The sequence below is a fragment of the Mytilus californianus genome, unplaced genomic scaffold, assembly GCF_021869535.1.
Source record: "Mytilus californianus isolate M0D057914Y unplaced genomic scaffold, xbMytCali1.0.p SCAF_42, whole genome shotgun sequence".
Classification (NCBI taxonomy): Eukaryota; Metazoa; Mollusca; class Bivalvia; order Mytilida; family Mytilidae; genus Mytilus; species Mytilus californianus.
In genome coordinates, this window is record NW_026262693.1 from 1,272,696 (window position 1) to 1,416,874 (window position 144,179).

General features: G+C 31.8%; 1 protein-coding gene across 4 annotated transcripts; it reads right to left on the reverse strand.

Annotated features, from left to right (window-relative positions):
- Positions 1-11,180: 11,180 nt before the first annotated feature.
- Positions 11,181-76,964, reverse strand: LOC127699862 (homeobox protein php-3-like). 4 transcript variants are annotated; one of them, XM_052203271.1, is made up of 4 exons: positions 76,924-76,964; positions 76,597-76,665; positions 19,855-20,368; positions 11,181-13,272 (listed from the first exon to the last, which is right to left on the reverse strand). In XM_052203271.1, exons 3-4 carry the CDS (start codon positions 20,351-20,353, stop codon positions 13,010-13,012), a joined length of 762 nt encoding a protein of 253 aa, XP_052059231.1. In that variant the 5' UTR covers positions 20,354-20,368; positions 76,597-76,665; positions 76,924-76,964; the 3' UTR covers positions 11,181-13,009. The 4 variants fall into 4 exon arrangements, with proteins under 4 accessions (XP_052059231.1, XP_052059229.1, XP_052059230.1 ...); XM_052203269.1 differs by lacking the exon at positions 76,924-76,964 and having other exon boundaries at positions 76,597-76,882; XM_052203270.1 differs by lacking the exons at positions 76,597-76,665; positions 76,924-76,964 and adding an exon at positions 41,937-42,648.
- Between the last annotated feature and the right edge of the window lie 67,215 nt (positions 76,965-144,179).

Consider the following 144,179-nt stretch of genomic DNA (forward strand, 5'->3'; position numbering starts at 1 on the left):
ATCTTATCAAACTGTATATTATACCCATAATGTTCTTAAAATAGCGATTAAGGTCTTTTCGTGTAATAGTTTGAAATTTGAAATCATTATTGATAGATTTTGTGTCTCAATCTGTTACAGCTCTGAACAAGGTGTTGTTTTTGTGTAATAACTATAAAAGATGAACTGGTACAGATTTGTAGACGGTTATTGGTAGAAGCATCAATATCTCAACATGTGAAGAGGTGTGTGATGTAATGAAAACGCAATATGACAATTCTTTCATGTTTAATACCATTAACAAATTGTGATCGTACGCATATGGACCGCACCATCTGCGTCAGGTTTTAGTATACACATTTAATAGAAAGAAAATGAATGATACCGTTTTCTTGGATACACCATTTACAATGTTAGAAACAGAGTTGAGATGTTCCAACTTCCTCAAGCAAAATTGACATAAGATGGATTCGTCTGAATCCATGTTTTTTTTGTCGTATTCAATTACTTAAACATCATTGGCTTTTAAATGTTTGGGTTTGAGCTGGGTTACTGGTGAAGTTTAATCCAGCAAAAGGCTTCGGTTGCATACATTTATAAAATGTTATTTTTATTTTTGTGAATCATCAGGTAGTCAGGACAGCGAAAGGTAGCAAAAACCGTGCGAATGCAAACCGTTTTATTTCAAAAACATTTGATACCACCAATGTCTTAGAATAGTATGCCAAAGATTAATATTATTCGTAATCATTATTTTAAAAAGTCGCCGCAGCTATAGCACCATAGTACTGGAAATTACGACAATCTAACTATTCGCGCCGGATTTGTTTTCTCTAAATCGATTTCTGACTTTTGAACACCGGTATACTACTGTTGCCTTTATTTTTCACCTTCTATAAGGTTTTGAAAGTGGAATCAATCAAGTAATAAATTATCAGACATGTCGAAATGAAATAAAATATATAACTAATACAAACATGAATTACTGAAGGAATGAAGATTGTTATCTCGATTTAGTGATATGGTTTCCGCAGCGTATTGTCTTGTATTAGGTGACAGTGGTTGCTGGACCTGGACAATATAGAATAATTTAAAAAAGAACTATTTGATCTGATGTCACAAATTAACATTAAAGAGTTTAGAAATTGATTTTTCACCTTCAACGAAAGTTTCACTGGGATGGACTGTGAATGGAAAGAGGAATATATGAAAACATATTTAACCACGGAGAAGAATAGTGGACAATGAGATGAAGGAGATGCACATGTCATAGCTAGAAACAGTGAAGAAAGCAGAAGACAGGGGCACATGTCATAGCTAGAAACAGTGAAGAAAGCAGAAGACAGGGGCACATGTCATAGCTAGAAACAGTGAAGAAAGCAGAAGACAGGGGGTTATGAAGAGAGCTGTTGATCATATGTATATCCAAGCATGACAAAGATTGAATAAATGAGAATGTAAATACGTGGTCTTTAAGAAAAGTGATTTCGATTTTTTGGAAATATTTATCGGACGCACGAAATTTATAAAGTGTAAATTTCAATTATGGAATCGGTGCATTTAAGATAATATTTGTATGCTAAACTAGACAAATTCGCATTTGTCAACGAAATAAGCAACTCACATGTTTGTTTTTCGTAATTAAACTCCATAATAGATCCTAAGTAAATAATTTCATAGAATAGAAACAAACTTTTGATGGTAAGGCGTATTAGTTATTTCTTTTTTTTAGTTTTCAACGACTTAATGCTAAGTTTTCTATGTCTTGGTTTTAAGAGTCTCAACTTTCTAAAGACATTTTAACTATATTATTGGTCCATAAATGTCTATTACTTAATGTACAGAAACAGAAAAGATGATCATCAGTATTCTTTTTTTATATTTACAGAATTGGAATTTGAACATCTGTTGTCTACTTTCCATGTACAGAATCAGAATAGTAGAACATCGGCATTGTACTTTACTTGTGCAAAAGCAGAATAATAAACACCGGTATATTGTACTTTATATGTACTGAAATAGAATATTTGAACCTATAGGTATTATACTTTATATGTACAGAATCCGAATACTTCAACCTCGGTATTGCACTTTGTAAAGCTTTAAAACCAGGTTTAATCCACCATTTTCTACATAAGGAAATGCCTGCACCAAGTCAGGAATATCACAGTTGTATTCCATTCGTTTGATGTGTTTGAGCTTTTGATTTTGCCAAATGTTAAGGGACTTTCCGTTTTGAATTTTCCTTGCAGTTCGATATTTTTGTTGTTTTACTTAATTGAACTTCAGTTTTCTACTTTATATGTGCAAAATAAAAAATAAATGAACATCGTAATACTGCTTATATCTATATTACCGGTTTTGTAGTTAGAATATACAGAATCAGAATTATTAAACATCGGTATTGTACTTTGAATATGCCGGATCAAAATATTAATGAACGTCGGCACTCTAATTCATGTACACAAACAGAAAAAATGAACATCGATATTCGTTTTATTTTATATTTACAGAATCGGAATTTGAACACCGGTTGTCTACTTTCCATGTAGAGAATCAGAATATTTGAACATCGACATTGTACTTTGTATGTTCAGTATTAGAATAATGAATCTCGGTATTGCACTTTATTTGTGAAGAATCAGGAAAATGAAAATCGGAATTGTACTTTATATGCGCAAAATCAGAATAAATGAACATTGGTTTTCTACTTTATATGTGCAAATTCAAAATAATGAACATCCGTGTTCTACTTTATATGTACAGAATCAGAATAATTGAACATCGGTTTTCTACTTTCTATGTAGAGAATCAAAATAATGAACATCCGTGTTCTACTTTATATGTGCAGAATCAGAATAAATGAACATTGGTTTTCTACTTTATATGTGCAAATTCAAAATAATGAACATCCGTGTTCTACTTTATATGTACAGAATCAGAATAATGAACATCGGTTTTCTACTTTATATGTACAGAATCAGAATAATGTTCATCCGTGTTCTACTTTATATGTACAGAATCAGAATAATGAAATCGGTTTTCTACTTTATATGTACAGAATCAGAATAATGAACATCGGTTTTCATCTTTATATGTACAGAATCAGAATAATGTACATCCGTGTTCTACTTTATATGTACAGAATCAGAATAAAGAATATCGGTTTTCTACTTTATATGTACAGAATCAGAATAATGAACATCGGTTTTCTACTTTATATGTACAGAATCAGAATAATGTACATCCGGGTTCTACTTTATATGTACAGAATCAGAATAATGAAATCGGTTTTCTACTATATATGTACAGAATCAGAATAATGTACATCCGTGTTCTTCTTTATATGTACAGAATCAGAATAATGAACATCGGTTTTCTACTTTATATGTACAGAATCAGAATAATGTACATCCGGGTTCTACTTTATATGTACAGAATCAGAATAATGAAATCGGTTTTCTACTTTATATGTACAGAATCAGAATAATGTACATCCGTGTTCTACTTTATATGTACAGAATCAGAATAATGAACATCGGTTTTCTACTTTCTATGTAGAGAATCAGAATAATGTACATCCGTGTTCCACTTTATATGTGCAGAATCAGAATAATGAACATCGGTTTTCTGCTTTATATGTAGAGAATCAGAATAATGTACATCCGTGTTCTACTTTATATGTACAGAATCAGAATAATGAACATCGGTTTTCTACTTTATATGTACAGAATCAGAATAATGTACATCCGTTCTACTTTATATGTACAGAATCAGAATAATGAAATCGGTTTTCTACTTTATATGTACTGAATCAGAATAATGTACATCCGTGTTCTACTTTATATGTACAGAATCAGAATAATGAACATCGGTTTTCTACTTTCTATGTAGAGAATCAGAATAATGTACATCCGTGTTCTACTTTATATGTACAGAATCAGAATAATAAACATCGGTTTTCTACTTTATATGTAGAGAATCAGAATAATGTACATCCGTGTTCTACTTTATATGTACAGAATCAGAATAATGTACATCCGTGTTCTACTTTATATGTACAGAATCAGAATAATGAAATCGGTTTTCTACTTTATATGTACTGAATCAGAATAATGTACATCCGTGTTCTACTTTATATGTACAGAATCAGAATAATGAACATCGGTTTTCTACTTTATATGTACTGAATCAGAATAATGTACATCCGTGTTCTACTTTATATGTACAGAATCAGAATAATGAACATCGGTTTTCTACTTTCTATGTAGAGAATCAGAATAATGTACATCCGTGTTCTACTTTATATGTACAGAATCAGAATAATAAACATCGGTTTTCTACTTTATATGTAGAGAATCAGAATAATGTACATCCGTGTTCTACTTTATATGTACAGAATCAGAATAAATGAACATCGGTTTTCTATTTTATACGTACAGAATCAGAATAATGTACATCCGTGTTCTACTTTATATGTACAGAATCAGAATAATGAACATTGGTTTTCTACTTTCTATGTACAGAATCAGAATAATGAACATCCGTGTTCTACTTTATATATGCAGAATCAGAATAAAGAACATCGGTTTTCTACTTTATATGTAGAGAATCAGAATAATGTACATCCGTGTTCTATTTTATATACTAAAAGTATACAGAATCAGAATAATGAAATCGGTTTTCTACTTTATATGTACAGAATCAGAATAATGTACATCCGTGTTCTACTTTATATGTACAGAATCAGAATAATGAACATCGGTTTTCTACTTTCTATGTAGAGAATCAGAATAATGTACATCCGTGTTCTACTTTATATGTGCAGAATCAGAATAATAAACATCGGTTTTCTACTTTATATGTAGAGAATCAGAATAATGTACATCCGTGTTCTACTTTATATGTACAGAATCAGAATAATGAACATCGGTTTTCTACTTTATACGTACAGAATCAGAATAATGTACATCCGTGTTCTACTTTATATGTACAGAATCAGAATAATGAACATTGGTTTTCTACTTTCTATGTACAGAATCAGAATAATGAACATACGTGTTCTACTTTATATATGCAGAATCAGAATAATGAACATCGGTTTTCTACTTTATATGAAGAGAATCAGAATAATGTACATCCGTGTTCTATTTTATATATACAGAATCAGAATAATTGAACATCGGTTTTCTACTTTTTATGTGCCAAATCAAAAATAAATGAGCATCGTAATATTTCTTTATTTATATACTGAATAAGAATAATGAACATCGGTATTTTACTTTATATGTAGATTCAAATTGATTGAACATTGGTATTGTACTTTATATGTGCAGAATCAGAGTAATTGAAAATTGGTTTTCTACTCTTAATGTATATTACAAGACCTATTGAACATCGGTATTCTACTTTGTATGTAAAGAATAAAAACAATGAATGTCGGTATCTGTCTTTGTATGTACAGAATCAGAATTGTTGAACATCGGTAGTTTACTTTATAGGTACAGAATCATCTGTGTCAAAGATCACATGAATATGTTCCAATTATGGTCCTTATTTGTTCATGACTTTTCAATCAATAAAACTTATCTTCAGAGTTGTACTTGTCGGTAGTTACACTAGCGATGTAGAATTGAAACGCTGGAGACATATAATCGTGCTGGAGATGTGTATTTCTGACAGAGAAAATACCGTTACCAGATATGATAGAGACATACATTTAGAAACCCAAACACATTTCCATTCAAAAAGCATCCAAACCAGAAACTCCTTAATAGATCATCAACAATTGGCCTTAGTCATCTTTAACCTTAGCTTTAGTTGAAACTCGTTACTATAAACTGATAATTTAAAAACAAAATGTGCATTCACAGTTATGCTAGTATAATATGTATCAAAGAGAGGGTCTATAAAATACTTAATATCAAGCTCAATCACCATGCATTCATTTGGTGAATATGAGGAAGTGGGGTTCTCTTATCGAGAAAAATACAAAATGATCGTGAGCTTCAATTCCAACTTGGCATACAAAGTACTAAGAGTTGCAACCTCTACTCTTGAATAATCTCCGTAACACTGGTTGATGGTACCTTCGGGCACTGACAGTTATCAGCACCGGAACTGAGCCAGTGGAATTAGTAAATAATACAAGCACGATGTCAGTGCAAACAACATGAATTTGTGGGATGGCGTCGTGAACCAAAAGGTTGATATGTCAAATATAAGTGAGCTTCGAAATCAAAAAGGACTGAGTAAATTTGAACATCCAAAACGATGTATAAGTTTTACGTTGTCTTAGTGAGTTGAGTCTTTATTATATTGCAGTAGCATCTCTTTCTAAAATGAAAAATAAGTCAAAATGTATCATTAAATCCATACCAATACATAAGTACTAGTATTTGCTTCAAGTGTCGTTACCTATACAATGGTTGATCACATATGTGAGCTAACAAAACAGGCTTGAGAAGTTCATCCAAAACCAACAAAGGTCACCTCTGCATGAGGGTTTTCAAGTTATTTTTTCATGCACGTCTTTGTTTTCCTCATCTTGATGGGTGCCCCTAGTAGAGCTAGAACTGATTGCCCTTCTGTAGAGCATTAGAAAATTTGCATTGGTTCGTGCTGCTACATCTTTAGTTTTTTTAACCGTTGTTTTGTGGATTTTGTTTTCTTTCTAATCATGGTATTGTCTGTTTTTCTCGTCTGCAATCCCGATACTAACTGACCGGGCATGCAATTCCGATACTAACTGACCGGGCATGCAATGTTATTCCATTTTGTCATGTTTCTTCAACTTCTGTTTTCTTGGTTACGCCCTTGGTATCTTGTATTAATCAGTTTTGTGTATCTAGTCATGATATGATCAGTTACAGATCTAATTTGAATAGTTTCCCTTTTTGTATTAATTTGTTACAGTTTTGTTTAATTTAAATGGTAAATATTTCAGAGAACTATTTCTCTTGAAATTTTCTACGGCTGCAAAATACAGGTTGCAGTCTTTTTTGTAACTTACCGTTTAATCATTATCTCAATAAGATCAATTGAATTCATTTCAAATAAGTTCATTCTTCTAACATCGAGCTGGCAAAAAAGTAAAATAACAAAAATACCGAACTCCAAGGAAAATTCAAAACGGAAAGTCCTTTATCAAATGGCAAAATCAAAAGCTCAAACACACCAAACGAATGGAAAACAACTGTCATATTCCTGACTTGGTACACGCATTTACTCATGTAGAAAATGGTGTATTAAACCTGGTTTTATAGCGAGCTAAACCTCTCATTTGTATGACAGTCGCATAGAATTCCATTATATTGGCAACAATGTGTGATCAAAACAAACGGACATAATAGGTAAAAATGTCAGCAATCGTGATTTAAAGCATTAAACCGATTGAAATTGTTTACTCTTGAATCTCTCGGTCAATATTAATCGATGAATACAGATTATGTCATTCTTATTATAACCAATTACGATTGGTGTGGGTGCTTAAACCCAAGCTATATACATGCACTCAACTCATGAGTAGTTTGGACTAATCACGATCGTTCACACTCTTATAATTCCCGTCGTAGTTCATCTTTATGAGACGATCTATTTCCAAGGGAACTAACGTGTTTCAGGTTAAGGACAAGAAATCCCAATTGCAATCGATTGTCGTAGGTCTTTGTTAGGTTATCGAAAATCAAGATTCCCTAAAATATATAGCTGTTAATGAGATGTCGAATCAAACATAGAATGCCATCCACACTATCAAGTTTTTATAAATTCGTAATATACGAAAGATAACAATTTATTATCATTTTGGTTATCCTGTGTTTTCTCTCTTGTGTTTTTAGACATCAGTTAAGAGAAGCTTCTGAATTTATACCCTGTCATTGATATCTGTAACAGAAGTCTGGACTAGTTTTTATTCCTGGTGATTTATTTGTATAGAGTTCTTTTTTTGTATATACATTCCCGCCATGATCATTTACTTCATTACGCTCTTTAGATATTTAACAACATTTTTAAAGAGCTGATTTAAAGAATTTTTTCCTCTTTCTATGATAAATTGCTGCATGTACCATGTTACAAATATCAGAGAGTTAGTAATACTGACTTGGTATTTTATTAAATTCTGAACTTTCATATATCGAACACTCGAGTCAATCTTATATGTTGAATTGTGCCGATTTAAAATACGATTTCTTCAAGTAATCATTATATTTAAGGAATGACTGTAATATTTTTTTCTGTCTATGAAGAAATAACATCAAAAATGTGGTGCACACTGAATAAACCGCGTAGAATTTTATTTAAAAGTGTGCACCACATTTTTTATGTTATTTCGAATAGACAGAAAAAGTATTACAGTCATTCCTTATAATTTAATTCTAAATTCCATTTTTTAAGGAGTAAATTTTGAAAAAAACGGTTGAGACGTCACGGTCACATGACAAAATTATGTCTATGAGCTGATAGACAAAACACTTTCAGCCAATCAGAAGACGTGTTACATCCAAAATTAAATTATTGCATCATGTTGGTTAGACAGTGGACCGCAAATAATTCTGAAAGACACCATGGTTATCGGTACAGCTTTGGTTAAGGATGCCTAAACGATGAAAACTAAAACTTTGGAAAGCATGTTCTATTGAGTTTGTATTTAATCTTAGAATTTCCTTCTTTGATGTGATTATTCCATACTCGATAATCGCGAACCATTTCAAACACTTTTTGGATTTTTCGATGGTATCATAAGTAGTCAGTACTTCGGTACTGACATGATACATGATGTATAACAAACTTTTCTTAACTTGTCCGTTTAAAATTTATAAATTATTAAAAAACTAAGATTTCAACTTCCCCAGGCAAAGTTCACCTTAGATTGATTTCACTAATATTTGAGGTCCCTTTTGGTCATATAGCTCTTCAACTGTTATGGTTCTTATACATCCCTGGCTTTCAAATATTCGGCTTTGTGCGTTCCTGATGAAAGTAGCCCTAGAAAAGCGCTTTGGACGCATGGCATTAAAAAACTGTTGCTTTTCATTGTTTTCGTCAATATTAATATTGTGTGGTCATGGAAAGTATAATCAGACATACGCATTTGATCTTGGTAGACAGCAAAGTCAACTGAATACGTAGTAAAGATCCAGACTGATTCTATTGAGAAAGGTAAAAAGTATGCAAACAAACTTATTAGTAAAGGTTATCTTACCAATGTTGTAATTAGATCTTTGAATATAGTTCACATTGGCACTAATATCGATTTTGTCATCAGCAAATTAAAACATAACTAAATTTGTATTCTTTTCAAACGGGATGTATAAAAGACACACCCACGTTCATTTTGATCTATAAAGAGGTTAAACTCCTAACTATCCTACTGTCTGTCGATACATTTATGTTTGGCATTGCACTAGTCATGTCTTCTTTGACTGTCCATGACGTTAAAATAATTAATCCCTGTGATGTTGTCAGTCACTGCGAGTACTCTCAAATCGTACTTTCGTGTTTATTTGACCTGTTGATACTAATTGTAATGTTTTTTTTTTGTTATTTAATGTTATTCAGGGTTATATCTGGTCTATATGCCAGCTTTGATAAGTGTTTGGTATTACTATAAATTTTCACTTCGTACTATGAACATCAAAATTATTTATTTTGTAAAAATATTTCCTTGCTCTATCGGAACTGTACACGTATACCTAACAACAATATTATTTTCATTTACCTGTGATAAAGTTATTGCAAATGGCTGATATTTTTGTTTGAGCATATTGTTTTTCTTAAATTGTTTAACATTTCATACCGATATAACATGTTACTTTTATTATTCTTCCCTTAGTTTATTTATTTTGTATTTACATTGTATCATAGGTCAAATTTATTTGTTCAGTGTATGTTCATTGGCCCTTTGATTGAGTTAAGCTATTTCAGTTGATATTTTATAGTGTGTCATTCTATGTTGTGATGTTACGCTATCGTTTCAGAAGGGTGAAGGGTGAAGGTTTGGTACCATTAAAACGTTTAAACCCGCTGCATTTGTTTGCACCTGTCCTAAGTCAGGAATCTGATGTTCAGTAGTTGTCGTTTGTTGATGTGGTTCATAAGTGTTTCTCGTTTTTTATATAGATTAGACCGTTGGTTTTTCCCGTTTGAATGGTTTTACACTAGTAGTTTTTGGGGCCCTTTATAGCTTACTGTTCGGTGTGAGCCAAGGCTCCGTGTTGAAGACCGTACTGTGACCTATAATGGTTTACTTTTTGACTTGGATGGAGAGTTGTCTCATTGGCAATCATACCACATCTTCTTATATCTATGTACTAGAGATAAAGGAACCAAGAAATTCAGGACTATACAAAATAGTTCTCATTTCGGTAGTTCGTTATGATTGATGTAATCTTTCTTTTTGTCTATTTATGGGGTTCATGATGCTCAGTCCTTAGTCTTCTATGTAGTCTTGTTTTCCTGTTTGAATGGTTTTACACTAGTCATTTTGGGGCCCTTTATAGCTTGCTGTTCGGTGTGAACCAAGGCGCCGTGTTGAAGGCCGTACTTTGACCTATAATGGTTTACTCTTACAAATTGTGACTTGGATGGAGAGTTGTCTCATTGGCACTCATACCACATCCTTTTACATCTATTGTGTGTAATTGTTGTTCTTTTTAGTCTATTTATGGGGTTCATGATGCTCAGTCTGTAGTCTTCTATGTAATCGTGTGTGTATTTTTTTTCTTTCTGTCTATTTATGGGGTTCATGATGCTCAGTCTGTAGTCTTCTATGTAATCGTGTGTGTATTTTTTTCTTTTTGTCTATTTATGGGGTCCATGATGCTCAGTCTTTAGTCTTCTATGAAGTCTTGTGTGTAATTGTTCTTCTTTTATTTGTCTATTTATGGGGTTCATGATGCTCAGTCTTCAGTCTTATATGCAGACTTGTGAGGTGTTTTTTTTTTGGTTTTTTTTTTTTCTATTTATTTGTTTATGTATGGGGTTAATGATGCTCAGTTTAGTCTTCTATGTATTCTTGTGTGTCATTTTTTTTCTTTTTTTATTCTTGTCCTTTTTCGTTTTTTCTTCCATGACTATTGAATGTCCCCTTGGTTTCTGCCGCCTCATTTTTGCCAAATGGATTAATCATCTTTTCGGGTAACAGAAACATTAAATTTAGATACACCTTCGCTAAGTATGCAGATAAATTATACAACAACAAATATTTTACCTAATATTTTATTTCCATCGAACATGAAATAAATCTCTGTAAAGGAAGTTTCAGAATCCTTTCAAAGAATAAACAAGTTCAATACCTGGGACATTTTAACATAATTTTATATTATATTCTGATATTGCAGTGGAAGATCTGTTCCCCTTATGATAAACATGTAAATCTTGCAGGAGAAATTTCTTCCCATGATAAAAGTGAAAATAATGTGAGAGAAAGTTCTCCCTGTGATTTGTGTAAATAATGTTTAAAATGTGATTAATGAACTGCTAGAAATGACAATGTACTATTAAGGTCAAAGTAAAAAATATCTGTGTTTCAGGTTTTCCCTACTAACCATTAGTTTTCATAAAAAAAAATTGCAGAAAGGTATTACTTAACTCCAAATAATACCCCTCAAGTATATCTTGAGTTTAAAAAAGCTAAAACAGACAATTTCTAATCTGCTTGAGTGTACTAGTATATAGAGAAGGGGAAAACGTTAAGCAGAAGGAATCCTAACGACATAGGTAAGCAAAATTAACATGTTGAGATTAGCAAATGGTAGTCAAACGTAGCTCTGTCCTATTTGTAAACAAAAATACCTGAAACACATATACTTTCTTGTCCTACTTTTTATGACATTAAGAAGAAAAACAGACTCGAGAAAATAGTTGCTGCCTTAATATTAAATTCAAAAGTTATTCCAAAGTAGTACAGCAACATTTAAAAAATTACTGGAGTACCCAATGGATTTTAAGAGAACTATGTTTTTCTTTTTGGTTCGATATTCCTTATTTAAGAACAAAGTTTAAATAATTTATTCTTCGGATGTATGAAATAAACATGTGTATCTGAATTGTTAGCTTATTTACTTGCTGTTCGTTTTAAACCAGTTTATTTTTTTCTATCAAAACCAAATTGACAGATTTTTGTTATTACTAGTAAATTGAATAAAGATATGCTCTTTCCATCTGTTAAAGTTTTTTAAATTTTATCGTGAATGAATTAGATTCAGAAATCAAGAATTACTCTACACCCTTTTAGAATCTTCTGTATTAAATATTATTAATTTATTTTATCCGTTTTTTTCTAACATGTGCTAGTGCTAAACAACATAAATATTGCTTTGTAAAAACATAACTTTTAAAATAAATGTAGAATTATTCAACACCATAATAAATTTAGAATATGAATTTATAATTCAATCAACTTAAGAGATTTATATTTTTAATCAAATGACGTTCAAATACTAACAGATTTTAAATGTTCCAAAATTCACTGGTTAAAACTTCCCTGTATTTTTAAAGAAAAGTGACGAGATCTTATAATGTGGATTTGAGCAAATAATAAATGGTGATAATTGTTTGAGAGTAAATCAGACAGTGAAAAATAATCATAACAACATCTCAAAACATTCATTCAAATTAAATACCGTCATATAATATATACATATACATTTGGACTCTATATGGCAAGAAACAAAACAAAAAATCCCTGTCATTCTATCAAATATCTTAAATAAAAAATACACAACTTCTTATTTCAAAACATACATACATACATATAATTGACATTAATTTCTAGCACTTGTCATATATCAGCGTCCTCTTAATTGTGGCGCATTAGATTAGCGTTCTTTTTCTTGTGCCTGTTCTGTTTGCGATCGGTTGTCGTTCTTTTGTGTCTTTATATATCAAAAAGGCTGCAAGACACAGTGCCTCCTGATCACATCTACAAGGAACTTTCCTTAGTAACTTTCACTTCTTTCGCTGGATGAGACATTGCAAAATTTATGTGGTTTATGAGTTAAAACGTTCATGAGATTCAGACAAGTCATCATTACGCTTGAATATGTGGTCCTTGCGGTAAAACGTCTTTTATATCGTCATCCCGTATTCTAGCTTTTGCACGTTCATTTAGTTTCTTTCTCTTCATCCGTCTATTTTGAAACCATACTTTAACTTGTCGTTCAGATAGCTGTAGTTTACATGAAATTTCCCACCGTTTTTGTCGGGTTATATAAGAACTGTTCAAAAATTCATTTTCCAATACCATACTTTGATATCGGGTATATGGTTTTCTTTTCTTTCTTCCTTTTGATTCTGAAAAAAAATGAAATAATTTAATATTTAATTTCGTTTAAGCAAATGTATGGTTTATATATTTATACTCTATGTATGTCCACGTATTCATGTTCATATGATTAATTTTCTGATGATACATACTTTACAATCATTTTCTTGTCTTATTTTCAAACAACTTCGAACGGAAAGAGTTTAGTTAATGTATTTGTAAAACAATTTTGACCAGTGATGTCAAAATCAGATGGATCTTTTCCTTGACAAGAATCTGCATTTATCATGTGACAATACATTTAGGCTACACCGGAACGATGATCAAAGCGTCTAAATAACCTTGAATTCGTTTTCACGCCATGTGCAAATCTAGGTATGTAACAAACTTGTAACACGTATGCGGACTTCCTTTCAGCAAAGGATTTCAAAAAGTTAACACTATGTTGTACAATAAATAATAGTTTTGCACTAGAAACAAAGAACACTTTTTAATACGAAATAATGATGATTCGTACATGTAAAAGAAGAAAATATTCTTCAAACTTTAGTGTGGACGACCATAGAAAAAGTACATTAATCATTTATGCATATTGAACGATTTGGAATCGATCTTATTTAAATATGTCTTAAATTTGTCTCAATTGTCAGGTTAATATACTTGGAATAGTTTTAACCTGTCAAATGACAATTAAAATCTAAAATTAATTGGTCATGTAAATCAATTGCAATCTTCTTACATAAATACTTAAAATTCTTATTTAAATGTAATGCACCTTTGAGGGTATATAGAGAATCAAAAAATACATGAATGGCTTATTTTGACTTTTGAATAAGTTCCTGTCTATATAGAGTCACAAAAAGAATTTATTTTACCATGGTCATAATCGAAGCACTTATCAGCACAACATTTGTGCGGAACGGTTTTTAGAGGTTTCGGTGATAACATGCAGCGATTCTCGTCATAAACAAATATATGCTCGTTTTGACTCTTGCTCTTTAACCAAGAATTACATGCCACAGCTAGACCGTTTATTATAGATCTTCAATAGCATAAAGACTTATCAAATTCCAAATGGCGTATTATATTCCACCTGTTAAGGATTAAAAGCAACTTTTTCAAGTAACTAGTGGTTAAATTTTTTCACATCACTGCTCGATCTTTTCTATAATATCTGTATCAGTTTATTTAGCAGATGTTAATTTCAAAATTTCTTTAAGCTCGATTTCATAAAACGATGTAGAAAAGCGATTTATGTTTACTCAATTACTCTTACAGAAGGCTGGATCAATGGGTTTAGTTTGTGTTTATGTTGTATACAAGGATACAATTACTTTGAAAGGGGGAGTATTGTAATGTATGATCATTAGGCTGAACGATGCGTAAGGATTCGTAAGAATAAATTCTCCGTGTTCCATCTTTCCTTTTACATGATAAAGTATTGTAGATTTACACCTAACTACCTCTTCAGATACAATTTAAAAAGTCCATTTTCATTTACAACAAGGATATGAAAACACATTTTAATCGAGACAAGATTATGACGGCTTTAATGCTTGACGTTCGTTTTTAAGTTATGGAGATGAGCTTTTCTTTGACTTATATTTAGGGAAATGAATGAGTGCAATTTTAACTGCTTTTTGCATGTCGACTAGTACAGTTTTATTTACTGAATAAAAATACAAGAAAAACTTTTTGATTTTCAAATAAATCGTACATAACGTGAAATGAATAGCCAAGACTGTTAAAAGTATCATTTGAAAGCTGTTAATTAAATATTAGAATCCACATTGATCACAGCTGGCCATTGGTGATTACGCTTTGATCTTTTAACAGGTATTTTTCGTGTGAAACATTTATATTTTAAGTTATGAAAGTAACATACACAAGTTAGCGCTAATTCAAAGGCGACAATTACATGTAATATTTCCTAAATGTTTATCCAACATTCATTATTTATGCGTTCTTGGTTTTCATTCCTTTTGAATTTGTCCCTAATGTACGTCAAATAACAAAAGACAAACAAAATCATTTATTTGAGATGCAAGAATCGATGATTAACAAGTAAATATGAAATCCTTAATGAAATTGACAAGTCACGTGCACTGTTGCAAACTCCGGAAACTAAGCTTTTTGCCATGTTAATCGAATGGTTACTTTTGCTGGTTTGGTTATTTTTCTAAAGGTTTATTAAACAGGAAAACTAATTCCAGCTTTAATGTTTTCTTGAATCGTTGCTGCTTGTCGGTTAATTTTTATTGTGTATTTATCAACCCAAATTCAAATATTCAAGCTGGAAAATGTTTCTACATTTTCACCAAAAACCCACTTTCCAAATATACATGTACCACATTTTGAGCAGTTGCAAAATTGAATTATTTTATCAACGCACGTGCATTATTCCATTGCATATATAAGCGATTCAATATGGTTTATCTAATAAAGTTGAAATTAATATTCAGCAATACACAGAGATCAATAGCTCAACATAATGTTTACTAAAGTAAAGCATTATAACTGCTCTTCGGGGTCGTAAGCCCACCTCGACGTCTGACTGATAAACAAACAGAAGCGGCCATATTTCATCATTACCTATCGCGTAAGAAGCATTTTGCTAAATTGAAACATGAGTTAATACTCGTAAATAACTCGACAGCGGCTTTTACAAAGCGCTGAAACTGTCTTGAAAGCGGTATCTCCCTCAATCCTGGCAAAGTGGGTGGCGAACGAGGTTTACATTTTACAAGTAGGCTTAGTGCTTATTAATTGAAACAAAGTTCTTTGTTGTTTCTTTCTACATTAAACAAACAGTCTCTGTATATTACTGATATAAGTGAAGTTTGATATATAGATTTACAAGTTTATTAGAAATAGGAGATATTTATTGAGTAGGAAAACTGTACCCCTTATATTAAGCCGAATAAAAAAGTAAGATATCCACTGTCAACGGTATGATATTGTCACAATTTTTTGACAAATTTAATCGGAGACATATTTTTAATCGGAGACATATCAATCCATACACCTCTCAGTAATATTCAAATAAATGCATGTCTTATTCCATCAATGATGATATTTTCATAGAATTTTTATATGTGTGTTTTTGAATGTTAAAATATTATGTTGCTTAAAAATTGATTAAAATAATATTGTTCAAAAATTGCTCAACTTTTTACTCAGTACTTATATAATTTAATGTATAAAATGGAATACAAAATATGTGTCGGAATGAGCCAGAAACCCAGCGACACAAAAGACATCTTGAGATAACAAACAGGAAGTGGCAAAAGACTGTATTGCAGCACTATAGTTTGATATACGCGTGAACGTATTTTTACGTTATGTCTTTATACAGACGTGGTCAGTTTTATTTCTCCATGGCGATGATAGTATCCGTGTTAAGTACAAGCAGAATACATTTTTGAAAGCTTCTTCAACCTATTTTTGTTTTTTGTTTTAGTGCTTTAATCGATATTTATGACATATTTCCCTTTCAATTCGTTATTTTGTTTACAACTTTATCCAAAAGCTTTATAAACATCTGCACGAATAGTTGCATATAAAATCTGTGTTAGACGTTTTTATTTTTAAGTGCTTTTTCGAGAAAATTTATTGTCGTTATATATTTGCCAAAATGCAAAGTGAAAGCTACCATAAGTGACATTCTTACGGTTTAAAATTTGAATTTTATGACTTGTTTTCTATCAGTGTACGATAGCATGTCACTTTCATTGTTTTAATTCAAGAAGTGTGCATTCATTTACTTAGCACTTCATATATGTCATAAATAATTTATCATATTTCTATAAAAATATGACAAACAATACAATTTGAATACATAAAAATGCGCATATTTAACAGAAGGTCACCTGAATGAATTTAATAAGGTGTAAGATGTCACTTTATTTTAACTATGTGTATCATTTAAAAGAGTCAATAAGAACGAAAATAGTTGTATTTACTGTATGAAATTTACACATCTAAACATGATGGAATACTAACAGCTGTAATGGCGCTTAAGGCTAAGCTGTAATATTTCTTGTTTTCTCGTAAGCAAGTAATGTCGGTTATTTAGAGTCCGGTTCAATTTTCAAGAAATTGAGTTAACAATCTGCAATAAGTTTTTTTTTTTAAATAAAAATTATCTTTAACGACTGTTCTACAATTCTTCTAATGAAGCAATGATCATAGCTCAGCTTTCCGTGACGTGCATTAGTAGTGCAAACTCGTGTCAAAAACTTATTCAAATGCAGTTTTCACAATTAAACGGAATTAAATAGAAAACAATACTGAGGAATAACGATAATTTAGGTCGATAAAGATGATTTTATCAATTATACGCAGGGTTGTGAAAGCTTATTCGTGTCCGTTGTTGATGTACGAGGTCGTTGTGGTAATTGGTGATGGTCGTAAGTGAGACGGTTCACATCCCAGCATTGATCTCATTTCGTACTTTATCGAATTATACCTCTGAGAATTACACGTAATAAAAGATAAATAGTTTATCGATCTCCAACACTTTCTTAGACTCTCATTTTCTATCCTTGATGGTTAAAAAAAATCCCGAAATTACTGAATGCTACGAAGAAACGGAAATGATTTCAGAAAAAACGCGCTTGCATGGAAAGCTTGCCAGTTAGAACTGGGAAGGGGTATACTAGTATTATGTCCCAAACCTAGAAGTAGCCTTTTAATAACCTGACGAACTAGATTGCACTAACAATTTTGATATAAAATTTGTAGATTTAAAACAATATGGTTTTTAAACAAAATTCTAGCGTCATTATGTTTTTATCAAGAACAAAGTCGTCAACTGTCATTGAGCAATGGAAAAGACTGATCTGTCATAGAAGGACTTACATAATATCAGAGGGCATAACAAAAGAATGATTGATAGTCCTGGTCACGGACGACATAGTAACAGGCTTTGTAAATCTGTCATTGTATACTTATTAATATTGTCCAGTACAGAATTAACAAATTATCTAATTTGCCTGCCAGCGACAGTTGTCACTGTACGTGTTAGGATGATACCTGATTTCTACATAACAATTATGAGGACATATTTCCTCGGTGTTATGAATGAGTTCAATACTTCATCGTGGAAGACAAGATGAAATATCGGAAAGGATGAACGTCTCTTGTCCTGTCAGTACTTTGACATTTACTTTTGATCTATTCTTAGTCATCATGGCTATTTTCCCACAGCTTTATCATATTTTTTTGTAGCGGCAACTAACTACTGGACACGTTTAAATTTCAAATGGGAGATTTACAAACTGTTCTAGTGATCCTCATCTTTCGTCGAATTATAAATCACTTAAAATCTGAAGCTTTTCACCAGATTTTCTATTCAACCTGGGAGATTTTCCTATGAATTATACGTCTGGCGTGAATTTTGGTGGAGACCCGTTTCCATTGTTATGCGGAAATGCACAGCAAGAGACTGTGCATGCTGCACGTACACTGTCTATGTTCCTAAATCTTATGAATCATGCACTTTTTCTTCAGTTTTAAGACTTTTATATGCAACATAAACTTCAAATTTAATACCCAAATCAGTTTCTTAACACAACGCCTTACGATATCGTCCGGCATATTTATATCTTTTTTTACACTTTATATTTACAATACTGATTTTTTTTTTAAAGTATCTAAAGATATCAGATGGGTTTTTTTCTTCAACATAAGGAATTAAATATATTATAGTAGACAGTTATAATAAGATGATTATTTTATTTGTTTATCGATAATTAATGTAATTCCGTCAATTTCAAATTAAATTCTCATTAGATATTTTCATTCGTGCCTCACAGTCATTCTAAAATGTCTTCAATGAAGACAAATGGATGTTTGGGAGGCCAAGACAGGTTAACAAATTAGAATTTGATAAAGTGATTCTAACTTTCAAGTCAATCACGAGTCCATTATTACATCCTTAGCAATGTAGTGTCAAAACATTTTATATCAATTTATCAAATGAAAACGATTGCCATGTTTTTCAAGCCAATATATTTTCTGTTGAAAACAAATAATTGTTACAAATTGGTTGAACGCTCTGATGACAAGGATGATAAATGAAGACTATTGTGAGAAAATTTGTCAAAATAGCAGATATACCAATGAATGTGTTGTAATTAGGACAGATAACTATCAATGGAATTAATAAATATAACTTTTTAAAATCATAAGTAAAATACTATTAAGGGAATATTTGTAAAGTATTTAAAATGAATAAAGTAATAATTTCAGAATGCAATCACCGAAAGTGTTATAAATTAACAGAGAAATGGAAAACCAACGTTTAGATCTAACCATTTGATTAAAAATACGCTAAACTAGTAGAAAATCTCACTTCATATAATTTCTAAAAAACATATTTTAATATCGTCGTAAAGAGATAGGAAATTTAATGTACAAAATCAAGTTTTTTTAACACTTTTGTTGGTGTCACTCATCTTGAAACTTTTTTGGGCAACTGATTAGAGAAAAGGGCGATCACTCTTTGTAATATATATTTATAACGTGTTTTTGTAAAAGATAAAACCATCAAGTTCCGTCTTTGTTGTTCATTGACTTATATAGGATAAAAAAATAAGAGAAAGTAATACCTTGGTTAGGGGAATCCGACACAGAACTCCGACAATCTATATCTCTACCCGGCAATGGAGGGATTCCGTGTGTCATGTCCGGATAAAATCCACCATTTGTATACCCGGGTGGATGAGCTGCCTGGTACATATCTCCATATAGTGAATAGTTTCTCATTGCAGGCATAGCATTCAAATGGTTCATTGGATTGAGAGGATTCATTTGCCTACAGTTCAAATAGTCAGCACTAGCCGATGAAAATGAATTATATGGAGATTTTCCATTCATTGGAAACGAAGCTCCTAGCTGAAGATTTCCGTAGGAAGCCATCGAACAAGAATTGCCTGTTTCACCTGTATAGTTAGATGGCCACCCGTTCTGGGTGGATAAAGCCGTACGACTTAACGTATCTTGAGTACTTGGACTAGATGATAATAAACTTGATACAGTAGTACTAGAAAGTCCGTTTTGATAGAAAGGTAAACTCGAGTGAGCTAATAAGTTACTCCCTGATTCCATAATGTATCATTCCACCTGGAAAATGAAGAATAAGAGAAATTACTATTGATTCAATTCATCATCATTTCAATCTAAATAAAGAATAAAAAAATATACTGAATGGAACCAGTTTGCCTGAAATGCAGAATAAAATAAAATATTTCTCATTCCTCTCAGTGTATTTTCACCTGGAATAAAGAATCAAAACGTACTATTCGTTATGAATGTTGCTCTACTTAGCAATATAACTATAGTTCAGATTGCAAATTAATACGCCAGAGGTTTGGTTATAAAGTGGACAGTGATGCTTTAAAAATAAAAGGGTGGGATACTATTTTCGAAGTGAGCAACTGAAAAGGTTAAAACAATTTTGAACTATTGTAAGTGTTTGAAATAAGTATTTACACGCATTGTTTCTTCGTCATTCTTCAAACAAGATTTTAAAAGATTGAAACCGATTCTAAATTATCGAAATCTGTAAAATATTGATTCGTTATTTTCGACTAATTCATTTTTGCTCAAGATTTAAACATATAAAAACATTACAACAAATCTATTTTTTACTTGATTAAATTTGCACACCCACTGCATGTTTAATCAAATAAGAATATCATCAAATTAAAAACACCTTGTCATCCTGGAAAAGGACACAACCCTTGATGAAAAATTTTCTTGACTAGATGGGTCAGTCACTTACATGATGTACCTGTGTGTAAACAAAGTTTTACTATGTAATAATTACATGTAATGTCTTTTTAACTCCTCTATAATGTCTAACCTCAGCTTTCAATCACTACAAAAATTTTAATTTTCACGTTCTAATTTTCCTGTCAACTTGTAATGTTTTGAAATTAACATACTATTACATGTAAATATTGTTTTTGAACTTAAACGTTTCAATGTAGTATCAGTGCTTTGTACTTTGTTCATTTTTTGATGAATTTCCTTTTTTCTTTGCTGCGTGTACGAAAAGTTTTTTTTCTTTTCTCAATTGAAAAGAAATTCACCCGCAAAACATTTTATACGTGAGAAACATGCATTATTTTACCGAACATGATTTAGCAATTTTCACATGTGGAATTGTTAATAGAACTAGAACTGTACGAGTTAGTTAATCTCATAATTCCACGTTGCAACTTAATAATTTTTCAAACATTTAATGATGTTGTTTATGTTATCCCTTTCGATCTGACGACCATGGTATTAACCTTACTAATAGTTATACTATTGACTACATCTTTTTTTTTAAATTTGAGTAAAAGCATAAAAACATGCAATACAAATTTCAGTATGTCCACACGTTCAGCTTGAATAAGTATTTTAGTAAGACTGAGTCTAATTAAATAATTTTATTCTAAATGTGTCGGAAGAAATAAATAAAATGGGATTTTTACATGCAAAGTACGTCGTTTATAGTTCTTTTATGTTGCTGAATTAATTGTAATGAAATAATCTGATTAAAACGAAAAACCCTCTTTTCTGTAAATTTTTAGGCACATTCCCAATTCAGGTACTTTTTTCTTTTTTTTTATTTGAATACCCTAACACTATCACAAATAAAATTTATTTCATCATAAAAGTATTAAATGATGCTTTTCCATCATGTGTATATTTTTTTAAAAAGGATTATGATATAAGTAATTAAATAATTAAACAAAATATTTACTTTAAAAGGATAAACAATGTAAATGAAACAAACAATAACATTGTAATTACATGTAACATGTAATGAAACGTAGAAAATAAAATAAATATAAAGTTTATCTAATATTGCACATTAAAATCATTTATTACACAAAAAATATATCAAATTGAAATGTTCCAATTCATTTTAATTATTAACTGTAGTTAAACTGTTTAATCATCTCACAGGAGTATTAAAATTAATTAATTACCGTGTTAAAACAACGATCTCATAAAATTGTCATAAATACAAAGCCATAACTATATGCAGTTACTTCCAATATTATGCACTTTTTATGCGCCATGAAAGAGAAATAAAAAGAGTTTAAACGTTCAATTTCAGAAATAATAACCATTTTAAAGTCCGGTTAGGGTTACATTTAATTGAGATGATATTTTTATGCAGTTTCCGATACGGCAGTAAAACGGTGCCTTATTTAGGTCATAAACTGCCTTAAAGAAAAGCAAAAAGAGATATAAGATAAATTGATTGTACGATTCCTACCTTTGACTTTTATAAAAAGTTCCTTCCATGAGAAAAATATATTCCTTATCGAAGATAAAACCCAGAAAACACAAAATATGTGTGTATGTTATCCATCGATAATAAAATGAAGTTGTAAAAGCGGTACCTCTCTTACCAATGTAACCCCTGACCTCAGTAACGTTCTCATAAAATTCTATCTGTCACTACTAATCACGTGATCTTCATCTTCCAATAGTAGGTGAATCATTGATAAAACCAAGTCCAATGGTGGAATATCTCTGAACAGAGAATTTCTTTAAATTCACCAAAATAGCTTTTATATCGTAAAGTTTCATAGATTGCTAATGCATCTGAATATTTCTTTCTTCAATTAATCGAAATCTGGTTATTATGTATGATGTGGGATTATGAAATTGCATTTTATAGCTACTTGCATTCATGGGAACTATTTTTATGAATATTCATTAGTTAATAAATTAGCCAATCGCACATCAGTATTCAGTAGAGCATTGTAATCTTTCATTTTATAGTAATTTCATAGTAAAAGTTGTAATTACAAGATTCCAGTCAAATTGTTTACAAGTTTATTACTCTATTCTTTATTCCAACGGTACATGTTTTAAACAATAATTGAAACCGGACTGTTATCTTTTTCATCAAACCGGTACAATAAATATTAGCCTGCGTGATAATCCCCAGCCATGCAATATACATATATCGCTATCCTATAAATTATATAAAACCAAAGAAAAAATAACATGTAAAAGCCTAAAGGTGTATTATAAAGAAATTCACTATTCAGTGAGAGAAAATTTTTATTATACTGAGACAATCACTTACATAAAATTTCCCTCCAATTCCTCTATATACCGCTTCAATTAAACTATTAAAAGTTTTAAAGTGTGTAATAAAAGTACTGGATCAAAGCTCTCATGAGTAATACAAATTTAATCTTATTAATGTTTAATTTATCTCTCTACAGGGTTGAAATTGATATAAATTTAACATTGAAATTAGTTTTAGTGTATTGAAATGTATAAATCAATTACTCATGACATTTGTTTACCGATTGATATTATTTTTTTAATTTGTTCTTTTTACATATAAGTGATTTTTTTTTATATATATAGTTTTGCTGAAATGAAAATATCATATTACCAATGTCTATCATTTGAACGAATTACATGTATAACAATATTGAAATTATGAAAATATTTGCATATTCCGATATTCGAAATCATAATTATTTTATTCTTAACTAGAAAGCCGTTCGCAAACAATATATTTCCAAGATTTTAACAACGCTATATCAATTATTCTAGATGTTCCGAACATGAGCATAGTAAAATTATAATATTAATAATCATATAATCAGTCAAAATGTTTTGCAACATTTTCTTTGATTTCCAAACTGTTTATATTTATTTGCAACACAGATCAATCAAAAATTACATATGGACAATAAAAAATATTCATTTCAAAAGATGAAAACGTCACAATTTATTTACGAACATTGACGAATCATAACTTAATTCATTTACTTCACACGAGTTGTAATAATAAATTATATAATTTAGTAATCTTGTCAAATAATTATGAATCCATTTTGAAGGTAAGTCAACAATTTCATATAGAAAATCAGTAGCTGCATTTGGAACCTTTCAGTTTTCTATTCAAATAGTACTTTTGAGGAAAATCATTTTTTTTTTTTTGTTTGCCAAATTGAAAAAAATATGAACAATCATAAACAATTTTAAAAATGATACACCATCATATATATATATATATAGGAAACCCAATCAAATACAACAAAACAATATCGTTATCACTTATACTATTCATAGTTTTTTAACATTGTCACTGGACAGTAAAAAAAAAAAACAACCTCTGGAAGATGACTACAAACATTTTTATTAGGTTGAATGCTATTTTCGTTTTGTATTGATATTTTTTTGCTGATGTTGACAAAGTAGTATGATTATATTTTCACAATCAAACCTCATTTAAAAAAAAAAGAGGAGAAACACGGAGGATATGGTATTTGAAATAAGTATGCTAACAGAGGAACCCATCCACATTTTACAATTTGTTGGAATGAAAAATATAAACTGGAGTGGTCATCTGACATTGACACTATATGTGTCCATCTATACATGTGACACATACCAAAAATTGCACATGCGTTTTACTGTTACTCAATCTTGACAACAAAATATATACACTATTAGGCATTTTGACAAACTTCAATTTGTATAAAAATGTCTGTCATCCTGCCATGAAAATATTTTACGAAATCTGTTATTTATTGTTTGTGGTTGCACTCCTGAATCAAAAGGAGGCAACTATTGTAAGTCGACAGTTATTCTTCGGAAATGACTAAATGTGTCAAATATTAGATTGGAATTTGAAATCTTCCCACTAAAAGTTGCTCAAAATAAAAATTCATAAACCTCTTCCTCTATTTTGCAGTTTTCTTATACATAAGTCTATAAAGCGCAGAAAACAAATAACATGAAATACCCACTAGTATACATATAAGAGTTAGTTTTGTCAAAAGAGCTAAAGACAAATCAAATAGAATCTCGGTAGAAACCATAAAAAAAAACTAAAAAATCAGCATCAAAATTATGGATAATTTTAAATTTACTTTTGTAACTTTAATTTTGAAGTTCGGGTAATGTATTTATATAGAGCTGTTGTTTTATTATCTGTATACTTGCTTGTATTATAATTTTTACATGATAGATTCATAAATAAAATTTTATTTGTTGACACAATGTAGCATTCTTCATCAAAATGCACTGCCAGTAATACTAACAAGTTTACCAAATAACATTGTATGAATCAGATAGTCTAATGACTTATATATAAATAGTTACTTAATGTTATAATGCAAAAATCTGCAGTCGAATTGATTAAAAAGTAGAAACAAAATCTTGATCTTAAAACAATGTAACAGCAATGTGTATTCCTCCAATGCTGTTATTCAGTTCTGATGATTTAACGAGACTTTAGACCTTAATCTCAGACCGTACATATTTATAGTGCGGTATTTCTGACTTCTGTAAGTCTAGAGACACTTAAGACTAATGAAGTCAAATCAGATGCGCTGCAAGTAAATTGATTTTGATATGTCCAGTGAACAATTTCGTGATTAGGGAATAACATTTACAAATTAAAAGACAGTAGAAATTGGACTGGTATGACATAGTAGCGTGCTGAGGTCGTAATTTATTCTATTCCGAGACCGATATGGGAACAACAATACCGGAGAGACAGTCTGGAACTTAAGTTCAATTTTCTTCGCCAGTTTCTTAATTTTTATTTCTATTGGAATATAACTGATGTGTTATAAACTTAGTATGCCTGACAATTTCATCTGGTCCGAGCAATACATCATGCTTTTCACACTCCAAGAAGCATTCCTCGGAGCTTCTGAATGAAGATAAGCATTTCATTTACTTTATTTGAATTCTCGTCGTAAATATCGTGGCGTGCGTTATTCACGCTCGATATTTTTCATAAGATTATTATTTTTCCACATTATTAGAGTTAATATTTTTAATACAGTAGTCAATGAGAATAATGAATTAAGTAGAGAAGTTAAACGTTGGAATAGAACAACTTCCGGAGCTACACGGATATGGATATCCGTAACTCGATGTTAGTACAGAAATTAGTGTTGGATCGTGTTAAAAATACATTACAGAGAATTTTCAAATAAAAACATAAACAAAGAAGTTGTGTACAAAATCGGAAATAAGTTACCTAATTAATTTTAGACATTACGGAATATTATAATCGCCGCTGTTTAAATGCGATGCCATTAAATCGGTAGCGCAAACTTGTGTTTTTATTAAATCTAAATTCATTACATAATAAAAATCAATTCAACAGAAAAATCAATATACGCTTGTTTTTCAATTTTTTATAAAAATTAAGTTAATTCTGATCATTCCAATATTTTGGTATTACGTCTACCTGAAAATGATCTGCATTGTTTAAAATTGAATAAAGTAATAAATGAATTTAGTATAATTACCTCGCACTGATTAAAAAAATGTTCCAATTTTAAATCGTGAGCAATACACACCATAAGTCCACAACTATGTATGGCGAATATTTTGGTGTATTAGAATGTCATACAAAAATTATCTGTTTTCGAATGACAAAGATATATCTGTCATTTTTTATATTCGACCTGTATTATAACTGTCAGATGCTAACGGCCTGGAACTTTGATGTGGTGTTAAGGCGTTTGTGTTGTCTTTTTTCCCATGTCTCTCATCAGAAATTTAGCGAACATTTATAACTTTTTTTCTGTATAAATTTCCGTGTATTGTGATGGTCTTTCATTTATAATTAATTACGTTTCAATTTCTTCATATTTTTTCTCAAGATGACTAAATATTTTTATTTATTACTGTATCACAAAGTTATGAATTGCAAGAAAAGATATACACATGTTCACTTCAATTAAATTGAGTAAAATATTAATGGAATCAAGATTACAAAACTGGTATAAACCCGCAATTGAAATGCTTATATACGCTTATATACATTGCCCATGTTTTACTTGGTATATAGTCCCTTACCTGACTTTTAGGAGAAAATGTGTGTCCGTTTTTTTGCTCGATTCTATTTTTGAAAGTGGTCAGAGAAATAGTCAAATCTTCTTTAAATTGATTTTTTTTTGCTTTTGAAGTGAAGTTAGTTGTTAGATTTCATGTGCTAGGTACTTAAATATGTAGCGGTTTTTCTTTTATTGAAAGTCCATTTATGAATTCAGTGTCCATTAAAAGAGCGTGCACGCAATTACAAATTTCACGCGTAATTTTGAAATCCGGTCTCCCCTTTCAAGTCCCAACATGGCTACCCACCGACCAGAGGTTCACAACCTATTACAATAATTTCGTATCACTTTAATTGAATCATTAACGAAGATTCCGTTAGTACAAATTACTATATTAACGTTTCTCAAAAGAAATACAAGATTTTGACCAAAGGGCGACATTTAGGTCCAGAAATGAATAATTATATGTTCGAACAAGTAGATTATCAAACGAACCTATTAGTGTGTTTTATAACGAGACTTTAGACACATAATGTGTCTAGTATATGTGTTTTATTCTTACGTGCGAAAACAATGTCTAGAAAACGTCCGATTGTTCCGTTGTTACGAATATTTTTGACAACTTTAAAAGGACATTTGAAAATGACTTTGCTGTAATCTTCTAGAATGAAATGCTATGTGTAGTATATTCTAATGAAAAAACTACAAAACGTCACGATAAACCAAGACATATAAAAAAACGAATTTATTCATGTTTTCTCACCTATCACTTACTTTTTTTGTTTCCTACCAAATATGTGCATGACTCATAAGAATCCCTACTCGGTTCTATTATTTTTTTTTGGCTTTTGCCAGTGGTAAAATAAAAGTCTAGTGATAATTTTTAGTCTCTGGAGCCGATTACCGTTTCCAATATAGCACCACAAACCCTCATATACTGAAGTTTATTTCCCCCTTTCTATATTATATTAACTCCTTTGTTGTCTTATATATGCCATCGTTATATTGAATACTAACTACTCTCATTATCTGACCATAAGTTACTTGTAGTTTGCAAGTTTTGGTTATAAAATCCAGTCTTTAAGACCGATTTATGCTTATTAAATAGTCTAAAAGCGATAAAGAAATACGTTAGCTAAATATGCCCGTTACTTTGTCTTATACATCTAACGAGCCTTCTCCACAAATTGGAAATAAATGCCAAGAATATGGCTAAAATCTAGTGTTCCCTTATAAAACAACACATAAAAAAGACAATTTATTGTTCTTATATGACAAAATTTCTTCATAAAATGTAATATCTCTCTAATCATGTGACTGAAGATTGTATCACGTGACCTTTGAGTTTATTATGTGTTTCATATAATGGGTGTTTTGTTTAGATAAAGATTGATTGTCTTCGTGTATTGCTGAATCATTATTCAGTAAATATAGAACAACGAATCGAGTAAATCAGGAGACAAAAAATGTGATATGATGGTCCCTACTTCCTCTAGCTTATACAATGGACCAAGTATGATTGGGCTCAAGTTGAGAAGAGTAGATGTATAGGTTATCGTGGTAAAGATACAGGATCAAACTGAAATAAAATACGGCCATATACTAAAAAGACAGATCTTAATTGCAACTGAGGAACGCTTTAAAATATTGGGTTTAATGAAAGTAAAAAATAATTTACCACGAACTAGTGAAAAAGAGCGAATCAAGTAAGAAAATTGCACTGTCGCCTTTAAACCATCAGTAAACAAAACAGTAAAACCGTGATCAGAATTCAAAATCTACACATCTCTATACCCCTTGGAATTGCTGCAAATTACTTGCTTATTCATTTAAATATCCTATTGAAGCTTCTATATTTATTCAGGTACCCGATTTATACATCTTTGCAGATGTGTATCTTTTTTATTAACATCACATCTATACTGTAACTATGTTAATCAACTCACTCCCGAGCAAGCAAGTGAGAATTAATCCATCAAAATTATAAATATGACGTAAAGGCATTGATTAACGCCCAGTGGCAAATATATGACGTAAAAATTTGAAAAGATTTCGCCAAATCGTTTTCATGTTAATGAACGGACACTGTTTGGCAGCCGATCGTCCACCCGCCGTACATCCCCAAATCAATAACCGATTTTTCCTTCGAAAATCCGGTTAAAAACCAAATATTGATAGCTGTTACAAAAATTGTAAATTGATGACTTAGTCTAGAGGTTGTATTTTTAGATGCGTGTATATACATGCGTGAGTCCTTCTATATAAAATTCTAAAATTTTGACAAGTTCTAAAAACCGAAAACATTTTGATTTTTTTTAAGCGAAGACCAATACAAATGCGAATGTTTAAAAGCATTAAGATTCTTTATATCGCTATGAAACTTGTATAAGCCAATATATATGCAAACCCTACGAACCGGTATTGTAGGAAATCTAATTCCATATCTAACCTTTGACCACCCAAACAATGTTTTTTGAATTTATGTCTAAAACTCTCGAAAACTGTCGAATTCTTTGCATCTTATTTGAATTTCATTAAAATAAAATGTGTTCAGGGAAGAAATGGCACTCAGTCGGCTATTTACCGTTTTTCTTTGATGAAAATAAAATCATTTTCCCAATAATAAAACCAACTATCGTAAAGGTTGTAAAAATGTAGAAATTTTAAACTTCAAAGTATAACAATTGGTTATAAAAAGTATTCAAACAGAAGTAAACTGTACTATGCGTTTGATATACGGCCTACAAAATGGCAGGCATATTATTGTCTCGCGTGCCTCGTAGGAAACCCCTGTTGTCGTTTGCTGATGTATGATGTCATTACAACAATGGCGGCAAAGGTTGATTGCAGGTATTGGGATTAGCGGACAAGATTAAAATCATTCAGGTAACCCAGAAGCTATATTAGCGAAATCTAATGTATGGTCATAAAAATTTGTTCGGTCGTCAGTAAAAGAACCGCCCAATAATATGTTCGCGAGCATGTCTTTCAAAATAGCTTCCGGGCTGAAATCGATAGAGATGTATCGTATTTTCATGTTTTATGTAAAGTTTATTACATACAAAAGAAAGATTGCTATCAAAATATTTAGGAACAAATAATTTGTCCATGTTACTAATTTGTGTGATATATGGATTGTTTGAAATATTAAGACAAGAGTAAATCAATCCGAAAATCAGTTGTAAAAAGCAGCTTCTCTAATGAAAGTATAAACCAATGTCTAAAAATATCAAAACTGGTACCATTTCTAAAAAATGTTGAATGAATAAATAAAAAAATATGAAACAAAATGTGACAAACTAAATTCTTACAAATGAAATAAATAAAAAAGCCGACATATTTTTTTAGTGAAAGAAATTTCTAATGTACACAGTTATATTCACGTTCAAGTTCATAGCAGTATAGCGAGACTTGAGACAACGCTTCAAACATCGTTGAAGAAAAAAAACATCTTAACGCTCAGAACAAAGCAGTTGAGACTGGGGAGAATATATACCACAGTTATTAAATGACTAAGCCTACTTTATCTAAACCCTGGCAGACACACACAAACAAATAATGACATGTGGATGAGAATATACCAAATATTATAATGTTTAATTTAATCTGAATATATTCTGATCACGGGCTTCAGACTGGTCGTAAATCCGCCACATATTTTCATCTTAATCCCTAGTTATGTACGTTCCCCGATACTTTTTATGGAAATTCATTATTGTGGAATTAAAACGGACTGCTAAACGCTGATTTTTATTACCGAATTTCGAATTTCCTTGTTATCACAAATAGAAACTTTCCCACTACTCATCTGTGTAATATGTACAGTATCCGTTTTATGGCCGCGGTCGGAGAAAAATCCGTTTTATGACCGTTGCAGAAGTTAGATTACTTTAATCAGCTGGAGCAATATACGGGAACTTTTGTGTATCGCCAAATGTCTAGATCCTTGTCCATAATTTGGATGATGAAAAAAATTGATTGGATTCTAGTTAAAAGCTTATTTATTACGGAAATTTTATTCATCATTCATAATAGCTTGCTTTCCTAGATCAGAAGCTTTTTGTTCAGAATCTCAAAGCCATAAAATCATCCGCTATTCATTAAAGCAAAAAGGAGTATACGACTGAATTTAATCAAACGAAAAACTTCTTTTGAAATTCTTCAAAACAGCGTTCAGGTGTCGAAACCAAATACCATTGTCTTTTATGGACATAAAACTTATTATATTCTCAAAGAGGATATTAAATTTATTTAGATTCGGGGTATACCCTGCATGTGTAATTGTCCTACGACTTGTAACATGTTGTCGATATTTATAATCTTTTAATTTTTGAAATCAAATCACAGTAATTATGAGTAACCTCCTTATTAATTCCTACCTTTGCGATTAATTTGAAAACGACACCAACATGAAATTAATTGGATATTGCATAATAAGGGGGATAACTCAAATTCTCATTGTTTAAAACAAATCAAGTTAATATGTAATTTTATACCGATTCCAATGATATTAACTATCAAGATAAAAGAAACGTCAAATATTTTATCATGCATATCTTCAGATATTTCATGTAAAGAATAACTTCAGCTTAGAGGCAGCACATGGATCGATTCGTACTTTGGAATCAAAAATAATAAGAGGCATATATATATATATATAAAAAGACAAATAGTAACATATATGTCTCTTTTATTAATAATCAATTTCAAGTAAAGACACTGAAAATAGCCGAGTTTATCGTAGCAAGGAGGACACCAGCCACTGTGAACACCGCCCAATGTCAGTTGGTACTGATATGTGTTCTTAATATATTTACTAATAATTGTAAAAAAATATGTATTTATAAAATTCACAAGAAATAAAAAGTAGATTTTATTGTCTATGGTTTGTTTTGATCTTTCACCTGTATAGGTGTGAGGTAGAGATTGTGATATGGTATCGTTGACTTTTATAACATAGAAAATCGCACAGAAGGTAATAGGATCACACCTGTAGGTACTAAAACCCAACTAAAACTAAAATAAACGAAATATAAAATCAAAATCAATGCCGGTGCGGCCTTGTCGTTCACTTCATAATACTTGTGTAGTTACAAGTTATATATGCCTAAATGATTGTTTATACCTTCATGTACAAAACTTATTATTTGCCAAACGCATAGCCATTTGTTTATTGACAAAAGAGAATTTTTTTTATAGTACGTATGTAGTCCTGTACTTGAAAAGGAAACAAATCAAACTAGATTTTTTTTGGCAATGCAATAAAAATATATACATTTCTCTTTGTATTATATGTTATCCTTTAATTTGAAAAAAAAAATCGACTAAGACATGCACCAGTACATTTTAGGATAATTCGCAGTATATTAAACGACATGCCGCAATTTGTTGCTTATCGTATCCGCTTAGATGTTAGCTTCAAGCGTTAATTGAAATACCTTATACATTATGTACTGGGACTTAGAAAAGTGCGTCTCTACACGCACATTTAGCACACGTAAAATTACACACTCTGGTGTTGATGTTTGTATGAAAATAGGTTGATTCTGAACCTTATAATGGTTTTTAAAAAGTCCGTCTGTACATGCACGTTCATGCACATTCAGCACACGTAAAAATACACACTCTTATGCTGATGTTTAAGAATGAATTGATTCTGTAATCGTGATACTTATTTTTATTTAAATTCTAAATTCCGGGTGCTTGCTGTTTCATTACAACATAAATCTGTCAGTATTGTTCACATTAAGATGAAATACACTTAATGGTGAATTTGGATCATATATTAACGGAACATGTAAATTATAAATTGCTGCAATACCACTACACCTGTAAAGTAATCATGGTTTGGAATGCGCTCTGTAATTTGACACCAATATCAACACCTACCCGTATTTAAGTAACAGGCAGGAAATTGAACCAGTTTTGTATCTGGGTGGTCATTAGATATTTAATTCAGAAAAGTGTGAACATTATGGTCTTGTTGAAAGTTGTCGCTCTGCAGTTTTTGCTATTTCATATCGAAACTCAAATGTCTGGTCTTTTACTGCTTTTAATTTTCTGCTCATAAATTACAATAAATCCAAACACTATAGAGAAATATTCTAGTTCCAACTCCTCTGTGTACCTGGCTATCTAAATTAAAGAAATCGGCTTGTGTACACAGCTTGCTCAACTAAGATTACGATTTTAGCCTCGGAATAATTATTTAGACAATAAGTATGCTGTTCTAATACCGGAAGGTCTCATATAAATGTATCCTTTTTTCCTTAAGGGAATTTGTAAGTACTTTTTCAAGAAATGCATTGAAAAATGATCGCAACATAAGAAAAGCCCTAAAAGGCAAACACAAATTATGATTTTATTTTGTTGACAGTGCAAAGTTTCCTCAAGAATCTCCAAAGTGAGGTCCACATTGATCAATTCAACATATACTTATGAATGTATTCTGTTATGTTGTATACATGTATTGTTTTGCATTGTATTGCTTAGTCCGACAGGGTTTCACTTTAAGCAATAACTATATAAACAGGAGCAATGGGATTTACATCAATGAGAACCAGCAACACCAAAAACCAATGACAACCAGAGGTCAACAACCAGTCATCAACAAAACAAACTGCTGTCTATACAACATATCAATCTAAATCGTCAGAGTATATAATACTTTTTCCCAGAACATGGTGAAATTTTGTAGAAAGTAACAGAAAATGATCACAAAAGTTCTAAACATATCAATAATATCTATAACAGCATATGAGAAATTAAAATTGTTGTTGAGAACCCATTTTGTGCATTATATGTAACAAATCGTTTTGTTCAAAACAGAGTGTTAAAAGACATCTAAAAGAGCAACACAACAATTGCTTAATAGAATGTACCTATACTATCATACATGAAATTTAAACTATGAAATCAGCTGCAAAATTATTATTATATGTACGCCTACATTGCATTAAACAATGGAAATTAACAATGTATATTTATATAAACGATCAAACTTGTAACGATTATAAATAAATCAAACCGAAACTGTCAAAGACCTACCATCACCACCCAATTTCCAATACAAACAATAAAATCAGATCCCGTTTAGACTTGTACGAAATTGAACCGATCTTTATTTGAATCGATCAAAAAAAAGACCGAGTTCGAGTTTACATTTGAACAAGCAAGACCGATCGAGATCGACCTTATTTAATCTATTGCGTTTACACTGAAACATAAAAAGAATCGGTACTACCTGATTACTTTACATTTCGTAAACAAATAATCGTAAAAATAGAATAGCATAATAACGTATGCATCTCGCGCGGACAATCACACACTGCAAAATCATTGAGAAAATAGTTGGACCATTGCAATTAAACAAAGAAATGTGAGAAGACTATCACTTAAAAATGAACGGCAAATGTGTTTAAAGATGCTACAAAAATGATGCAAAAGTGGAGGAATCTATGTTTACTTTTCTTATCCCATCCATCATTTTTAAACACATGTGTTTTTGCCGCCGAACATGCGCAGATTTATTTTCATATCTAAATGTATAACATTCACTTGAAGAAAGATCGATCGCGATCGATCTAAGCGTTTACACTTGAAGAAAGATCGATTAAAAAAAGATCGATCTAATTTAAACCACCTCTGGAGGAGGACTTCTTAAGTCCGATTGAAGATCTTTCTTTCCCGTTTACAGTAGACTAAAGATCGATCTCTGGAAAGATCGATCTTTTCCACTAGTGTAAACGGGGTCTTAAATATGACACAATAAAACCGAAACACTTTTATATGACACAATACAATCAAATACTTATATATGACACAAGACAATTACTGAAATAGGACAGGCACATGCTGAATGTGAGTGCAGGATTAAACAAGTTTTTTTTAAATATAAATCCTCTCTCTTCAAATCTCGATCAGTTGAAAATCAAGAGGTATATTGGACTCTGTCGCTACCATTTAGTTATGGAGGGGATATATAATCATAGGTTTGAACGTTGTTTTCAATTAAGACTTGTTTGTATATATATATATATATACATATATATACAAGTCTAAATTGAAAACAACGTTCAAACCTATGATTGCGTTGGATAAAAACCGCAATTTTAAACGTGTGCATGCAAAACAAATTTCTTGGTAGAGGGGTCTAAATACAGCACAAACAACATTTTCCAAAAGACCAAATGAGCGAAAAAGTATATTTTAACAAAACGCATTTGACTAGCAGGTCGAACAACTGATGTTCTTAAACCCTGCTGACTGCCATTGGCGATTGCCAAATAAACGGATCACAAGATGTAACAAAATAGATCTTATTATTAATTTATTACCAAACAGAAAACAATAAACTTGCGGAAAAGATGGTATACCGCAAACATGAGGTGCAAAAATTTGTACACCATATCCGGATTTCGACAATTAATGTCTCTTCAGTGATGTTAGGAATCGAAACGGTATTTGGAAGGCCATATAATTTACCTCAATTTAGGATAGACTCTTAAATTTTGAAAGAGTCAAAATAGGATGAACGGATCATATAAACCCGTTATATATAAGCTAATAGATAGATATGTTTGTGTGAGTTTATCTATAGCTAATGTTTATTGTCAAATTTGGTAGAAATCCTGTAATTTTGGATTTCAAACCAATAAAATATCTTTATCTTCATCTTTTACCAAGATGTTACACATCTTCACAAATGGCACGTGTGAATGTAGATGACAACAACATATTATCAGGGAGGGTATCATATCAAAAATCAGCATTTAATTAAAATACTGTAGCAACAGATTTATTGAATGACATATGCATGATATAATTCTCTCTTTAATGAAAGATCAGTCGGCATCTACTACAAAAACTTGTAAATTGACATTTACTGGGGATACACGTCGCCTTCAAACAGCACCAGAAATCATATTATGCTCCTAATATCCCTTAGACTGTCAAGTGGAGAAAAGAAAGAAGGAAAGCAAGAAAAAGAAGAAAACTGAAATTATACTGGAATGATATATCCCGGTAATTCCTGCAATTTGATTGGTTACCTTGCCATGGTATATGAGCCCATATACCCTATAAACAAAAGGGGAGAAGATCATAATAGTAGTTAATGTTGAAATCAGGGTACTCCAGTGCAATATAATTGTTATTTCGGCTTCACAGAGGAAAAATGCTCACATTCCCTGTTAGTGTTATATATCCTATGAGCCCATATCCCATGTGAGTTACATATAACACATGTATATATTGATATATGAAATTGAATGTAATTTAAGAAAGTGTTAAAGATAAGGACACAACTGACGTGACTTCGCAAATTTTAAAGCATAAGAGTTTCCGCATATTACTCAATAACTTTCATTCGTTTGGCCAGAAACTTACATATTGTGCATTCATTCCTGAAATGAAATCATATGGTTATATGTCTCGCTATTATTTAAAACATTGTATTTCCATGAAGGAAAAAAATCTCAGTGTAATGTTTCCTATTGGTGATCCATGGGCGTGAACAGTACAGAAGCAAGAAGGTGTGCTTCGCAATATTGAGTCCAGCACTCTACAATTATGCAGTAACACCTATCGTCCTTTTAAACCGGATCCAATTACGCGAAATAAAATAGTTCGGACACCCTACTGTACCGATACAATCTAACCCTTGAACCCTCCTCTGTCGGTCTTTCACTATTTCGTGATATACGGGTATATTATGTCTTATTTGAATTTTTACAGATTATAAAATCGACAAAACGGTATTGAAAGAAAAGGAGATCGAATGACAGAAAATGTAATCACTCGGAAAAAATATTTTGCTCGAATTGCTAGATATGTTTGGCTCGATTATGATTCACCTTAATTAAATAGTTTACTCATCAATTAGTATTACACGAGTCAACCATATGGTAAACTTATAATTTAACGTAAATATCTGACATTTTTCACGTGACGGAGTGTTTTCTTTTTAAAGGGTTTTAAAACACGATAGCAAGTAAAAGAGATAATGGTATAAAATGTATATGTTTAATCAGTAACATCAAAGCTGCACATGCATTTAAAATACCAAAAATCTGCAATTTAATACATACTGTTAAATATCTTGTACTGCTTAATGTTCTCGAAGAATACTTTTTGTGATATGTAGTAAAACCTCTCAGCCTCAATATGAGCTTAATATAGGCATCGAGCGAGCAGCGGTTTCTAAATAATACAATAAATGTATGATCATCGTTTCAGTGTGCTCGATTCGTGTATCTGTAGTAATCTTCTTCTACAAGTATGTTGATAGCCAAAAGTTTGTGAGTATGAAAAATGAAAATTCTAGGAACATTAAATCCTTCACGGTCCTCAACAGAAGAGCCTGTTTTCAACTTCGCCTGAAAGCCTTCTCGTTACCTAGTTTCCTTGTACGTTTACACAATACACAGACTCGGCGACAATTCATAATTTAAATATATCATTTTGATCCTGCCTATGCTAAAGCCCTACCTGGCGGGTGGTACCTCAACGCGGACGTGTAGTTCAATGACAGAAGTACCAACTTAGTAGCAGTGATATGAACGTATGGTTCTAATTTAAGTTACCATCACACTTTGTTCTTGAATAGTCATCGTCAAATTCGCTCGATTCCGATGGGGATTTCTATCTAAGAGGTAACGGTTCCAGATTTTTGTTGAACTAGTAAAAATTTATTCGTAATATAGGAAATCGCAATTTTTTTTTAAGGTAGCTAAAAGTTGAAAATGTTTAGGAGCATTTGATTTGTTAGCTTTGGGTTAAATCAAACTTGACTACCATGGCAGCCAACCAAGAATAATTATCGGACAAATATTCTTTCTGATAGTGCTACCTACACGCTTAGAACACACAGAATATGTAGTGTTTGACACCAATCTCTACCGAAAAACATAAACTTTTTATAACAAACATAAAAATAATCTTAAATCTCGCATTACTCCCCAGCATATCAAAATCAACTCTTTTACAGTGACATAATACGAAGCATTAAATAATATATCATATGATTTAAAAGCCTATCAGATTACGCATTTTATTGGTTGTTCAACTGCATAGCTCATGAAACCAACATGCATTTTATGTAACTGGTAAAGATTTAGTGAACTTAAACCTGTACTTGGTTAACAGATATGCACATAAAAAAACAGTTATTGTTATTTTGTAGTTCAGGACACTAATGTGTTCATTTACTCATTATATCTTCGTTAATTACCATGATCATTCCTTGTTTCATTTTCTTTGTGCAAGTTTATTATATCATCGATGTTTGTTGGTCTGCGTGTTTATGTAATGTTTTTGTTAAGGGAGATAACTTGTATCGATCACCATGGAACGGAAGTATATCCAGTTTTAGAGGGGAGTTCACTCTCCAATTGCAAAATCCAATTACAGAAGAAAAAGACGAATATACACGCGATTTTGTTCCTTATGTAAAAATGTATGTTGACTTACAGAAAGGAAATTTAAATATCAAAATTAAAGAAATTACCAGTTATAATAGTGACTGGCAAGCCTATGGTGCATATATTGAATGATAGTTCAGAAGTAGCTCACTTTCAGAATTTTGTTATGCTCTTCCACTAAAAGTCGCAGATGGAGACATTAATATAGTCTCTGAGATGGCCTGATGGCAATCAAATGAATTATTGATGGGTATCCGGAATGTCCAAGATGGACACTGTCCACATAGGGAAAAATCGATAATGTCACCATTATACTTAATAGGATACCGGTATTAGTGATCTGTAGGCAAACGACTTTTTATTACAAAAAAAAAATAACGAAGATTTAAAAAAATATTAAACAATGCATAAATGAAAGGGGGTACTGTGTTTTTGCCTGTTTTTTGTTTTGTTAGCTTGAAACGAAAAATCATAACAGTTTGGCTAAATCAGAAGCAATAAGACACACTTAATTCCTTTAACAGTTGTGCTGTATTCTATAAAACGTTTTTGTTCTGTTTTGACAATTTTGTTACCTTTTTAACATTTTTGTTTTTTTTTGTAAAAAAAATTAAAAGCACTAAATGGTTAAATAAAAATGGCATCAACAAACGTGAGCAGCTACTTCTTTAACAGGAAAGCAGATCTAACGTATCCTTAATTAATATTCCTTTAAAATGGAAAAAACTATGTCAGGAACGCGATGGGAAAAGAAGTCACAGAAGTTTGAAATAAGCTAAACCGGTTCTCGTCGAGGTATAAAAGACTACATTAATAACAAATGCATGTGCTAAATTAGATATTTAATAATTTACACATTATTAAGTAGATTGTATCATTGATATTATCTCTAAGTAATAAGGTGTATGTCCTTGGTAAGAACATTATTATATATCCTGTACGCGTTACATATACGTGTGCTGAGAAACTATATATAATTGGTGCTTGTTGGTTTATGTATATATCCCGAAACTTCGTAAATTTTGAATCCCACCTGCATCTGTCGATGTGTTCATTTCAGAGTCGAGAAATACTTTGCTTAGAACATCTTCATAGTTTTTTTTATAAAGGAAATAACACCATTTTGCCAGGGTGATTATAATGCTTTGCTCTGAATAGCAATGTTCATACTTTAAACATTTATATAGTTTTGTATTTTTATACAATCGCTGATGATTTATGGAAAATGTGCATTTAAACATAATAGTAAATAACCATTTTGGAAGACTAAGCACACTTATCTGGTTTAAATAGTAATGCAAAGTTTTAAAACTTGCATACAATATGCAGCGAACTACACACATTTTCCCGTCACATGAATCTTTTGCACAGATTAATGTTATTTTGCTTTTTGTGCTAATTTAAAAATATTTTAATTTTTTTAACTCGAGTGATAATTCTCAATTTATACATTTAAATGTAAAAATGTGAAGACATTATAGAACGTCGACGGTGGTTTTTTACGCCACACAGACTCGAAGTCGTAAATCTTATTCCATTTCCCTCCAGACTTCAAATTTAAAAGATACGTTTGCCATTAATATACCCCTTCAGGCAGCCCAACATTGAAGAAATTACGACCTACAAGAAAATATCAAAAACACTGCATGTAAATTGCCCTAATTATACTTTTGAGTTTATGATTCATATAAATAATATTTTCCAATATTTCTTGGTTACGTAAACTTTTAAGTAATATTTGTTTGTTGTTTTTTTTTTTATCTCGGCGTTTGAGGATAGTTTTCTCCTCGGTGAAGGGAAAGACGTAAAAGATCCGCTTTTCTTGATAAATATTATCGTAACAATTTAAAAAATTATATTTCACAATTCTTGTCACAACACATGGAGTAAGCATTCAAACCAGTGTATTTATTCTATTCTATTTTATATTAATTTATTTTATCTTATGTTATGCAAATAGTAAATAATATTTTCCTTTTATCTAGATGTTATTTAGCTTGTAAGTTACCAATATTTTTTTTCAAATACCCGTACTTGTTCAACAGTTGATAATGTAAACTTTAATCTTATATTTTAGGCCGTACTTCCAAATATTTGACGACCAAGACTTGAGAATGATAAATATTGTTAGAATCAATATACCATTACGTCAAAGTATTTTTCTCTTCCGAGAATAATGTTTAAAATGTTATTTGATATCAAATTTTCAACTGTTGTATTTAAAACGTGTTAATGTTCCTCTAAAATAAAATTAAATGAAAAAGTTTCTGTTTTAATGTATAATTAATTCTTTCTGTCACATTTCATGCAACAGGATAGGCAGGTCACAACATATTTATCAGATCGTGTGTTTCAAAGGATAATCTTAAATCATATGATTTGAAAAATACACAACAAAAATAACAACAATAATAATAATAATAATACTAACTTTGTGACATAGAATTGGTAAAAATCAAAACCACCTAAAAACAGAAAGCATGCTAAAATCATCATCGCATTTTTGTTACATTACTGAAGTCTCGTCACAACATCCATTTAAGTCATAAATCAAATTAATACACTTCCATGGTGAGAAGAAATTATCTTTTCGGTAGACCTAGCTTAAGAAAAATTAACTGGCCCACCAATGAGGTCTCATAAATAATCAAAACACATTTGTAGGAACATTAGTATAAAACGTCCATTAAACATGATGCATTTTCTATATTTTCTGATTGAAATATATATTTTTGTTATAAAATGGGGATTCTAAACATTATAAATATCCGTCTCATTGTATATTCAAATAAATATATTTTTTATCACATAGCAGTTTTTAAGATTTGTTTTATATTTATGTATTATATCACTCTACATTTTATTTATTAATCTTTATCTTGTAAGAGATATACATAAGATGGCAGGATGTAAACAGAATAATTAGAAAATTGCTAAATTCAAAACAGAATTTAACCAAAAACCGCGAGTGCCCTTTCAGAAACCAGAATGAGAGAGTAGGGAATGTCTCGGTTGTTTTTATTTGTAAACATCTCTGTTACTCAACGTCGGGCTATAAAGTGGCCATTACATCAAACCATAAACTGAATTCTGCTTCGTATACGCCAAATTGTCTTAAAATCAACTCAAATTACAGTGTAACTACTACATTAAAACATTTTATAACTGCACTTTACTGAAAGCAATAAACTAAATCCCGCCTCCGTTATAACGACCCTTTAGCAATGTTCTGTAAAGAAAAATACATAAAATATCCGTCGTTATAAAATACTGTTTCTTATCGCTGGGTATTTTGTGTAAATACAAAACTTGGTCTGGTTTTGAACAAAAATTTGAAACTGCAGGAAAACATTGTGAAATGAAGTAAATATTCGTGCACCGAACAGTTTAAAAAAAAACAAAAACATGGAGTGTTATGGATAAAGTGGAAAAGATTGTTACCTGTCAGTGTTCGTGCAGTGTCCAGCTTCTCGGGTCTGCCAGATTGCATGTCCAGCAAGATTTACTAATCCGACATATCGAGGATTGATTTATATTACTGTCGGTCGGGATACAATATCAGTGAAAGTATTTCCGATTCTCAACAAAAATCACAGTGCGACATTTAAAAAATGGGCAGAACGTATATTATTTCAATATGCATTATTATGTTGACGTGTTACATTTGAATATATCACCACTGATCTATACGTGCATACAGAAATCAAATACACATTTTTTCAATGTAACTAAACTTCCGCTGCAAGAAGTAGGTCCTGATACAAGTGGATCATTACGAGCACCGTACGGCCTTTCTCCTATGGCATGTGTTTATTAAACTCAGCATTCACGCACCTGCTTTTTGATCGTATGATAACTTGTACCTTTTAATTCTTATTTGCCACCATTATGATACAGAAATCGGTATATAATTTTTGAATTTAAATATCAGTTGTGAAGATGGATTCATTTACAAGGTTGAACTACCGAATTGTCGGCTTATACTCAAAGTAAGGGTCTTGACAAACGGATAAATCGGAACATGTTATTATCAGACATAATGAAAAAATAAAAGTAAATGTTTCCAATGATAAAACGTGTTATTTTGTTTGAATTTACACAGTAAGTACAACGTTTTTATTCTGTAACTCTGGGAATTGTACAAATTCACTTTTGATCTCTCAACTTAAACATTCTTGAAATTTTTTCCAGATTGTCATGAATGACTTTTCTTTCTTTTGAAATTTCTGCTAGTTTATTATTATTCAAATTTTTTGTCTAATATCAAATATTTCAATAACTTAGCAAAATAATATTATTATTATTATTATTATTATTATTATTATTATTATTATTATTAAAAGATGAATTATTTTTAAGATAAAGAATTATTCTATCAATATATTTCAAAGTTTTTCTTTACTCAGAATTTGTACAATGCTATTCATAGACATGTTTGATTTAGTATATCAACATTACAATCTTGTTTACCATTTTTACAATTTTTAAGACAATATTCATTTAAACATGTATGTTTGTTATCGAAATGCGATGTTGTTATCTTTTCGTGTAAAACTACATTGTAGTTAAACAATTCAAATATATAATTTTTTTAAACCACAGGTTTGATGAATTTCCAACAAATTTGGCAAGATATATACTGGAAAATAAAAATAAGGAGATGTGGTATGATTGCCAATGAGACAACTATCCAACAAAGTTCAAATGAAGTGGATGTACAAGTTTACTTTATTTTTCCAATGAGATCATCTACCATAGCCTCCTTGCTTTTTTAAAGCGATATTGTAGTGTTAATTTCTGATTTCCTAAATACATGTTATGTATTTATATCATCTATGTCGGATTACCTTGTCCAGTTCTGTTTATATTACATTCTGAAATTGAAATTGCTCCCTTAGAACATGAAAATATTTTTTCCTCTGCTGTTTTTCCTTCTAGCAATTTATAGAACATAAAGACTCGACTGAAAGATGTTGTTTCTTTAAAAATTCGATTAATCCACTTGTTTTCACAATCCATTCAAATCCAAAAAAAATATAACAACAAAGACACAGATAAATAAACAATAAAAATATGATGTTTGAATGATAAAAAGTTTTAAAGCTGTAATTTACATTATATATTAAAAAAAACTAATAAGATTTTCCACTCTTACAAAAACCAGACAAGACATATTTACATATACGAGTAGAAACGATTTATTTATCTATTTTACAATACTTTCAAATATAACATGGCCATCTAAACAGCTACTTACCAAGAATAAAGTATACACAAAAGAGAATGCGTTGGTAATAAACGTCATATATATACAAATAAATTTGAATCTTGGGACAGAGTAAAAAAAACCCATATTCACAATGCAATTAATTTCAATTTTAATGAAATATAAGGCATCAAAAAATCAATAACGTTGTCAGCTTTCCTAGGGATTTCCATTAAATAATCCGAAATAAGCTGATTTTTATGATTTTTAAATTCTCAAAATGCTCACAAATTGAAATAAAATAAAAAAATCCACACATTCTAAAATTCATGGGAAGCAAATCTGCTTTTGTCGTAATGAAGTGTCATAATTATTTTAGTTATAATATTAAAAAAAAAACAATAGCAAATAAAGGATAAACGTCAAAAGAACAGAAACGCAAAATCTTCTGAAACATTTATTTATTCCTGCTTAAGGTTCAGGGACGGTTTAATCCGTTTGTTGACAATGTCATTCTATTTTTGATTTTTTGCCTGTTTTAAAATATGTCACGAAAGAGATTATAACACATTTTCCGTATCACTGGGTAAATTTGGTCAAAACACGAAACGGAGATTTATTTACAACTCCACCTTTTCTAGTCCTGACTTTTGTTTGAAAACTATGTACATCTATACTACTCTGATATATTTGAGTACGAGAAAAATACTACATTCAAAAGAAGAAACATGTTTAGACATTTTAAATAAATATTTTTGATGATGACTCCAATAAACAAAATTCGATTTTCCTAAAGTTTCATTTTGTCTCTTCTCTCTCCACAGTTCTGCAAGAACAGGATAAGAAACACATATAACGTATGTATGAGAATTGCAATGTTTTGTGCATAAATATAAATGAAAAAACATGCTGATTTAAGTTGACACATGAGAATCCCAATAAACGAACAAACAAACAAACACATATGTTGGTAAAAGCAACCGGAAAAGCACGACCTCCGATAGGTTTTAGACGGAATAAGCATCTCCTTCAAACATGCATCACTCACTCTTCATATGATTCATAGTCTTAACATGTAGCATGTGTAAACGGTAGGGGCAAGGTAAAATATAGTATTGTCAAATGGACACAAGTGGACATGTTTTATTATGACAAAGTAAGATTGTCTGTAGAAAAATAGAGGCGGAAGATACCAAGGGGATATTTAAAACTCACAGGTCGAGAGAAACTGACAACACCATTGCATGAAAGTTGAAATAACGATCAACGTAAATATTTTTGTTGACCTGTTTACCTGTTTAATACTACTAAAGCCAGTATATGATAAAACATATACCATTGAAGCTCTACATATATATAGAAGAGACTACAGCGTGTAGCCAACTCTAATACCCTTGAGGGATCCAGTTAAAACAAATTTATCACAATAAAGTTGATTCAGAAAGTGAAAAGACCAAAACATACTAAATTTTTTTAAATGTCAAATGTGCCAAACTTGAAATATGGCTCTACAAACGTTGTATATCCAATTTATCGAAATCAATATTTCATGGAGTAAGTCATTACAGACAAAGAGGCAGTAGACCAACGTAAACATGCTTGTCCCAGAACATTCATAGAAAATCGTTTCACAAAAAAAAAGTTGAAGGAGATTTGATATGCTATAAAATCTCTATGTCACTGCGCCAGATTGTACGTCAATATAATTCAATTGTTGATATTTTTGTGCAAAATTTGAAATTCTATACCATCATTTGAAGTTTTTATTAATTCTTAGATAGTAAAAATATCGTAAAAATACCATAAAGAAAACGATTTCCAGTTCAAATAAGAGCCTTCACTTCTACAGTGGACATAAAGTTAATATGCATGAAGATACATAAAAATGCGAAACAATGGCGTTCGATCTACAAATCGAATTATTCTGGCTGAAATTGGCATCCAAATGTGTTCATTTATATTCGCCGACAAGGACATAAAACGAAATTAGAGGTCATTTGTCCTGACCGTTGGGCATATCTGAAAGAACAAATATCACCTGGTAATATGATAGATATCTGAATGGAACTCACCATTACTTAGACTTAAAGCAAGAAGTAGATTGAGAACACACAAAAACACACACAAAACGAGGTATCAAATCTATTTTTCAGTGTCATATCAATCTGAAACCTTCTTGTCGAATAATATGGTCAAACCAATGGTATTTTAGCCTGGCATAGTACATAACCTAATGTTCAAACAACATCAAAATCGTCTGTGACAATACTATTGAAATGATTCTCTTATACACACCTACTATAACTCATAGTTTTATTCCTGCTTTTGATATTATGTACAGTTGTATCTAAACCTCTCGTACTGAGATATCATATTGTCTTAATTAAACATCTAATAATTATTTACTACGCCATCCCGGTAAATTAAAGCCACGTACCAATAACTTTGTGCTAAAAATGAATAAATTTAACACAGTGAAATGATTATACAATTATTTTTGCCTTTCGCACTTTATTGTCTCTTTATGTAAAAATGAATTACTATAGTTCCGAATGTAAAGATATAACGTTTCACCTTAAAATTTTATGTGTACAATAACTGACATATTAAAACATAGTTTTACTGCAAAAATTTAATGTACAAACCAGATTGATATGTCAATATTCACTGAACTAGTTTGCTTTCTGAAAGACGTTTGTTGTATAGTGGAAAGAAAGCTAAACACCAGTACAGCCGTTTTCCTCTAAGGGAGCTACCATCTGATTTTTATGGGGGGGGGGGGGGGGGGGGGGGGGAGGGCTAGGATGAAAAATTTTGTCCTGCCTATTTATTTTCCCCTCTGTTCGGTCCTGCCTTTTTATTTTTTATTTTTCACACTATTCGGTCCTGCCTTTTTTTTTTTTAGCTTATCCTGACTTTTTTTTTACATAAATTGTCATCCTGCCTATTTTTTTTTGCAAATAATCTCATCCTGCCTTTTTTTTTACTCAAAAATCCTGTCCTGCCTATTTTTTTCAAATTTCATCCTAGCCCCCCCCCCCATAAAAATCAAATGGTAGCTCCCTAACTGATGAGATCAAATGTATTACAAACTGTTCAAACAAATATGGGTCCCAAAACTTCCAGCTAACATTCATATTTGTAAAAATGTCCTGTATTGTAATTTAATAATTATAGAGTCAACTATCATCTATTTTAACCAAGACGAAGGTGAATTGTTCAAGGTTATCAACTGAAGGGTTTGTGCTATTTTAAACATTTGAGTTGAGTTGCATAATATTTTACGTATTTTAAGTTTTTTGAGAAGTACAATAAAACAATTACAAAAATTGCACAATGGACGCATTGAACTATATGTCGTTTGGAAGTGATAAGTTGCTTTGTAAATGAAAATGTCCTCTTACTATGATGTAAGAGGTCATAAACTATGGTTATTTGACATCATCGAAACATTTCAAATTAGTCCAATCAAAAGTCACCTTATCTGTTTCCTCATCGTTGTTGGGGCAACAATTTAAGGCATCGATCAACATGTAAAACGAGGAGAAAATTGAAAATAAACCCATTTATATGTATTTACACTGATCATTCTGATTTTTACATAAGACTGCAATTAGGAAAACTAAATTTTGATTGTTATTGGTGACACAAATTTTAATTTATTAAACATTACACATTTTAGCAACCATGTGACGACATTATATTTCAAAGCCGTTTCTTGGTGGTCACAGATTTAGCGTTTTTCAATGGATCTATTTGTTTCTGATCACTTTGATCTCAAATACAGAAAATTCATTTTCATTTAGTTGCCAAAGACCCTGATAATTTGTATGTTTTATTTGCCGTCTAATTAAAATGATATATTCAGAAATTAACACACCTTTTTATTTAAGCATTGCATTTGGCTTTTAAATACCACCTAGTGCGCAAGCCTTTGACTAAAGCCCGTATCAATAAAAACGTGCATAAACTATTTCTTTTCCACTGTGTGTAAATGGTGTTTGTTTAGCCCGCGGATTGCTTCCCGCCGCTAGCTTTTTATACGAAAATTACCAGGCCACCCCGAATGGTCGTAAGTCATCTTAAGTTGTCAAAAATTCACTCGAATGAGACTAGGAACAGTCATTTATGATTTGATAAAACAAGTTATACATAATATTTGATATGAAATTATGATGGGGTATAATGGAAAACGTAGATCACACAGAAAGACAAGCCTCTTTCAAAATACATATGTAACAATTTATCCTGATTAACAAGTGGGAATGAAAACTGAAAGGCTCATTTGGGGGTTTTTCACCTTGCTGAAGAAAGGATTTCAAAGAAATTTGTCCTTTAAAAGCATGATCGACTTTCCACAATTTTATTACAGTTAAAACCACTTGACTGATTGGGTTGGGTCCAATTGCAAATACTGCATGCATATTTTGCACGAAAAACAGTTAAATAGCAGACAGACTAAGTAGTGTTGAAAGTGAATAAATACACTATGGCATAGTTGGAAAATATCGACTACCACTGATCATGTTAAGAAGGGTTAGGACTGTTATCTTGCAAAGAACGACGCACAGAACATCAGGGTTTTCTTTGACGTTTTGTGAGCATGTCACTCTAACATTCTTGCATGAAATGGCTGTGTATTGATACAGCTATCACTACCAAACAGCTAACACTACCAAAACAGACACTCATACAGCAAGGGTCTCACCACCGTTCATGAGAAGTCAAGGTAGTTGTGAACTTAAAAAAAAAGCTTATTTTTTAACGTTGGTTACTCTATAGGGATTCTTATGTATTGAATACAAGTAATCAATATTGTTATCAAACGGGAAAGAGACAAAAAAAAGTATAAAAATATACATTTGCAGATGTATTTTGAATTTTTGTGTCGTTGCGTTGCTGTCGTATGAATATCTCCATGCCTCCGTATTTATATTTTAAATACATCTTATGCTTGCTATGTAACGTTACTCTATATCTTGGAAGTTCAAGTAAGAATGAGAATTTCGGAAGAATCTTATATCCAAGGAAACAATGGATGCATGTCTCAATATCACATAATTTCTTTTATCTCTTTTGTTGTGCTTATTTAACTACAATTCCCTTCATGATCTATCTATTCAATAGATATTTGCAAAGCAAAAATATATTCTGTCCTTCAAGAGCCTACGTCTGGTAATAAACAAGATCTTGAGAGAGATGTACAGCTGTTCTAGATGAGGACTTTTTAGATTTAACATTACTTTGATATGCTTTATGACTTCATGAATTATTAAAGACCACCAGTCTATATCTATAATTCCAAATAACCATCTATAATATATAATTTTCATCATAAAAATTTTGAAATGAAACGAAAGACTTGTATGAATTAAACAAGCATTTTGAACACAGCTATTGTTCTTATACACCAAAACAATAATATTCTATTAATATGCCGTGCTTGCTGAAATTCTTTAAGATTCTTAAATAGTTTTGCTTTCATTAGCAAATACCAAAATTCTTGTTCATATTGGTATCATTGGGTAGGGCGCCAACGATTATGTTTATTTCAGACAAACATCGTAAACAATGCTGAAATTTTTTTTCATATATACTGACGCCTAATTTTCTTTCAAGTTTTCCATGGTTATTGAAAAACAGCAACTGATACACAATTTACCAATTGGTCAACATGTGCAACGAAAGTTTTTAGTCAAGAAAGTTCGCAATACAAAAATATAATAAAAAATGATTTCTTCTTTTGATCTAAGCTCACATAAATGCGTTTAGTATAATAGATACCCAATAACTCACACCATGAAACGAAACCTGACAAAAGTAATTTCTCTCGTCGCTTATGAAGTCACGCGTTGTTTAAAGGGTGGTAACTTTGAAATGACAGTTAGTAGTTAGGAAATCCTTATAAAAATGCTTTAATAATGCTCACTACAATCTTATAGTGAGGGCTTTAAACTCCAGGCACACTTTGAAATGTTGCTCTCTAAAATTGTGCTTTTGTCTTCCACTGGAAGCGACACTTACAATCTACGGATCTTATTATTCTTCCTAACATCTTAGCATGTTCTCCTACATTTGTGAAAAAGACCATGAACTCCATGAATCAATCAATTAAGCATAACTTCAGAAAGTCTGGAATATAAAACATTGCAAGATCGAACAGAAAAGAAACCGGAAAACTGCGAGCAGAGCGCACAAATACATACTCTCGTTACTTGATTGTATAGATGTGACAGAGTCAGTCCATGTTTTCCTTCGTTAAACCCCCCAAAATATTCGTGTCGAAAAATAAACGCATTCAATGAGAAAGAATCTAAGTTTCATTTATGTAAGGTCATTGTTTTAGGAGGGGTTGCGGATACGAGATGTCTATACCTTTTGCAGATAAGCCAAGTCCATATTTTTCCTTTCGGAAACATGATTAAATAGAAAAAGCATAGTGTTATTAGATATATACTAAGTATTTTGTGAAAGTTTCCTTGAAATCCAGTCTCTGTTTTAGGAGGAGTTGAGGATGCAAGAGCAGACAGATGAACGAACGATCAGACAGACGAAAGGACACAACGAGCATTTCATACTACTGCTTCAGTAAGCGGGGTTTACAAAGATATAAACACCAGACAAAACTCTAATAAGAAAGCAATGGTGAGGAAATCATAGATTAAAGTAGAATAACAGTACTAAACTTTATTTTTATGATTGATACGTAGCGAAACCAAGACCACTAGAAATATTGCCTCTACAAAGAGACCGACAACTGATTTAAAAAGTGTTCATATACACATAAAGGTGACACTCTTTCAACATAGACCTTTGAGTTCATAGCCCTGACATCTTTGTTAGGGAGTTACCATTTGATTTTTATTGGGGGGGGGGGGGGGGGGGGGGGGGCTAGGATGAAAAATTTTGTCCTGCATTTTTTTAAGTTGTAATCTCTGTCCTGCATTTTTATTTTTCACTCTATTCGGCCTTGCCTTTTTTATTAGCTTATCCTGACAATTTTTTTTTACATAAATTGCCATCCTACTTTTTTTTTGCAAAGTGTCTCATCCTGCCTTTTTCTTTAACTCAAAACTCCTGTCCTGCCTTTTTTTTCAAAAGTACCATGTCTTGTCAATAGAAGGGACCCCAAAAGTACCATGGCTTGTCAATAGAAGGGACCCCAAAAGTACCATGTCTTGTCAATAGAAGGGACCCCAAAAGTACCATGTCTTGTCAATAGAAGGGACCCCAAAAGTACCATGTCTTGTCAATAGAAGGGACGCGTGATTATAAGACAGTCGTTCACTTACCGTGGTACAAGCAATAGCAACAGAGAATATAACCGAATATCGGATTTCGGGTTTGTATTAGCCAAGTGAAAAGTAGATAAACTTAATTTGCACAAGCAAAAAAGGGCGTATTGTTCAGGGTAAAACATTGAAGTCTCATAATATCTCCCTGACTCATTCGAATGCTGCTGCCATGTATGGAGCACCTGATAAAAAAATAATAAGATTTGGTATGATTGCCAATGATTCTCCATTGTAGTTGGGGCTCGTGTTGCTCAATTTTTAGTTTTCTGTGTAGCGTTTTGTTTTATAGTGGACTGTTGTTTGTCTTTTCGTCGTTATTCTTATATTATGGCTAGTTTTTCTTCCTCCTTCTCTTCTTTTTGCTGGTGTACACTAAGGTGTAAATAGTATGAAATTTTCCCACCATTTACATTGGATTCAATGTCAAAAATCAATCCGGAGGCCAAGGTGACTTCGTATTTCAACATCCAACACAGTCAAACGGACGCTCTCTCTCAGTAAGGGTCTTACAGTCGGAAAGATATTAAGAATGCTACATTTCTATACCAAAGCTATCCTTAGACGCCAATCAGATTGCTTCCTTACTTTAAAGTATCGTATGCATGCGACTTGACAACTTCAATCTTCTAAACAAGTCACAAAAAGACACATAAAGCCTATCTATGAATGTAAAGCATTACAAACTGAACTAATAGGATAACTCAGCAGTATCTAAGGTACCAACACAGTACTAACGGGGAAATCCAATACTAAGACAAGTCGAATCGAGAATGAATATGGCAAATATCTGACTATTATCATAGCACCATACTTATTATGAGTTGTTTTTCATATTCTATAAGAGCGTGTTATTCTAAAACAAAAATTACCATGGTATTAATGTCCACCAAACAAACCGATACGGACGAAGAACTAGTATGCAAACATCCCCAAACAGATACCCCATAGGATCGACCAATCACCAATACCCAAACAGATAACCCATAGGATCGACCAATCACCGATACCCAAACAGATAACCCATAGGTTCGACCAAGAGAATTGACCAAACAGATACCCCATATGATCGACCAAGAGAATTGACCAAACAGATACCCCATATGATCGACCAAGAGAATTGACCAAACAGATACCCCATATGATCGACCAAGAGAATTGACCAAACAGATACCCCATAGGATCGACCAAGAGAATTGAAAAAAGCCATATTCTTCCGCTACCACTGAGTGGAAGCATGATAGTATACTAAGTTAATATCAGTAATGCAGCTTATTCTGTAGACTAAAAAACAAAATCAGTGCTACTACGAGGAAAAGAAGGATACTATAAGATTACAGAGCTTATATATAATATACGTGAATATTTTAGACGCAAGATTGAAAACAACCGAAACTAAGTCGGTTATAAAGTGGTATCCCACTGTGGAAACTGTTTTAAGACGTATGAGGTTTTGTTCGTTTTAAAGATATGCAATAAATATTGTTGATAATTATCAATATGCTCTCGGTCAGAGAGATCGGTTTTGCCAAATCCTAGACTCAAAATCAAATACATCTGATCTTTAACAGTATAAGCAGCTGTTAACCATAGAAACTATACCCAACTGATATGCTTTTCAATGTTACCAACTGAAAAGAATTCGTGTTATCTTTTAAAAACTCAGTTGTATAAAGATACCTGATTCCACGGAAACTCAATCATCGTGTCCCTAGGGAGGAACAGTATTTAACCCTATTCAGTGATAGAAAAGGTCAAGAGTTATTAAATGGATTGAAAACAATTTATTAAAAGCCGAACAGATAGAAGACAAATATAGTGAATAACAAATTATATAAAACAGACAAACAATCATCAAAATTATTAAAAAGCATTCAAACTAGTACTACTAATTATAAAAATACATTAGTTCGTTCAAAACCGATAATCATTATCGAGTAAAACCACTATTATTTATTCACTATTCTTTTCTTGTCTACTTTGTAACATCCATCTTATTAGTTTATGTAACCTGACCAGGTGGTCAGTGATTTGCACTCACAAGAGATCCTGGTCTTGCACAAGCAAACACTTCCGAGTTATTCTATTTCAAGAGTTGCGCATGTTCTATGCGATGACTTAACCTTGAATAAAAGATTATTTTCAAAGAAAATGCACCTAAATTTGTAACCCGTATTGACCTCGAATCATGCATGTAATTTCAAGAGCTAATTTCCTTGCTTGAAGTCGGTCAAGCTGACTTTCTGCAGCACATAGATAAAAGTGTTTGCGCATGATCAAACGGAAGCTCAGTAAACGAGAAATGTAGGATGACGTTTGTAATTGTGCTTATCATTTTGTAATTAATCAATGATACGGCATTGTTTTATATAGTTGAAGAAAGTAACGGATTATTGTAACCTTCTGTCAACAAATAGCTTATGAAACGTAACTGTATACATGTGCGGTATAAAACACGGGTTTAACGACACTACAATTGTATTTTAATAACTGTTATGACCATATACATCGAAGCAAAAATGCGTTGGTCTTATTTAAGAATTAAGTTGTTATTTTGAATTGAGATTTTGAAATTTTAAATAGTATTTTGTATGCAGAAGAATCGATAAATGCATAGAATATAAGACATATATTCAAGAAAGACTTCTACATAATATTGGTACTTATTTACTTAAACCTCCAACAGCCAATATAACAAGTAAATTAACGACCAGAATTATAATACTTTAATTGTCGACTAGAAATCTGAAAATGGAGAGAAACGAGAAAATGTACGAATTCTGGCCTCCAAAAAAGTTAAAGAAGGAAAGAACATGGTAGGAATAAAAACACGACAGGACTAGCAATAGTCAGTGACAAACACTACATAGAGTGAACAAACACTACACAGAGTGAACAAACACAAACACTACACAGAGTGAACGAACACTACACAGAGTGAACAAACACTACACAGTGAACAAACACAAACACTACACAGAGTGAACAAACACAAACACTACACAGAGTGAACAAACACTACACAGAGTGAACAAACACAAACCCAATAACAAATCGGGTTTGACCTCAGATGCTGCATGCTGAAGTAATTGTAGGTACTAGCATGTTGGGTAGAGCGATATGGATAATATATAAAAAGTATCACAAGAAATACTAAAATTATCCGACAGTCAGCAGACAACACTAACTACCAACAATATACCCCTCCTAGAAAATATACGCACATACAAAGACAAACAAAAACAAAGAACACATGGTCCCGATAGTATGATAAGGTACAGGCACCAGGGGGAGTTAAACAAGCTTTGCTATCCCACAAAACTCTACCTTTACATATCTATAGCGTATGCTGTAAAAGTAAACAAACCTCCACCTTTACATATCTATACTGTTAAAGTAAAACACATAATAAAACCCATACAGATTCACTGTCACAGATTCAGTCAGTTCTGCTTAATGGATTCTGAAAACACCAGAGAGTATGACACGCTTTAACTGAACGGGAACATCCATGCAGCTTTGTGATATAACTGTCAAGATGAAGTGTCTTAACATTACAGGTTGTCAGTGAACATATATCTACCTCGTCTCTTAATTGTTTTAGCGTTTTTTGTAACTTTTTGCACAATATAACATACCCACGAGTTTACTGACTGAGCGGCTAATCTTTGGAAAATTTTTAATAAACTTTGTTACATTTGAAATGCGAGTTCTGTTAAATGTATATGGGTTCATGGAAATGAAAGGTATATGCAATTTTCAGTTTGCTATATACTTCCTTTGAAATTCAGTATTCCATTACATATTACCTTCTTTAACATTTTAGCTTGCGCTTGAAGATAAAAGATTTGTTCTGTACATTTTAAGCTTCTGGCGAAATTGAGGCACTTTTAAGTAGTATTTTTACTTGGATCACCTACGAAATTTTATAACAAAGAATCGTATTTACAGATAAAAAATTCAGAGGACTTCTAAAAGTTATCTTTCCTTATAAGAATACATTTTTATTAGTAGGATATCAATTCTAAAATTCTCTCAATACTCTTAAAAGATATGAAAAGGTCTGTCTTATAAACTTGAATATTGTGCACAAAGTCTAAAATTAATATCTATAACTACGAATAAAAACAGTATTTACAGCTGCACAAAAATGCATCTATTCAATATTGGCACATAAGGATTGTATGAACCATCAAAACAAAATTTAATTCCTCATTAGGACAGTTTATAGCAATATGATGACAACGAATGGGTTATGATTAGAGGCATTATTTGGACCCTGGTTTTTCTAAAATAGAAAATTCTACAATCAATTCAAGATCTAAATTTTTATATTAATTATAAAATGTGATGATACGGTCTTGTTATTAAAAAAAGTGAGGAAACATCATTTGCGATGTCATTATAACGTCTTTAGAAATAAAATGAATTAAACACAAAATTGAAAGTTATGTTCACTGTTATCAGACCGACTAAAGGGTGTTAAATTTGACAAATCAACTGACCAAAACAGGCTTTACCGTACCATCTTCTTTAAGGGAAAAAAAACCAACATCGCAATATTCATTTTGTCGACAAAATATATTCTATGCGGCAGTTTTAATCTGTCTAATATTTTGTACACATCGTTGTATAATTTAAAAGTTTTCACACTATTGTCGCCTTCAGTTTTTCTAATGTTTAGCAATTCCCACCTTTCGTTATTATTTTATCATACTGTTGATAAAGATTATAAACCATGGAGGTCCATTTCTTTGTTGTTATCTGGAACTCTGATATGAAGGTGGAGGTAAAGCCCTAAACCGAAATGAATTCGGACAGTTTTGACGCTTTTATTTCGCTCTAGGCTAATTACATTTCCCATATTTAATCATATCTCCTATGCATCTTGTATATTAATGCCTCGATATCGAAACTTATCGCGTTCGATTGAAAACATGCATACCAGGTACCGATTTTATTACTTTTGGGCTTTTCTACTGAGTATATAGTGGCGGTCAAACCGGTATTAAAAAGTCAGCACAACATAACTAAATAAATAAAGAGAAGAACCTTTGATGAAGTATACAAAGAGATGCCAGCACATGTATCCAACATAAAACTAATTACCAGCAATCGTTCTGAGAATTTTTATGACATCAAATGAGCAATAAACGTTATGCAAGACAATGTCGTAAAATGCGACAAATCAAATAAACTGCCCAGAAGACAACATTGACAAGCAGTTTTCCCAAAGCAAGATGGTGTTCAGATAAATGTTAATCAAAATTAGAGTTTGCTATTATACATGAATATCAAACTAAAATTGATCTCCTATTGTATATCTATGTAAGTGAGGAACACTTTTCTTGGTCCTTGTACCAATTAAATAGATTTGTTTTGTCATTACTTTGTCATTATCTGCAACTCAAAGACAAGTAGTCTTTACTAGGGTTAGTTAGAAGTATTTTATAATAATAATTTGCCTGATTAATATTTCCTTGCACTCTCTCCCTCATTCCAAGTCTTCATTTTACAAGGAATTAAAAGAAGTATTAGTATACACATCAATACTTATTTATTTATATATTTGAAACTCGTATGTTGACGGATTAATATGTCCATATTAAATGATATTCTGTTCAAAAAGGCATTTGCAAGTTTTGAATTTTGAAAAAAAATGTCAGCATGTGACTCGACATAGGAAGTCGGTGGGCAGTGGGAAAATTTCCGATGACCCGTTATTTTTGCGTCACACAATTTCTTTTATTTACATTGGAATAATATAATGAGTTTATTGTCCATCTTAACAGGTACTTTGTTGTGTATATTTGTAAACATCAAACGAAATCAACAGAAGTCAATATTCTTATTATTCTACAAGTCTTTGTCATTTTCATACGGTAAAGGGTGATAAAATGAAGAGTTTAATGTGCAGGTCAACAATCAGATTTGAAGATAACATAGCAATTATCACCCGTTTTGTTTGGAGAAGGGTAAAATCAGTAAAATATTCATTTCAATATTAAAGCCATTTGTTGGCTGATGGGGGTAATAAAGAGGGTTTGAAGAAACCGAAAGTCTGCGTAAGGCACTCCACTTTATATTAACTGATAAAAGCTGTGGGAAAATTTCTCAATTTACAGAAGTATTTAAATATTTGTGTAATAATTGTAAAATTTGTTAGAATTATTGTTATTAATATGTATACAACTATAAGCGTGTAGTAGTTATCTCCCGTGAATATTCGGATGATCAATATTGTATATTAAAGTAACAACCATTATATCAAATAAAATGCTTTAAACCTTTGATAAATGAATTTACTGATAAATAAGAATATCAAGATTGGTGCGTATCTTTTTTTAACATAAATTGGAAGATTTGTTCTATGATTGATATGTGTGAAAATGAAATCGCTTTTATGATATACAGGATAATTAAACATATATAAATAGATAAAAACATTAAGATTTCCATAGATTTTATTTAGTTAACTATTTTTAAATAAATATATATTAAACTTTCGTATGAATGTTTAATTAATAAATTTACCAAACAAATAAAATACAAAAATATACTTTAAAAAACAATATAAAATGTAGATAAAAGTGGATTAATATTGTTTTTATTTTTCATAAATGACGAGCTATTAAATTCTAGCTGTTGTATTACTTTTTCATAATAAAATATTCATTTGTCACAAGGCTAATAATTGTAGAATTTTACATTATAAAACTGCCCTTACCTGCCGTATATCTGTGACATAGTTAGACGTCATAAATTGTCAACCAGACTTAATAAATACCGATTATCTGCTTAATATATAAAAAAAAAATCATACAACGGACTCCTGAGATATCCCGTAACCAACTTTACAAAAATGTGTTATAGTTCAATTGTTAAAACATCACAAAGATGAGATCATATATCTCCACTTTAGTGTCTTATGTTCTATAGTAACCTAAAAAGATACTAAAATATTTAATGGCTCATTCCGAAATCATCTTAATGTAGAAAATTGAAAATGGTAGCATCTGATTGGTAAAGTGTTCATTTTCTGTGAACTGAGAGCAACATTATGTGTGTTTCATCATAGGTTATGTTTGTAATAAAATTGTAGTAATCTGTGGCCGGTATGGAATGATTTTATTACAATTTTATAATCTTTTGCCTGTTTTTATCTCTTAATTCTATGCTTCATTACATTTTACAGAATTAGGACTTGTGATTGGGAGGTATACGATTTTTCTCATATGTTTATTGCAAAATTACTTTTTGTTTACTACATTTTTTGTGTTGAATGAAAGGGAAAATGAGAATTTTAATATACTGACGTGAACACATTTTATGAAATACCCTTATTATATTTACAGAAAATATCATAAAATTATATGATGTTCAAGCATTATGCAGTCTTCTGTTGTGTCATTCATAAAAAAAAATGAGAAAAAATGACATATATATATATATATTAGCAATAATTTGTTTGAGTATAATTCTTTTCATTGGCTACAGCATCCTTTAACATTTCTTTTTTAAAATAAGATGTATATATTCCTGCTTGCTGGAGTTCGTCTGAATGATTAGACTTTTTGTATGTATTATGAGTAACCATTGTCGCCACATAACACGACTATTACCATAAATTAGGATTAGTCTCTATAAGGTGAAGATTTAAGGAGGTTCGAACCCATTTTATGGTAAATAATATTGAGGATTAAAGAAATATCGTGAATTTTCTCACTAAATTCTGGCGATTTCATGGCGTTTGATGTGAGAACTATCTATCTTTTGATGTGTTACCGCCGTATAAGGTAACATTTATATGCATGTAAAAAAATGCTTCAATTTTAAGGAATTTCATTGTTCTTTATAAAGAAATAGGCAGCTATTTCAACTTTTAACAGTTTTAGGGAAAATGTTCCGAGATTAGTGAGTCAACTATATAAATTATTCGTTGTATTTTATTTTCAGACAAGTTTTGAAATGTTTCGCATTTCACGACTAATGAACAAGGAATTTGACAAGAAACGCAAATCATTTATATAATAAATTATTAACAACTTTAAATTAATTCACAAGTTCATGTATAAATCGAAGTTTTGAGTTTCACAAAAATTGAAATTTGACCATTGAAGATCGATCTCGCGATCAATTTTAACTTTAGTTAGCTTTTAACGAATAACATGCACCCAGTGTGGTTTCCACTTATTAATAATACATTTTAATAAATAACAGATTATGCGCGTATCGATGATACACGGTAAGTGGATTACTTTACGCGGGATATTATAACAAAAACAAAAAACAAAAAACAACAGCATGTTGCATGTATGACAGCTAAACAGTCATTCAATATTTTCACCTACTCTCCTATGGAACGAAGAATTAAACGCTCTTTTTATAAACAACATTTCAAACGTTTGTCAACTGAAGTATTTGATAAACTTGTGTTTTTGTCTTTCAAAGAAATTGGTGTTGAGGACAGATGTTTAAAACTTGAGGTAAATTTGTCCTGGCTTTGTATGTTTTGGGTTGCAAACTTGTCGCCTTGTTTTTTCCAATATATCTCCTGTTAACTTTATACAAAAGTAAACAATTTACTTTACAGGTTCATCTGCATTTAGATATTTTATCAAAATCAAGCCGGTGTCTATGAATTTTTTAATTGAATATTGAAATTTATACATTTTTTAAACATTATTTTAATTTACTCTTGTCAGTCGGCATCCGGACTATTTCGGGGTTGATAATGGTATTTATAATGTTCTTAATACAAAGGTATTCCTCGGTTAGTTTTGAATTTCCCTTGTTTGGTTGCGAGAACCATTCAAGAGTAAAAAAGATCGACTTCCCTTTTTGATTCATATACGTGTAGCTGTAGATTTCAAAAATTCAGAATTGCAATTAAAAGCAAGAACAATTCGTTGATTTTTTTCCATAGTAGTGCAATTTTCGTGTTAGAATAGACAGCTATTTTTCGACTTGCCATTTGTATATCTTCCTGTTAGAATAAACTTATACCAAGAAGGGAACCTAAAATCATCAGTCGAAGAAGGAAACACAACATCATAATTATTGGAAACTAGAAGTATCCTTAATAATGTTAAGTTCAGCTAAATCCAATTATGTAATTAATTGTACTCGATAAATTTAAGTTTATGTGGCATTGTAAAAATAACCAATTCAATTGTAGTGTAATGTTCGTTGGAACCACGAGAATCGAAACAATCACGTTTATGTTAATTCACTTCCACTAAAAAATGAAAACAACACGTTATAAATTTCATGCGTCTGAAGCGCTTTTCTGGATTTACCTTCACCAGGAACGCTCAATGCCAAATATTTGAAAGCCAAGGATGTATAAGAACCGAAACAGTTGAAGAGCTCTAACATCTGTAAATTAAAAGTAGATGATACCACATTGTTACAAACTTTGTCTCTGGAGCAACCCGTTAATTAGTGATACCATAGATGTGATACCATAGAGGTGATACTGTGGTGATACTGTGGAAACAATCGGATAACTACTTTGGTGGTTATTTCTAATTCATGTTTATTTTGTAGCAGCCTAAGCGACATACTCTCCACCATAGAGGTGATACTGTGGAAACAATCAGATAACTACTCTGGTGGTTATTTCTAATTCATGTTTATTTTGTAGCAGCCTAAGCGACATACTCTCCACCATAGAGGTGATACTGTGGAAACAATCAGATAACTACTTTGGTTGTTATTTCTAATTCATGTTTATTTTGTAGCAGCCTAAGCGACATACTCTCCACCATATTTTTTTTTAATGAATTTAATTTTTGTTTTAAAGTTTTATGTTGCTGTGAGCTAAATCATTCTGAAAATATCTGAAATACTTCTAATGGTCTGATGGAAACCATTCTAGTTAGCACTGCTAATTAGGATCACATTTGATTAATATTTTTGGATATCATTTTTTCTTACTCTTGCTATTTCTATTTATGCTTTCGAAGTGCGATTTCATTATATAAATGTGTGTTTTATATCATCAATATCTGGCTTTAAGATTGATAATTTAGCAGGATGAAATACAATCAAAGGAAATGCAAAAATTCTTCGAAACTTGTACTGATGAATTAGATGTTTACCACATTTTTCATTATAACAAGATATCCCTTTTTCAATTTTCTGTTTTTTGAGGTTTATCGTGTTGTAGTTTTTGACTATTATCAGTGCTGAAAACTCTTAAACAAAAGTCACGATGACTACATGCACAAAACCTTGATGAAGGCTAATTAATCTGTCTGTGTAACAACACAGGAAGAAACATACTTGTGATGTATAAGCTATAATTGTCATAGCTTAAGAAGAAGTTCGACGGTAATCGTCACAAAACCAAACTTTTATACGAAAACTCAATTTACAAAATTATTTTCCAAGCCTCAACACACATAAAATGCTCCAATTACATTTGCAATTACATTTCTTTAAAATGCAATCAGGATCATAGATTACTTTTCTAGTAAACAAAGCAAAAAGGTTGGACATGGTCAAAATAATTTTGTTGGTCAGCCATTTTATGCTAAGGTCTAAAACACCTTTCAGACATAAACACCTCGTTGGTGCCAATTAAAAGGTTATAAACAGAAAATGAACATCGGTTTTATCTTGGAATGCAAAACTGACCGGCTCATAAAATAAATTGAAAAGGAATCAAATTTGTCACAGGGTCATGAAAACGTCCATATATTATAACTATCCAGGTGGTGCGAACAGTCCGATGATAAAAAAATAATAAAAGTTATATTATCTCCCTTGACCCACACGTGCATTTTCATTTGGCATATTTATGCCGAAAATGCAGTATGTGCCAAGTGAAGAAGCAATCAACATTTATCTGAACAAATTTATGATTTTCATACTCGATAAGTTTTCCATTTTTTTTCTTTAATATGTATGCATTACCAACTTTTCAGAAATAATCAAAATTCAGATCGTTTCGAGAGATAGCATCTTTAAACCGCTTTTGATTTGCTCTACATTTTGTATAATGACAAGCGTTTTTTCAACAATAAATCAGCTATTGTTATAATATGAAACTTTCCATCAAATGAGGTAAAAACGTTTTGTTTGAGGATACCAAAAGTGTCAAATTGTTAAAATATAGATGATTCTGTAAAACATACATCAAGACTTTCTGTATGAAAAACTTTGTTATAAACCATCATATATAACAAAATATTGTAACAATGATACGTCATATAACACTAGCGGTCTGAAATGGAGGACGTAAATCTTCATAGGGAGAACGGCATGTGATACGATAATTTATGATTCAGTTAAAGACCAAAAAACAGTCATAACGATTTATTGGAAAGTATAAGGTGGAAACAAAAGACAGATTAAGTGGACTGGTAGAGGAGACAAGTGAATACACGATACTTATATGCAAACAAAGTAGTTCAAACTAACAACCGTTATATAAGAATGCAAAACGACGATCTGTTGGATTAAAGTAAAATAATAAAGAGCTATACACAATGAATCTGTCTGTAATCTGTAGTATATCTAAAAGATTCTTGTGACAAACAACGAATCTCATGAAATACCAAAACAACAGCGCTCTTATTGTTGCACTTCTTCTAAAAGTCTTCAAATATATGTACTATCTGAGATCAACTTGTAACAACACCATCTCTAGCTACCATTTGACAAAAAGGGAGGGAGAGGGTTTGATATTCTTCGATACTTCTGTTTTGTCTTGTGTTTTGATTGATCTTTATACGAGAATTATCAAAGAACTTCAACAAATCTGGTAGATACTCCTTGCAAATTAATTATTGCATTGCCCGAGAAAATACATTGCTATAATTACAGCTATGAATACATAGCTCTAAAGGGGTCGATATCTAAAAAATAAATATAGAAATTTAACCCCACCACAAGTTCATGCGCCGGTAACTCTCTTGACTTTAGAGTTTAACATAGTGTAAAGACACAGGCATTGTCTGCTGTTATATGTTTTACATCTGGTATTTTTGGTTTGTTTGGTTAAGTTGCTGCCTTTTTATTCATACTCAAAAAACATATTCAAAACAGTTGGAAGGTAAAGTTGTTAAAGGCAATGCAAATAAATGATTTTTTCTTCTTTACAAACTCACCAAAGATAACCGACTAATAATTTAGCACTCTAGATACGCGCTTCGTCAACACACAACTTACCAGAGGCGCTCGAATCAGAACGGGTCGAAGGTCAAATCAATTACGAAGTTGAAACTCATTGTAAACCAAAGATTTCATAAAGCGCGCCAAACATTTTTAAGACCATCAATGCCTGATTAGAAAAACCTTGATGTAGAATGATTTATAAGTTATATGGAAAATAAATTTACAGAAAAGAACCCATCAGTGATATTTCCTGACAGCATAGGAGTGCTGATACTGGGTTGGTGATGTCTTCCAGCAGAGACACCAACTAGTGGTTGTAATTACTCATCACTAGCCAAGTCTTCCAGCAGAGGCACCAACTACTGGTTGTAAAAACTCATCACTAGCCAAGTCTTCCAGCAGAGGCACCAACTAGTGGTTGTAAAAACTCATCACTAGCCAAGTCGTCCAGCAGAGGCACCAACTAGTGGTTGTAAAAACTCATCACTAGGCAAGTCTTCCAGCAGAGGCATCATCTAGTGGTTGTAAAAACTCATCACAAGGCAAGTCTTCCAGCAGAGGCACCAACTAGTGGTTGTAAAAACTCATCACTAGGCAAGTCTTTCAGCAGAGGCATCAACTAGTGGTTATAAAAACTCATTACTAGGCAAGTCTTCCAGCAGAGGCACCAACTAGTGGTTGTAAAAACTCATCACTAGCAAAATAATTGAATACGCCAGATGCGCGTTTCGTCTACACAAGACTCATCAGCGGTGCTCAAATCAGAACAGTTAAAAGGCCTGCTACATTACGAGGTTGCAGAACAATGAAACCAAAATGTCCAGAAAGTTCAAATCAAAACAGTTTGAAAAAGAAAAGGCCAAATAGTCAGAAAAATGGTTCAAACAGTAAAATGATTCAAACATTCATAACAATGATTAAATATTCAGTAAAATAATTCAAATATTCAGTACAATGATTCAAATTTTCGGTAAAATGATTCAAACATTCAGTGAAATGATTCAAATTTTCAGTACAATGATTCAAACATTCAGTAAAATGATTCAAACATTCAGTACAATGATTCAAATATTCAGTACAATGATTCGGACTAATAAGCGTTATGATATTATACTTAAAGCGATTTATAAAAAGTAAAATAACAAAAATAACGAACTCCAAGAAAAATTCAAAACGAAAAGTCCCTTATCAAATGGCAAATTCAAAAGCTCAAACACATCAAATGAATGGAAAGCAGACTATAAACAATGACACTGTCTATAACATGAGGATGTAAATATATCATCATAGATTCCAGGATTAAAATTTTGTACGCCAGATTCGCCTTTCGTCTGCAAAAGACTCATCAGTGACGTTCTAATAAAAAAAGTTAAAAGGTCAAATAAAGGACGAAGTTGAAGAGCACTGAGAACCCAAAATTCCAAAAGATTTGTTTACCAATTTGTGCACAAAATTTAAGTAAATCCGATGCCAATGCACACACATTTTTAAATATGAAATACGAATATGGAGCTAAGAGTATTTCAATAACACGAAAGGTAAATGAAACACTTTGCGTTAAAAAAAATCAATACCAGTAACATAATTGTGCTTAAAGATTTTCCTAATTTTTTTTCTTCGTATTTCTTTCATCATTACAGTAACAGATTGCAAAAAATAGGAAAATAGATATTTTGATTTCTGATAATCACCTTCATTTTATATATGTAGGCAAATATTAACTCAAACTAAAAAGGTATCGGATGATAAGGTAACTGCAATTTTTTCTCGTTAAGGGTTGTGGAGCAAGCTTAATTCATTACATTTGGTGGAATCTTATACTGTTAATTTGATACAAAATTGTAGAAATAATTTAAGGTTTTCTCATTTAAATCAAATGTTATTTCGATTAAATGTAATATGATGAAACTGATTACAACAGTGAATCAATCACATGTGAATAGAAAAATTAATATGGTCTCCGGGAGACAATACGTACTTTATTATGTCACCTAAATATCTCGAGGTGACTTTTGGGGAACAATGAGGAAATACAATGAAGATTTGACAATCTTCAAATGTTGAGAGTGCCACTCTTAGACTAACCGTTCTTCGAAGGAAGTTGTAAAATCAAAGTAGTCTACCATTGTTTTATAATTCTTCTTATTTTTCCACTTCCGGTAAATGAAAGTGCACATTTAACCCCAAGTGCAACAATCCCTTTGGTACCCGTTTCAATTGCACACACCATTTTGTAATGGGCATATCAACATACAAAATTAGCATGAAATCCCAATAAATCCCTTCTATGACATGCCTCATGCGTTTTTATACGTAAATTTAATATGATAACGGAGACTTGGTCTTTTAAAATGATGAAATATAAGTTGAAAGACATCTGACATGGTACAATGCAAGATATTGATGTATTTATAGTTAAACAAAGGCATGGTCTGTATTGTTTTTATCTGTGTCCATTGTTTAGTCGAAATATACACCTTCAACTCAGTACGTAAACAATTGATGCTTCTCAAAATCCATTTCACATTAGGTGCGATTTATTCTGGACAAAATTGACACTCAAAAAGTAAAACGATATTCGAAAGCATAACTACATATTTGTTGGGATAGCTGAGACCAAAATTAAAAATAGTTGTGTCAAATACCTACCATATTATTATGCATCCTAATGCCTATCATATGAGTTATATTGGAACATTTGGTAGTGACTGACACAAAGTCTTAGGTCTTTTCACATACTCATGATAAAACAAAGAGCTAAATAAAACATCTACAGATCACCATTAGTTAAATATACATTTAGAGATTACCATTAGTTAATTTAAATATGCATCTACCGATCAACACCAATTAAACAAACATCTACAGATCACCATCAGTTGAATATTCATGTAGCTATCATCACCAGTGAAACAAACATCTAGTGTTATAGATCACCATTAGTTAAAATACGCATCTAGAGATCACCATTAGTTAAATATACATGTAGATATCACCATCATTTAAATATACATATAGATATCACCATCATTTAAACAAATATCTAGTGTAACAGATCACCATTAGTTAAAATACGCATCTAGAGATCACCATTAGTTAAAATATAAATTTAGAGATCACCATCATTTAAATATACATGTAGATATCACCATCAGTTAAACAAATATCTAGTGTAACAGATCACCATTAGTTAAAATACGCATTTAGAGATCACCATCAGTTAAAATATAAATTTAGAGATCACCATTAGTTAAAATGAAAATTAAGAAATCACCGCTACTCAAGCATTTACATTTAGAGATAAACATCAGTAAAAAGTATAAATTTAAAGATTATCATCAATAACAAAAGTCATGAAGTCCCTTTACACTTTGGATTCAGAGTGTTGGCATTGGTGGTTGGACTATAGTCTCATAGTCAAGAGTCCGCGTTATATTGTAAGGAAGGATGTTGTGTATTGATTTATGACGGATCAGCAGTGGTTCTTTTGCTGTTCTTCGTCTCAAATTCACAATGAGGCCTTCAACACGTAGCAAAACCTTACTGCAGGTTCATGTTAACATTCTAGTTGTTCTTATGGAAAATTAATGCTCGTGCATTTTAAATAAGAACAGAAAAGAAGTCTATAACGGCTGACATTCTTCTTATCTTTAAAGTCAAATAACATAATACAATAATGGTTCAAATTCATCAATTGTTTAATTGTTAAACATATATGTTTAATGAAGCATTTTTTCAACGCATTCCTTACTTTATGGTCCAATTTAAATTAAAACAAGTAATAATTGCTTTTTCACTGCTCAACACATTATGTTTATATTACTAAACTAGTTATTAATTGTTTTCAAATTGTTTTTTAAAACAGATAATAACATAAAAACGGCAAATTTATTAATTATTTATTGGAAAGAAATACTCGTATATATTTTAGTATCCAGGTGAAATATGTAAAGGTTGCAGTAAACGATTTTTTTTTAAACAGAGACTATGACGTTTCTACATCTTCATATTTATCGTTATTTGGAGAACGTCAGGTTGTTTATTGTTTCGGATAAATTTTTTCACAACTTTTACGGATCCTGGTCAATTAATAGCTTGACATATGATATAGAAACCTTGTTACAGACTGTATGGTGCCCTCAAGATATCTTTTTGTTATTTTGGTCCTTGTATGAGTGACGTCTTATTGAGATAGACCCCACATTTCTTTTTATTCATATTGGTCCTTTGCTATTAGTTTTGTCAATTGTGTGTAGGAATTTGATATCAGGAATCGATACACCTTATTCCTGCTTTAACTTTGAGACTGTTAAACTATACGGTATACTAAGTTGATCAAATAGGGACAAGCACAACACACATGATAGCGCAAAGTACATTTTTATGCTCCACCTACGATAGTAGAGGGGCATTATGTTTTTCGGTCTGTGCGTCCATTCGTCCGTCCGTCCGTTATTCCCGCTTCAGGTTAAAGTTTTTGGTCAAGGTAGTTTTTGATGAAGTTGAAGTACAATCAACTTGAAACTTAGTACACATGTTCCCTGTGATATGATCTTTCTAATTTTAATGCAAAATTAGAGTTTTGACTCCAATTTCACGGTCTACTGAACATAGAAAATGATAGTGCGAGTGGGCATCCGTGTACTATTGACACATCCTTGTTTATGCGTGTTTTGTGTTTGAATACTAGTACCTCTAACCCGAATAATGCAGTCCGTCTCCGTCATCGATCCCTCTTACTTGCAAAGTAAATCGTAGATCGGCGGAATATAACGACTGAATTATTCGAGTTATAGTATCTCCTTTATATAGGCCAGTGACATACTTTTCTGACAAACTTTTCTACACAATTACTGTACTATACTACTACTGTAAACAACTTAAGTTTTATACAAGTCTATATATATGCAGCGTGTATACTTAAAACCAATTGTATTATTTAATCTGCATTTTACAATCAATCGTTGGTCCACTTTAGAAAATGTTTATTAAGATAATAAAACCTAAGACCTCAAAATTCGAGTGTGGTGTACTTCTTACACGTGGGTCAAGTATTGCTCAATTTTCTTTGTAGTTTCGCTATATTATGCATGTTTAGAATGAACATTTTAACATTTCTGCCTTAACCGCATTTAGAGGCTGTCTGGTACTCAATAACATATCGCTAAGAAACAACATTGACATCTGTGATGTTGGTGTTTCATTCAGCTGTTTATGCTTTTTGTTTACTTTTATTTGTATATACAATGTATATTTGGTTCTCTTTATTTTTTTTCATCTTTTAGACTTTTACTTTTAGAACTTTCATATATATTCTAATTATACTTTGCAGGGTCATACATTGAAATGCAAAACCCTTTGTTGTAATAACAATGATAGAAGAGGGACGAAAGATACCAGAGGGACAGTCAAACTCATAGATCGAAAACAAACTGACAACGCCATGGCCAAAAATAAAAAGACAAACAGACAAATAATAGTACAGATGACACAACATAGAAAACTAAAGACTAAGCAACACGAACCCCACCAAAAACTGGGGGTGATCTCAGGTGCTCCGGAAGGGTAAGCAGATCCTGCTCCACATGTGGCACCCGTCGTGTTGCTTATGTTATTACAAATCCGGTAAATAGTCTAATTCGGTAAGTCACATTCGTGAAAAGGGAAGGGTATTGTAGTTACGACATAAGGAACATATCCGATATCATCTGTGAAACGGTTATTCCATAACGGTCAACCAACTCGTGATGGCGTCCGTAAAATTTACGAAGGGATGATTTCAACTTCACCATTTGGAACTCTTGGCTTAATAGCTTCCTTGTGAGTAGCAATCCTCTATCAAGGAAATCATGATAGGAAACACAAGCCCGGGAATATCGTATCAATTGGGAGATATATACTCCGTATGCAGGCGCTGCTGGAATGTTGCTACATAGAAATGGAAAGTTCACAATTGGGAAGCTGAAATCATCTCTTGTGTCGTAAAGTTTTGTTTTCAACCGACCCTCATTGTCAATTTCTAGATGTAAGTCAAGATATGAGGCAGACTTAACTGTATCTGTAGTATCCTTTATCTCTAGTTCGATGGGATAGATTCGTTCAACATAGTCACCAAATTTTGTATTATTTAGTGAGAGAACATCATCTATATAGCGGAACGTAGAGTTAATTAAAAGGATATTGCTAACTTCTTATCTTTCTTCCTAAGAAGTTCCTGTATGAAGTCAGCCTCATAATAATAAAGAAACAAGTCGGCAAGAAGAGGGGCACAATTGGTTCCCATTGGAATTCCGACAGTCTGTTGAAAAACACGTCCTCCAAACGTAACAAATATGTTGTCAATCAAGAAATCAAGCATTTTGATAATGTCAGTTTCAGAGAATTTTTTGTTTGAATCAGTTATTCTTTACAAAGTATAATTTATCCCTCCCCAAGACAAGATACTTGTATCTACGTTCGCCATTCTTTTTAATGAAACAAAGTAATACCAACTCTTTCAATTTGTCTTTTAGTTTGGAATGGGGAATACTTGTGTAAAGTGTAGAAAAGTCAAATGTTTTAATACTATTGCAAGATGAGAGAGTCTTAGATTGTATGTACTCTAAAAGATCTTTGGAATTTTTTAGTATCCACATCTGATTCACGCCACCTCTAGAATAGGCAGTTTCACAATAACTTTGGAGCCCGGCTTTGATTGCTGATAAAATAGATGTTAATCAGTTAGAAAGAGGTTTCGTGGAGCACTTGGAAGACCCAGCAATATACCGTTGTTTGTAAGGACACTTATGTAGTTTAGGTATCCAATACAGTGATGGAAAATCCAGTTCTTCATCTTTGGTTGAAATTCCAAAGGAACATAGAACAGACCTATGATTATCCAGGATTTCCTCTTTGGTAAGTGTCGTGAGGGTATATGTTGAGTTTCCAAGTGAATTGTCAATACCTAATTCATTTATCAAGCAGATAGATGTTATTTGAATTACAGTATGTGCTTTCCTCGAAACTGGAGAACCCCAATGACGTCTTGGATATAGATTTATTATTAACAGGACTCCTCCTGTCCCGTGGAAGAGATTTAGAACACTTCCGAAATTATAATTGATCCTTGGCTTTTATTGAAAGTTGTTTAATGGCTTAGAACCACTAATTTGGGCCGGTCAGAAAGAGCATACAAGAAGAAGTACATATGTTAAACAAAATAGTTCCTACGCATAGCTGTAACTTTTTAAATAAGTAAAATATTTGGGTAATTTTGGTATCAAACGAATGCTTAAAGATTGGGGATCACTGTTGAACCCTTGTTGAAAGTTTGTTTTGAATGATATAAAAATATATGAAATTAAGATAGGAGAGCATGTTTGCCCTGTGTTCAGAGTTTGACATGAAATGACTGTCACTTTATTTTATCTTTAGACAAAATAGCTATGAATGCTTGAATTTGCCCAATTTAACATAGAAAGCAATAGGACTATAACTTGGTCGCTTTATTCCTTATGTACTTTGTGTTAGTACACTGATCGAGATGAAAAGAGGTGAAAGTTGGGATCTGAAAAAATAGTTTAACCCAACCACATGTTCATGAGCAATCCAAGTTTAAAATGAACGCTGTCAGTGGATATGTTTTGTCATACCTTTTTTTAATTGAGGAATTAGTATGGAGTTGTTTGTAGATCTTTCATAGCATCTGTTTAATTCATTTACTGTTATTTTAAACTCTGGTCTATTTTGAAGTTGACATATCGTATAGACACCGGTTTGTGAGGACTATATGTTGACCTGTAGATGTCTTTTGGTTTTTTATGTTGTTGTGTTCCTATCTCATCGGCGTAGAACGCGGATCTCCTTCTATTCATATATATATATAGTTTGATCAAGTTAGTGTGGTAGAGATTGCTGAAGATAGCTCATCATTCGAGCGATTGAAAAACATGTCGATAATTGGATTAACTAGTCATGCACTGTTTGTCAACTTATGATTATTTAATGTAATATAGTATACTTAAAATCTAATATTCCTTTGGAACTAAAAAAACAAGAAGAACTACCATTTCTGGATGAACGCTTTAATGGACTCTTTACAAAATATAGGTCTTTTTTTTTAAAAGAACACATTCTTTAAGTGCTTGAACCCAACCTGGAGCCTATGATTGAGTGGTTGTCGTTGGTTTCTCAGTCTGTCTGTCATATTTGTTTTTCGTTGACTGTTTTTTTTTCATAAACGAGAGATTTGGTTTTTCTTTTGAAATAATTCACATTTTTCATGTCGGGGCCTTTTTATACCTGACTATACGGTATTGATTTTGCTCATTGTTGAAGATTGTTTGGTTACAAAAGGAAGATAACTCTTGACGTTACAATGGAATCTATATATTAGTTAAGAGCTAATATATCTTTAGACCAAAAAGATTTTCAAAAACTGATTTCATATTTTTCAGTTAACAGTTACTACGTGAAATGAAACTATACAATCCCTGCATTATTTGTTTACCATACGTCACCATTAGTATGGACTCTGTCTTGTTTTTAAGAAACAGTGGTACTTAATGCCACGCCGTTTGCTCCGGTGGATTGTTGTCTCATTGTCAATCTATCACATCTTATTTTATTTTAAAGAGACATCTTACCTAATTACACCTAGATAACGAATTTATTTCTTTTATTTCTTATTTCTATGAATTAAAGCGTATTATGGATTGTTTACCTGATTTCAAGTATTTATCGTTCTACCGGGGTGTACTGTATGACTTTAATATATAGGTATACATTAACAAAACATTCCATACCAATAAAAACAAAACTTACCGCATATATGATTTGAATGTAGGAAATGAAGGTATTTTAATTTTATAGTAACATAATTTGGATACCATTTTAGGGAACGGAAAAACATCCGTGTATGGTATAGCGATTTACTCTGTCAATAATTTTTAGATCAGTTTTGTTTTGAAATTTAGAAAAAAGAGGATGAAGATACGGGGTCATTACCGTAAACGGGCGATAAACAAACAACATTCTGACCCCAAAAATTCCATCATCATCTCAAATCTCTGCTCTAGACATTGCAAGTTTCTGCTTTAATTTTAAATAAATTTTATATAACAACATGTAATGACTTAAATTAAAAAGAATTTAAAACCATTTGTGTAGGTGTAGATTTTTGACCCTATCTGTCAACAACATTTTGGTCAGAGACCACACATTACGTTTCAATTTTATGACCACCTTAAAAACTTTTATTCTTCCGATTTGTAATCTCTTGTTATGATATTTTGTTTCGGGTAATTTGCCTTATCGCCCTAAAAGGGTCTTGGTAAACAAATATCTTGAATTTACTACTCGCTATTGCCACTCAACAATCTGCTATAAAATAGGCAAATAAATAAATTGTGACCACTAGTGACGTCATCATCTCATACAAAACTTTGCACTTTAACTACACTGCTTGTAACTATGAAGTTAAATATGTGGTTACATGTTCAATTCAACATTCACAAAGGTTAGGTGGTTAAACGACAAAACTTAAACTGACAGTATATGTTTCCCAAGTGTGTAGTCTCATAGCTTTTGTTTTGTTGTTGTTTTTAGTGTGCATTTTATTCACTGAATTATATACGAAATACCATTTAAGGAGTCATCACTTGCTTTTGGTGTTCTATGGATTCTGCATTCATAAAGTTTGAAATTATGTCACAGGAAAATTAAGTCTGACCAAACGAAACTTGAGTTTTAGGGTAGAATTTATACAATATTAACAAAGCAAACAGTTTTAGAGATACATACAATACAAGAATACCAACAATCCCACTGAAGTTAATATTATAAGCTTAATGGCTTTAATCGATTATTGTTTAAACACATTTACATACTATTTAATTGTTTTCTTTTTAAACTGGTATATCACTCAAGGAACGTTAAGTTTTCCTGCTTCACTTTAAAATTAAATGGCTATTTTAAGATTTTCAACTTTTAGCTTAAAAAATCCACGAGAAAATAATGGGTTATCTCGCTTTAGCTCTGCATTTTGTGCAGCTGCAACACACTAGCTTAAATCATTTTCTTTTTTTTCAAGTATCTTATATTTCCCTTTTCTTTAACAAATTAAGTGATAAAAAGATAAATCGATAAGCTTCAGGTAACAATATTTAACGTCATTTTTCATAAATACCAATAGTCACGCGAACAATATTATGTGTAATAGTACATAAAATATTAAAAACTTTCCCGGATAGGGTGTCAATGCAAAAAATGGTTAATTATGACCTAAAATGTGTTATGGTTTTCTTCGATTTTAGTAATTACGTTGCTAAGCAACACTAATGAAACGAAAAGGAGAATGCTATTTTTATTGCAAAAGTAATCATAAAATTTTGTCTTTATCCTGTAGTGTTTCTCAGAATGTTAGAATATAGCTTTGTTTCCCTTTTTTCAATGGACCACTGGAAGCGTTATATCACATGACCAATTCTCAAAACGATAAAGTTATTAAAAGCAAAATACCACAACGTTTCAATGCGTTTACAATTAGCGTGATAGAATAGTATTAAAATAAAATAATCAATTGAAACAATACTCGAACATCATTGAAATGTAATAAAAATTGATGATAACTGAATTTTGTCAGGGGAACTGCCACAGTTCAACTTAGATGTTGCTCACACAACCTTAAATTACCACTATATTGTTGAAAATAAAGCTTGCATAATACATGAACGTCGCTTAGAAAATGCCTTTGAAAACGAAAGTTTATTGTAACACGATTTAGAATTACAATTCCCTTGAATATTTTGATGTAAATGAGTCGCGATTGAGGATTACAATTTTTAAACTGGGTAGAACAGTTGCGAGAGATAACTGGGTAGAACAGTTGCGAGAGAGAACTGGGTAGAACAGTTGCGAGAGATAACTGTTGTATATGTTTTATTGTTATTCTCTAGAAGCCATGAAATGTAAATGTTAAAATTGAATTCAACACGACTTCCGAAATCTAAAACTTCGATTTTATTCATAGTTGTCAAAAAATTAAAAAATCCATTAACGTTTACTTATTTATTATAAATGTTTAGATGACAGAATTAGAAAAAAATAAAATAATTTTAGGTCATAAATAAACTTATTTGTAATAAATATTTGGATGACTAAAATTCATATATATTAAAGAATAAATGAATAAAGTGTAGACACAAAATAGAGCTACATGTATCAGATTTCAAGAAAATGCCTATATGACATGTATTAAATGCATTCATGATTTACGCCTTTTGACCTCCTGACAGTTGACTTTACTTTTGAGTATTTCGTTACTTGAGCCAAAGTTTTATTTTGAATTTGTACATTTTTGGCATTACCCAAGCAGAAAAAAGTAATGCACTATTCTTACGTAATCAAAAATAGTTTAATTTATAATGTATATCGATGGTTATTCCTGAAAGTGTGGAGACTTGTGCCATATTTTGATTCCTCTAACATTTAAAATGATATGACTCCTTAACAGGGTGACCAAGGATTGATCAAACAAATGAATATGTTTCCAGTATGTTTAGATAAAGTAGATTCTAATAAATAAAACTTCTTCTCTTATTCAAAGAGATGGAACGTAAATTTTGCTCCTCATTTTAAGGTTTAATAAATGCGTGTTACAGTTACTTAAGCTTTCTACAATGCGGGCGGTCTACCGAGTTGTAAATTACAAGCTTAAAACGGTGTGTCTTTTTCCTGTCGTTTGACTTTATCTTATTTTCAACAGTTATTACCAATTGTAAATTAACAAGTACCTTTTTATCTGATTTACGAGAGCGGTAGCGTTGTGTGTTCCAAATTTCCAAAATTGTGTTCCTTCACCAAGGTCTTGTTAATATTTTGAAGCTGCAGCTCTTTTAAAAATGTTTAAAATATTCTTTCATACAACATGTTATACATTAACAGAATCAACATTTTCATGTTTAAAGTCAACAAAGGGAGCATGAAATATAAAAAGTCAAATATAATGTCTTACAAAGTACACACATAAACACGTGGAAAATTGAACACAAATTTATAGTTTGGCAATAGTAAGAAAAGGGTTAACAAATATACAAAATGCAATAGACATGAATCCAATACAACAACATCATGGTTTTGTATGTTGCTCGGTAAGCAAGAAGTTTTTTAAAAGTGTTTTTGAGTTTTTAGTTAAAACAATATCTGTATTTGCAGCGTCTTTACAGAGGGACAAACTGAGGAAAATCGTGCAACGTAATAATTATCAATTATGTCTAAATTGGTTGAGAATTAACAGTCCAAACGTGCATGGCGACATTTACAACTGAGTGTCCATTCAGTTGACATTGGAATATACGTTCTTCGTTAGGAGTAAACTCCTGCACATTCACCATCAGCGTTAAACTAAGGTTACAGAATTGTTGAAGGGGATGGGGCACAAAGTCGCTATTTTAAAACTACTAAACCATCAAAAGTTATATAGCTTTTCAAAAGGGACTGAAATAAAACAGTGCCAATGCTCCTCATTTCTGTTGTTGGGAGGAAAATTTGCAGTGCGTTTTCATGCAACAAATTTTAACCAAACCCAAATTTGAAGATATATATTTTAAATTTTAAGTTTTCAAAGATACAAAATTAAAAACTCTCACTGACCATCCAGTCCACTGACTATCATTATTGAAATGGAATTTTAAACCTAAGATAATTCAAAAGGCGACGGGTGTTACCGACAAACAAATAAATTCAAAATATAAAATATTACTTGCTTAATGTCTATTACAAAGAATTTAATACTTGAAATATATAAACTTAAAAGTCAACTTTAATTGTATTTTAACAGAATAATGCACGGGTGATTTTGAATTTATAAATTCTGGTCTGCCAGTTTTAATTTCGTATAGAATTACACAAGAAATAATTTATTTAACATAGAGTAACACTTAGATAAATAGCTATATTGCAGCAACTTAATACATCGTAAAATTTTAATATGTAATGATTTTTGTGTATCTATTTCAATATGAATTAATGCTATAAATGCATATATGTATTAAATAGAAATCTATAAAATCTTCATATTGTTACATAACCAAGTCGGTATCATCTAACCAGATCTATACTCGTAGTACTACGGAGAGGGTAAAAATCATAATAAAACAACTCAAAACAGCCTTCAACCAAAATTACTTATTTTATGTCATTTTTATTTTAACATAACTACAATTAATGTTAATTTTCTACAATCATATAGCAGGTCTTAATGCAGTCGTTTACAACGGGTGAGCTAATGCTCATATAGAGACCAATCTTAACCATCAAATTTTGATTGCCATAAAGTTAGTTGGAAATGGCAAGGAAAGGGTGTAAAATAAAAACTACGGGGAAATAAAATCGCCATTAAAGCTTGTATGGCTGTCAAGCGTTTATTGCGCATAAGGTTACTATAAGAAATCATTTAAACGAATTTGATGTTTAATGCAGAAAATAAAAAAAAAGATCTTACCTTTCGGGTGAGCTCAGTGTTCTTCTGAAGTTCCTTTGCTTACGTGGTGATTATCAACATCTACTGGTACTGAAAGTTCAAAAAGGAAATGAAAATGGTTATTTTTAAAGAGTGTCCTTGCAATTTATTGTTGAAGTTTGTCATTACATCCAACAATGATTTTCGGTACAAAAAAAATCTGGAACCTCAAATTTTATAAGTACTAAATTTGAAAACCGCAAAGCAATTTGAATTATTATAAATGGTGTTGAATTTCAACGCCTGTTATTAAAGTTTATGACTAAAACCTTATGAGAAAAACATATAAAATTCTTAGATATTAATTACAGTTCGCGGAGGTAGAATTTTAAAGATGGAAGAGATAGGCTATTTTTGAACTGTGTGAATTACTGCGCACAAGTAGACCCACCCAATACGCTAGATTTTTAACTCTTCCATTGGCTTGCCATTACACCGTAATTCCGTTCTGCATAGGACAAAAATAAAAAATAAATTAACAAAATTGTTGATATTTAATCGATAAAATTTTAGTTTTTCTTAAAATTTACTAAATCATTTTCATTTCTCTATGAATCAGTTTCGAATTTTTTGAAAAGACAATACGTCTTTGTGATATATTCAACTTCAAACATGCGCTAAAGTTAAAAAAAAAGTATAATCTACAGTTCATAGTTATCTTTTTTTTCACCCTCAGACAAACCAAAAATATATTTATCTTCTTTTTTTTCAATTATATGAACTGTTTGAAGTAATTAAATTTTTATGTCCGACTTCTCCAAAAATACACACTTCAACTTTATGCATAATTGTAATGGGAGAGAACATTTATGTTCACATAAACGATTTAATAGCAGTGATTTTAATACAGGCGTGAGAATATTGTATTTCTATTGCCATTTTTTTTTTTATTTTGTAGCTTCAGCAAAGATCGCTTACTATTGTTTTATTATTCTTTTCTTTTCTTAATTTCCATAATAAACGACTAAAGAAACTTTTATAGTTGTAGAAGATGTAAACTGAACATTACCAGAATGTAAAATAATATCATTACTGTTTACTGAAGAGCCCACGAGCAATTCCGCGTGCCTTTTTATTTCCACATAGATAATTTAAAAATATTGGGAATTCAATAAAACTTTTCGAATGAAAACTTGCAAAGCATTTTGAAAGCAATATTAATTGGAGTAAAGGTTTATCAAATAAAAGTCGGGATTAGAGAATAAAACAAGGCTGGAACCATTAAACGTATTGAAATCTAGAAGCAAATAGGCAGAAATACGGAGTTATGACTACAACATAAAAGTATTTATGTTTCTTCTGATTCTATAAAAGACGAGCTTACTCAAACATTGAGGTCAGAGATTTCAGCAAGTAGCAACTCAAAAGATGTATAGAATTCTGTGGTCATTTCATGTTTTGTATGTGGAGTTTTTTTTTATTATAAATCAGATTTTGTGAGCAAAATACCTACGGTGTAAAGAAAGGATGGTATCTGTGAACAGTAAGGGGGAAGTCTGCTTTATGCTGACGATACTTTGTTGTTATTCTTGGTATCTGTGAACAAAATGAGTGGAGGGTGCTAAAAACTGAAAAACAAAGGCTACATTTTCTTGGCATCTGTGAGAAGGATGAGACGAGCGTGCTTAAAAATGCAGTGTTAAAGATATTTTGATAATATTCTCAGTATCTGTGATTGCATGGTAAGAGAGGAATATGCTTTAAAAATCCAGTGCTAAAGATACGTTGATGGTATTTTCAGTATCTGTGATCAGAAACGAAGGAACATGCTGAAAAGCTGCAGTTCTAAATATATTTTGATGGTATCTTCAGTATCTGTGATCAGTAAAGAAGGAATATGCTTATAAAAGTGCAGTGCTGAAGATACTTTGGTGGTATTCTCAGTATATGTGATCAGAAACAGAGTAATATGCTGAAAAACTGCAGTGCTAAATATACTTTGATGGTATTTGCGGTATCTGTGATCAATAAAAGAGGAATATGTTGAAAAAAGGCAGTGCTAAATAGACTTTGATGGTATCTTCAGTATCTGTGATCAGTAAGAGAGGAATATGCTTATAAAACTGCAGTGCTAAAGATACTTTGGTGGTATTCTTTGTATCTGTGATAAATTAGAGAGAAATATGCTGAAAAACTGCAGTACTAAATATACTGTGAAGGAATTCTCGGTATCTGTCATCAGTAAGAGAGGAATATGCTGAAAAACTGCAGTGCTAAAGATCCTTTAATGGTATTCTTGGTATCTGTGATCAGTAAGAGAGGAATATGCTGAAAAAACTGCAGTGATAAAGATGCTGTGATGGTATTCTCGGTATATGTGATCAGTAACATACGAGTACTGTCATTATTGATGAATTAAATTTAAAAAAAATCAGAGGAGGTTATGGTGGTAAAGAGCGTTAATTTCATAAAAAAATGACTCTGTATGATTAGGATGCTGAGTCCTGCCACATTTTATCTGGTCGTACCTGCCATACCAGTAGATGTATAATGAAACATACTTACATGCATAGAGTTGCCAATTTTTTTCATCATCGGGTTAGCAACGGTATGGTTACATTGTATATGAAAACATATAAACGATAAAATTATGGGTATAATGTGATCTCTATTGAAATGATGTACTAATAGAGTGCTTCGTTCTGGCATCTAATTTTAGAATCTGACGATCCTTACACTAAAAGATCCTGTGTGTTTTTCCAGCAAATATCATAAGTGATCATAAGTTATTCAGAGCACAGCCTCCGATTTGTAAGCTATTTGAATAACTTGATAGGGCCCATTTATTATGAAGTTGTAGCTTCGTGTTAATAATCACAAATACTATGACGTCACGAAGCAATGTTTTGATAGAAGGAAAATCTTTAACTATTGTTGTCACTTTTGAGAGTTCTCGGGTTCATAAAAAGTATATGTTGACGTACATATTAATGTGTGTCAGTTTTTTTTATAGAAAGAACAAAGATTTGCAATGATGTAAATCTTTTAGGTATTGCTGTTTTTTTTCCCCCTTGAACATTCTGATCTGAGTAAATCATTTACCAAACTTAGGGTTATTTAACATCTATTCAAAAAGAACTGGTAATGTAATTAATTGAACAGACATACAGGAACGTTTGAGAAGTTCCTGACCAAAGCACGCAATGTATATCAATCAACTGGCACACCGCCATAAATAGTATGATACATAAATGCAGTAAATCTTCTTTTTTTTAAGTTAATGGTCTTTATATATTTCAAAATTATACTTAAATATTTTATCGATTAATTATTTTAAAGTCGGCGGAGCGGGGGTTTCACCTTCAAACTTGCATGTGGAGAACTTTCTCCCCCTCAATTTTCCAATAGTATTTGCTTTTTGATAATAATATTAATCAATGAAATGTTCACTCTTTTGCCCCAAATAATAAAATGATGATGATATCTCAAAAAATAAATAGATAAATATATCTTCATCCCCTTTCATTCATATTAATTATCAAAAAAGAAATATTTGTTCTCTTCATTCACATTAATTGTATTAATTATAATTAGTGAAATAAATCAGAAAAGAAAATATAATTTCTCCTTTTAAATCATATAAAGAAAATGACAGAAATACATGAAACAAATTAAAGAAAAAATAGAATTATTCCATTATTCGGGTTTATATGATATTCAAAAAATTTTACGTGCTGTCATTGCAAATATCAGCTGTTATGCAGGTTTCTGATAACAAAACCATATATTTTATAACTCTGCAAGATTAGTCTAAAATCTTTTAAAATTTTGACATTTATGCTGCATTAGAAATGCAAATAAAAGAACTTAAAAAGTATTAGTTTCATACTTTCTCTCAAGAATTCAACTTAAATATTTTGTGGTGACTTTAAAGACATAATATTACAAAAAATAGATGAAACTAAATCCGATTAGAACCTCACTTTACTAAGGCCATATTCACTTTTTAAAGCTGGATGTTACTGCATGTGTTGTCTCAATTCAAAATGTTCTAAATATTTGCGACTTTCATAGCCGTAAGAATATCATATCGAATGCATTGTACAGTTGTAAAATTCATTCTACAAATATTTGTCTCTCCAGATTTTCGTTTTTCTTTTCCATTTAAAGTACTTTACATTTTCCACACATTTTTTTAATGTTCTTTTACTATCCATTTACTTGAATTGTATATTTTCATGATATTGTATAAGGATATATTTCTCTATTTCTTATTTTCAATATTCGTGGTGTATCAGTTTATCCCATATATTTTTTAAGTAAACTAAAAAATAATTGCAAGACAAAGATAGCATCACAATATGAATATGATAAAAAAAAAAAAAAAAAAGACATGACGATTATTTCAAGTTTTAAAATTTCGTGTTCTTAAATTACTGATCGGGACATACGATTTCATTTATTTGAGAATTTATAATCTATTTGCAAAATATAAAAAAAAATAATGCTAGGTTAGTATGCATTTTGTAATGATTCATTACTTGTACAAAACAGAGTGAAAAATATATTCTCTCAATACTCATGTGCTCAAAATATTGTACATTTTTTTAATATGCTTTCTAAAATATATTTCACAAAAACACAAAACAAATCATAAAGAAACATTTACCAGGTTTCGGATGCTATAGAATTTATTGAAATTAGATTAAAATGAAAGAAAGAACTGTAGATAAATAAGAAAATATTTTCGACAAAATAAACAGGTGGACGCCATGTTTCTGTTGGTCATTTAATCAATGTCCACTAATCAAGGTTTTGTTTCCAATCTAGCCCGGAAGACTCTTTGGACATAAAATGCCGCGATGTACTTCTGTACAGACATAAAATAATACTAAAATTAAAATAAATTCCCCATATATTGCGCAATTAGACATTTTGATGTAGGACAATTTGTTGAAATATGCGGCTACTAATCAAAGATCTATAGATTAGTTTCTGGTACGTAAAGATATGTTAGAAACAGATGGCACATCAGAATCACTTTTAATAAAACAAAGGTGACAACTGAAGACTTATAGCCATGCTTGAATTAATTTAACGAGATTGTTGCTTTGGATATTTTCCATTATTCCCATTTTATTTTCCATTTATATTTCATAATATGCTGTAATTTGGGAATAATTTCATTTGATATATGTCGTTTATAAAAATTACAATAAATAATTCACGAGTAAAACAGTCATAATAAGGAAATATACGTTTTTTTGAAAAAGAAACTAAATTCTATAAATAATATAATATACAATGCATATTCAAAGCATGATATTTTATCATTTGTTTTTTTCTCAAATAATTGTCTTAACCATTTACAGTTTCGGTAAGTTTATTTTTATTATTCATGCGGTTACTCAAGAACAATCACTGTTTCATTTTATTCACACACATACAAAATTCTCAAAATGTTCTAGTCCTTCGAACTGTTCTTGAATTTGGTACGGCAGCTACAAATCGATGGTTTTGTTGGGTTTTCTTTCTACTGGGAAGCGGGACAAGTGATTGTTTAACATTTTCCTTTTTCATGTTAAAAAATTCAACACTGATTTAAAATCATCCCTAGATATAGTTGAATTCTGCTTTTTGCATTTCTTTACTTCCAGCCAGGTTAGTTTTTATACATTTGATGGTCTTGTACAATTTCTTTTTCTCTTTAATTGAGATTTAACTTATGATCTTTATTATAAAAAAAAAGGAACGCAGCAATTTACAGTTTTAAGTCATTTTTTTTTTTCTATAAAGAGATAGGACAATTTTTCAAAAATCATGTTACAATCCTGACTTAAATTCACATCACCACGTGTGTTCTTAGAGGTTCTATAACAAAAATATATCGCATTTTTAACATGTTACACAATTATGATTCCTAAAACGCTCTTCAAAACTTTAATTTTTATAGATATTGGCAAATTTGAATATTTATTCACATAATGAATAAAAAAGAAATTTTGTGTATAAAATAAAACTTATTAAATCCAGAAGCGCGTTTGACACTGTATATAGATACTAATTCGTTTGTTTTCCGAATGTGCATTATTGTAAAAGTTTATATATGACCGTTCATTTGCAATAATGAAGTATTGTCTTCAACATTTATATAAAGCGCTAACATTTTTTTCTTCAATTTCATAGATATTTCCAATTTGGTGAAAAGAGTGTTTCATTTTGGATTTTAAACAGTAGATTTCAAAATGTACTAACTATTATTATTCGTTCGGTAGGACAATTTCACATTAAATGTATAAACTTGAAATATTATTAAACTTTGGGTATAAAACAATATTTTGTGTAAATCTGTGAAAAAGATAACCGTACATTTAAGTATTGAAATAAAAGGATCTAAAGCCAAACGGAAAAGTTTGATTGATGACAAAAACCCTTTTTTTAAATATAAAAATCAAATCTGCTTTTCATTGCTAAATGTGTAGGTTTCAAACACTGCATATCTACTGCTATTTTCCTGTTAACAATTTCAAAGTAACTTAATGTTATGTGCACACAGAAATTCGAAAAACAGACAAATCAGAAAAAATAGGCGCACAAACCTTGTATTTTCAAACTAAATATATAATAAAATATGTAGAACGGACTTTCAGAAAGAATATCTTATATTTTTATCCTTAATTTGACTGTCATTTGGGGTTAGAAGTGACTTTGGTATAATATTTCATTGTTTTCGTTCCTGAACCTATGTCATATTATGAAAAATAATATCTGCCATTTCCAACCGACATTGTCGAGACCTGTATTAGCAGTCTATGTCGTTAAATACCACGGTCATTACATTATCAAAGGTCATTAACTAGAACAGTACCGAAGCGACTCTATTATGAAAAGAAAACTGAAACAAAATAACACCACGAATTAATAGAACAATACAAAGCACAGACAGACAGACAAAAATAGACTTAACAACCAGCGTAATAGACATGCGCATATCTAACCATCAGATAACTCCAAAAATTAAAGTTATTGGACGGTACAACATACCGCACTAACCACTAACACCTGAATCATCAGAAACATATCATCATAGTTATCTGACAAAAATGGTCTATAATTTACACTGAGACAAAACCTGAATGAAAACGGAAGATGTCAAATCATTCTGTATATTTAAATCCGAAAACCAGCTATATACAGACAATTATATCATTCAAGTACTATTTTCAACGTGCTAAATTGTTACAAAAAAAAATGACAGATTTTAACAAATCGGATAATATTTGTTTGCACAATCAGTGACTTACATTAATATTATGTTTATGAATTCGGGAAATACCAGTTTTATGCTTCTTTTAAATGGTTAAGTTGTCACTATTTTTGCTGGTAACAGATCTGGAAATACCAGAACGCAAGAACTGTTACCAAGGGATTAAATTATACAACCCAAACTCCCCGTTTCAGAATTATTAAAAAACATACTTGTATTTAAAAAAAGAAGTAATTTTTGTTAGTCATAATACAATAGTGTAATTTTTGTCAAAAAGAACAATTGTTGAATTAATTGATTTCTTTATTTCCCAAATTTTCTTTAGCACAGTTCGTTTTAGTATTACCTGCTTTATACGCACAATAATGGAATAAAGTTAAGTCCAAGATTTGTTATTAGCAAAACCATTGATACTCTCTCGATCTTCATTAAATATTAAGATAAATGATGAGGGATGAAACAACACTACAGTATAGTTAGAATCAACGTATTTCTGAACAGAACCTATTCATGTAGACATGTATGACCAAAGGAGTTTTCATATTTGAAAATAAGGAGGTGTGGTGGGATTGTCAATGCGACAACTACCCACCAGAGTTCAAATGACGTAAAAGAATTTTCATAGTACATTTGTATTTGAGAATAGCGGTTTCTCTTTTAAAATCAAACCATAGTTAATACCTATTTAAAGACAATATCACGATAAGGATGAATTCACTTTAGCAGTTTCATTGGTGATAAATAATTTTCCCTACGGTTGGTTTTTCGAAAATATAAATAGGTATTTATACTATAAATTCAGATTAGATTTGCAAAAAAGCACGCAATTTGAAACAGAAATTGAAAAAAAACAAGCGCTGTGTAATTTTGTTATTTTTCATTTATTCATAAAAGTGCATAAACACAATGTCATGAGGGAATAAAAAGATGAACAGATTCATAGCAAGCAAAGAAAAAAGCAAACATGCAAATAAGATTATCAAAATGTTATATTTAACAGACTCACACACACACACACACACATGCACTCACACGAAAACACATAAAATAGAATTTAAACTCTTAGGGAAAACACATATAAACCAACTGAATATATATAAAAAAAATAATAACTAACTATTCAAAGCAACTATTAAAAAACAGAATGGCTAATAAGGTAAAAACTGTAGGTATGAGTCAAAATGAACCGTAGCCTGGGAAAAAAGGCTAAGCAGTTCTTGCCCGCACAAACTCTCAGTGGGAGATATCGGACCGTCAAGCTGTTATTAGGAATATAACTCAAAGAAATATATAGTTTAGATATACCATTTGAGTTGTAATTCGATAATGCAGTGATGATTTTTGTGGTTTAGCTATTGGTTTCCTCACCATGAATACAAGAATTCTTAACAAGGACCAAACTTACCATTATTGCTATCGTTCAATGTCTTAATACGTTTCAATCACAGAAAAAAGGACATTTTGATTTAAGAGCACAAAATGAACGATCCAAATTCGCAAGTCTTAAGCGGACAGAGTGACAGTAGTTTTCTGACGCCAGGTACAAATTAGAGTTAAAATCATCGGTACCGCACGAACTGATTGACAACGACGAGCCGACAAGTTGAGCATCTATTATGAAGTGATTACATCAAAGCTTCTTAGTGATAAAGTTGAAGCCATTACATCGAAAGTAAGTATTATACGGACGCCATCTTGATTTGGTTGACCGTTATGGAACATCTGAGTCAGATGACCACGGCTATATTTTCTAATTGTCGTTGCCATAATCCCGTCCTCTTTCCTTCGATTGCGACATCACCGATTTAAACTTATCACCTAATTGGTATTTTCTTTAACCAACACGACCGGTGCCACATGTTGAAATAATATGCTTACCTATCCGGAGCACCAGCTATCACCCCAAGTTTTGGTTGATTCATGTTGATCAGTCTTTATTTTTATATGCAGTGTTTTGTTTACTCTGTTTTTCTTTTCGTCTCTTTTTTCTTCATGGTTATGTATGTTTTCTTCGACTGATGGATTATGATTTATATATACCTTTAGTATATTCAGCTTCTTTTTTGTGCATGACAAATTTAGATACATTTCAGGGCCATATAGAGCAAAGACATATTAACTTAGGGATAAAATTCTATAGTTCAATTTTTCATTTATTTGAATATATAGGCGTGATCTTAGCATTTCTTTTATCTCTTTCTACGCGCATGGAATTCGACATGTGATAATATGCATGGCATACGATGAGTGTAACCTGACTGAATTATTTTTGATAAAATAGATATCAATTTGATTTTTTTTAAATCGTCATACAAACAATTGCATACATTTACTTATAACGTGCTTCCGACTGATTTTCAAGACAAAAGTTTTTCTCTGAATATGTATAATAGACAGTAAATATGCCTGTCTGAACTATATTCATAGAACATGATGGAAAACATGAAGTCGTCAATTCTCTGCAAATGTGTTTGTAAAGATCATTGGTGACAATATTTAGAAGACTATACCATTGATAACTGATACTAGAAATTATCAAGTGACTGACACAAAGAATGATCTTACTGCATTTCTCCCGATCCCGACAAAGATGGATGTTGTTACTAAAAATAAAATAAAAACTATTTTTTGCGGTTATTCTTAATGATCTAGAACTTCGGATTGGTTTGGCCTTCTAACGGTTTTGAATCGAGACGAGTCTTATGTAAACGAAATGCGCATATGGCGTACCAAATTATAAGTCTGGTATCTTTGATGAGTTTTGTTTATGATGGCGACCAATAAAACTTTTAAATGCTTTTACCGAAGTAGTGTGCAATAGCGTCTGAAACAGCTACAATAAGGCTCAATGTGTGTGAAACCACCCTTTTACTATAAATTGATCAGCATATATCCCAGTAAAACGACTAAATAATTATATTCATCGTAAACAAAAATCGTATGACCTACGCGCACACAGTAAGCTTGGCTTGAACATCTTTGAATAACTCTACAAGACCAGAAAAATATATTTGCAAGTAATGGTGCACAAATAGTGCCAAATGGAGTGCAAACAATTATTTAGACGTTATTGTTTTTGAAGTTGTATTGATATGTCAAAGTTTTTGGGTGCATGTTTATCTTTTTTTGTCACTAGGGATTGTAGTGTATATAGTAAATTGGTTCGGCCTCAAAAATGATAAAATCCCCTTAATTTTTGTTCACACCACTACTATAGATATCAAATGAGATGTGGTATGAAGGCCAGCGAGACTATCTGTAAGAGACCATATGACTAGGATATCAACAACTATCAACCACCGTACGGCACTTATCAATGAACAAACCCCTACCGAAAAGTCGTTCCGTTTTCATTGAGGAGTAGGTGGTATGTTCCGTTGTATTGTCCAGTATCTTTTGTAGACCTTTTTATCCGTTTGATGTATTATTAATATACCGTTGGTAATTTTGGACTGCCAAAAACTCTAGTCTTTTCTACTGTGCATACTGTTGGTAATTTGGTGTTTGCGATGCGATGCCCAGTTTTGTCACACCGGTTTGTGATGTTCAGTTCTATCGCACAGATTAGTGACGTCTGTTTAAGATACATCGCTCCACTTCAAAAATCTAAAAATCAAATTTCATGTTGTTAAATTTCAAGTACAGGAATATATAAAGAATATGTAGTCTAAATAATCGTATCGGTACATCAAAGAAAAAGTAAAAAGAAAAGGAATTGCATAAACTTAAAAAGTTCGCCAACAGGAGGAAAGTTCGGGAAAAGATCGTTATCAACACAACAAAAGGGACTGGTCACATTCTGTATGTGCCTGTCCCAAGTCAGGAGCCTGTAATTCAGTGGTTGTCGTGTGTTTCTATGTATCCTATTTGTTTTTCGTTCATTATTTTGTTCATAAATTGGGCCGTTAGCTTTCACGTTTGAATTGTTTTACATTGGTCATTTCGGAGCCTTGTATAGCTTTTTATGCGGTATGGGTTTTGCTCATTGATGAAGGCCGTACGGTGACCTTTAGTTGTTAATTTCTGTGTCATTTGGTCTCTTGTGGAGAGTTGTCTCGTTGGCAATTATACCACATCTTCTTATTTTTATACGGTGATACGTTTCTGTGCAACAATTTACGCTAAAAAAAATCCAATGATTGTTGTCAAAATCCGTATCTGACAAACATTTCCATTGCTGTATTTATCCATTGATTAAGACAAAAAAGGGGTTAGGGGACTCATAAAACAGACTTAACCTCACCATATGTTTATTTGAATTTTCCAAGTAAAGAATCTCGACAGCGCTGGTTACTACAACTGTTTTATTTCTGTCTATTTTAGATTTCGTGTTTGATATGTAGGTTTGTGGTCGTTTCTTTGTAATTCATCCACTTTTCCTTTCTCAGTGGGATATATATCTTGGAATTCGGTGTAAGAAAGTGTCTATATTTGATAGCTGCCTGATGACCTCTAGCGGTTCACTTATCAACATCGCATATCCATTACTTCATATTCAATTCAGCTCTACCAATATTCATTGTCAGCATTTAATGCATGTGTAAAACCGCGTATCTCTTGATATTATCTCGACTTAAATGCAGTTTATTTTATCTGTGGATGTCGAAAATAATAAAAAATAATTATGCATCATAAAATTGAAATTTATAATTTTTTAATTGGTCTTGATCTTCCACGACCATATGTCTTATTCATTAGCTACAAAAAAAAAACTCAAAATCGTTAGTAAGGTTTGTTTCTACTTGATGCTCAGTTTGTCCATTTCTTTTGATAACAAATAAACTTGAATATATAAAATATTAATGGATAGTCAGGAGAAAAAAAATTCTTTTTTAAATTTTATTCTTACATTTTTAAGAATATTTTAAGTGCTGATAAAGATTAGCTCCACTTCTGTAAAGTATTAAAATTTAATGTAGAAATTCTGTAGCTACCTTCCAGTACTGTTTTTTTTTGTCCAAGATGACTTAAGGTCCTGGAATAATTCTTATGCTCAAGTTTGTAAGTGAAAACTTTTTTTCCACTTTTGTTGGTTGAAGTTGGTTGTTAATTTCAGTATGGTGTTTTAACCAAAAAAAAAACGAAAGTTCAGAATACTGTGTATATATTTTCATGTCAGAAAATGTCTAACAATTATTACACAACATGTTGTTAATTTTTACTGTCATGAGAATCTTTTATTGTCTTGCCTACTTATATATTATACTTATATCATCTCCAATTAAGCCAAGTATATAAAGATATTAAGGCAGTTAAAGGCAACAAAACAATTATCTTTTAAGGTTTATGAATTCTTTATATAAGAAAAAGTTGATGACGATATATTAACTATGTTAAACAGCTATAGGTAAATAAATTTTCGAACCTTCTTTTGGTAACTTCAAAACATTGTCCAATTATTGTTTAAGTTCATATTTTTTTTTTTTATTCTTCCAAATCTATGGGGCACTTCGTCAACCTGGTAACTACCAACAGATCGCTGTTGACAAATCTATGGAGCACTTCGTCAACCTGGTAACTACCAACAGATCGCTGTTGACAAATCTTTGTAGCTCTTATTCAACCTGGTAACTACCAACAGATCGCTGTTGACAAATCTATGAAACACTTATTCAACATGGTAACTACCAACAGATCGCTGTTGACAAATCTATACGTTTATCAGAACCTTGACACCATTAGCACTACTCCAACCTGTACAACATACATCTCCTGAAACGTTCAATGTATACACAAGGTATCTAGCAGTTATTGAATCTCTTTATACCTTGGGATCAGGTAATATATTGTTGATATATGACTGAAATTACAATTCATGTTTTCAGTCTGCCTTTTCTGATAAGGAAGCACTTAGAACAACCATAATATTTGTTTTAATTAACAGATATTGAAGAAATCAAAAATTAATAGCGTGCAACTGCATATAATCCAGTGTTAATATTTATCCAAGAAATAATATTTTGAATCTCATTAAAAAGTAAAGACTTCGGGTTTTGTTAATATGGTATACAATGGATTATTATAACTGATTAAACATATCCTTATTAATGGTTGCACTTGCACGCAATGTAACATAGAACATTTACTCAACATGTCCACTTATTGTCAGTTACAATTAAACGCGTCTGCTAAATCTTGGCTTAAAATATCACTAAACTAGGCACTGCTTCCCATTGCAACCGTAAAACCGTTCGCAAGCAAGTTTTGCAATATGCCATGGAAATTAAATGTGTACTTACATCAATAAACAAAATATCCTTGAAATAATTTCGATTAACAGTCTGGCAAATTGTCAATAATACATATACTAGTTATTTTTTAATTAAAAACAGTTAAACAATTGAAATGTATTCACATACACATAAATTAACATGCACTTATAGTAAATCAATGTAAAAAAAAGAAAGAAAATTCGAACAGACTGAAAACAAAAAAAAACACAATACATGGGACGATCATTTGATAATCTGGAAAAGGGGGAGGAGGTAGAAGGGTTTTGAAAATAAAAGCTCTGATATTTCACTGACAAACAAATCTTTCCTAAGGCAGTTTAAAAATCAATAAGTTGGAAATAATTGTGAGTAAAATAAAAATAAAAAATTATGCAGAATCATCTTAAAAAATAAGTTATCGTTTTTCGCAATGATTGAAAATGAATGCTTGTGTAGAGACTATCAAATGGTCGTCCTCTTGGAGTATAGAAATGGTGAATTTTCACAAGACATAGTATAGTTTTGACAGACAATTGACCCTCGGATTTAGAAATGTTCACAGCCCTCGCTCTTAGAAATATAAAAGCAGCTAAATTTATAAGTAAATCTATTCAGAATTGAAACGATCATTTAAATCTGATCAAGTCTTTTAAAACTGACTAATAAGTAAGTAAGGCATGTTCAGTCTTTCAGTCAATTTTCAAAATGGTTCATTGCGATTCATTCAGTACTGTACAGAGAATTCGATTGCAGATAATAAAGATCTATTAGTCTATTTTCAAATTGTTCAGAAGCTTTAATAGAGAGGGGAAGGATACCAAAGCGATATTCAAACTAATAAGTCAAAAATAAACTGACACCGTCATGGCAAAAAAGAAAATTACCAAAGGACAGACGACAACAGTACACAAAACACAACATAGAAAACTAAAGACAGAGCACGAACCCCACAAAAAAAAAACGGGGGTCATCTCAGGTTCTTCTGAAAGGTAAGTTGATCCTGCTCCACATGTGTCACCTGTCTTGTGTCTCAAGTAAATACAAACCCGGTGGAAAGTCTAATTCGGTAGGTCCCATTCGAAGAAAAGAAGACAGAATTGTGGTTACGACAATTGGAACATATCTGTCGTCATCTGCGAAAAAGATATTCCTTCACGGTCAACCAACTCGTGATGGCGTCCGTAAAATTTACGAAGGGACGATTTCAACTTCACCACTTGGAACTCTTGGTTTAATAGCTTCCTTGTGAGCAGTAACCCTCTATTAAGGAAATCATGACAGGAAATGCAAGCCCTGGAGTTTCGTATCAACTGTAGATTTACACTGAATGTGCAGGCACTGCTTGAATGTTGCTACATAGTTCACAATTGGGAAGCTGAAATCATCTCTTTTGTCGTAAAGTTTTGTTGTCAACTGACCCACATTGTCAATTTCTAGATGTAAATCAAAATGTGAGGTAGATTTAAATGTATCTGTTATATCCTTTATCTCAATTTCGCTGGGATAGATGCGTTCAACAAAAATTACCAAACTTTGAATTATTTAGTGAGAGGATATCATCTATATAGCAAAAAGTGAAGTTAAAGGACAATGCTTTCTTTTTTCTTTATGCCTAAGAAGCTCCTGTATAAAATCAGCCTCATATGAATACAGGAACAATATGACAAAAAGAGGAGTACAGTTGGTTCCCATTGAAATTCCAATTGTATGTTGAAAAACACGTCCTCCAAACATAACAAATATGTTGTAAATAAAGAAATCAAGCATCTAGATAATGTCAGTTTCAGAGAATTGTTTGTTTGAATCAGAGTGAGTTTTTACAAAGTACGATTTATCCCTCCCTAAGACAAGATATTTTTATCTACGTTGGCTATTCTTTTTTATAAAACAAAGCAGGACCAACTTTTTCAATTTGTTTTTTTTTAGTTTGGATGGGGAATACTTGTGTAAAGTTGATTTAATTTATCTCTACAAAACTACAACGAAAAGCTACTGAACATTACTGGATTGACTGCAGAAATCTTCCTTTTCAGGTGATGTTAAGATCAAGATAGTCGCTTAAGATAGTTGACTCGTTTGTTAAAATCATGGCCCTTGTACATATCTCACCAGTTGCGAACAGGTCATTCTTGAAGTGCTGACAAATACATTTTTGAAGTTATTGAGAATTATTCATACAAAGTAAACAGACAAGGTTAAACTCATACTTGACAGAAATCGTTACAAAATAATCTGTTCATGGGACAGGAAAGATAAATGCTTTTAACAAAGATCAAATGCAATTCTGAAACAAGTTAATAAATAACAAATGGTAAGAACAATTTGGGTGTCAAGGTAAAAAAACAAACTTTGCTCATACTATGAATAGTAGAAAGTCAATTCTGTACACGATGCCAAACCTACATGCTGTATAGCAATACGTGGAGAAACTGAAATTATTATTTTATTCCTGCAAAATTATATATTTGCGTGTGTCACAAAAAAAACCCAGATAAGTATTATTCAGCTTGATATTACTTAAAAGAATTAAAACTGCATCCATTTATCATCACTGACTTAATGTTATCTTGATAACAAAAGTGTAGGTATTTGATATAAATACAATTGTAAACCATGGGTTCCAAGTGGTGAAGTTGAAATCATTTCTTCCAAAAAAATTACGGACGCCATCACGAGTTGGTTAACCGTCATGGACTATCTGTTTTACAGATACAAGCGTGACTAAGCATGAGCAATAAGACGGGTGCCGCACGTGGAACAGTATCTGCTTACCATTGCGGATCAACTATTACTGAGATTACCACCGGTGTTTGATTGGATTCATGTTGCTCAGTCTTACGTTTTCTATGTTGTTTTTATAGACTGTAGCGTGTCTTTTGGTCGTTCTGGGGTTTTTTTTGCAATGGCGTTGTCAGTTTCGTCATCGACTTGTGTGAGCTTGAATATCATTTTGGTATCTTCTACCTCTCGTTAGGTGATACAGCCAATGATGTAGCTAGCTCAGGCCATGATATACTAGCTCAGGCCATGATATACTAGCTCAGGCCATGCTATACTATCTCAGGCCATGATATACTAGCTCAGGCCATGATAATACTAGCTCAGGCCATGATGTAGCTAGCTCAGGCCATGATATACTAGCTCAGGCCATGATATACTAGCTCAGGCAATGATGTAGCTAGCTCAGGCCATGATAATACTAGCTCAGGCCATGATAATGCTATCTATTTTGTATTTAGCTAGCTCATGCCATGATAATACTATCTATTTTGTATTTAGCTAGCTCAGGCCATGATAATGCTATCTATTTTGTATTTAGCTAGCTCATGCCATGATAATACTATCAATTTTGTATTTAGCTAGCTCATGCCATGATAATACTATCAATTTTGTATTTAGCTAACTCATGCCATGATAATACTATCAATTTTATATTTAGCTAGCTCAGGCCATGATAATGCTATCTATTTTGTATTTAGCTAGCTCAGGCCATGATAATACTATCTATTTTGTATTTAGCTAGCTCAGGCCATGATAATGCTATCTATTTTGTATTTAGCTAGCTCAGGCCATGATAATGCTATCTATTTTGTATTTAGCTAGCTCAGGCCATGATAATACTATCTATTTTGTATTTAGCTAGCTCAGGCCATGATAATGCTATCTATTTTGTATTTAGCTAGCTCAGGCCATGATAATGCTATCTATTTTGTATTTAGCTAGCTCATGCCATGATAATACTATCAATTTTGTATTTAGCTAGCTCAGGCCATGATAATACTATCAATTTTGTATTTAGCTAGCTCATGCCATGATAATACTATCAATTTTGTATTTAGCTAGCTCATGCCATGATAATACTATCAATTTTGTATTTAGCTAGCTCATGCCATGATAATACTATCAATTTGTATTTAGCTAGCTCATGCCATGATAATACTATCAATTTTGTATTTAGCTAGCCCTAGCTCATGCCATGATAATACTATCAATTTTGTATTTAGCTAGCTCAGGCCATGATAATACTATCTATTTTGTATTTAGCTAGCTCATGCCATGATAATACTATCAATTTTGTATTTAGCTAGCTCAGGCCATGATAACACTATCAATGTTGTATTTAGCTAGCTCTGGCCATGATAATACTATCAATTTTGTATTTAGCTAGCTCATGCCATGATAATACTATCAATTTTGTATTTAGCTAGCTCAGGCCATGATAATACTATCAATGTTGTATTTAGCTAGCTCAGGCCATGATAATACTATCAATTTTGTATTTAGCTAGCTCAGGCCATGATAATACTATCAATTTTGTATTTAGCTAGCTCAGGCCATGATAATACTATCAATTCTGTATTTAGCTAGCTCAGGCCATGATCATACTATCAATTTTGTATTTTCAAACTAAAACACAATAGTCTGCTGGCAACATGCGTGGATCTTGTATGTCTATTGTTTGTACTAAATGAAGATTTATTAATATTTTTCTGTTTGTAACTCAACGTTCATCGCAATACTTTATGCGAAAGTGTTTTCAGGATGAGATCAAATGAACAAAATATTTCAATTAATAGATACTGTTAAGTAGATCAATCCAGATGGAGGTCGGTAAATTTCGCAAGCCATTTGAAAAAGAGAGATGTTCGATTGGGACAAAACGATTGCCTTGGAATAGGTAAGCTACAAATCATGTAAAGATTTATTGCAATGATTCATTTACGTGCTAAGAGCTAGACAATCTCTCAAACGAAGACATCGGATTTAACGTCCGCATTGAGGCCAACATAATTCGTTTCGATGCACCCCGCACATCCGAAGGGACGCCACAGGAGCCTTTCGGCATGATTGTGTCTTACTGCGAAAAGGGAGAAGTCATGGTGACCATCTTTCGGCATCCCTGTCAACCCTTAGACTTTCAAAAAAGGACGTGTAGGATAAACGTGTGCAAGAACAATAAGCACAACACACACTAACGACGATATCATAATAAAGTGTCAAGTAAATTGCCAGACTCTAGCTGTTAACGAATTCAAAAGACAATACCAAAGATATACCATCAATAAAGGCAACAGTAGTATACCGCTATTCGAAATTCATAAATCGATAGAGATAAAAGCAAATCCGGGTTACAAACTAAAACTGAGGGAAACGCATCAAATATAAGAGGAGAACAACGGAAATACTACCATACCACCTTTACGATATAACACATTATGACAATAAAAAGACAATGATACACGTATCTAAAGGAAAAGTCGGAATTCTAAACTGTATCATACATACGAATTCCAAAACATTAACCTTCAAACTTAAGGAATTAAATCAGTCGTGAAATAAAGATACGGGACATTTTGGAACATTACCAAAAGGAGGAAACGAAGAGGACAACATCATAATTATAGAATAAGGCGTTTTCTATTATTACTGTTAGTTTTAACTACATAGACAAATATATTTTCCTCGTTTTGTATCATTTACATGGCATCCCACCTGTTGTATTTCATAATTAAGTAGACATAACTGCTGAAATTTATACATATGAGTTTGTAAAATTTCCTCATAAATTTCTATTAGATTTTCAATTCCAGATGATACAGCACTTTTAATGTTAGAAATATATCTAAGTCTGCTATTTGAGCTTAAACTTCTTGTCAAAACAAGCTATTCGAGACATTTTGCATGCACACATTTTAATTAAACTGGTAATAGTTTGAGTTAGGTAATAGTTATGAATTAATTGATGCGAGACTACAGGAAAGTGTAAATTCATCTTTAAATCTTAACAATAGAAATAATTGATATTGTCAGTTATGAAAAAGAAAATAAAGTGAATAAATACTTGAGAGTTCTGTTGATATTTCTCTTTCATTTTCTAATTGGGATTTCAATACTGACGAAAAAATTGAAACCAAAATGTTCATGTCATTACAATAAATATTCAAAGATACCATACTGATCACAATTTACAGCTTCGGAAAGCCTCGGTGATACCATGCTGATCATAATTTACAGCTTCGGAAAGCCTCGGTGATACCATGCTGATCATAATTTACAGGTTTGGAAAGCCTCGGTGATACCATGCTGATCATAATTTACAGCTTCGGAAAGCCTCGGTGATACCATGCTGATCATAATTTACAGCTTCGGAAAGCCTCGGTGATACCATGCTGATCATAATTTACAGCTTCAGCAAGCCTCGGTGGTCGAATGGTCTATGTAAATCTACAGCGATCACTAGATTTCGACACTAGGGTTCGGACCCCGATCGTGACAGTTGCGTTCGACTCTTTAATTGATAAAAACTGCCAGTGTTTGTGCCGAAGGTTAGTTGTCCTCTCCGGGCACTACGGCTTGTTCCGTCAATAAAAACTGGCCGTCACGATATAGACAAGAGTAATGAAAATTGCATTAAACACCATCAATCAATCAAAAGAACCTGTATTGTTCACCCGATATCACTGTCAAATGAAAAGTCCAATAAACGATTACCTAAAGCTTTTTCGGTAGGTTGTGTGGTTTAGATTGATAAGTAATTTCGTTCAAGGGGATAACAATACAACCATCAGTCCAATTTCAGAAGGTACAAAATTGAATAGACCCGTCTGTCAGAATTAAGAATTTCCTACAGCTTTAACCAATCGAAAAGAAATAAGTTTGGTTCAACTTTTCCTTTAACGGACGGCGATAAAAATGCTATTTGTCTTAAGGTTTAATGGGTAGCTGTGTATCATAATTGCCGTCAAATACGTCACCCAATTAGCAAAATGTATTTTCGGAGGGGGCGAAATTAGAGAATTGACCAATCGATATAATGAATTGCCTCAAGCGAATTTGGTATACTTGATTCCTTTATTATCTACTGAAGTTTGCGCAAGGTTTTATTCGTCTTTACAAATATAAAAGTATTATCATCATGGTAATTTCTGGTCATTTTCATTTATCTCTATGTTTTTAAAATAATGTATCAAAATGCAATGTGAATTTATAAATCTTAATAACATTAACAGTACATATTTTACGACATAAACAATATGAATGGTTGTTAGATTCATTTCCTAAAAAAACATGAAGGTATGAGAGTCTTTCATGACATTTACCAAAGTTCGACCTATTTTTTGTAAATGTAAATATTTCATTTAACAGCGCCTTGTTATCTTAATGTTTTTAAGCCAAGGTATATAAAAATCGAAGACCTTATAAGGTTCAATACTTTATGTAATTTGCGTATAAACTTATTTGTATGCCAAAGAAAATACCACAAAAATAATTTCTACAAACAAAAAGATTTCATTTTTATTCGAGCGTCACTGATGAGTGCCTGGAATTTTTATCAGTTTTTTTTTTTAAATGTCAATCTGATGAAATTATTGACCAATAAAACATTGATATAAAAAATGAGGAAATTAAAATGTTACATTTCATATGATGGTGTTTATTATAAATACACTGTATCCCTTGTTATTAAATAACTTTGCTACATCACTGTGACTGTGTAATTCCTTATATTTCTACTTATAGGATCGTGACTTGACTAACATCTTTGACTTCTATAAAGGGACCTACCACAGGACATATATATCAACAGGCTAAATCTATAGTCATACACCAGAGAGACATGGGTAATAAAACGTTCATTAAAACTTAATTTATTCAATTTAGAATTTTATTCCATTAAATAATTTAAGGGTATGATTTCATTTATAATGGGAGAGGGTCATAATATATGGATAAAGTTCGCTATCGTCTTTGTATTGAGATGTTGCCGCTTGTTGTAGCTACTAGAGTTTAAGATTATGTTACTTTGATCTATTGGTAATTATAGAATCTTTTGCAAATTGTAAGACAACAGTATTGTATATTAGTTGTTAGATTGCTCTTGAAAGAAAACAAATAAAAGTCAAAAGAATTTTTGCCATGGCGTTGTCAGTTTATATAATATTTCGACTTATGAGTAAGAATGTCCATTTTGTAACTTTCGCCTTTCCGTTAAGGACAGCATTATTTTTCTTAGAATCTAATAAATAGAACAACACTAATTAACTTACATATCTAAATATTTTTTTTATGTAGTAAGTATCTATAAAATTGAGAATGGAAATGGGGAATATGTCAAAGAGACAACAACCCGACCAAAGAGCAGACAACAGCCGAAGGCCACCAATGGGTCTTCAACGCAGCGAGAATATCCCGTACACGGAGGTGGTCCTCATCTGGCCCCTTGATAAAATTGTGTACTAGTTCAGTGAAAATGGACGTCACACTAAACTCCAAAACATATAAATGAACTAAAATTAAAAAAACATACAAGATCAACAAAGGCCAGAGGCTCCTGACTTGGGACAGACGCAAAAATGCGGCGCGGTTAAACATGTTTTATGAGATCTCAACCCTCCCCTATACCTCTAGCCAATGTAGAATAAAGAAACACATAGCAATACGCACAGTAAAACTCAGTTTAAAAGAAGTCCGAGTCCGATGTCAGGATAGGTAACAAAAGAAACTAAGCAAAATGACAATGATACATAAATGAACATAGGACTACTAGCAGTTACTGACATGCCAGCTCCAGACCTCAATTAAACTCATTATGTCTTCATCATATGAAAATCAAGTACAATCCCTCCCGTTAGGGTTTTAGTATCATACCATCATAAAATATATGAGAAGAACATAACCCGTATCATGCCAACAACTGGTTTTAGAATAAATGTGTTTATTTCCGATGCAAAGACCCTATGAGTGAATCAATATTAACAAGCATTCTGTGAGTATTGTCTGGCAATACTTAGTCCCCTACCGGTTAAAAATTCATTGTACTGGAACAAAATGCTAACTTGATCTATTACTTGTCATGGTGTAAACTATATAACAAATATCAAGTCAATATCTTACAAGCATGACGAAATAAAATGTGGAAAAATAATTTTTTGAGTTAATTTTCTAAGTCCAAGGACCATAACTCTGCACAAAATCATCAGATCGGAACCTGTAACTTGTCATGAAAAAACTATATACCAATCATCAAATCAATATCTTCAAGCATGACAAAAAAAAAGTGTGGAAAACTGATTATTTGAGTGAATTTTCTAAGTTCAAGGACCATGACTCTGCACAAAATCGTCAGACCGGAACAAAATTCGAACTTGATCAGTAACTTATCATGATAAAACAATACACCAAATATCAAATCAATATCTACAAGCACGAAGAAAAAAAGTGTGGAAAACGGATTTGCCGGACTGACGGATGGACAGACAGACAGACAGACAGACAGACAGACAGACAGACAGACAGACAGACAGACAGACGGAGTGCAAACCTAAAGTCCCCTTCGACTTCGTCGGTAGGGGACTAATACCAAAATATGCAATTCTTAATGACTTGACAACTGTATCGTAACTATATCCTTTCCGAATAAGTCTGTTTAAAGGTTTGGTTAGCTTTCGAGGTGAATGCCGACATTTTTGTGCTTTGTAAAGAATATTACCATAAAATATTGGATGTGAAATACCTGAACGTATAAGATGTCTGCATGTTGATTTATATTTACGAATGATGATCTTGTACCGATGATAAAATTTAGTAAATGTTTTTACTAGTTTGTGATATCGAAAACCCTGGTGTAAATTTTTTTCACTAATACAGAGATTTCTTTCGTTGAATACATACACGAGCGAATCGAACAAGTTGAGATATATAAACACCATAAGATGGCGACAAGGGAACGTCACCATCTGAAAATGGATAATTAACAATAGGAAATGAAAAATCATCTCTTTTATCATAAATTTTGGTATTAAGCTTCCCGTTAAAGATAAAAATATCAAGATCGAGGAAAGGGCAGTGTTCATTGTTAGTATAGCTTTATTTAAAGTCAGTTCGGCAGGATAAATCTCTTTAGTGTACATACAGAAGTCGTCATTATTGAGAGCCAATATATCATCAAAATATCTAAGTGTTATTAAATTTTTGAATCAGATGTTGTTTCGATGGGTCTTTGCTAATTTTAGTCATAAATTGTAACTCATAACAATACAGAAACAGGTCCGCAATAAGTGGTGCACAGTTAGTCCCCATGGGAATTCCGATAACCTGACGATATACGGAATCTCCAGAGCGAACAAAAATGTTATCTAGTAAAAATTCAAGGGCAGTTATAGTCAAAGCAGGTCTAATTGACATAGTTCTTTTGCTTGTTGTTACTAAAAAATGACCTAAAAGAGTTTGAACATATATATTCGCATTCCGACTTTTTAAATGCCTATTTAATAAGGTGCGTGAATTTTTTCTTAATAAGATTATGAGGCAACGTGGTATATAGGGTAGAAAAATCAAAACTTTGAACAGATTCGAAATCACCAATATAAGCATGCAATTTATCAAGTACTTCCAACGAATTTTTGACACTCCAAAAGTAATTAATTCCACTATTTTCAAAGGTCTTATTTGAACAATTTATTACCAGGTTTTTGATTGTACCAAGTGTACTAGTAGAATAGATAGTTTAGTAGTGGAACAATGGCTTGAAGACGAAATAAATCTATATTTGTAAGGAGTTTTGTACAGCTTCGGAAGCCAGTACATAGTTGGAACTTTCATTGTATTACTGTTGTGGAAAATGAGTGATATTGTGTAAACATTTATGACACACACCCCCACAGCACGCAATAGACAATAGCAAAGGAACAGCTCTCTACTAACTTTCCCTTATCTAAAAGTCTAAGATCAAAGGCTCAAACTTCACGACCAGTTTTTGGTGGGGTTTGTGTTGCTTAGTCTTTAGTTTTTTATGTTGTGTCTCGTGTACTATTATTTGTCTGTTTGTCTTTTTATTTTTTAGCCATGGCGTTGTCAGTTTATTTTCGATCTATGAGTCTGACTGTCCCTCTGGTATCTTTCGCCCCTCTTTTTTAAGATGACCGATACCATCGATTTGATTAGAATTATATGCTAGATGAATAAATAACTTTTTCTGGATTTGCATTCATTGGTAACGCCCAAATCTTAACACATGAAAGCCAAAATGTATAAAGAATTGGTCATATAGCTCTCCAACTGTTTCGGTTTTTATACATCCTTGGCTTTCAAATATTCGGCTTTAAGTGTTCCTGATGAAGGTAAATCCAGAAAAGCTCTTTGGACACATGAAATTTATAACGTGTTGTATTATTTTTTTACAGCACTGGCTCGATACATCTGCTGGTGGACTATTTGTCCCCGAGTGTATCGTCAAGTGAGTAGCGAAGTACTGACACGATTTATAACAAACTTTTCTAATATTGTCCCTTTAATAAATTTTGAAATTATAAAGAAATTTAGGTCTCAACTCCCTCAGCCATTTTTTATGTCCTTTTTGGTCATATAGCTCCTCAACGGTTTCGGTTCTTATACATCCTTGGCTTTCAAATATTCGGCTTTGAGCGTTCCTGATGATCCAGAAAAGCGCTTCCGACACATGAAATTTATAACGTGTTGTTTTATTTTTTTACAGCACTGGCTCGATACATCTGCTGGTGGATTATTTGTCCCCGAGTGTATCGTCAAGTGAGTAGCGAAGTACTGACACGATTTATAACAAACTTTTCTAATATTGTCCCTTTAATTAATTTTGAAATTATAAAGAAATTTAGGTCTCAACTCCCTCAGCCATTTTTTATGTCCTTTTTGGTCATATAGCTCCTCAACGGTTTCGGTTCTTATACATCCTTGGCTTTCAAATATTCGGCTTTGAGCGTTCCTGATGATCCAGAAAAGCGCTTCCGACACATGAAATTTATAAAGTGTTGTTTTATTTTTTTACAGCACTGGCTCGATACCTTTGCTGGTGGACTTTCATCCCCGAGGGTTTCGTCAGCTCAGAAGTCAGTACTTTGGTACTGACACAATTTATAACAAACTTTTCAAACTCTTCAGATGTTTCGGCTCTTATACATTCTTGGCTTTCAAATATTCGCCTTGAGCGTTCCTGATGAAGGTTAATCCAGAAAAGCGCTACGGGCGCATGAACTTTATAAGGCGTTGTTTCAAATTTTTTTTAGAAGCTTTTTACCCAAAAAGCACTGTTAAAGAAAAGCTAAAATTATCTAAGGATATCTTTGTCCTGAATTGGTACCTATATACGTTACATAGTAATTTCTAAATTTAACCAAATTAATGTATTAAGAAATCATGTCAATGGCAAAGCATTAACAACTGAGCTAATGATACCCGACAATATCTCTCGGAATTCAAAAAAAGTACAAAAGTTCAGAAAAACACGATGCAAATCAAGATTTTAGTTAGATAACAAGCACGATTTTTTATTCTTTGGATTACTGTGGTATTTATAACAGTACATGACGCTAGCTAAATATACAGTAATTATATATACATGATGGTAGCCATACACGCAGCATCGATGTATACATGTTGATAGCAACACACCATGTATCGATGTGTACATGTTGGTAGCCACACGCCAAATATTGATGTATACAAGATGGTAGCAAAACATCCAGTATCAATACAAACAAGCTTCACATTCAGTATCTATATGTAAATAGCTTTAGCCACTAATCCGGAATCGATATGTACATGGCTGAAGCCACATATCCCGTATATGAATGCATATGACTGTAGCAAAACGAGCAGTATTTGCATGTACATGTCGAATGTCACACATCCAGTATTGATATGCACCTGACGGTGGTCAGACAACGGGTATATTTAGGTAGATTACGATAGTCACACGTCTAGGGTCCACAGAACATGAAAGCAGCAACCGTATTATTAGTTTATGCGTATGTGCAAGTGTTAAGAATTGTTTCTTATCACTCTGTTCGTGACTCAACATACCTGAGAAGCGTTTACATAAAACATAATGCAATACTCAATAAAAGTCCGAATTTTAAAATTTATTTCTATTTGCCTGTTTTAAGTGGTATTTCTAATTTATAAACTATGTACTTTATTAAGACACGGGTTGAAACTTCTTCAGATAATTTGATTTTGAACATTCTTTTTTTGTTTTTGATGCTTGCAAACGTTGTATGTATTTTGATGCTTACAAACGTTGTATGTATTTTGATGCTAACAAACGTTGTATGTATTTTGATGCTTACAAACGCTGTATGTATTTTAGTGCTTACAAACGTTGTATGTATATTAGTGCTTGCAAACGTTGTATGTATTTTTATGCTTACAAACTTTGTATTTTTATGCTTACAAACTTTGTATTTTTATGCTTACAAACGTTGTATGTATCTTAGTGCTTACAAACGTTGTATGTATTTTTTTATGCTTACAAACGTTGTATGTATTTTGATGCTTACAAACGTTGTATGTATTTTAGTGCTTACAGACGTTGTATGTATTTTAGTGCTTACAAACGTTGTATGTATTTTAGCGCTTACAAACGTTGTATTTATTTCGATGCTTACAAACGTTGTATGTATTTTAGTGCTTACAAACGTTGTATGTATGTTGATGCTTACAAACGTTGTATGTATTTTAGTGCTTACAAACGTTGTATGTATTTTAGTGCTTACAAACGTTGTATGTATTTTGATGCTTACAAACGTTGTATGTATTTTGATGCTTGCAAACGTTGTATGTATTTTGGTGCTTGCAAACGTTGCATGTATTTTGATGCTTGCAAACGTTGTATGTATGTTGATGCTTACAAGGGTTGTATGTATTTTGATGCTTGCAAACGTTGCATGTATTTTGATGCTTGCAAACGTTGTATGTATTTTGATGCTTACAAATGTTGTATGTATTTTGATGCTTACAAATGTATGTATTTTAGTGCTTTCAAACGTTGTTTGTATTTTGATACCCAAGCATTTGGTCCATTGCTTAATTAATGACGGTTTACCAGGACATGTGTCATGCGAATTGAAGTTGAAGTTGGGCTCATACATTAGTACAGATGTTAACTAAGATTAAATGTTACATTACAACTTAAATTTCAGGACAAATCTAACAAGTTGTTCTTAATAATAAACAATACTGTGCATATATTTCGTAACTACGTACATGGCCAATCCATCTTGAAAAGGGTTCAGATTTAATATTTACTTTTACTTATAGAAAATGGGAAAAGAAGCAATAATCGTTATTCACAGTCTATTACGACAACAAATATTAATGGTTAAATTAAGATAAATTACTCGATTGAAACATTTTCACAATTCTCAAATACATTAAAAGGAAATGTTGTAAATAAGTAATAGCATGCAAAGCGTCTTTTCATTTCGATTAGCTAATTACAAGATACTTGAGGATAATAAATCGGGAGAAATAATCAAAAAGAAATTTGATTTACAAATATTTCTTATTAACTTTTTGACCTATCTTTATCTGAATTCCTGATCATAAAAATGATAAAATTGAAATGTGAATATGTTGCACACGTGATAACTGATGCTTACCATATTGATCAACAAAAATGTTTTGAATAAGAATACATTGCATTATAATGTCAAAGATCTTCAGAATATCACGAAAAGCCGGAAATTACAAGTGTCATCATTTTTGTAAATACTCTAGAATTTTGCAAAGTAGAAACATTTACACAAAAGAACCATTGGAAATGCTCAAAATATCGTGGGAATATTACGAGTAAAACTAATGTGTTATTTATTTAAAAATGATTAACAGAAGGCGGTTAATAATTGTATTAAAATCTACATGTAAATATCTACCTGCAACTGGCAAACAGTTATTTCATCTACTGATGTACATGAGTGATTGAGCCTTGTGGTTACTTGCCCAAGGTCATTGTTTTACCCAATGTTATTAAGACTTCTTTACCAATACAAACATATAGAACATCAAATTTTAAACATTCGAAAACGAGATCACCCCCGGTTTTTTATGGGGATCGTGTTGTTCAGTCTTTAGGTTTTTATGTTTTGTTTGGTGTACTGTTGTTTGTCTTTTCGTCGTTTTTCGTTTTTTTTTAGCCAGGGCATTGTCAGTTTGTTTTCGACTTGTGAGTTTAAATATCACTTTGGTATCTCTCGAATGAGAGATGAAAAATATGCGGGAGTATACCTGGATGAGACAGCATAGAAAACGACATCGAATCTAGAGCTAAACAGATGGTCTTTAACAATAGAGGGGTCATATAAAGTATGTTAAGCCCCATTTCGTTAAAAAAAGTACCTGTGGGGTTAAAAACAGAGCTAATCAATACCATCTGACATCACACACCAAATCCGTCAAATTCAAAATTAACATATTCTAAGATATAACAAAAACCTAACTGCGGTCAGGCAAATGGACATGTGGTTCAGTGTTTGCGGTTGTTACGTGTCAGTCATATTTGTTTTTCGTAAATTGTTTTGTTATGAATTAGGCCGTTAGTTTTCTCAATTGAATTGTTTCATATTTTTCATGTCGGGCCCTTGTATAGCCAACTATACGGTATGGTTTTTTTTTTCATTATTGAAGGCCGTACGGTTGCCTATAATTGCTTACATCCACTTCATTTGAACTTTGGTGGATAGTTGTCTCATTGGCAATCATACCACATCTCCTTATTTATATATATGTATATCTCCCTTCAAATCAAGATCAGAGGAAGGACAGATGGTCCATAACATTGTTGATTTTACATGATCTTCAAAGCTTAAAAATTCTGTTAAAAGGCTGCCTTGATTCAATGTATCAAACGTTTTCTATTTGTCTGTGCCTATTATTTATTATGTATGTTCGTTTAAATTGTCGTTTAAATAGTCACATGCATCGGATCTATTGTTATTACTTATGTTGTCTTTTTCACTTTCTTGTTTATAGAAAGAAACAGATCCCTTGTTTTCATCAATGTTTTAAACATGTTCTAATTACTTGCTTCATTTATATATTATGGATCTGGGAAGTCTTAAAATATTGGTTGTAAAAATATCGGTGACAAAAGTAAAAAGATACCAAAGTGGCAACTATAAACCAGAAGTTGCAAATCGATAGATATCCATAACAAAACAGAAAAGCGCCAGAGCAATAGTAAACAACACCCCATATAGAAAACGAAATGCCCACCTATCACCTATATGTACTGCGCTCCTTTTGTAGAACCAATCCTTGTGCCAAGGACATTACCAATACCGACGATACTAATGGTTATCTTGTTTATAAGTGTTTGTGTCTTTATCTGTAATTGATGCAAAAAATACTCAACTAATAAGGGAGTAGATTTATAAAGAAAAGGATACTGTGCAGAAACAACAAATCCGACAAAAGCAATACGTGACGATTCCATTTAAAGACATAATATACGTAATGGTGTTAAAAATGAAACATAATTATTTTAAGTTTTCCATTGTGTATTTTTTTCCCAAGATTCTAAGGAAAACGAAAGAAAATAAAGGAATAACGACTTAATAGAAATTTTAAAGCAAAGTCAAATATGGTGAGAATGATATTACGCCGATTGTTTTAAAGTCAAAACCACTATGCCTATCCGTTTATTCATGTTTGTGATGATATGACGAGGAATATCAACAATATATTTTTACAAACATAATTAGGAATCTACAGCTTCTTTGAGTTTCAATTATTTTCATGGACCATAGTATGTATCAAATTTATGTCAACGGTTCTTCAGTGCTTATTTTGTGGAATAGGTTGTTATTCACCCCACCTGAATGCTATCTTGTTATTTTCGGTAGGTGTTCGAGTCTTGTTCAGGTCTTTTCCAAAAATGACATAGTGCGCTAAATGTATTCCAGCTAAAAAGGTTTGCCATAAACTTTCTCCAGGTTCTGAGACTGTTTCTGTTTCCTCAATAAAACAGAACGAAGATCGTGTCTAAACCTACGTCTTATGATCCTGTTTTGAAGACCTGCCTTCAGTGCCATAAAGAGTGGAAGATTCTCAAGTGTAATAATTTCATCAAATGTCATAGGTGAAATCAATCAATATACGACATATATCCCATGGTGATGCATTATCAGACTAAAAAATGGTTTTATAGCATTGAAGATTGTACCAACTAATAACTGCAAGATTTGTATGATTTGTAGGGTAAAAATGTCTCTCTTTTTGGTATCTGAATATAGTTACAATGTACTATATAGAACTATTATGGTCTCAAACGTAAGGTTTGGATAGTGTTTGAGGAAACTGTTGGAAATACAAATGATACATACTATAGGTACCATCTATAAAACCAGGTTTAATCCACCATTTTCTATATAAGGAAATGCCTGTACCAAAGTCAGGAATATGACAGTTGTTTTCCATGCGTTTGATGTGTTTGAGATTTTGATTTTGCTATTTTATAAAGGACTTCCGTTTAGAATTTCCCTTGGAGTTCGATATTTTTGTTATTTTACTTTTTAACTACAAAATGACATAGTTCCACACATTGGAAACCTGAAAAAAAATCAAATCTGTTGAAATAAAGGTTCGTACCTTTTATATGTATGCGATAACTGTGCAAAGTTTGAAAACTGTTGAAATGACTGTAACGGGTGATAAAAACTAAAGGGGCCCTTTATGTATATCGGACTGACAGAATAACAGAAGGTCGGTCGGAGAATCGGAGGAAGAAAAGCATTTATAACACTTCTGGTGAAACAATTGACGTAGTTGAAGAAACAGTGCTAATTCATAGATATGCAATAATCCCAATTAAAGATCAGACAAGTTATATCTTTTCGCTTTAATTTTAGATCTTTGATTAAATTCCTGTTTTAAAATGTGTCATTCCATCATATCTCTTCAATTTCCGATATTTGGAAACTAAATGCGTTCCACAAATGTGCATCTTTTAGTGTTTTAAATGATAATAGACTTTCATTGTAATTTTATGTATTCATTTAGCACTTTAAACATTTCCTTAAGAAGCAAAAAAGTGGCGATTTTCAGATAATGTTATTACGAAGTTACCGTTTTAAAAAAACATAATTGAGTAAATATTTATCAAATGCGTGTCAAGTATTATTTTTTGCCTTACTTGAATCATGCTTTAGATATTAATATAAACATTATCAGATTAACATGCTTCCTTTAAAAATATAACAAAAAATATATTATACTAATATTTCAATCTGTAATTTTTCCATAATCACCTTTTCACATGCATATATCGACGTCATGTAAACTTTTTGTCTTTGCTCTTCTTTTTTTTTTTTACTTGTGTTGCCTTCACGTGTAAAAGTAACATGCTTCGTCTTTATAAGACTGACTTCTTTTATTGAGGATTCTTTGTTTGATATAAATCTTTTTAACAAAGGTCATAGATGATGTGTTTCACCATTAAATGTATAAATATAATTTGTGTAAATTCGGTCAATTCCAATGTAAATTGACGTCACGCAAAAAAATACCACAGATAACATATAAGTTCTTATAAAAAAAGAAAATAGACAGATAAAGTGAATTTAAACTATAAAGCAACCCTGTGTTGACCTCTCAACAAATATCAACAAAAATACCGAACTCCAAAGATATTTCAGAAAGAAAGAAGGCCATAAAAACTGACAAAATGAAAATTGAAACTATATCAACCAACCAGATAAATATCTGTTGGTTCTTTAGTGTTGTTGGTTTGTTGTCTCAACTCCTTTTAACAGACTTATCTTTGTTTCACGACCTAGTTCCAGCTTCAAATGCTTTTGTGTGTTACATCGGCTTGCTTTGAAAAGCAAACATTAACTGAAAATGGTCAGAATACGAATGGGAGCCCTGAAAAGCCAATACTTGTATATAGAATTACATACAAGTACTTTAGATTTTATTTACATACCTCACAAGAGGAAACGTAAATAAATACACCACTTACTTTTAATCATAATTTCTAAAAGCTGATAACTTCATATGACGAAATCTACCATCTGCCGTAATGAAAGAACTTATAAACTTATTGCAAATCAATAAAACGAAACGTAACTTATCCACCAATTCATAAAGAGTAAATCTAAATGCAGTAAAATATGTGATCTCGGCAATACCAGTTTTCCGGCGTATTAGAACGCCATTGATGAAAATGAAAGATAAAAGAAAGAACATTTGGAACACTCATACCAACAGTCATCAGCACACCATAAAACAATAGTAAAACTTGTATGTTCATCATTGAGAGCAACTGCTACTCATTTTATCCCTAAACCATGGATTTTTCTAAAAGACAGTTATATAGCTTAACACGTGCATTGGGTTATTTTCAAGCATACGCCTTGTTTATTTCATCTGCTTAGCTAATTTGTTAAATCAACTTACAAAAAGTTATATTGATAACAAGCAACAACAAAAAACAACAAAAAATACTTGTAAATTAAGCAGTTCTTGGTCTGTATTTCATTGCTTCATTGATATTTAATATATTTCTAAAACATATATACTCGCAGTTAATAATTGAATTTCATGTTTGCTACAAAGCATTTTCACTCAACTGCAGAAGTTTTGCCTTTTTTATCTAGATGCTTTATATATCTGTGCTTTTAAATATATATATTGTATTTATCTTGGAGTTTTTGGTGGTCGAACTGGGATTTGGGAATTTCTACACTACATTTGGCAAGTAGAACAATACGATGTATCTTGATATTGCTTGCCATGTCAAAACATTATCAACAACATGCTCTTTCACTTGAGAAAATATTTCCTACTTTTGTTTATTGTGAGAAAATAACGAAGCTTAATAGTCTTTGACCATTAGGCTGAACATACTGTATGTCAAAGTTTATAAACTCTAAAAGCTGGAAACTGTAGAAAACCTTTGTTAAAGAAATTAGATTAGAAAACTTTAACAACCTCTTTTCGGAAACCTCTGGCAAATGGATTTTAAAATTAAAACAAGCATCCAGGGAAAGCTCCTTAAAGATAGGGATTTAAAGATATCATAACCACAAACCGCGACCTGTTTCAGAATTCAGAATTTTTTATTTTATTCAGACATCAATATATGCATCTTTGTTTACCTCCAATAGGCTACAGACACGTTTCCTTACTTATAATAATAATAACAAAGCAGAAATTAGTTCAGGAAAAAAACAATACAATACAAGGAAAAACCTACTAAAATGTTTAAAGTTTTCTATCATAATTTGGGGTGAGGATTTAGCTGGTTTAGTCACAGCTTTCGTTCATTTATGGGCATAAGATATAAATTATTTTTCTTTTTTCTTTCTTTTTGTAAATAGGTACTTTGAGGAGAATATGCCCAGTTAGTAACCGTAAAATAATGCTATGCCATTAAACAAAGTTTATCGCTGAACAATGTTGATTCAAACATCTTTGTATCGGGTTAAAAAGAAGAAAAAAATGCGATTTTTTAAAGTTCAGAATTTGAAGTATCATTAACGAAAACCCCATCACCATTATCTTGATCAGAAATTCGATTACAGAAAGCCATAAAACTGTTTCGACATGTCAGAATAGTTTGGTGTAGTCATCTGATTTCGGCATCTGAGTGGTCTTAAATTACAATATCATTGGCAGCAGTGTATTGTAAGCTGTTCTTTGACATCCAATTTAGCTATGAAGAAAAGGTTGCACGCTATCGAAAAAAGCTGTAGGAAACGAAAATACAATCCGAAGTATTATTTAAATTTAAACATAGCAGCCATATCAAGCAACGAAGATTTTGAACATAAAAACGTAAAGTAAATGAGATTTATGTAAAATAATACTTATTTTTACAATAAATCATACAAAAAGCTAAGGATATCAGTTAATTTTTATGGTTTGATTATTGGTTTTCACATTCAAGAGCGACTTTTATGTTTTTGTAGCGCGCGCATTGCCTATTATCCGTGAAAGCCAATCATTTTGGCCGTCACAAATTAAGCGGATTCCATTACAGCTTGTACCTTTTGTCGGAGACCCTCGTCTTAGATTCTTTGAGTAGGGCCTTTTTGATGTATTTCTGTTCCATTAACGATCATAATAACGTCATTCAAAACAAGATTTATTGCAGAATACACACTCTACTTTATGTAATTACAAGTAAAGTCAAAGAAATTCGTTTCTTTGTAGTTGATCTTGTTTTACTTTTCTTTTTCTGACGTGCAGCCTTCGTGTGTTCAAACCGGCCCATTCTTTTAACTTTTCAATGGTATCCGTTTATAAATTATCATAATTAAAACGGTTATGTTTTTGTTTGTTTAATAAAAAATAAAAATAACAAACAAAAATGCCTTTAACAATTTTGAAAATATATTTCCGCTTTTTCAAAACTTCAAATTAAAATTTAACGTTTAAGAAGTTTTTTAAAATATTTGGTAGTTTACAACGGAGAAAAAATCAATGATCTCTATTAGTCATTGCACGATAACAGAGCAAAAAAGATATTCAGCTGCATATGTTGATGACAAGATAGAAGATTTTTTTGTGGTATTGGCTGAATTATTTAAAAACTTGTTTATACCTGGGCGGTATAAAATTTATCATATGATATGGACAATTGTACTCTCTCGGTTGTATGCTGCTTGTTATGTCCGTCAATCGGTCTCTTGTCCTTCTACACTAATTCTTTGTACGCGACTGGATTTCATTCAGAATTTCAGTTGCGAATGACATTATGCATAATATTCTATTTCATGTTTTAATCCGAAATATTTTTGGGTGGTAGAATACTGAAAACACGATCTTAGCCATATCTTAAAGTTGGATTTTTTTTGGGCTCTGCTTACAGTTTATTCTAGTTTATCATTTGTGACTGTATGTTGACCTCTTGAGGTTCTTTTATTTAAAGTGTTGATACCTACATCGACGGAAAAATATGGTTAATATATATACGTCATACACATGTCAACTAATAACAATGTTTTTTTTTATAAATAGTTATACATTCAATTTTATATTTTAACTGTAATACAGCTGTTTGTAATGACTTATTTTGTTATTTCGTTTCCATCTTGTACCTAAGTAAGTTGGCCAATTTCGGAATATTTAAAAAAAAAAGTCCTTTTTATTTATAATATTTGTTGAGTCGGCTTAAATGTCTATTTCCAAAACGGCATTATATAATTGACAATTTTGGGTAGGTGTGCATGTAATTTCATGTAATTGGCCAATTAGTTACCATAATTCTGTTTCAAAATGGATTTCTAAAAATCAATGGACATATTTTTGTACTCTCAGTGTTTTTTTGTTTCAAAGGGATTCTACTAACTAAGACCTTCATTTGGAGGCTGGTAATAAAAGTCAAAAAAGTAGATCATTTTAACGTCAGCGCATTTGCATGATGCGATTTTGACAGGAAGCCTTAACTATAAGAAAATAGAAGGAAATTTGATAATAATTTGAGGGTCGTTAAATTCTTTTGAAATTTACGTGATAGACATATGAATATGATGCTAGTATGTTTTATGTAAATATTTTTGACGTTAGTAGCCAATCAAAACTGTCACGTGATAGTTTATGTGAAACTTTGTTTATAGATATCCGATTTCATGTGTTTCTTTTATCATCTGTTTTTATTCTTTTATTTATTTTTTAGAGTTATTTAATGCCGGATATTTTTCAAGTATGACTATTTCGAGAGAATTAAAGCATACCATACGCTTTTATATCTCAATGTTATAACACTTTCTTTTATAGCCACACACCGTTTCAAAACGAGGTTTTAATGGCGGCGTCGACTTGTGGGCAATCATGCTGTTGCATCTTAAAAATATTCAATTTACCTAAAAAGTGGAAGCCCAATACCTGTTTATGACATTTTAATGCTAATTGCTATCATTAAATCTTGACATTTAATTGTTGGTGTGATCATACGAACAGTGACTAACATTTTTCTCTGGTATTTTAAAGTTCTTTTTTCTCTAAACCTTGATTAGCTTTCATCACTTTTACTAAATATTGAGACTTATAATTAACGTATCGAATTACTAATTGATATATAACTAAATTAAGCTAAATTAATGCAGATTGTTTTCAGAGAATAGAGGTTTTCACATGGAAAAATAGTCGATTGAAATGAATTTGTTTCCCTACTAAGTGAGTTGTTCCTGTGCAAACATAATTATAACACAATAAAGTTGTTAATATAAATGCTTTGCATCATGCGTACATGATTGAGTTTGTCATTCTGAATTTGATTCTGACCATTACAGACAAGAAAAAAACTTATAGAAACCTTGTGAGCAAAAAATGCAATAAATAAGAATATGATATCTTTTTTTTTTGTTGAACAAGTATGAACACGATCTTCGGTGTTTAATTTATACCACCATAAAAATATTTTAAAAAGCACGATTGAAAGTTCCTCATCTATATGTACATGTAAATCAAATGGGTCAATATTGAACCACAACCTTTAGGTACTAGTTCAAAAGATAAAAAAAAATGATTGGCTTAGTCCGACACAAGGTTGACTTTCTGTTCGTTTCGGGCGTTTCAACTTTCAACTTTTCCTTAATGCTCTTTAACCCCTTGATCTTCTTTAGGCTACACATTAAAGTATTTGCAAAAACACCCCTATGTTAACAAAATTTACCTTACTCCCAAATACTCGTCAATCTGTAAATATTTGGATGGTTTTGTTATTTCTAATTTATCTTTTAAAGTTGAACATTTATTTCTTCCAATTCACCTCAAATGAAAAATCCAGGGGCATCTTTTTCCAACCAATAAATTATTACTTCAAAAGTTTCAAAAGCAGGGATTTAAAAAAAGAACATGCGTGCTTTTCTATATTCTATTATTTTGATGTATTATGTAACCATTGGAAATAACTTTACAAATTGCTTCTATGGTATCGAACACGCATTGATAGTTTCATAGCTAGGAAAATATTAGACTGTAATATATGTGTTTGAAATGTTTCTCTTGTATAAGAGATTAAAAGAGTGACAAGATACTAAGAAGGCAATCAAAAACCGTAAGTGGCAGAAAACTGACGATTCCAAGGCCAAAAAATAAAAACAAAAAAAAGACAAACAAAAGTACACAAAACACTACATACAAATCTGAAGAGTAATCAGGGGTGAACTCAGGTGTTCCGAAAGGGTAAGCAGTTCCTGTATCACAAGTGGCACCTGTCGTGTTGCTCATGATATGTAAACATTCGATAATAAGCAGCATCGGGGATGTTACAGTCGAGGACGGGATTGTAGATATGACAAGTGGAACATATCTGTTTTCATAACTAATCATTCAAAACAATGAATCTGGTGAAATTTGTAATGGCTCATGGGAAAAAAGTACAATATTTGTGAGTTGCAATTATTGAATGTGTTGGCATCATACAGAACATACCGAATGCATACAGGGATACTCCTTCATCGCTTGTTAAAAAAAATATGAACCCAACAAAACAAAATTAATTCAAACCATTTTGAAAATGAATCTGATATGTGGATATATCATGTCTGAAATTACAGGAAAATAATGAACTATTAAAAAATAAAAACACAAAAAAATGGATGGAAAGTCAAATTGCTTAATTATTAGGAAAAATTATATAAACAAAAAATCGAGAAAAAAGATAATAAAAGAATAATACTTATCATTAACAAATTAACCTTAAAAAATGATACAATAGAAACACATTTAAATTCAAACATAATAGACGTTATATCACCAGAATTTAGATTAAGTGACCATAATATATTGATTGAAAAGGGGAGACACATAAAAATCCCGCCAGAAACCCGTTTATACCAGTCATGCAATACAGTTAAAGATGAGAAACGTTTTCGTTTGTATTTTTGGAAAACCTAAACCATATAGACCAGCTTTTATTGAAAAACTAATCAAGGAAAATTAAAATTGTACAGAAAATTTTGATGATTTGGGAGATAATGCAACAATGAAATATATTCCCCGACCATCAACCCCAAAACAGGTAGAAAACGTTGGTTCCTTTATAAATAAAGGCAACAGTAGTATACCGCTGTTCAAAAGTCATAAATCGATTAAGAAAAAATAATTCCGGGTTACAAACTAAAACCGAGGGAAACACATCAACTATAAGAGGAAAACAACGAAACAACAGAAACACTGAACTGCTACAAAAGCAAACGCCAACATACATAGAAACGGACTATTTGATAACAACTGCCATATTCCTGACTTGGTACAGGACATTTTAAGAAAAAAATGGTTGTTTGAACGTGGTTTTATGGCTAGCCAAACCTCCCGCTTATATAGCAATGTTTAAAAAAAAATATCGCTAAAGTGACAACACTACGTGACAGGAATACAGTACACACAAACGCAAGAACACTCAGCACAAAGAAATGCGTAAATAAATAATATAATAGTACATTACAACATGTAAACCACAGAATAACAACGGACATCTCCATCAACGACAACACAGGACACCACAAACTGCACGTCACATGAATGGATCAACGCCACAAAAAGCCGTTGTTAGAACTAAGGGTAGGGGACTGATAATTGAATTATTAACTGTATTACTATATTCTTTTTTAACTTTGTTTAATTATATATTAATATGCTTTCTTCTTGTTATATATACATATTTGTAATACAATGTGTGTTGTTAATTTTGTCACAAATCATATCCGTTGATTTATTTGTCAATGAAGTTTTGAATTAAATTGAACTATTGTATGTTTTGCTTTGGCTTTACTCTTGATCCTTTTTAGTTTTGTCAGCTCGTCAAAGGTTATAGATTTTCTAATATTTGGGTCTCGAGCATCGCTGAAGAGACATTAATTGTCGAAATGGGCATCTGGTGCAGTAAAATTGGTACCATTTTTTTCCCATGAAAATTAAGGAAAAAGTCCGTTAATTTCAAAAAAGAATTTTTTAACTGCTCTTTTAGGAAAATGTGAGGTATCATGCTCGATTACATGAATTAATTTACATAATCGCTTTATTTCACGATTCTTATACGAAAAAAAAACATTTCTTAATTAACTTTCTCCTCAACATTGTTTTTTTTACCCTTAAACTCATAAAATTAGAGCAACATCATGTCTTGTTGTCTCTTTATTTCTGAAGAAGACAAAAACTAGAATTAAATAACCATAAGTATGATTGATACGTATACACTATGGAATTAAAGGAGAGGGCTTACACATTCTGTTCTATTCCTAATTTGTCACAATGTGCGCTTAAAACTAAGGACTATGGACACAATGGCTGTAATTGGAGTATTGACAAAAAGATTTTTTAACGATAAAATGTTGTGGAACTTTAAGAGTGTTTTTAATGATGGCATTAAAATACTCTACGGTGTCCACGTATCGGAGAACACGTTTGAGGGATAGCGAAAAGGGGTCAAATATGAAATAAAATACAATGAGGTTTAAATTTAAACTAAAAAAAATAACACTTAATATAAAATTTGGGATAATACATGTAACAACAAACCACTCACAGTTTCAAAATGCAATATGGACAGCCGTTTGACTTGTATTCAACTATATGTCTCTATGCTTTAAAGTGTATTCCTCATAGCTTGAGTCTGTATTTTTCATTCACTGAATGACTTAAAGTTAAGTGACTGTTCATCGAAAAAGCCACAACATATACAGTCCCATCTATTTGCTTCATACGACTATTTATTAAAATGCGATACAATGGGTTTTTTTTCTAAAAAATATTGTGGTCAAGCAGATGACAAAAAAAAATATTCTGAATCCAGATTTTCCCTATACCTTATAGTGATAAATATTGAAAAAAATCATTTGATTGATAGTGTTGAAAAACTAAATAAAATTGATCGCGCTATGCGCGAAAAACAATTTCTGACTCAGAAAAATAACCATAACCCCCCCCCCTCGAAGTTAAATGGTTGCTCCCTTATAAATTTGATGTATCGTAACTTGGATGTAATAATAATAAAATTCTTTATTCAACGAAGGTAACACATTTAACAATGACATGTTAATCTTCCATGAGGCCTTCAAAAACTATTAATACAAATAGAAAATACAAAAATACAAACAAAATAAAATACATAATACAGTTATATATAGAAGCTTAAATATTGAATAAGTACATATACATTCAATAGAAGAAGAAAAAATACATTAGAATCGGGCATCTTCATTCTGTACAGTTAGAAAATAGTTTGAACATTTGATCTTAAATGTATCTAAATTATTTATTTCTTTAATATTATTTGGTAAATTATTCCAGGTAATAAGACCAGAATATTTAAATGTTCTTTTTAAAAATTCACAATTAGGTCTTGGTACATGAAGAAGTCTTGATGTTGTCGACAATAATTATAAAGATCAGTACAAGCAGTAAATTTAATGTGAGAGAGAAAGAATATTGCAGTTAAAACGAAGGACACAAACACCTGTCTAAATTATTAGTTAAAAACTGTGAGAAAGTGTAAAACTGCATCATAATAATTGATACAGGAAGTAAAATGGGTAATTATTTCTTTTTAATCTCTTGTAACATCCACTTATGTAATATAAGAAAACATGCATAAGGGCTGTTTTCCAAACTTCTTCTATTCTTAACAATTACATTTTAATTGAACTAATCAAGTGTTATGGTGAGAATTTTTTAGTTTGAACTATCCTTAAAGATGTGCGGAATTTTATGTTAATGTTTATTGCAATTTTACACTTAACAACAAATTTTAAAGGTGTAAATTCACATATAACGGCACTATGAAGGGTTAGTTTATAGGTTTGAAGTTTCAAATACCACTTGGGAAACTAAATAATTCAAAATTAACTTTGTGTAATTCTTTTTAAGAACTAAAATTTAATTCTCATTTTATTATCTTTCGACAAACCGCTCTGTTTGTAGTTGTTTTATGACCAGTTTTGCCTTGTCAATTAACTTTCTAACACATCTTCCAAATCAAACGATCTATTAGAATGTTACATAATCATTCACTTATACACGTGTTTACCGTAAAGATAACAAAACAGCAATTATCTTTTGTGGTCATTGGTCACTTTGGTCATTTTCATGTCCGACACCTGGTCGTCCAATGAACTTCTACATTTTTGCCATTTGTCTGAACTATGTATTATTTAATATATTTATTGTTTTTGTATAAAAATGTCAATACGTCTAGAATAATCCTTTGATCGATAATGATTTTATTGATATTTGATATTAATTAATCTACCAGATAACGTATTTTATTAATTGGGATGTCAAGTTGTCAAAACATAACTGATTACAATGTACATGTAAATAGTTGCAAATAAGTTATCTCCCCTGTCCCAATGTATACGTTGCAAGATGCATTACAGTTATACTGGCCTGGGAAATTCTTTAAAAAAATTAAGGTTAAGGTATATTCAATTGTCAAAAAGACAAATTTACAAAAAAATATAAACTACACTCAGAATGAAATATCGTTTACTTCGGATATGTTAATTAGAGACGGTCAGTCTATTGACCTAAGGCTGGACAACTAAAAATCATGTAAAGAATTACCGGTGTGGTCAATCAGTCAATTATTTGTATGTTATGTAGGATACGAAATATATAGTGATTATATCCTAATTTAAAAAAAGAAATCAGCTTGTTATGTATCTCAGTTTAATGCATGCTTCATCCTAATAGTCACTTTTATCAGAAGTCCAAATGCAGTCCCATGGACTTCTGCTTATTTTCAAAGCCACTGCTGAGTTTGATCAGGAACTTTCTATACTATAGAAAGTCCCTGGTCTGATGTAGACAAAACGGGCTTTTCTCGAACTAAATTATAAGCCTGGTATCTTTTAAGAATTTTTGTTAACTGATATTAAGTTTAGATTAGGACTAATAAAACACTTTAGTGACTTAATATTAAATACGAGCATTAAAAAATTTTTTTTTTTTTATTTTCGTCGGTGCATATTTCCCGGTTTTCTCATTTTTTATCACAATTGCAGATAATTACAATAACTTGAAATCATGAAACAAAGTTTTGAAATGTAAGTATTTGAAGATAGTTGTTACACTTGTTGGGAAGTAGTACTAATTAATAGCTCTGAATAAAGAGGGAATATTGGCTTTTATGACCTCATAATTGGCAAACAATATTATTTGGCGTTTTCAAAGGACTTTAAAGGGATACAGCCTGAACACGTAAGGAAGTATCCCATTCACAAAAGTGATTTTTCATAGAGTTTTTACAAAGGTTGTTATTCAAAAAGACAATCAATATTCCTATCTAACATTCAAAACTACTTGGAAAGTTATTCTAAATCCGATCACTTAAAGATAACAAAAAAAATCTCGTCAATTCCAAGTTGTTCCTAGCCCGATTCGCAATTTGTTCATTGTGAACTTTACTTTCGTTTTAAGTTTGGCTGTAGTATTGGAAAGTGGAAATGTTTTCTACCACCAGAAATAGATTGTTATAGCAAAGGTGAGCAAAAGACCTTTTTGTAAGATTTGGTTTTAATGCTCTTCGTTTTTGACTTGGCCTTCTAACTGTTTTAATTGGTGCGCCACTAATGGGTCATATGTATACGTACCAAATTGTAAACCTGGTATTTTGTCGAGTTTTTGGTAGTATTCTAATTTTACGCTTGGTGACGAGAGTATAATGACTTGAAAATTACTTTTTGTATTCCAATATGATCTTGGGCTGCTGCCTCGTAGGCATTGCCTAAAACCTGCTTCTTTTACTAGAAACTGTCAAAAGTCTGCCATATCTGTATTTTTTTTTATATTTGTGTCGTCCTGAGGCCAAACATCTTATCTGCCATTCTACTGATTCTCATTCCACAGCTTTAACATATGGGTATGTATCAAGGGATATGTATTATCTGACTATATTTGGGCGATTTAAGGATCTTCGACTTCGAAGGTGCGTGCGCAGTGTATCAGGGAATGTCTTTTCGAAATGTATCCTCGATGAAGACATGGAAAGATAAATGTGGGTCTGATTTGGGAGATCATGATAACGAATTTGATGTTTTGAAAACGTAAAAAATGGGGGAAAATATCTACACAGTGGACCGGTTTAACCTGGAGTTAAATTGCACACTTTTCCTGAATTCGGATCATTTACGCGATTTTGCTTACAAAAAATACTGACTTTTACGGATTCGTGAAACGTTTATTGTATCATTGTTATATTTTTATAAAAAAAAACTTAATCTTAAACTTAAATCTGGCAGTAAAACCAATGATAAAGAGGAGAATTCGTTTGGCTATGCTGGATGTATACACATGCAGCCACGTACGATCGGACTTTAAATTCAATATCTTGCATAGGGAAAATGCTCTGCTCGCTTTTTAGATTCACACTTTGTATCGGTGTCACAAATACCTATCCGGAACTCACCCTGTGAGTCGTAAAATTTTGTCGGTCCGGAGTTATCTGCCCAAAACATAAAAACCTTGTTATGGGCTGAACACCGTAACAGTAAGAGGTGGGACAGGATAAAAACCGAAGGGTGGAATTTGATCAGGACCAGACCCTGGTTCTTCATTACATTTGGATGGAAAAAGATTCAAAGACTCATTGGTAGGTTTATGCTCCTTTAAAAATTAAGCGATGTCGTATAGCCTTTAAAACTCAGAAACCGTAAGTCGGAGACACCTAGGTTCTTCACCAATGATAATCAATTCATGTATTCTCAAGGTCATATTTTAAGTTGACCGTGACTTTAGAACTTAAGGCTTATACCTTGTTATGGGATAATCTCAGAAACCATTATACTTACAGAAGTCTTAAATAGTGGAAAATATTTGGGCCATTAAGGCGCAACTTTGTTACATTATGACCCGAAAGATTTTTCCTTTCAGTAAGGGACACAACCCCCGTTAACAGTGTATGAACAGACAAAATTAATTTTAAATCTTTAACCAAAGGTCTTTTGCAATGACATCGGGGTCCAATGACCTTAACAAAGGTCATAAGTGCAAAGGGTAAGTCTTGTCCCAGATAGCGAATTATGTGTTTTAACCCTTTTGAGAGTTTAATATGTGTCTTAAAGTTGTTTTTTTTTAGGTTGACCTTGACCTTTGACCTTAAACCTTGTACGGGGATTTCTCAGAAACCATTATACATCAGAAATCGTGAATAGTGAAAAAAATGTTGGGTCATTAAAGTGCAACTTTGTTACATTTTGACCGAAGAGATTTGACCTTTCCGTAAGGGGCATAATATCGTTTTTGCATAGTTTATCTTGTGTTGAGCCGTTAGACCACTGTCCCAGGTTAGGGGGAGGGTAAGCGCATTCAATCTAGTTTAACCTCTTCACATTCTGTTCATGCCTGTCCCAAGTCAGGAGCCTGTATTTCAGTGGTTGTCGTTTGTTGCTGTATTTCAGTGGTTGTCGTTTGTTGCTGTATATCATATTTGTTTTTTTCGTTTTTTGTTTTATACATTAATCATGCCGTTAGTTTTCTCGTTTGAACTGTTTCACATTTGTCATTTCGGGGCCTTTTATAGCTGACAATGCGGTATGGGTTTTGCTCATTGTTGAAGGCCATACGGTGACCTATAGTTGTTAACTTCTATGTCATTTGGTCTCTGGTGGAGAGTTGTCACATTGACAATCATAATACATCTTCTTATTCTTATAACCCCCGTTGACAGTTTCTGAAAAGACAAAGGTAGATTTAACTCTTAAACCTTTAAAAAGAAGGTCCTAGACCTATGAGATCTTTTGTAATGACATATGGGACCAATGACCTAGACAAAGGTCATAAGATCAAAGGTCAAGATCATGTCACAGATAGCGAATTATGTGTTTTTGACTCTATCTTAATGGTTTTATGTGTGTTTTACAGCTTTTCGGTGCATTTTACGTCCATTTAAACATATATTTTATATTATGGAAAGGAAAGAACTATCAATTGTTCACGAACACATGACATTTTAATTTTTTTTTAATTGTTCAGTTCTTCCTAGGCATCACATATTTTCCACTGGACGTTGTGCAAACAATAACCAAACAGTAAACCATAAGAATAATGGTTCAATTAAGAAATTCAAGTTCCAACCATGTAAAATGTGTTGAGTAGTAGCGGCGTCCTCGTGAATGATGTGAACCTTAACCAGAACGTTCAAATCAATGATATTCCTATAAGTCAACGACATTTCTAACCCAGCTCATCGTCTGATAGCCAAAAACATTAATGGAATGATGTAAATTTTCTTCTTTTTTTCATTTTTTTCACAATGGTATGATTTTCTAAAGATTTTTAAACTGGCCCATTTCATGATATCCAATAAAACTAAAGGAGGATGTATATCTTAATTTTATTTTCACTTTTCATATTTTCCCCAATGGCATGATATATACGCCCTGTTCTAACATTGTTGTTATATGGAATTTATACAATTTTGTAAATTTTAACCGATCATCAAAACTACTTCACTGAAACATTTAACATGATCGAGTATAACATGTTCAAATATCTCAATTCATTTATACATAAAACTCCGAAAGCCTTAGAGAAAAATGTTAAGTACGAGGTCTTATAAAATAGTAATAGTTGATATGTAATGTTAATTGTAACCACTACCACGTGGTGAGTGATATTATTTCCTATCGTTCCAAGGCATTCGTATCATTGCTGTTTGCTTAACGTCCAGGACAATTGTATTAACATTCAGCAAAATATTCAACTAACGTATAATTAGACCTATTGGAAACTTAATGAATTAAAATATTTAGTATGATTAAGCAAGGCGATCGTTTGTACCAGGTATATCGTATCAGTCTGTCTTACTGAGGTTTTTCTGATTGACAATCTCCTGTGAGGTCCTTGTCATCCCATCACTCAAACTTGTACTTTGTGCGACACATCCACGACGAATTCTCATCTAATGAATTTAATCAAATTTAACTTATTTGTATATTTGTCAGTACAAGGAAGTTTTAGGCAAGTTTGTGTTCGTGTGTGTGTGTGTTTAAATTATCAAGTTTTGTCAGCAAACTTTTGACGTGAACAATTAACGTAGAACACTCGTTCAGTTTCCAGGAAAACAAATTGTAAATAAATGACAACAACTCATTGTTTATAGTTTAGTGACCCGTGCTTTAAAAATGATAAATAGTGGTATTTATAAACCATTGAATTGCCAACCGTTTGACTGTGTAGAATATAATCATACTTGCAGCGACTTGTTGAGAATATACGTGTATCTTTTTATTTTGAAAACCTAAACTCGTGTGCCCCAAAAGGGTAAACAGTTCCTGCTTCACTAGCGGAACCCAATTATATATTTTATTACTGAAAAATTGTGGGTTTGTAAAACAGCTCTCAACACTCAATAGCCAAGACAACAGTCAATTGCAGACTCGCGTAGTGTTTGGTTATCAAATATCTGTTTGTACATATGGATATTTTGTTGATAAATGTTATTTAGACAACAAACAACAATCGACTACTAAACCGGAACTACCAGAATGCACTTCTAAGTTGGCAACGACAAATGGCAGGAACTCACAACATCAAACAAACAACAAATCGAGTTTTTAAAGTTTTGAAAGCATTTAACCTTGGAAAATCAAATTCTAAAATCTAAAGCTATATTCAGGAATGGAAATAAAAAAGGTCAATGACACCCACTTCCAAGGTTATTTATGTAGGATAGGTTGAAACAGAATTATGATATCTTGCTAATTCTTTGCTGTTGCTTAGTTTAAAGACAGTAAATTTCGAAACTGATAATGTTCCCCAGGTAATAGTGCAAACGGTCAAAGTAAACTGTTAAAATCTGTGCAACCTTGTACATATTCTGATGATAGTACCACACCGACATTCAAATACTATTTACTGAGAATTTCCAAGAACAATAATAATATCATAAAATGAAAAAACATCAAAGACTATTTACTGAGAATTTCTAAGAACGAAAATAATATTATAAAATGAAAAACAAATCTGATATTGGTTTTGATAGCTAACAGTTGATATTTTAGATATGAGAAAAAAATGACTCAAATTTAAAACTTACTTTATTATGCATCGTCTTTCAACAGATAGGTAAATTAGAGAAAAACTTAAGCTAAACACTTAATGAATTTAAAAGATATACCATTCGCTATTCAGTTTAAGAGACTACGACGAAACACAATCTGAAACAAAAGCATTATGTCTTATTGGTAGTTTACTATTACATCATTAATAAATTTAAAGAATGACTAGATACCACCTCTTTGACATTCCAACGGTTACCTCCAATGTTGAAATGAGGTAACTTATCGTGTTTCGTCTGGCAGTGAGATCCGTGAAACTGGATTGTCGTTTAGGTTTGGAGAATGTATGAAAACGCATGTGGATGATTGTCAAGTTGTCTGCATTATAAACAAATCTTGCAACAACACTTCAAGGGAAAATGAGGGACCACATGTAACCTGTTTCAAGAAGGCACATTAGCTGTCCTTACTTAATACCTTGTCTTTTCTGAACTTGTCCCATGTTCTGACTGCACATCCATTTTTTTTAAAACCCAGTTCCAATTTGGTAATTCAGAACTCTAGTTGCATCACGGGATCTTCATTGTTTTGGATGATACGATTGGTCAAGACTTTGAGTACGCAACATTATATTCCAGACTAAAAGAGAGATAAAAGTTATCAAAGGGACAATCAAACTCACAAGTCGAAAACGAAAATACCATGGCAAAAAATGAAAAAAGACCAATAGACAAACAGCAGTATTCAAAACACAACAAAGAATACTAAAGACTGAACAACACGAACCCCACCAAAACCCGCGGGTCATCTCATGTGCTCTGGAAGGGTAAGCAGATCCTGCTCCACATGCGACACCCGTCCAGTTACACTTGAATTAAATTTCTACATTGGTTCATGATATTTTGTTATTTTAGATACAAAGGAAGAACGTATTAATAAAATACCGAACTACAAGTTGAATAAAAAAAGAGAAACATTTGCAATTAGCAAAAAAGACTGAACAACCGAACCGGTAATATTGATTACATCCTTGTTCTTTGGCCTATGATGGATAGTTGTCTCATTGGCAATCATACCACATCTCCTTACTTTTATATTAAACAGTACAGATGAAGGTGAATTTAACAATGTAAAATATAACATGAAAATCTAATGACACCTTTACTAGTACAAAATACTTAGAACAGTGTTGTTCTTTTATTGATTTTTTTTTACGTTAGAGTTACAAATTATGAATAATCAATATTCAAAGAAGGACAAACACAATCACTGTAATCCTAATTATCTGTTTAGTTGCTAGGGTTTGTGTGCCTCCACATATTATGGTGAAATCAGTCACATAAAAGGGGGATGTCAAACGAATATTAAATAACCGAGAGATACCACATGAAGAATAGAAACTGTTAGCCGTTTGGAGTTTTAATAATAAAAATGAGAATGGAAATGGGGAATGTGTCAAAGAGACAACAACCCGACCATAGAGTAGACAACAGCCGAAGGCCACCAATGGGTCTTCAATGCAGCTAGAAACTCCTGCACCCGAAGGCGTCCTTCAGCTGGTCCCTAAACAAATATGTATACTAGTTCAATGATAATGGACGTCATACTAAACTCCAAATTATACACAGAAAACTAAAATTAAAAATGATACAAGACTAACAAAGGCCAGTGGCTCCTGACTTGGGACAGGCGCAAAAATGCGGCTGGGTTAAACATGTTTTTTGAGATCTCAACCCTCCCCCTATACCTCTAGCCAATGTAGAAAAAAACAAACGCACAACAGTACGTACAGTAAAACTCAGTATAAGAGAAGTCCGAGTCCGATGTCAGAATAGGAAACAAAAGAAAATACACAACCTAGCCCATTGTTAAAGTAAAGTTTGCAATTTCGTCAGGCAAAGTAAACGTTTTAGTCACTCTGAATCGGCCATGTGTGCTCTTACACTGAACTTAAAATGTATTTGGCTTTCCAGACGTTTAGTCGAGGTTGAATATGATGACAGTTGTTTTCCATTCGTTTGATGTGTTTGAGCTTTTGATTTTGCCATTTGATAAGGGACTTTCCGATTTGAATTATCCTTGGAGTTCGGTATTTTTATTATTTTACTTTTTTTGAAACAGACGAACGTGTTCTGCGTACGATCACATCATTCGGGTTTTTTGTTGAATAGGGAAAGGAATTCTAGATAAGGTAAAACACAGAAAGCAAGATGAAAAAAAATACGTGCATATAACTTGAGATAAATGAAGCGGATTTTCAGAGCACAAGTTATTTGTTTTTCTTTTAACTTTCGGGAGTTTTCGTGTCGGTCTTGCCTCGCCTGCAAAAAGGTGGAGACATGAGACTAACGTGTTCTGTTGTCGGCGTCGGCGGCGTCACCAATTTATTCAAGGTCATATTAAGGAGAACCACTAATAGTGAGTCAATAATATTTGGTATACAGTTGTATTAGCATTAGCACTTCTCATTTCCATAGAAATTATTTGGTGCAATCACCTGAGTCATGGTCAATTGATCTTGACACTTTTGCACAGTTTATATGTGTAAGTATTTTGATAATAAGGAGCCCCTTTTGGAAAGTAAATAATATTTGGTTTGCTGTTGATTTTAGCATCATTTCATCTCATGTCATTGAATATTATTTAGCCAAGATTATATCATACAACTTTAGATATGTAGTATCGGCTGTTCTTATTAGAACTTTTTTTTTTCGCTAATCCGATATTTTTTTTTTCAATTTTCAATGCTTTGCAACCGTTTGTTTTGGGCGTTCTTATTAAAGAGCTTCGATCTCAACAAATTAAGTATGGTAAAAAATCACACTGCCTGTTTTCTTCAGTTGTTTTGGCTGTCACCTGTTTTAGTATCATATAGCATTCTTTTTTTTAATATTTTCGAATTATCTAACATATAACTATTGAAGTTTGTTCTCAGTGTGGTTCGTACTCCGTTTGTTTTTCCCTCTTTTTATTTTAGACATGATGTTGTCTTTCCTTCTTTGAACTATGACCTCTCGTTTTCTACTTGGTATCTTTGACCTTTTATTGTGCTGCTAAACTTTATTCCCTTGTACATGAAATTCAGGCTTGTCAATATGTAAGTGCGAAAATATGTCAAATCTATTTGATTTTCATAAAAGTAGAGAATATGCATGCTATACCAAGACTATCAATGTTACTGATTTTTTGGCAGTGAATTTTCAACAGATAAGTCCGTGTCAACTTTAATATATTTATTCATTTATACATGATGCAGATTAAAAGCAAAAATTACTTTAATGATGCAATGTCTCTCAACTATGTGGTAAATCAGAGAAGAGTTAAGCCTTTTCTCCTATAAATTTCAGAATATCACTCGCTTTCCAAAGTATTACAGACTAAGATGACAAGCAAGATAACAATGCACAATTCGAAATAAATACGTTTTTACTTTTTTTGTATGTCATTAGTAAAACCTTGAACAACACTGATTTATATGCTCTATATTTTATATGGTTTTGCAAATGTGTACTTTACGATTTTCGGTAATCGCTGTGTGTCACTTCTTTGCCAGTGGCTATACCAATTCTTATTCAGAGCGCAGTCGGAATATATCTATCCTTAAATATGTATTTTTGAATATATATTATTTAAACTGCATGATGAATATTAGAATTTACTGAAACATATTTCTAAGGAATATAAAAAAACTCTGCCATTTTTATTATGTAATAAACATTTTTTTGATAAAAAGGAGATAAGGGGTATACTTCAATGAGATGGCAAAAATGAAAAACAAAAACCAAAAGACATCTTTTCATTTTAATCATTTTTTTTTATATCAAAGTCTGCTACTACAAAAAATACATCAACGATGAAGAAGATCGAAAAGGAAACACAATGAAAAAACCCATTCAAACCACTTCCAGCTACGCGACTTAAAAAACCACCATATCAGGTTAGGACGTGTTAACGTATGTACTAAGCATGTTAGAACGTTTTGGCGTGCGCACTTAGCATGTTAGAATGTGTTAACGCAAGTTCTTAGCATGTCAGGGGTAACCTTCAAAACGTCGTTTGAGAACCCCTTTTGTAAAAAGTAGCTAAGGCGGCGACTTAATTATGACACATATAAGCCTTAATTCTGTGACATCATGGCAACTCCCCCTTGCACTGTATCCAGCGCCCTAGATCACTCGGTCAACTAGCGTTCTATATCAGCGTAAGATAACAAATGTATTTCAAAGCAATTCAAGTTAGACAAATTAAAAGTCAGGTCAATAATGTTAAAGAAAAACAAAGTATAACATGAATACATAGACACAAACTGCTATTTGCCCCCTCGTGCATAGCTTCCTTGTCTGGGTTTGGATTTTACTTTTGGTTTTTAATATCAACTCTTCAACGTGTGTATACGGTTTTAGATTTTCAGATATTTTGGCCTTCAGTATCACTGAAGAGACGATGGTTGTCGAAAAGTCGCATCTGTTGCCGAACAATTTGTACCGCTAATATTATTGCATAAGTGAATATAAGGTACGGCTGTATGTATATATGTATGTCTGAACACATATTTGATAAAATGTATCGACAAAAACATCCAATGATTGAAATAGTTCCCTTGCCAAAATTGTTGGCATATAAAAATATCATGACACTGCATTTTAAAAGATAAGCCATTGTCAACAATTATAGATTGTGGGTTTGTATATATCTAGATTAAATGCAAAACTTGCTTTTACGATGCAGTATCTTTTTATACTTGGTGGTAAATCAAAGAAAAGATAGTCCCACTGTACCATAAATATCATCACTCATCTTATTAACTTCACTTGTTATTTAGATAAAATACTATAGCTTTAGACAGATGAAGAGGCAAACAATAGTCTTACTCTTTGTAAAGAAAACTTATTTTTTACTGGGCAACACCAATCCGACCGTAAAACCAGTGGCTAACTTACTTACGGTGATGCTAATTACAAGTGAAAATCTAACTACTAGTATAAGTCATATTTATTTATCGATGTCCTGATCATTAATGTTTAAAGCCATTATAGAATGAAGGACGTCAGATTTTGGGTGGTAAAGCTCAATGGTTTTGTTTGAAAAGAAAATATTCAAGGAAACCATTTGAATTTTAATGAAGACTGAGGTTTACATCATAACATTAGAATATAAAAATCAAGAGATGTGGTGTGACTGCCAATGAGACAACTATCCACCTGAGACAAAATATTTGTCTACGTCTTACAAGTTCAAATAATTTCCAAACTATTTCTACAATAATCCAACCAGAATATTTATAATTCTATGTTTTTATTTTTTACTTTCTTCCCTATATCGACTTATTGAAATGTATGTTTACTTTCTAGTAGTATTACAGCTTTCCAGAAGTAGTAGTGAGCATAATTTGCCTGTGTTTTCAAAATTTATTTTTATTCCAAGCAAGGAGTATGCTTAATGGTAAATGTACCGTACAACTGTTTTAATGGGAGTTTAGTGACATATCATCTGAATATGAATATAAGTATACCGATTTCAGTGCTAACACGAAGATGGTGGATTGTGGTACATAGAAAAAAAAACCAATTCAACTTCATCATACCTTATGGACATACTTTTTGTCTCAGTAATGCTATCTTATTCCAGATGATATTATGGTTTGTTTGTATATATAAAAATAAGAAGATGTGGTATGATTGCCAATGTGACAACTCTCCACAAGAGACCAAATGACACAAAAATTACCAACTATAGGTCACCGTACGGCATTCAACAATGAGAAAAACCCATACCACATAGTCAGCTATAAAAGGCCCCGCGAAATGACAAATGTAAAACAATTCAAACGAGAAAACTAACGGCCTGCATGAATACCTTTTCTCCTTGTCTATTTGACTGGCTGTTGGTATGTGCAGTTTGCTGGATTTTCCCATACTTTGGGTTCTTTTTTTCTTTTTTGTATTGTAATGGTTGATGTTTCAGACTCTTTTTTATGATTCCTATTAGTATATGTATCATTCGATTTCCCCGCTCCTCCATTTGGTATGTTGAATAGCTGTTTTCTTTCTCCCATTCTTAGGTATTTGCATGGATTGACCATCACCATACAACTTATTTTATTTACTACTCCAATGAGATAAAAGTTAGTGTTTTGGTACATAAATCTTGTATGTTACTGTAAATTGTTTTCTTTAAAATATTTTGAGGTTTATATAATGTTCAAATTGCAATTATGAATAAATGAATATTTTTCTGACACTTTTTTATGTTTTGATTTTCAAGAGATGTCAATATATTCTTCAAATAAGACCTCCCTCCATTCACCAAAGACTGATCGAAAAGATAATCAACATATAAAGGTCACCGTATGGCCTCTTACTTTTCAATATAAATAATTTGGGCTTCCAACTTCTCAATATGCAGTGTGAATCTATGGATCAAATCAGTGGGCCTAAATTAAAATGTTAGTTGTCTCTATGTTATTGTCCCAGATCCAGGTTTTGTATCATATGGGCCTTCTGGACTTACACTTGAGTATACGCCTTTGATTATTCATATTTCCCCACTCAAAACACATCATTCTTTCAGAGAGAATGTTCGTAAGTGTCTGTATCGAGCCATGATTTACGGTTCTATCGTTAATTGTTCCAATGAATATTGTCTGGAGAGATTTCCCTAGAAGAAACCAGAACAATACCTTTGTAGGTACCAGCTTTTTTTCTGGTGCGTGTAAAACCATGGAGAAAAATTAAAGTTTTTTTCAGATTTTTTTTCTGGGATCAATGATTTTCTGTTTAATTAAAATTGTATGCTGCATTAAAACATCTATCTGAAAGTAAAATAAAGTGTTGTATATTTTTGTGACATCAAACCATGCAGGAAATTGGAAGGATATCATGTGTACAGGAAACGGTTTAAGCTTCAAGATTTAATCTTCGTGGCTCGTGGCACTCTTTTTTCTTTTTAATCACAGTATGCATGAAAATATTTTCTATGTAGCATTTAATTTTTTTCAATTTCAAAGATCCGCTGTTTTGCATGTAAGCCTATGGAGCAGTCATGGAGCAGTCAGTTACATTACTGCAAGATGAAGTTTATCACAATCGTTGTTCTTTATTCTTTGTAATAAAGGCATGAACAAAAATCATAATTTGGAATAGTATATGATATAGGGGAAGTAAACAGTACACAAATCGTACTGCTGCTGATACTGGAAAAGAAATAACAGAATTTCTTCAGATATTGTAGAGAAGTTTTATTGTTTATGGTTCTGAACAATCCGACAGTCCAAGTTAAATGATCAATACTAAAGGAATATGACCAAAACACGCTTAATTATAAAATCAACTTTATATGTAAATTGGGTTTTATGTGTCATACAGCATTAAAACTATGCTGAGAAAAAAATCATCGATCCTTAGTTAAAAGAATGTTTGTATATAATCAAACAGCAATAAAGTGTAATGTATGTCTGCTAACATCTAACTAAATTTCTATTGATACGATTCAGTTACAGGCATTCACCCAAAGTCATCTGCATTTATGATGAAGAAAGAACATAAAATATTCAACTTTTTTTTCTTGTTGTTTGGACTTCTATCAAACGATTTTTTTCTCTCTTTGATCCGAGTACACATCGAACAAATTAATGAAAACCGCGAAATAAAATAACAATAAATATAAGTAGGACAAACAATGATTTCAAACGTTTTTAAATATTTGGTTCTGGCCAAAAGAACTATGAATTTAACGGAAACGAATGGGTGGTCGCACAAGTGAGTTATTCAAACAAACTCTTCAGTGTGGCCATAAATGTGTGTTGATAGTTTCAGATAAGCAGGTCGTAAATTCGTTTCGTTCCTGCATAGTAATAGACCGCCTGTTCATTTCAATATTCCAACATAATTGTCATTAAAACATAAAAATTTCTCCTTTGAAATCTACCAGATGTGAATCAAAACCAGAAAAATGGGAGAAAAACAGTCTTTCATATCCTGATCAAGAGAACTTCCACAATTTTGACCTAATGAACCTCATTTTTATAAAACGCATTGTCATCTAAATGATGATTTTATTACAATTATTCTATTTACCAAGAAGATTATTTTAATAATATTTGCATATAGAATATTAATTTTAAAAGAAATTTTGGTGAATTCAAGAAAAAGACATTTTTATTGTCAAAGATTTTTTCCCCCCAGAAGATGACCTGAAATAATGAGCAATAAAAGATGTCAGACAACTTGGTTATGAATAAAGATATGGTTTATATTCAAATATATGAAAAAGTGTTCATTTAAAAACAGAAATATCTAAAAATTCATATTCATCTATATCTTAATAGTGTGCCAAGGAGGAAAATGCTGTGTTTTATGAATTGGATAACTGTTCTGAAAACCTAATTAAGATAGATATTGAAGATATTTTAACTTCAAACAATAGCTAAAAATCATGCAGTCTTTTTTTTATTTACTAAAAGAAATACAAATTAAAATATACCAGAAAAGTATACATAATTTTCAGATATAAAAGATTGCACATTTCTTTTTATTTTTGGCTTGAAAAAAATAAAATAAATAAGAACTATTCCAAAAGTTTTGATACCAAATTTTCAACTGAGTAAATATTTCATAATTTTTCTTTATTTATTGTTGATTGCGGAGGTTTTTTTAAATAAATGAATACCATTAAAGGTAACGAATGAAATAAATAAATTAGAAAAAGGTTTGAAAAAAAAATCCTGGTCGGTAAATCAAATTTACATTTTACTTACAAGCTGATAGATGGAGTTAGAGATGGAGTGGTGTTCTCTTTGAAAAAATAGTTTATTACAAAATATAAATAAATAATGTTTGGAAATATTACTCTGCCCCCTTCCTACCAAAGATAACTAAAAAAAAAAGAGTTCAGAGATACAGCAGTAATACTTGAAATGGAATAACATCGAAATAAATATGTTTATAAATAGTAAAGTTGTGTTTCTTCATTATAACTATTAGGACATATTTCTAAAACGTTAAGTTTTCTTTTGTAATCACGTTCTGCAATTCATTTGTTTCCTAAATCTTCCAAAATGTCTGTGTATATGTTTTGCGACTTTTAATTTATGATATTTTTTTCTTTCGATCATGGTATTGTCTGTCCTTTTTATGATTGTTTTCTTGTTATCTTGGTATTTTTAAACTTATCACTGTTTTATCAGTTTACTATCCATCAGCATTTGAACGCATTATGTTTCGCTTTTTTTCTCTCAAAAATTCTTAAATGCATGATGCTGAAGTTCAAAAATCAACTATAATAATAGAATTATTGTGAAAAATGAAGACGTCAGCTGTTATTGTAGTAAAATATCAAATCATTTTATTGAATGTTATCATATAAAATTATGCATACGTAAATGAAATAAATATTATATTTCTTTAAAAATGGAATGTTACTGTCTTTATTATTGTGTTATGATAACTTAAGTATTTTATTAGAATTTTTAAAAATATTAAATTCAATTTGAAAATGATAAAGCATCACCACAATATTATATAATTATAAATAGTTTTATGTTATAATAAAATAAAATTTGTCAATATTAAAATTCATTATAAAATCTTTGACGGATAGAATAAAAGTATTAAAATCGATTTATTTTTATTTGTTTTACTTATGTAATACTGATATATTATAGACCTAAATACCTGAACAATTATATAAAGTTATTTACTTCTCATAGTTCCAAATAGTTTATTAAACAAAAAAGAAATTTATTTCTTAAATGATATTGATAAAAAAACAAAAAAAATATATAAGAAATCTAGAAAAAAAAATTAGTTATAACTGAAATATTCAAAATTATATAAGTAAAAAAAAAACAAATCTTGAAATGAATAGGAAAACTAAAAATCATTGTTTGTTCTCGTCTGCTTAGTAGATAATTCCTGAAAAAATAAGCAAAGGCAATGTTATTACAGAAACATATACGACAAAATACGGCAATGAAATGTACACATTCACTTTAAAACTGATCATAAATCTGTCCTGTTTAACTGAAGGGTTAATTTTTGTAAATATTATGAACAAACAAGATAAATTAATCACAAAGAACACAAAGCCTTCAGGGTATGTTTGGTTGACTTAAACAAAGATATTTCAATCTTGTATTTTTTTTTATTATAAAAATAAGAAAATATGATTGCCAATGAGACAACTCTCCACCAGAGACCAAATGACGTAAAAGGTTAGCAACGGAACGGCCTTCAACAATTAGCAAAACCCTTACCTCATAGCAAGCTATAAAAGGTCCCCAAAATGACAAGTGTAAAACAATTCAAACGAGAAAACTAACGACCTAATGTATGTATACAAATAAACGAAAAACAAATATGATATACAACAACAAACGACTATATATGCATGATGAAACTGATATGTATGAAGACTTCCAATTTTAAATTATTTATTTAAAAAAATGTTAAAAAAATTTATAGATTAATCGCGCATTTTATGCAGTTCTGATGTTAATTTGCTTTAATTACAATTTACCTTTTTGTTTTAATATGTAGCAAATTAATAAAACAATAAGAATTTAGTTCAATTTAAAAGTCGATTATAAGAATAAATAATATTTAAAAAAATCAAGAAAGGATCTAAATTAGAACCTTATTGATGATGTTCGGTCACGTCAAATTAATGTATCCGAAATCTGTTTTACATATAATGTTTTACTAAAAGCATGCAAGACAGTATAAAATGCCTCCGATTTAACCATGCTTTGCTATAAATCTTAAAATATTCTGGAGAAATAGATTCACAAATAAAACAAACGAATAAAATTTACTTAAAGGAATCATTTCTAAACAGTTTACGAAAACCAAAATGACCAGTCTTTCCGTACCTAAGGCAATCGGTAATTTTGCTTGCATAAATAATTATTTCAAATTTATTTTCCTTCGTTTCTAAGTGTTTTGTATATCTTGAATGGCACGACACTTTCAGAAACAAATGATAACGAATTGCATCATTGAAATTTAAATATTTCTTTCCGCTTAAGTAAAGTATCAATGGAGCGCGGACCTCCAAGAAAACCCATTAATCATTCTGTTGTAAAACAGATCACTGACTACCTGCACGATATTATTTATTTGACAGGAAAATTACTGTAACATAAACAATTGAGCAGAAAGAAAGACTGCAAGTTATTTTCATTGCTTTCTAGAATTATATATATTTCATCTGTTTAAAAAAAAATAATGAAATAGAAATTTAGAAGATATTTATAAACATTTATAATTTCACGGATGCTACTCAAAATTGAGAAATATCAAATACTCCTCTGAAATTAAAATGTGTGTTAATGAAATAAAGATAATTTAGGAAAATTAGTTTAAAAGCGTTATTTTACCTACAGGTAAAATCGTAATTAGATTCCTATATTTGGAGTAGTTGATCTATTTTTGTAAAGTAATATTTCTCCTTGGTGGTCTACAAAAGACATAGTTGTTATATATACACGACTTTAAGGCTGTTTTACTTTCGTTCATCGAAAACAAAAACATAATATTTACAGTTAATTTATATACGAAAAATAATCATACAATTAAAAAGTGTAGACTATTCAGTTTTACCTCTTCTTTCTAACGTATATAATAAACAAAGAAGGAAAATGTTTCAGTCTGTTTTGAAAAAAAATAATAAGAAGAAATAATTGCGACAGATGTGAAAAACAAAACATCAATAAACACAAAATATAAGTTAAAATAAGTTTAAGAATGATGCCAGCAGACTGGTTTTCAGGTGAATTTAATTTTTCAAATATCATATTTATGATAAACATGATAAAGAGAAGCATATATCTTAAATGTATCAATCAAACAAACAAAGTTGTCATTGCATCGCCATATTTAATTTTAGGGTCAAAGTGTAAAGGTTACACTTTTTAAGTGAAAGCAGTTTAAAATTATCCCATTCGCCAACTAAGAAACATATACGTAAAAATACAATGACCTACCGCATTATAGTGTCGACTGTTCTGGACAATAAATATACCCTGTGAAACGAGAAGTAAGAATCAAGTAGACACTTCTCCGATTAACAGGGTAAGGTTACAACCCAGCAAAAAATCGTCTTCACGTGCTTCTGTTCGTCATATGTCGTCTGCACTGCAAAAGTTTCAAAAGTTTTTTTCAAACTGATTGAAGAAAAATTAGCCTTAACACATGTACTCTCTTACACTGAATGACACGATGTAAACATTTTACTAGGACAGAAATCAGAAATTGTCCCTTCAGGCGGGATTTGGTTATCTTATGATCAGTTATAGCTAGTTTTACTGCCCACATGAGACGCTTGTCTTCAACTAGTAGTATGTACACTAAAACAAATAATTACCTTTCACGCATGCTCAGATTATTAAATCCATGTATTGTATCTCTAATCGTAAAAGAATTAAAATAGATGGAATAGTAGATCAAATTTACCAAATGTAATTTTATGACCATCTTTAACTAGCCATCAAAGTATCCAATGTGTTAACACCTCTTATATAAAAATCCGATGAACATAAACGCAGACATAACCTCGTGTTTGATGTACGACTTGGATAAAATAGTAAATATATTAACTACACGTTGACAATAATTTGGTTCGTTAACCAGACAAAATCCAAGTTAAACACTCTGGTCCTGTGCTTTTCTAAGATTTCTTTCTTTGTTGAATTTTGTTTATGTTTCTAATCAAGCTGACGTATAATGAACTTAAGGAATACTTTATTCTCCCTTCCTGACCATAACTCAAGAGAAAAAGGCATTAAATGTGCAAATCTTACATTTTTATTTCTACTCTGTTTTACATAATATTAAAATATATGACAATAATAAATAACTCGTCTTAGTGTGTTTTTAAATTGGACTTTTATTTCGTAATAACCTTAAAGTTTCAGATTACAAACTAAAAGCTAACTAGGGAGGTCTAACACTCGACATGAAAGAAACACAATAAAGAAGGTCAAAGGCCAAAGAATGATTTCTTACACATGTAATATTTAATAACCCATGTCTGTAATTATCTCAATAACGTTTCGCTGATTTTGATATGCACTTCCCCATTTTCATTTTATTTTGATAGATTTTTTTTAAATAAAACTATTTGTTTAATAAATAATAATAATTTTAATTGTTATAATTTATTAAGCAAGTACCATGAAAATAACGAAATTCCAAAATTCTAGTCTGAATTTTTTTTTATTAAACTCGAAATTCCATATCTCAAGGATTAGAGTTTGGTTGTAATATAAAGCTTCAATCCGACATATTTTAGGGACAACTTGAAGTTTTGTCATTCTTGTGTTTATTTCCCCGATATTAGGGGAGAGGGGTTGGGCTGAGTTGGGTTGGTTGTCTTTTTGGACAGCAAATTTTCTAAACTTATTCAACATGTTATCATGGTCTCCAAATTCTAGTCTAAATTTTCAATCTTTCACCATCATTGATTTCAAACGAATTGATTTATTTCCGCTTTGCACTTGCAGTTTATCAATCTACCATTAATCTAACAACAACCACTGTGTTAATGTATGACATAATCTAATGACGTCACATATTCAATAACGCAAATGATACAGTTATCATTTAACAATTATGTTTAATTTTGTGCCAACTCGTCATGATAAATCCTCTCTTTATGAATTGACAAATTTCACGATAAGAACATGGCAATAATCAATCTAAGTTGCATAAACAGATGTTACTTTGCTGATTTCAAAAGCGAAAAGTTTAAACGACCCGATTACCGCGGAGACCATTAAAACTGGAAAGAACGATGAATCTAAGAGGACGACCATTTGATTTTCTTGGGGGAGGAGGGATGCCGGGTGGACAGGATTTTGATAATGGATATCCTGGCCTCGTAAGAACTGAAAAAAATAATCTCGCCGAAAAGAGGATGAAAATAAATATTCTGCAACACAGCATGCAGTAAATAATTGTGCAAAATAGTGAAAATAAGCATGCGTAGTAACATATGAAATTCAATAGTAAATCCGTAAAACATACTTCTGTCCATACCCCATCCCCTGCCCGCGAATATCAAATGGTCGTCCCCTAAACTGTCAAAATCTTTACCTTCCTTTGTTTTATATGCTTCTCCGTGTACTGAATAAGCAAGTAAAAGGAACCAAACCAATGCACTAGAGATGAAGTCAAATATATAGGAATCCAAAGTGAGACACGTGGACGAGATAAATCAACACTTCCTCTATCTCTATCAGCCAGAAATTTAAGAAAAAATAAAAATATAGGGTCGGCTTCAAACCTGCATTAACAGCTATCAATATATGCAGAAAATGGCAGGTGAAAACTAAATTTATGACAAAGTTGATGATTCAAGTTTTGAAATAGGACAGTTTCCTTCAGTACAGCTGTATACTTGTCTACGTGTATGGTATGTGCATTGGTTCTCCTTCAAGTCTTGTGTCCACTGCAAATTAATAGCTTTCCATAACAGAGTTTGCCCCCTGTTTTTATACTACTTCCTGTGTTTTTTTATAAACTCGAATTTGCTTGTATTTAGCGCTTCGAAAAAATATAAACACAAGTGTAGTAGTCAGCCGAAAACCAGCTTATGTTTTTGACTGGTCCTTTTTATAACAAACTCGGAAGGCCGTGCGGCGATCTATAATTGTTCATATCTTTGTCCTTTGGTCAATATGAATAATTGTCTCATTGACAATAATACAATACCTTCTTAATAATTTTTTACAGGACCCTATACCATGAATGAGAAAACATAAAACCGGATTTTTTTATATACAAAATTCTTGTAAAATAGGACTGTTTTAAATAACAATGTGTTAACCCTGTTAGAAAATCTTATAAACACTTTAGAAATGAATTTTGTCATGCATCACCATCAGATTGACTTTGCTTCCCATTATACTCTTTTTACAAGGGACCACTTTGTCATACATAAACAAACTGTTTACAATGACTGTTTATGACGTATTTACACTAAATCCATTGTATGTTGGATGTGTAATGATTGATATTTTAGTCTTTGATGCAAGATTTTTTTATCAGTTGTTATTGGCCTTGAACTAGTTGAAAGTAACTGCGAGTATTCTCAGATCTGTACTTAGTGTCTTTTTGTTTGTGGGGATGTATAAATACCAGTCCACGTCCACTAGATGTGTTTTTGTTAGATGTATTTCTATTTGTATCCATCTGATAAGTTAAGCCTTTTTCAACTGATTTTTATAGTTTGTTCTTATGTTGTACTGTTACACCACTGTCCCAGGTTAGGGGAGGGTTGGCGCCTTCAAACGAGTTTAACCCCGCCACATTCTGTATGTGCCTGTCCCAAGTCAGGAGCCTGTAATTCAGTGGTTGTCGTTTGTTGCTGTGTAAAATAAGTATTTTACGTTCATTATTTTGTTCATAAATTAGGCCGTTAGTTTTCTAGTTTGAATTATTTTACATTTATCATTTCGGGGCCTTTTATAACTGATTATGCGGTATGGGCTTTGCTCATTGTTGAAGGCCTACGGTGACTATAGTTGTTACTTTCTGTGTCATTTTGCCTTATATGGAGAGTTATCTCATTGGCAATCATACCGCATCTTCTTTTTATAACCACTTCACAAAGTATAGTTTCAGCATAGTAGAGGGTTCATTAATGAAAACTATCAATAACCTCTTTTTTCATGTAATTAAGTTATTGTGTCACAAATTACTAGTATCATATTAAAACGACTTATGCAAAGTATACCGAACTAATTCATTAAAAGAACAATCAGATCAGAGAATAATAGGTTAACAAGACGGATAAAAAAAATCAGCAATAAAGTGTGTTAGCAGTAGTGTATGTTTATGCAGGAATAATAGTTGTAAAATCCTAGTTTGTGATCAATCCTAGTATAGGAAATCATGCATAAACTTGTACCCCTGTCCCTCCCCCCCCCTCTCTCTCTCTCTCTCTCTCAAGAAAAAAAAACTTCTGCTTGTTTCTCCGTCCGAGTGGAATTGAATGGAGGGAGATGGGTCAATGATACAGCAATTCAACGACATCAAAGACACATAGTTCAGTTTATACATGTTTTAGGATGAGGAGAACTGCCATAAAGTGAGTGTTGATAATGTACATGAACATGAACATATAAATAAGAAGATGTGGTATGAGTACCAATGAGACAACTCTCCATCCAAGTCACAATGTGTAAAAAGTAATCAATTATAGGTGAAAGTACGGCCTTCAACACGGAGCCTTGGCTCACACCGAACAGCAAGCTATAAAGGGCCTCAAAATGACTAAAAAGTGTAAAACAATTCGACAGGATGCATAGATTTCATATACCAGATCTGATTTGATATAAGGCTATGTTGTAGGTACTTTTCAGCATACCAAATCCGTTAAAGTATCATAACATGATGACTAAACATTTCCTGTGGTCAACTTGCCTTTCATAATACAATGTTTCCTCTTCCCATTAAATGTCCTGCTTGTCATAAATGCGACACATCCTATCATAACAAATATTTATGGCGCGTAAAAAAATTAAAATTTGAAAAAGAGAGAACGCAACATTAAATACAGGATCTGTTTTCAAAATGAACTTCAGTGCACACGACTCATTGTTCTGAAAAAGACTTTTTAACCTTGGTTGTGATATGCTCAACATTTAAAAATTTAATATTTGTATACGAAGGACGAAAAATGCAATTAAGAGTTTGGGATTTTACATTATTTTTTTTTGTAAAGTCTCGAATACGCTTTTGTGGTGTTTTTTTACACTGGTGAATTGATTAATAGTGGAAAATGTGATTGATTGGCTCCCGGGTGGATGATATCATCCTAGATCACGCAGAATTGCATCTACACTGTGGTAGATCAAAGTAAAGATTGTGCTTTTTGATGCGTATAGCTGGTTTACTACTATTCTCCATTAAGAATGCCTTAAACATTGGAACATTTAAGAGCCATTTTAAGTCAATGTTGTCATAAACAGTTTGAAAGCTAGTACAAAATTAAAAATTTGATATGTTTAAACAATTAACCAGGCCATCGACCAAGTTGTAGTAAATATAATAAAACTTTGGATATTGCTGCGTCCATGCGCATGTCTGGATAAACCTACACCAGGAACGATTAGAGCCAAAACCTTGAGAACTCAAAAAAGTGGATGATAATGTATTAATATCCAGTGGCAAATATGCATGTATATCAGGTGTGTTTCTGTGGATGATTATGTATTAATCTTCCAGTGGCAAATATGCATGTATATTAGGTGTGTTTCTGTGGATGATTATGTATTAATCTTCCAGTGGCAAATATGCATGTATATCAGGTGTGTTTCTGTGGATGATTATGTATTAATCTTCCAGTGGCAAATATGCATGTATATCAAGTGTGTTTCTGTGGGGACTGGCGTTGGGAGACGCGCTAACAAGTTTGTCCCTCTGAGTTACGAAATCCATGGTTATCCTTGATGTATGGGACCGGGCATTGTCCATTTGAGACAACTCCTTTGTCCGTCAATAACATTACGCATATATGGCTAGTAAGTATCATCTCTACAGCTGTTGGAAACGCAGTACACGTGTATGTGTGTTTTGCGGTAGAAAGTTACTGCTGACCATATCATGACGCTTCCACTGACAAACATGTCAACGTCATGTACGCTTATTTCGAAGCCTTGGTACGCAAGTTCGCCCGTCAAATCTTTGGAGAAGAACGTGACTAATTGCAGAACAAAATTTGGCGCCAGTTCTTTCAAGTTCAGACCCTCAATGTATAACACCAATGAACATGTGCTCGTCTGTGTACCTGGGTCAAAACTGGTCCAACATACGGTCTTCGTGACCGAATTCCGCTTTTTTTGAGAACTTAAACTTGTCAATGATAAAGCTATGAAAAATCAAGAGAGAACATTTTCCCGCCAAATTTCAATGGCTAATTTCTCGAAAACAAGCACACGGACCTATATCTTTTCCCCGCTCTTTTGGTTCCTTTATCAATCCCCTATCAATATATACTAGTGTACTGAAAAGCTTGTTATTTTGAAACTGAGTAATGACTTAGAACTTTTGATTTCTTGGATTTCCCTGGTACTGTTAAATTTTGCATGGATTTGTATATTTTTCCTTCTTAACAGAGAATGGCATACAAAATATAAACCGTCAACAGTTGAAATAAGGAGAATGATATATCACTTGAGAAATTAAAATTTAATAACTTACCTCTTTGACAAATCTGTTCACCTACATAAAAGAAAATAATATGAATATTTGGTAATAAATTTACATTCTGCTGAAAAGAAAAAGATACAAATGGGTATAATCAAATACCATCGGTCGAAAAAGGCAGACAGCATCATGTCCGGAAGAAAAAAAAACGAAAAGACAAATCTTTGATTGTTTGTGTGATTCATAACTTTTAAAAACTGGACACGATAAGAATAGAACTTGACACATTGTATTGACACCTGTCTATTGTTCAAGTGATTTTTGTCGTTTTGTTTCTGTCTCATATCTCACATCTCCTTTTATTCATTAACATTAGTTAACATAGAAACAAAGGATAGAATGATCACAACGAACCGCAATTAAAATCGCACTTTTCCTCGGTTGCGAAATCACCGACTGAGACTTTTCAACAAATCGGTACTTGTTACAAGAAAAACGATGGGTGACACATGTGGATCAAGATCTGCTTACCCTTTCGGTGCACCTGAGATCAGCCCAGATTTTTGTTTGTGTTCGTTTTGCTAGGTTTAAAATTTCTATGTAGTGTTTTGCTGTTTGTCTATTTAGTCATTCGGTATTTTTGGTTTTTCTTCGACTTATGATTTTGTATGGTTCCATTGGTGTCTTCTGTCTCTTTTATTTTTAGATGCATTGTTAAATGAAACACTTTACATATTTCGTTCATAAAACAACTTTATACATTTTCGCTTTTCGTCTGCTATTATAGCTTTTAAGCAAATTTTTGAGTATGGAAATGCCCTTATAATTGTAAGCGTTTCGCTTACGCCTTTGAGTTTATTTTGCATATACACTATCATTGAGGGATCATTTTGTGGCCTTTTGCAAAACAATTTTGTTTACGCCTATCCAATGTACCTTTTTTCCAGTTGCAATCTTATTTTCTGTTCTTCATCCCTGTCAACTCAATTTTTAGAACCTATTTACTAATATTAGATTAATTGTTTTCGTCCGGTATGCATTAAATATTTGCCAATGGACATTATCCAAACATAAATTAACCGTTCCTATATTTTTCTCAAAACTCTTTACTTGTGCTTAAGTTGGTGCTTCTTTACTTAAAGTAAGTTGGTTTCTTTACTTAAAACAAAGTAGTTATTAATCGTTGGTGGCAGGATATTTCTCTGAATAACAGTTTACTGTAGTACTTGCTTATAAATGTTCTTATTATGTTCGTCGTTAGATATCTACTATAATTTACGATAATGATGCCTCAAGGTTTGATAATAAATATATAATCATGTCATTTACCTACTGCACTAACTACAAATATATATATATATGTTTTACAAGTAGACCAGGGGCAATATCACTATATACTTTGGTTTCTGTATTTGAAATGTGTGATTTTCCCATCGTTGATTCTCATGCAGGGAATGGTTCTCATAATCATCTTAATCCAAAAGGAGTGCAGTTGTTTTTTAACAGTCGTGGGAAAGATGTTGGTAAAGGATAGTATTTACTGTTTACTTTCTTAAATATATTAATAACCTGGTGTATTATCAGTTGTCCAAAGATGGTAGACAAGTCCAATACTCAACACCCTTTTTCGTAACCTATGTCAAATATGAAGATTTGGAAAGGAGTTCTATATTTTGAAAATCAAGAAATAACAATGAAAAATTATCTCCATCTGGCCAAAATTCCCGCTCAAACTGGGAGCATCTTGAACTTGCAGATGGGAACTTTTGTGCCATGTTGCAGTCCTCGCTGTGACTTTGAGAAGAAGATCAACTTTTCATCTCAAGAAAAAGTGGAAAAAAGTCTAATATCTCAGTAATACGTAGATTTGTTGATCATAACGTTTTGTTTTGTTCTTTTTTTCGCAGTCGACTCTGTTTACTTTACATCTCGGGGACCTAGGTTATTCTAGAAACTTTTCTTGAGTGCCCTTAAATCGGAATTATACCTTGAAATTACAACTGATACTGACTGTAAATGACTGTGATTATTAAATACAGTATAATTTAGGTTTCTCTACACAAGTTAGGGAATTTAAAGACACGAAAAGGTTCAGGGAGCATCATATTAAAAACAATCATTAACAAACATTCTCAAAGACAAGAAGAACAAAAATAAAACAGCGGAAATCTCAATGAATTTCACTTTCAGATATATATACAGATGCCCTTTTACTCAATATTTCTTTTTCAGCTAGTAACTA

Bases quoted from the DNA above. Each gene is read 5' to 3' on its own strand.
- LOC127699862 (XM_052203271.1), bottom strand. From the start codon at position 20,353: ATGGAATCAGGGAGTAACTTATTAGCTCACTCGAGTTTACCTTTCTAT. The intron at 13,273-19,854 runs GTATTACTTTCT...ATTTTTTTTCAG, and splicing joins GTCGGATTCCCCTAACCAAG to AATCAAAAGGAAGAAAGAAA.